The sequence below is a fragment of the Pongo abelii genome, chromosome 4 (assembly GCF_028885655.2).
Source record: "Pongo abelii isolate AG06213 chromosome 4, NHGRI_mPonAbe1-v2.0_pri, whole genome shotgun sequence".
Lineage (NCBI taxonomy): Eukaryota > Metazoa > Chordata > Mammalia > Primates > Hominidae > Pongo > Pongo abelii.
Window position 1 is genome coordinate 112767111 of NC_071989.2, and position 144179 is coordinate 112911289.

The window sequence follows — 144179 nt, forward strand, 5'->3', positions numbered from 1 at the left end:
TACAATAAGGGTACAGGTATTGGGTGAATACAATGATTTTAGTTGGGAGAAATTGGCCAAAACACAGGGGTTACAGGGCCAATGCAAGCCCAAAATTCAGCAGGGCAGTCAAATTTTAAAGTTCCAAAATGATCTCCTTTGACTCCATGTCTCACATCCAGGTCATGTTGATGCAAGAGGTGGGTTCCCATGGTTTTGGGCAGCTCTGCCCCTGTGATTTGGAGGGTACAGCCTATCTCCCAGCTGCTTTCATAGGCTGGTATTAAATATCTGCAGCTTTTCCAGGTGCACAGTGCAAGCTGTCAGTGGATCTACCATTCTGGGGTAGGCCTTCTTCTCATAGCTCCACTAGGTAGTGCCCCAGTAGGGACTCTGTGTGGGGGCTCCAACCCCACATTTCCCTTCTGCACTTCCCTAGCAGAGGTTTTATATGAGGGCACCACCCCTGTAGCAAACTTTTGCCTGGGCATCCAGGCATTTACATAAATCTTCGGAAATCTAGGTGGAGGTTCCCAAACCTCAATTCTTGACTTCTATGCACCTGCAGGCTCAACACCACATGGAAAGTACCTGGGTTTGGGGCTTTCACCCTTTGAAGCTGCAGCCCGAGCTGTCAGTTGGCCCCTTTCAGCCATGGCTGGTGCAGCTGGGACTAAGAGCACAAAGTCCCTAGGCTGCACACAGCACCGGGACCCTGGGCCTGGCCCATGAAACCACTTTTTCCTCCTGGGCCTCTGGGCCTGTGATGGGAGGGGCTGCCATGAAGGTCTTTGACAGGGCCTGGAGACATTTTCCCAGTGGTCTTGGGGATTAACATTAGGCTCCTTGATATTTATGAAAATTTCTGCAGCTGGCTTTAATTTATCCCTGGAAAATGGATTTTTCTTTTTTATCACATAGGCTGCAAATTTTCCAAACTTTTATGCTCTTCTTCCCTTATAAAACTGAATGCCTTTAACAGAACCCAAGTCACCTCTTGATTGTTTTGCTGCTTAGAAATTTCTCCTGACACATACCCTAAATCACCTCTCTCAAGTTCAGAGTTCCACAAATCTCTACAGCAGGAGCAAAATGCTGTCAATCTCTTTGCTAAAACATAAAAAGAGTCACTTTCGCTCCATTTCTCAAGAAGTTCTTCATCTCCATCTGAGACCACCTCAGCCTGGACCTTATTGTCCATATCACTATCAATGGTTTAGGCATAGCTATTCCAAAAGTCCCTAGGAAGTTCCAAATTTTCCCACATTTTTGTGGTCTTCTTCTGAACCTTTGAAACTGTTCCAACCTTTGCCTGTTACCCAGTTCCTAAGTCATTTCCACATTTTCAGGTATCTTTTCAGCAACCCCCCACTCCTGGTACCTGTTCATTGTGTTAGTCCATTTTCACACTGCTGATAAAGACATAACTGAGACTGGGAAGAAAAAAAGGCTTAATTGGACATACAATTCCACATGGCTGGGGAGGCCTCAGAATCAAGGCAGGCAGCAAAAAGCACTTCTTACATGGTGGAGGCAAGAAAAAATGAGGAAGAAGCATAAGCAGAAACCCCTGATAAATCCATCAGATCTCATGAGACTTATTATCATAAAAATAGCATGGGAAAGACCTCCATGAGTCAATTACCTCCCCTGGGTCCCTCCCACAACATGTGGCAATTCTGGGAGATACAATTCAAGTTGAGATTTGGGTGGGGACACAGCCAAACCATATCAGTGATATTGCCATTTTCTGTTTAAATTCTATTTACCTGCACTGTGACTTTGGAAGTGCTCCTAGACAGAAAGAAAGCCAGAGTACAAGACTGATAGTTCATTTTATGTGCTTCACTTCTCTCAAGGACTCTCAACTGCATTGTTAATTTCCCAGTGTCTGTTTGAAGTGTTTACATAAGCTTTCTATTGTTGTTGTTGCTGTTATTATTATTATTACTTAGTTACTAAGTGTATAGAATAAGTAAAATAGCATCTGCATGGACAGTGCTGGGGTGTGCTTTTCTTGTAACTCCAAAATTTCATGGGACAGATGTTTCCTTGAAGAGAAGTTGAATATTGTCTGAATGTCATGCAGTCAAATCTGTGCATGGAATGAAAGTGAAATTTATTAACTAGGAGGAAATAATATGGTATAGGTATTTATTGCTTATGAAACATCACCCATATTTTCTAATTTCTTGCTGATATGGTTTGGCTGTGTCCCCACCCAAATCTCACCTTGAATTGTAATAATCCTCACATGTCAAGGGCTGGGCCATGTGGAGATAATTAAATCATGGGGGCAGTTTTCTCCATACTGTTCTTGTGGTAGTGACTAAGTCTCATGAGATCTGCTGGTTTTATAAATGGGAGTGCCTCTGCACAAGCTCTCTTGCCTGCTACCATGTAATATGTGAATTTGCTCCTTATTCACCTTCTGCCATGATTCTGAGGCCTCCCCAGCCACGTGGAACTGTGATTCAATTAAACCTCTTTCCTTTATAAGTTACCCAATCTCAGGTATGTTTTTAATAGCAATGTGAGAACAGACTAATATACTTGCTTTGGGATTTGTGCCAATCCTGGCAAAGAGATATGAGCAGAAATAATATAATAAAATATATGAGCAGAAATAATATAATAAAAGTCTGTAAAATTCTCATAAGAACTCTTCTCTTTGAAGCTCTTGATATGACAAGAAAATTCTTGAGTCACTAGTTAGAAGAAATCAACCAAGCAGCATTGGACTACACATGAATAAAAACCATTCTTTTTTTTTTAAATTGGGATATAATTCACCATTTTAAAGTATACAGCTCAGTGTTTTTTTTCAGAAACATGTTAACAACTTGTACATCTAGATGGACGGTGTAGAAAAGAGTGGTTTGTCATACATTTTTACTTTTCTGTGGGTTTGTAAATTTTTTTTATTGTACTGTAAGTTCTGGGATACATGTGCAGAATGTGCAGTTTTGTTATATAGGTATACACGTTCCATGGTGGTTTGCTGCACTCATCAACCTGTCAACTACATTAGGCATTTCTCCTAATGCTATGCCTCCCCCAGTCCCCCACCCCCCAACAGGCCCCAGTGCATGATGTTCCCCTCCTTGTGTCCATGTGTTGTCATTGTTGAACTCCCACTTATGAGTGAGAACATGCAGTGTTTGGTTTTCCGATCCTGTGTTAGTTTGCTAAGAATGATGGTTTCCAGCTTCATCCATGTCCCTGCAAATGACAAGAATTCATCCCTTTTTAATGGCTGCATAGTATTCCATAGTATGTATGTGCCACATCTTCTTTACCCAGTCTACCATTGATGGGCATTTGGGTTGGTTCCAAGTCTTTACTATTGTGAATAGTGCTGCAATAAACTTTTGTGTGCATATGTCATTATAGCAGAATGATTTATAATCCTTTGGGTATATACCCAGTAATGGAATTGCTGGGTCAAATGGTATTACTGGTTCTAGATCCTTGAGGAATCGCCACACTGTCTTCCACAATGGTTGAACTAATTTACACTCCACCAACAGTGTAAAAGTGTTATTTCTGCGCATCCTCTCCAGCATCTGTTGTTTCCTGAATTTTTAATGATCAGCATTGTAACTGGTGTGAGATGGTATCTCATTGTGATTTTGATTTGCATTTTTCTAATGACCAGTGATAATGAGCTTTTTTAAATATGTGTGTTGGCCACATAAATGTCTTCTTTTGAGAAGTGTCTGTTCTTATCCTTCACCCACTTTTTGATGGGGTTGTTTGAAAAACCATTCTTTTACTGTGTTTTATCACTGAGATTTCAGGATTTATTTTGGAAACACAGCACATTCATGAGAGTACCATAATTAATGCAGAAACTCTGGATAAATTCCGGATACAGTTATTTCAATTATTAAGCATATTTTCTCACTATATTTAGAAAGGCCTGACCAAAGGAGAAAAGAATAATGGTTGTTTGTTTTCTTTTTTAATAAAAAAATAGTAACCAAAAAAATACTGTTTGTGGAGCAGCAGTGCATTTAAGTCTTTCTGAGTTTCCCAAGAAAATAGACACCAGGAATAATATGTTAAGAAAGAAATAAGTAAATAAGTAAAACATCAAAATTATTTTGAACAAACATAGGTAAAGAGGTAGCATTAAAAATTTCCAAATTCCATTGATCTGTGCCAAACTACCAACATAAACAACACCTTTGCATATAATTAACAGCATGTGAGAAACTAGAAAGAAGATAAAATAATTTCTGGCAGCTCTGATGTTGGTATACCCAGAAACTGCTAAAAATGATTCATTCAGAAAGCAAAAGAAGACACCCTGGAGTAGAAGTCAGATGTAACAATCTGAGGAAAATAGCTAAACAACAGCAGTGGAGGCTTTGCTCTCTCCATTTCAAGGTGAGTTTGAGGGAAGTCGAGAGTGTTAGTGCTGAGATTGTCTGGGTGTCATGGAAGTTTGAAATCAACCAGCCAGAGAAGGTTTCTTCAAGGAGAAAGCCCATGCTAAAGAGAAACTGTTGGGAATAGAATACAAATTCAGCAAGAAAAAAATTCTAACAAGAAGAGAGAAACATAGAGAGACAGAAAATATTGATTACAATGAAGAAGCGGGAAAAAAAGAAGGTTCTCAGATAGTACTTGAACTAACTTGTTGATGCTTCACTATAGAAAGCTCTGGAGTCATAAAGCTATGAAAGTTATCCTGGCACATTCCTATACTGGGTAATTTAATTTGAAAAATACTTAACCCATCTCGTGTAAATATTTATAATACAATAGGATGTGGATGAATTCCATACAAACTCAATCCAGGTAAAAAGAAAATTATGAGCAAAATAAACTATTTTCAAACAGCAAAGACATACCAAAATAACATGACCTTCCCACTTAACATTTTTTTGGTGGGAAGACTAGCTTGATATTTCAAAATAAGCGATGAAATTAATTTATGAAAAAAAGAGTAAATGAGAACTAGAAAAAAAATTTTTTAATTATGTCAATAAGGAACTTCTGAACTCACTCAGAGTTGAGAAATGATTTAGAAATAAATTTCAAAAGTGAAGACAAAACTAAATAGAAAATGAAAATACATATTCTAAATAATATGGTAAAAGAAATAGGCGGTAGAAAATAGAAAAAATGAAATTAAAATCAAGCAAAAAGAAAGACGTAAATGAGGGAGGAATTGAAAGAAAAAAGATATGGAAAGTAGTTCTAATACATGTATTAAAAGACAAAATGAAAACAAAAGCGAGAGCTAAGAATAAATATTAAAAACTGCAATTTAATAAAATTTTTCTGAAATAAGAATTATTTCTTCCTATTGAAAAGGAATACCATGCCTCTGAAAAACTTTTCGAAGACATCCAAAGCCAACACATATTGTGTTAAAATGATTTGACTTAAGCTTCAAATTATTTCACAAGTGAATTACTTTAAAGAACTTTAAAGATAATCCTAGTACAACTTCAACAATTTTAAAGCATAAAGGGAACAAAACTTCAAAAATTATTGTAATGAGGTGAATATAGAATATAACTGATTATAAAACCTGATAAAAATTGCACAAAAGAGGAAACTATAAAACAATTTGTCATGTGAATATTAATAAAAAATTTCAATTTGTAAATGTAATATAATTGCAATATAAACACCACTTTTGAGCTAGAAAAGTTTATTACAAAGTTCATGTGAGTGGACAAACAAGCAAGAATAGAATGATTATAAAAATTGTGAAAAGGGTATATGCTAGCCATGTCCTATATGAAATGTATTATGTATCTCTATCATTAAGACAGTAAGATATTACACCATGAATGGGCTGGAATAGCACATCTGGAAATGGACACATTTGCAAATATAAATTTAGTATATCTTAAAGGTTGCATCAGAAATCAGTGAATAAAAAATGTACTTTATAATAAGTGGTATTGGGATAATGGCATAGTTATATGAAGAAAACAGAATTATCTTCTTACTGCATATACAAATATTAGAAGAAAACATGTATGGATTCATCTATAAATCTAAAAGTAGATAAAATAGTCTTACCTGTGACTCACAATATAGAAGCAATAAAAGAGTTAATTGTAGTTAGGTAACTTGTCAAAAATATCTGTGACAAATAAATATTATGATCAACAATGACAAATGACAAAATAATGAAACATATTTGCAACAAAAATGTTTAAAGTCCATCAAGAATCATTAAATAGGATTTTACAATATAGTAATTTTGTAATACAGACAATTTAGATACGTTCTAAGGACAAAAAGAAATGTAAGGTGTTGCTTTAGCAGCACATATACAAAAATTAGAATGATACAGAGATTAGCATGATGCCTGACCAATGAGGACATGCAAATTATGAAATGCTTTATATTTTTCTGTACACTTAAAAATGGTTAAAGTGGTAAATTTTATGTTGTATATATTTTGCCATACTTAAATACATATAAATATGAAAAATTTTAAAAATGATATGGGAAGTAAAAAAGTGTCAGACAAGGACATCTTCAAATGTTTTCAGTAATCATAATTTCAGTAATAATAATGGTATTAGTTTCACTATAAGTTTATATTGATACTAAAAAAGTATAATGACAAACAATATCAGTCACAGTAATAAAAATGAGAATAAAAACCAGACATGATCATCCATTGATGTGACACAGCTGAAAGCTTACAACTCCTCCTATGAAGTGTTCTTATTAAAAAGTAGGACATAAATTATTAGATTAACACTCCAGTTTTTCACAGGAAATAAAGTCTGTAGACCATCTTAAGTGTCACAAAAAGTTACAATATACAACAAGCAAAATCAATAAGCAAAATCTTAAATATGCCAAATTATATAGAGTCAATGCCATGAGTTTCTTTATTGAATAAATTGTAAACAAAAATAAATAAATAAAACTATACCAATTTACTGTAATGTGTATACTCTCCTGATTCAAACAAACTGACTCCAATTTAAAAATACTATGAAATATTGGAGGAATTGTGAATACTGCATTTCTCGTAATATTAAAGAATCATAGCTATCTACCTTAGGAATAACAAAAGTATGGAAATAACTTTTTAACGTTTCTTATAGATACATACGGAAGGATCTGTAAATGCAATAATATGTTATCTACATTGGACTAAAGAAATACCTAGGGTTGGGTATGGGATGAAGAGTAGATATAGACTTAGAGCAAAATATATTCACTGTGTTGAAACTGAATATTGGATTCATAAAGATTCATTGTGTTATTTTCTCTCTATTATATGTTAATACATTTTCATAAGAATTTTTTAAGTAGTACCAACAATAATTTCAAAGACCAAATAGTATTTGATGAGAGAAAGTGTGTGTTACAAGTTATTTAAAGGCTTTGATTGAGGAGGAACAATGAAAAAGAACTTAAGCTTATGCATGCTTCATTTATCTTCTTTTACAATCTTTTTGTTTCACATTGTTTCAACCCACTGTCAAATGTACCCTGGCTTTCCAATTTTCAAATGAATATAAATAGCTGTACAGAAATTTGTCAACCAAAAATTTTTGTCACATTCTTTTGTGATGAAATAGATATATTTGGCCTTTTTTTCCTTATGTAATAAACTAATCTTACGGATTAGACATCAAATGCCAGCTATTTTTTCTAAGTCTATTTGCTATTTACTCTCTACCAGGCAGAAATGTGACCTCATTGCATGTTCTGTATAACACAACAGTACCCTAGTGATTAGTGCATCAGGTCAGATGGGAGAAAAACACATGGCTCTGCACTTATAACCACCGGCTCAGCCGTAAATCAGTTACCAGGGAATCTAAAGAGAAAGAAAAGAAAATGTTAATTGATTAACCACAGTGGACAATAAATTGAAAATATTAAACAATATCCTATATTTATATTCTTGATACAGAGGCAACAGCCTCCTGAAAATATTTATCTTTTAAGCTTTATTGAGCTATAGTAAACATCCAAATTTTTTATTCATTTTAAGTGTATGGCCCAGTGTTTTTGAGGAAAGTTGACTTATTACCACAGTCAAAGTTTAGAACACAACCATCACTTCAAAAAGTCCCCTATGCCCCTTCCAGCCAATCTCTGATCCAACCTCTGCAGCTAGGCACACCCAGTGATCTACCAGTAAGCAAATTATAGTTCTGCCTTTTCTAGAATTTTTATAGATTTCATACAAAACCCTAACATATGTGCTCTTTAGTGACTAGCTTCTTTTACACAGCTCCTGACAATGTAATACTGGGAAACTTTGCAGTATAATTCAAGGGGAACTCCTTGATATAATGGGGACACCACTGAAAAGTAGGGCAGGAGGCCTGAATTCTATCTCTGCAACCCCAATCTGTATGAACATATATTTCTTAACTTTCCTGCTTTGTCAACAGTCAGATGAGAATAGTACGATTCTGCTCTCCTCAAGGGTGCTTGGTGGGTCTAACTAGAGAGGGTGCGTAAAGTACTTTCTATGGTGAATACATTACATGGAAGAATTCTGAAAAGACAATCAGAGATAAGAGAAATACCATTTTTAAAGATGCTATTAATCCAAATAAATGCACATAAACATATAATTTTAAAATCCTATGTCTTTAACTGTGGAGATGAGAATAAGAAAAGGGGAGTTTATGAATAGATGGTAAAAGGTTAAATATAACAGGAAAAAATGGAATTAGAATTATAAGAAGAAAGAACAACATTAAGCCTATCTAAATAAAAAAGCAAGCAACCACCTTAAGAATAAACTATATTATTTTAATTTTAGAAGTAAACTATATTATTTTAATTTTTATCATCATCAAAACTTTTCAAGAATTTATTCTACACAGAATATATTACTTGACAAAGTTACAAATATAAAGTACATAAAGCATATATTCTATGCAGCCATAAAAAAGAATGAGATGATGTCCTTTGCAGGAACATGGGTGGAGCTGGAGGCCATTATACTTAGCAAACTAATGCAGAAACAGAAATCCAAATACTGCATGTTCTCACTGATAAGTAGGAGCTAAATGAGGAGAACACATGGACACAAAGAGGAGAACAACAGACACTGAGGCCTACTTGAGGGTAAAGGGTGGGAGGACAGAGAGGATCAGAAAAAGTAACTATTGAGTACTAGGTTTAGTACCTGAGTGAAAAAATAATCTGTATAGCAAACACTTGTGACATGAATTTACCTATATAACAAGCCAGTACATCTACCCCTGAACCTAATATAAAAGTTTTTTAAATAAACAGAGTATGTGAATATTGATATTTCTAATATCAGAGTAAAAATAATTGTTTTTTGTTTTTTGTTTCTTTGCTATTAGTTTTACCTGATGTCAAGGCAGGAGACAATATAAGTTACCTCTCTGTGTCTACATCCTTACAACCATGATGGATGTCCTTTCCTGGTCCATTTTTTTCAGCATAAAGTTCTCCTATCCCTCTCTATAACCTAAAGAAAGGGAAGCAATTGTAGAGTCAGGGGCTTAAAGATTTCCGAGACCAAAGAGGAAGCTTAGAGGGAAGGGCTCTAGTTTGGGATAAAAGAAAGCTTATGACTCTTGAGCAGGCATAAAGGATGATGACAAGTGGAAATGGGAAATATAGTCTATATGAGAAGAGATCTTATCTGGGCAGTCAAATTTTGACAGTTGGAAAAAAATATACACACACACCAAGTTGGATGCCTGGACAATCTCATCAGTTTTCACATGGATGGAGCTGGAGGCCATTATCCTTAGCAAACTAATGCAGAACAGAAATGGAAATACTGCATGTTCTCGCTGATAAATAGGAGCTAAATGAGAAGAACACATGGACACAAAGAGGAGAACAACAGACACTGAGGCCTACTTGAGGGTAAAGGGTGTGAAGAGGGAGAGGATCAGAAAAAGTATCAGAGCCCAGTCAAATGTCTGAGATCTCTTCATTAATGGTGATGTGAGGAGAAAGAATTTGATCATTAAATTGATGTAGCTAATTAAAAATATGACTGATTCCCCTCAATTCAGTCACTGTGTTCAAGAAAATGTACAAATATACCAAAAGTTAAAATTTAAATTAGTGTAATAAATGTAGAAGTATGTAACATATTGAACAATAGTTTTATTAGAATAAAAGTGAATCATTGATAGAACATTTGAACATACCAGGCAGAAGTTAATTTATATAAAAAATTAAAAATTTAAATTTTAGAATTAGAAAATAAAATATCAGAAAAAATTATGTAACGTGCTCAATATTAGTAGTAAGAGGATCAAAGACACATTTTATAATTCTAAATAAGAAAGCAATTTACAGCTTGTAAGATGATTGCCATACCTTTACATATTTGTTCAGTAATATGTATTGAGTGCCTATAATGTATCAAGTTCTGTTCTAGCTGCTAGAGATAAAGCAGAAAGCAAAACAAAGGAGTGAACAAAATTAAGTCCCTCCCTTTGTGGAGTATATATACTAAAGGAATGTTGCAAGAGAGTATATAAATGATAGTGGCAGGAGACAGACAAATTCCTAGGCAGACAGGGGCAGGTCCCCGGTGAAACCCGACCTTCAAACCAAAGACAGTTTAAAACCTGAAAACGGAGCTGCCAGTTCTGGATAGAGTCCATGATCAGAATGAGAACTTTTATTCCTGTTTGCCTACTGTTTCCCAATTGGTTCTTTCTGAATGATGCTTTTTAACTAATTGAACGTTGCCTTTTCCAAGGCTATCCACGGTCCATGCCTCTTCATTCCAAACCTATAAAAACCTCTGGACTCAGCCACACGGACGGCTACCCACTTTCAGGCCCCTATCACACAGAGGGCTACCCATTTTGGGTCCCTTCTTGTTGTCAAGAGCTTTTCTGTAACTCAATATTCCTCTCTGCCTTGCTCACTCTTCAGTGACTGCATAGTTCGTTCTTCTTGGAGGGCTGTAACACGCTCTGGACCAGCTCGCCAAGTTGTGGGCAGCATGAATGAAAAGAGCTGTGACACGCTCCCATTTGCCGGACTAGGGAGTGAAGAGCTGTGACCATTTTGGGGGCCCAGACCTTGGGACTCCCTGAGCCAGAGCTATAACATGCCCCTGTTCACCAAGCTATGGGCTGCAGGAACAAACGAGTTATAACACACCCCCATTCGCAAAGCTGCAAGTGACAGGAATGAGAGAGAAAACTGTGGCATTCAGACCTCGGGACTCCCCAAGCAGAAGCTGTGACACTCTCTTGGGGGCTCCGTGGTTGCTGGTATCTCTGAGTTTACAGGTGCCACCATGTCCTCCTCATCCTGACACTGGTTCCCAAGGCGGAAGGTGGTCGCAGCACACCCAGACCAGCCACGAGCTGAGCGCAGATCTGCAGCGGGTGCAGGACCCAGGCTGGTGGCACAAGTTGAGCACAGCCTGCTGGACTGAGTGGGCAGAGCGAGCCCAGTGGGCTCCAGGAAAGCCCAGGCAGTGGTGCCACCAGCTGTGGAGATTTCCAGCTGTTGAAACAGCACGGAAAGAATCCTGTGTCAGAAACATGTATGTAAAACAAGTATTGTTATATAAATTAACTTCTGCCTGATAATGTTATCAAATGTTCCAACTATCAATGATTCACTTTAATTACTACTAAAACTATTCTTCAAGATGTTACGTACATATTTTATTATACATATAAAATAAATATTTATAGTACAATGTCATATAACACTATAAGAGAATTAGAAAGGATTAGAAAGTAGGAAAACATAGTGAAACATACTTTTAGACAGCATGGCTAGGGAAGATCTCTCTGGAGAGTTAACATTTAAGGTTTATTCTAAATGAGATTTTAGGCAATGGGATAAGTGGGTATGGAAACTCCAAAGTGGAAATATGTGAAGCATGAGCTATTAATGGCCAAAAGGTCAGTGTAGCCAGAGAGGGAAAAGTCAGGGAATATCATTAGATTTGTTCAAAAAGTCTAGACATTTTATATCTTTATATTATGTAAACATATATAATGTATTTATTATATTATGTCTAGACTTCAACAAATCTAATGATTTATATATAAACATATAAAATTTGTCATTATTGTTTAGAGAGCCTCTCAATGCTTATTCCACATCTGCACAATTTCAATTTATGTTTTTTGACCCTATACCTTCCTAACCTTGTTAATAGCAAGCATGCCCCTCTTTTTTTTTCTTTCTACGGAAAGATATATTGATAAATTGATGAATAAATAAATGGCTCTATCAGTTAGCTGTTCTCATAGAACAGGGTATTATGTAACTTAGTGGTTTATGCCAATAAGTTTAATGACAGAAATTTTTTCTAAGTGTTGAAAGACACAAATAACCGATGCTTACTCAGGAAGAAATAGTCCAAACAAATACTCCTATATCTATTCAGACATTGCATTAATAGTTAAAACTTTCAACTAGAAAAACTGATTCAAATGGCTTCACCAATTAATTCTACACAATATTAAAGGGAAAATACCAATCCTACAAAAAAACTTCTAAAAAATAGAAGACAGAGTACCTCCTAACTCCTTATTTGGCCAGTATTAGAGTGATACCAAAACTAGACAATGATATTATAAGAAAAGAAAACTACAGTTCAATATCGCTTATAAATATAGATGTCAAAATCCTTTAAAATTACTGGCAAGTTATTCCAGCATATTTAAATTGGTAATATAAGTAAGTGAGGTTTATTCTGGAAATACAAGATTAATATAACATTCAAATACCAATCAATATAATTCACTTATACAAAAATTTTTATTTCATATATGAAATTTTTTAAGAGGAAGGGTCTCATTCTGTCACTCAGGTGAGATTACAGTGGTGCAAGCATAGTACACTGCAGCCTCAACTTTGGGCTCAAGTAATCCTCTCACCTCAGCACCTGTGACTACAGGCATGCATCATCACACCAGGCTAATTTTTAAACACTTTTTTAGAGACAAGTTCTTTCTATATTGCCCAGGCTGGTCTCAATCTCCTGGCCTCAAGCAATTCTCCTGTCTCAGCCTTCCCAGTGGCTAGGATCACATGTGTGAGCCACTATGCCCAGCTATACCAATGTTTTAAAAAAGAAAAGAAAAAAAGTTTTCTTTTCATTTAATACATGCCTGAAAAACATTCGACAAAATTCAATATACATCTATGACAAAATCTCTCCTCAAGCTATGAATGAAAGTTAAAATTTTCAATCTTAAAAAGGATATTAATAACTATAGCTAACATCATATTCTATTGTTTAACGCTGTTTTTTTCTTATGAGTAGCGTCAAAAGAAAAATGTCCACTTTCACAACTCTTATCCTACAGCATACATGCCAGTGCTATAAGACAAGGAAGAAAACACAAGTAATAAAATTGGTAAGTAGGAAATAAAACTGTCTTTACTCAGAGGCAATGACTGTCTACATAGAAAGTTCCAAATAATTTACCAAATTAATGAGTTTGACAGGTTACAGAAAACAAGGTTAACCCATAAAATCTGTTATCTTCAAATATACTAGCAGTAAACAGTTGGATATTGAAATGTGAAAAATATTATTTGCAATCTCACTAAAACATTAATTAATTAGGAGTAAATCTAAATAACATGGACATGATTTGTTCAATAAAAAACATACATTTTGAGAACTATTAAAGAAGATATAAGTAATGGAGAATTATATCATATTCATTGAGTAGAAGACTCAAAATTGTCAAGACGAAAACTCTTCTAAAATTGATCCATAGATTGTACACAATTTAAAAGAGTCCCATATGGCCTTTGAAGAAGCCTACAAGATGATTTTAATGTTATATGAAAAAGCAAAAGACCTAAAATCTCCAAAATCATTTTTAAAATAAAAAAAAAAGTTAGGAGACTCAGTACCTGATTTTAAGATTTTCTATGAAGCCATAGTAATCAAGATAGTATGGTACTGGTAATAGAATTGTCACATGTAAGTTGAACATAATAAAACATACAGAAATAGGCCCACCTATATATGAGCAAATCATTTCTGATAAAGTTGGCAATATGATTCAACAGAGAAAGTATAATCACCCAACAAATAGTTCTGAAACACATATCCCATGTGCATGGAAAACAGTAGTCTTAAAGTAAAACCTAAAATTGAAAACTTCTATCTAGAAGAAAACATAACAGAAAAATCTCTGTGATCTGAGATAAGGCAGTGATTTTTTAGATAGGACTCAAAAGGTGTTTGCTTTTTAAAGAATAGTGTTTAAAAATAGAAGGCAAACCATAGCTTCAGGGCAAATATTTGCAAAACACACTTAATAAAATAATGGTAACCAAAAGAATAATGAAATAGGAAAAAATTACTAATAAGAAAAAATAAAAGTGTGTAAAATATATTAAAAGATAATTTACTACATAAGAGATATGGATTTAAAACAAGCCCAAGTAACAATGCTCACTACCATTAGTCACCAGGAAAATGCAAATTAAAACCACAGTGAGACATCACAACGTACCTCATCAAAAGTCCAACAAACAAACAAAAACATGACAATAGTAAATGCTGACAAGCAGGCAAAGCAACTGGAATTTGAATATATAGCTGTTGGGAATGTGAAGTGGTATAGCCAATTTGGAAAACAGTTTGGTAGTTTTTTATACAGCTATGTATATATTAATATATAACATGCAAAAGAAATTAGGTTATGTTCACACAAGAGCCTGTATACTAATGTTTGTAGCAGTTTTAGTCATAACCACCAAAACTGGGGAACATTCTAAATGTCCGCTAACTACTTAATGAACAAAGAAATCATTGTATATCCATATAATAGAATACTACTCAGAATAAAAAGGAATGAGCTATTATTTACACTATGACATGGATAAATTGCAAAAGCAATATCTTAAGAGAACTTAGACTCAAAAGACTACATTCTGTATGATCCCATTTATGAAACATTTTAGGAAAGGCTAAACTATAGAGATAGAAATGAAATGAATAGCTGTCAGAATCTAAAGCAGTGATGATGTTTGGGGATTTGATTACAAAGAACACCAGAAAACCCTTCATGGTGACGGAAATAGTCTATACAATCATTGTGATGGTGGTTATGTGATTATATACGCTTGTCAAGATGCATGGTCCTGGACACCCAAAATGGGTGGGTTTTATTCTTCATACATGATACTTCGATAAATCTGAAGTATTACAAAATTTAGCAAATTGCTTGAAGAAAATAGCCATTAATTATCAGTCATATTCCTACATGTTATTGAAATGGGATAATTCCTTTGACTCCTTTGCAGGACTGGAGAAGGGGTTGGCTCATTTACTCAGCCCACAGCTGTCAACCTCTCATGGGAGGGGTGGCACACAAATGAGTGGGTGCAGGGGCTGGGTCGAGTACTTCTGGGCACTGGCAGGAGTAGCATTTTATGCAGCCCTGTGGCAGTGTCTAGGGAGTACCCGTGACCCCCGGAGCCCCAGAAGGTGTGTGTTACAGTGTGTTCTTTTAGCTTTGCTGTCCGCAGACAGCTTACTTGTTTAACAGCTCAGTGGAGGGTCACGGTGACAGCCTTTTGCACCTGCCTTCTTGGTATCTGAGTTCTTGTCTGGCATCCAGGGAGAATCAGGTTGCATGAACAAATTGAAGGGTGGTGAATCTGTAGGATTTTATTCAGTGGTGGAAGTGACGCCAAGTGGGAAGGGGAGCTGGAAAGGGGTGGAGTAGGAAGGTGGTCTTCCTCTAAAGTTTGGCCATCCTGGCTGACTTCTTCTCTGAAGTCCCACCATCAAGCTGTCCCTCTGAAGTCAAGCTGCTTCTCTCTGACATCGGGCTGCTTCTCTTCTCTCCTTCTCTGCCACTCTGCCCATGGAGCCTGGGGTTTTTATCTGAACAGAAGGCGGGTGGGGCAGGAAAAAAGCAACATTTGAGTGGGGAAACAGGAATGCATGTCCTCACTTTGGGCCACGGGTCCGTGCTTAAGAGTGGGGCTGCACCAGGGAATCCTACCTTTTTCTGCCTAGTATTTCCGAGATTCCTGTCTGTATCATTATCTAGAACTTTCTTTTGAGATCGGCTGCACTAGGTTAATCTTGGGTAGTCTTATGTGTCTGAGGTCAGCCTGTGTATACAATACATATGGGGGCAGGCAGAACTAACTGGTCTGGGTGACCTTGCCTGAGATTGTTCTTTTACATGTGTTTTCTCATTCATACCAGTATGTTTCACTTGATAATCTCAGGGTTTCCAGAGAGAGTAGAAAAGTCTTGGGTGTCTTGGGTCTAGCTTCTGATCTTACACAACATCAATCCTGCTCGATTTTATAGGACATAGTAAGTTATAAGGATGAGCACCAATTCAACAGGATGGATATACTGTCTTGTTATAGGAAATGAAATGATTTTGAAGTCTACATAGTGAGTGAATAAATATGTCATCAGCCTGTATCCTATCACCTAAACTTCTAATATTTCCTGCCATTTTCTTCATACACTATAATAATATGTATATATTCTTCATATATATAATATATATTTACACACACACACACGTACATACACACACAATCTTGACAAGTTATAATTCAAAGGCTATAGAATAAACTCTAAAACTTGGGTTATATAATAAATCTATTTGGTGTTGACAACTAACTTGTGTAATTAGTCCAAATTAAGAGCTTTTACTTACAGTTTCTGAGGTATTGCAAAAAGAAAAAGGTATTTTGTACAAAATGCTTTAGATTGTGAATAAATTGTTTTAGCCTAAAAGTAAATTTTAAGAAAAAGTTGTTTTATGAAAGTTAGTGAGCCTGAAAAGTATATGGAATAGCATTTATTCTGAGTGAAAAAAAAAATTATGAAAAATGCCTTTGCCATAAGCAATTTGTGTGACCATGGATATTTCTAAAAAATAAAGTTATTTTTTGATAAGATAACATGTAACAGGTAAAATAAAATCACATGCTTATATAGGGCTCACTGTAGGCTAAAAAATATCCTAAGTAATTTACATATGTTATATATTTTAATCCTTATAACACTGCTATTGGTAGGTCTAATAACCTCTATTTTACATATAAGAAAATAGTGGCACAGAGATGTTAATAACTCTTCAAGGTAACTTATATTATGAGATAGAGCCAGGATTTGATCTCAGGCAATCTAGCTCCAGAGTAAAAGCCTGTTTTGGCAGAGACTGAGATGAAGCTTTATTTGGGAATATTGTCCAGGGAACAAAATTGTGCGAGGTTAAAGAGGCTAGAATTCTACCAGTATCTCGGTAGGTCACTGGCTTTGATATGACGATAAAATAAGGTATTCCTTCCTTTAGGGGAAGGCATTTTATTCATTGTCCTGTCTCCCCGCTCTCATCAGCCAAGGGTAGCCTGAAGGAGGTTTAAATCCTTACATTTCTGGATGGCTCGTGAATGTAACTCAGTAGTTTTATTTAGGCATCACAAATATAAGAGGCACTTGAAATGGTCCCTAACAAGACAAGATGAGGTTGAATTTAAGTAAAAGTAAAACCTGTGTTCATCTGGCTAACTTTTCTAGACAGTAGGGTCTTGAAATGAGGCATAGATGGAAACAAGGTTCTAAATTGCCTTTAAATTTAGAGCATAAAAAAGGTGATCTAAAATAATAGCTATCTTGTCAATGTATTTTCATGAGATTAATTTAAAATAAAAGCTATGAGATGTGTTGAATGCATAAATCATATTGATTATTAAATGTAAATAAAGGTACATAGTTATTTTCTCCTAGTCTTTTCTGAATCTCTTATTCAATATGCAAATGACTTGGGACTAAAACTAACAATGAAATATATTACTTTCCTTGTGAAAACTATAAATCAAAGAGGGAAGACTGTTCCTTATCAAAAAAAAAAAAAAAAAAAAAAAAAAGGTGCATGGAGGGAGCATGTGCTGCCTTTAGGCTAAGTGGTTCAGACTCCAGAAATGTAGTATGCCATACCTTATCTCCAGTTAGAGATAAGAGATATTTTAATATCCAAAGCCTTATTGTATTACCTTCTAAAATGCAAATAGATAAAGGTTATTATTAAATAAAAGAAAATTGACTGCGTCTTCCTCTTCTACATAGAAGGAGGACATCTTGTGAAGAACGTGTAGAGATTAATTAGACATGTAAAGGGTTACTCTTTCAGCATATAGACATACGTTATATATAGAAATGTATTCTATCAAAGGAAAGAGGCCAGGTTTTCTGTCCTTCAGAGTGTACTAAGTGTTTGGAGGAACAGATCTGAACAGACCTGAACAATAGCTAAGATAGACAACCTTCTTCAATAACTCAAGCTGCTTCCACAATGGATTCAAAGTGCCTTCAACCTCAGGCACATTAAACATCCCTGGATGCAACAGCCTGTTTTAAAGAAGGCAGGAATTGTGGTTTGGCTTACCCTCAAGTTAAGTTAGTGAATCTTAGAAGAATGAGAATAAAATATCAGGCTTTCTTTCTAGGTCAAAGTGAAGCTACAGAAAAATAGTAGCTATGCCTTAAAAATGCTCTCTTTCTGCTTGACTGATACTGCCTGGAAAATAATTGCTTGAAGAAGAGGAAAAACATTTAAAAGATAATCAAACTATTCATGAAAACTCCTTTTGTTTTTAAAAAGGACAAATAACAATATAAGAGAATTGCTTCATTAAATTTATCAATCAACAAGCTAAAAGCCCAGCTGTGGTCCTTGCACTGCATGCCAAAAGGCATTCAAAAGTATCAAATGACATTATGTTTTCAGTATTAGTGTAATCTGAATTTAGTCCTAGCTACATTCATTTGAGATAGTGTTCCCATGTTTCCTTACATACCTTTTTCTTTCTCTCTAATTATCTTTCCAGGTTGTTTTCTTAGAGGGGAATATATTTCTGATGAAAATTAACTTCCAACAATAAAATATTATGTGTGCATTTTTATTTTCAAATTTAACATTAAGAAACTCACTAAAAAAGAAAAAAGGCTTTAGAAATTTTCTGTGTTTTCCTCAAATTAAGCTTCAGTTAAAACCATCGCTCCATTTGTGAGTATGTTATTAACAATAAATGAAATTGATAGCAATGCCTCGTTCCATCATGAGGCTTCTGCATAGGGTTTGTTAGCTTTTCAATGCATTTGTATTGAGAAACAATTTTTAAATATTGTGCTTCAGATAGCACAAATGTGCTATAAGACTTTACCAATAAATGGTGAGTTTAAATGTTGAAAACAAAGTGTGTATCTTTAACTGTCATGAAGGAATTATGTGAATATCATAATTACATGATTGCTTATAACACTTTTAAGGAAATCTGAAGATCTAATATTTATTTTCCAAACATTTTTGTAGTGAAAATATTTAACCCTTTAAAAAGTGGAGAGTAGTATAATGAACCCTTATAAAGCCATCACCCAAGCTCAAAATTAGCCAACTTGTGGTGAATCATTTAAAATCTATACTCCCCCAACTTCTACTACTGTATTATTTTGAAATAAAATTGATACATATTATATCATTCATAATTATTATAGTCAATAATATAATTTTAAATGTCATCTCTTTCATAGACTTTGAGAATCCCAACAGAATTCATAGAATTTTCCAGGCACTTAAACAATTTAATGAATATAAATATCTGGGATAATTTCTGGTATAATAAAAGATTAAAATATTTTCAAATTGAGCAATGTTATCAATGAGTATCTTTAATATGTTAATAATATATAATTGTGTGCATAATCAAAACATTATATTTGGTTGATTCACAAATATAAGTTGCTTTGACAAAGAAGAAGAGATATATTACATTTATATTGTAACTTCCGCTCAAGATATCAGACGAAACCCATATAAGATGTCATTCTTGATTCTCACACACAGAAATGCTGTATTAAATATATTGAACATAGATATTTTGGGATTTAAGCACCTATGTTGGGAGTAATTGGATGTAGTCAGTGCTATCCTTAGTGAAATACTCTAATTTTCTTTTTTTTTTGCATAAATCAGAAAGTATGGACAAAAATAATCTACAAAAAGGAGACAAACTAAAGTGAGTTAACAATCCCAAGTCCAACTGGCAAGAAAATGTTACTTAAAAAAAATGAGAAAACCAAGTATTATACATGAAGATGTACTGGGACCCACATGAACTAATAGGGACAGTAGGCAGAGAAATTCTAGGCAGAAAAGGGCAGGGTCCCCGGTGAGGGCCCCCACTCTCAAGCCTGGAACTGTAGCCCAAAGTGAAAACTTTACATCCCTGTTTTCCCACTCGAATGTTGCCTTTTCCAGAATTACCTTGGCCCACTCCATCCTCCATCCTGTACCCATAGAAACCCCAGGCTCCACTGGCAGAGAGCAGAGAAGAAGAGAAGAGAAGAGAAGCAGCAGCTGGACGTTGGGGAGAAGAAGCTTGACTTCAGAGAGATAGCTTGATGGCAGGACTTTGGAGAGGAGCCTGGCCAGAGATGGCTGGACTTCAGGGGAAGAACACCTTCCCGCTCCATCCTCTTTCCAGCTCCTCTTCCCACAGAGAGCCACTTCCACCAGCAATAAAATCCCCTGTGTTTACTATCCTTCATTTCGTTTGTGCAACTTGATTTTTCCTGGATGCTGGACAAGAGCTCGAGATACCGAAGGCTGTCACACTGACCCTCTGCCCTCACTAAAAGGCCACTGAGCTGTTAAACACTTAAGCTGTCTGTGGATGGCAAAGCTAAAAGAGCACTGCCTGTAATACTCCTTTTGGTGTTTTGAGGAGTCATATGTACTCCCATAGATGCTGCCACGGGGCCTGCATGAAGTTTTGTTCCTGTTGCCACCCAGAATCACTCGCCCCAGCTCCTGCACCCACTCAGCTGTGTTTGTTCTCCTGTGAGGAGTAGAGTGTGGTGGGTCCGAGCTAGTGAAGCCAGCTGAAGTAACCGGCTAGCTCCAGTGCCTGCATTTCAGTTTCTGCCTGCAAAGCGGTCAGGAAAATTGTCCTGTTTCAAAACTAAACATACAGATACTAAACCCAGGCTGAGGGAACTCCACGTGACTGGCTAAAAAAACCAAAAACAAAAAAACTATTATTTAAAGATAATTGCTTAATCTAGATCACAGGTATATCTGAGATTTTCATGGATGAAAATTCCTACTGATTTGATATCCATAGGCAATTTTTTTTTAAAACACGTGACACAATTCACCTATGTGTGGTAACATAAACTATGAGAAAACAGCTGAAAATTCAAAGATTATGATGACTTTATTCTTAAAACATGTGAAATAAATAAGTAAATAAATAATTGGACTACATGGGCTGATACTCATGTAGTTGGTGTTGGAACATCAGTTGTGAAATATCAGTTGTGAACAATAATCTTGTGTAGCGTTTGGGGAAAGCTCCACTGGAAAAATCTCAACACATTTCTTTAGGTTTACAAAGAAAGGCCATGACATCTACAGAGAATAATTATATGCCATTTGAAAACCAATTCCTGAATTTCTATTAGGCTCTGATAAAGATGGAATTCCTTAGTATTAGACACTAGTTGCCCATGTATCCAGAACTGCTCATTATGACCTCAGCACTTTCAGAACTTCAAAGACTTAGTGCTCAGGGGATATAAAAATAATGCATTGTATGCCGGAAGAGATAAATCTGGGACTGAGTACAAGCAAAACAAGACCAAAGGAAGCTACCTGAGCAGGTATTCCAGATATTCATGCCATACACCAAGATTGTACCAGTGCCCCTTTCTCTGTGACACATCCATCCATTGGAAACTTTCGTACAACTAGCTGAAAGAAGAGAAACATCTTATTTTATGGTATGTGGTTGTAGAGCAGAAGCAACTTAGAAAAACAGTGGAGAGGGAACATTGTCCCAGAGGGCAGAGCTTCTGGCAGTGTACTTGGTTGTTCACTTTGTGTGAAAAGAAATATAGTCCCAAATTAGAATATATATGGACCAATTGACAGAAGCAAATGGCCTGGCCAGTTGTTGAGAGGACTGGAAAAGAAACATTTGGAAAATCTGGGACAAAGAGGGTTACAGTAGGAGGATGTGCATGTTCATACTTGAGTTGGTATGAAGCGTGAAGATTTTTGTATTACAAGTAAATTTCTACCAAAACATGTCCACTATGGTAGAGTCCCACCCATCACACACACACAGACACACACGCACACACACACACAAATAAGTGTACTTAGTTGATGTTAGCCAGACTTTGCCGTTGGCAACCCCAGTGTGGAACAACAGTCACATATATGAAGGGGCTACAGTAGCAGAGATGGAGGCTATTCATGGGACACTATAGCGTGGACTCCCTTTTAGCAATCCTGACCCAGTTAGTGCCACTTCTGAGTAACAAACTTAGCAGCAACAAAAAACAAATGACATTAATTTGTTCTGCTCCTCAAGGAGACCAACTGAATACTTCTCAAGTTGACTACATTGGACTTCTTTCAGCTGGGAAGGTCTAATGGTTTGTTTCCACAGGAATAGATATATAATTAAAGGGTATGTTTGTATTTTATGCCTGTAAGATCTCAATCAGCACTAGTGTCTGAGGGCTGCCAAAGTATTACATCTGCCAAAAGGGATATGTTATGACCTTATAACAGACCAGAGGACACATTTTACAGTAAAAGATAGTTGAGAGTGGGTGTGGGGAAAAACCAATGTTCTAATAGAGTCCTTATTTATTCAACAAAAACCAAAAGAGCCCATTTGTTGAGTAAATAAAGGTTCTATTAGAGCCTTGGAATGGCCAGTCAAATGCAGAACTGAAGCACCAGCTCAGTGGTATTACCTTGCCAGGATTGGGCATCATCAAGACATAGTGTACACATTGAATTAAAAAGTTTTATATAAAATGGTGCCCTCTATCAGAAGATTACATAGGTTCAAGAACCAAAGAGTGGAAGTACGAATATTGCTGCTTACCATCACTTCCAGTGGTCCATTTTGAGAATGTGTACGTCCTCTTTCCACAATTCTGGAATCAGTTGGGATAAAAATTTTGTTTTTTAAAGGGGGCATACTTCCTCTTGGTAGTACAGGAAGGGTCATATTGAATCATACGGGGCAATTAGCACCTAAACATTTAGCGCTTCTATGTCCACAAACCAATAGGTAAGAACCACAGTCAACATCATGGCAGAGTTATATTCTTTGATACATATAGCATCTACTTTCATTGTGTCTTTAGATGAACAGAAGTGTGTTGTGTGTGTGTGTGTGTGTGTCTTTCCTTATGTGTCAATAATAAAATTGCAAACAACCCAGTTTAAAAAATACAAGCAAACAACCCGAACAACCCAATTAAAAAAAGAAAAACTTGAATAGGTACTTTACAAATGAAGATTTGGGAATGGCCAATAAACCCAAAAAACTAGTCTGTATTATTAAATCACAAAATAATGTATATTAAGTAAAACTACATTCTTACCAAAATAGATAAAATTTTAAAAACTGAGAATACAAACTGCTGGATTGAATAAGAAACAACTTGAACTTTCATACATTGCTGGTGTGGCTGTAAAAAGGTAAAACTATTCTGGAAATAAGTTCGAATTTTTCTGACAAGTTACACAAATACCTAACCTAGAATCCACAACTCCAATCCTAGGAATTAATCCAAGAGGAAAGAAAATGTACATATACAAAACTTGAACAATAATATTTGTAACAGCTTTACTCATAATAGTTAGAAACCAGGAACAACCTAAATGTTCATCTGCACCACATGGGTAAAAATTCAATGAAATAATCCTCAGCAATAAAAAGGAATAAACTACTAATACATGCAAAATGAATGAATCTCAAAAACATAATCCTAATTGGAAGAAGCCAGACAGAAAAGAGGACATATTATATTTTTCATTTAGTATGATGTTCTAAAACAAGGAAGACTATGGATGGTAAATGAAAACAGAGCTGTGATTACCTGGAGATGAGGAGTATTAATTGACTGGGAAGTGACCTAAGGAATCTTGCTGATGAAAATGTTCTATACTTAGACAGATGTTTGGATTATATTAATGTATGCAATTGTGAATACTCATGGAACTTTACTCTTAACATATGTACCTTTCACTTTAGGTAAATCATACATACTTTATTAAAAAATGTTGTCACTGAGTATTATTTGCTATACTATGTTAAGTGCAGTAAAACTATAAATTTCTGAAAAGAGAGATAGGAATTGTTTAATAGATTCATCCTCCTCCACAAAGCATAGTAGAATATTGACTTTTTAAAGATAAACTCTTAAAAGAATAATAATTCTTTCAAAAATAAACATGGAAGCAACAATTCACTTTAACAAGATTGAAACATTTTTATTGAGTACAGATAAGTAATCATCTTGCCAAAATGCAAAGTTTCATATTTCTGTTTCAGTGTCCCTGGAGGCCCTCCTCATTTTAAATGTTTAATTGAGGTCGTAAGGAAAATAACATCTTTCAATGTAATTTGCAGAGGTGTTCCAATAAAAACCACAAACTCTCTCAACATCAGTAAATTTAAAGGCTAATTTCTGATTTGTCATCAATAGCTTATGTACCAACAATGCTGCCCCCACCACCATTTAAAATAAATTTAGTCTGACAACTGTGAGCATGAGAAAATAGTCATTGTGATTTTATTCATCTCTCTATTTTTAACAAAACATTGAGGAACTCCAAAGACCATTTTTATTCCTTTGATATCTATTAATTCTCTGAAAATCTGTTTCTCCTACCTCCTTTAAGTTGCTATTTTTGACAAATGATTTTTCATTTTCTCCTATCTTCAGAGATCTGTTCATGCTCTTCTGTTTATTTACGGTGCTTGGGAAAATGAGGAATTTTTTGTATTGCAAAAGAAATACTGTCTTGAAATATTTCACTGGAGTGGAAACTGTTAAGATATAGTTTCATCTAGTATATGTTAAAATACAAACAATAAAAAAATAGAAGATTTCAAAATAATATCTCCATCACTCTTATTCCTATCATTTCGCCTATCTGTCAGTGCTGACTACTAATAGTGCATCTTGCTAAATGGCATATGATAGACACTTTAGATACATCGAGGGACTGACAAAACATTTAACAAGAATATTTGGCTAAGCCATTATTCTTAGAAAAGTAGGCATGGCATTGTCCATATGAAAGTTTAATGGACTTTAAAAAAATCTCATGCTAAAGTAATGAAAAAATAGCACTGTGTGTACCAAAAGATACAAGTTAAAAATCTGGACGATTTCTTTTAAAAATAGCACGAAGGGCACAATTCCATTATTTTATGCTCACTTTGCTTTTTAAATGCAGATGTTACATCAACGTGGTGACACAAAGCAAAATGTATAATTTAATAGCCAGAAAAGATACAAGCTCAACTACAGCATGAAGTAGCCTCTAAAAGTTCACATTAAAATTTTGTAAAGAGTCAAACCTTCATGTCTATGTAATTAAAACAGGATGGTCTACTAATTCAGTCCTTTGCATTATGCTGCATTTTAAAAAGGTTATTTGGAATTATTATGACAATATATTCAGCAAATAAAAAATGCTTCTAAAAATGTATGTTAGTAAATACATAGAAAAAGTATATGAATATAATTTGCTATGCAAATAAGTCATTGTGTAAAGAACATAGTAAATTTTTAGAAAGACCATATTCTATGTGCATCATGATTTCATGAATGTTAGCTTGCCCACTCTAGTGAAACCTCCATGTAGGAAAGTGTATAAACTCATGAGTTGCACATCATCTACTCAACATTAATTTGATCAAATGACTATAATAGAGAACTAAGAGAAAAAATATAGCACTAATGGTAGCCATAAAAATGACTGGTTTCCAATCCTGTGGAATTTATGGGCATGCTTTCCATGTGATATGAAAGTGAGGGCATGAACCCTAAGAGCATACATAACTAGAATATAGGAGCTCAATCAAATGTACGCAGTCTTTAAGGAAGATGCCTCGTTTGTCCACTCACAAGAAAAGCTTATCTTGAATTAAGCACTTACATTGTGACAGTATTAGGCAATGGAGTTGGCTAAACATTATATTTTAATTTATTTTAGTAAGTAAACATTTTAAATTCAAGATAAATATAAAATAGGCAAGATACTTCAGTAATATAAAAGGGAGAGTAATTAAATGAGTCTGAGGAGAATGAGAAAAAAAAACTTCATAGAGATGTTAGTGATATCTACCTTACTATATTATTTCTAAGAGAGTATACATAGAACATCATTAAGTCCACCAACTAGTCAAACACTAAACTTAGCAGTTATTATGCGAATATATACTTGTCAGTCAGAAATGTGTGCAAAATAACATTATAAAGCAATCTAGTAGTAATCAACAAGCACAGGAAGACAGAACCAAAAAAAGTTTTAAAAATGATTAATAGTAGTATATAAAAAATAACTAGAACTGAGGCCTCATACTGCTTCTGCTACTAACCGCGTAGCAGAATAATAATGCAGAATACATTATATGGCAAGTGAGTTAAACTTAGCTAAAACCTTACTGCTGTAAGTCCTCACTAAAAATCATTGATAGGTTCTTAGAAACAGCAACTTCAAGCAAAATAAAGTACAGGGAAACCAGTTTCACCATAGGCTAAGTGATATAAACAAGGGTTAAGTTCCTATGGTACAATTCTGGTCACAGAAACATCACTAATGTTCTAAATAAAAATCCAAAACACTTTAATGTAAAACATTGAAGTAAATGTAAACTATACATACGTTTAAGAAAGATTAATAAAAACAAGTAAGATAATTATTCACCCAATATTTCGGGAATCAATGAGAAACTTCACACTTGTTTTAACTGGGACAAGTTAAAACTGTTAAAACTGTTTTAACTGTGCACAGACACGTGCACAGCTTATACACAACCTAATGGATGCAGCTTTGGGATGTCTGAGGAAACCAGGGTACCCAGAGTAAACTCATGCAGACATGAGGAAAACATGCAAACTCCGTACAGACAGTAGCCTCAGACAATAATTGACTTTTCTCGTCAATGTATAACCAAACGACAATGAAACAAACTTATTCAAAGACCTGCTGTATCTATACCTATAATATAAATACACTGAGTCAGATCGTCTCTGGATTTTCTTTTTGCTCTAAAAAAACTTGACCTACAAGCAACATATTTAGACACAGAAAGAATAGTCAGTGCTAGAGATATTTGGTTAAGAAAGTAACCTTTTAGTGTAATTTTGTGAGAAATTTTGAAGAAAATTAGAAGGACTACATTGTTTACCTTGAAAAGAGCAATGAGAGCCATACTTATTACAGAGAAAATTCTAAATTGGTTGATTTGGATGGAACACCCAGAAAGTGGATGAAGCAAATGCTGTTATTGTTGCGAATTATAGAATATAAAGCATAAAAAGATGAAAATAAGAGTAATTAGAGGTGAAAAACATAGAAATAAGAGCTCTAATTGAGATAAAATTAAAACATCACAAGATTCTGTGAAGTTATCTCCCAAAATTTTGTAGCCTACCATTTGGAACATTATTCACTACAACTAACATCTTAGAAAATATATCTAGCCTCTTGATGTTTACACCAAATTAGTAGAAAAGAAGCCAACTTTAGTTTTAATATGTTTAGGTTTTGAATATTTTTCTCTTGCAAGCAATAAAACAATCACTAGAGAGGGCGTAGCAATTTTAAAGCTTCTCAGCAAAGGTCATGTCATTTTTAATTTATTCTATCATCATCACAAACCTGTTATGCATTTAACTACCTTACATTAAAGATGACATTTACACATTGCAGTCTTACAATATATTGCCTCTACCTTCATCCCCCAAAATGGTAAATCTATGAGTCAATAAAATGGTTTCTTTCAAGGAAGAACATCCTTCTTTGGAGATTAAGAGATATACACATATTTGATTATGAAAAGGAGACCTCTGGGAGAAAACTTGAAAAAACTGAGACTAGATGAACTGTTCTTCATCAGGAATTTGAAACTACGGGGCAAATTAACAAGGGAGGGAGTCTAGAAACGTGGGAGAACAGGAATCCAAATAAAAAACAAACCAAATTCCCTCAGGATCACAGGGTCAAAGGATACTTTTTAGAGAGATACCTACTCCTCTTTTCATGTTGCCTGCTTTTTTGTGCTACCCTAATTACTTCAAATAATTCCAAAAAAACAAAAGTGCCATAAATGTAGTATCTAAGAGTAAAAAAGGGACCTCAAAGGTAGGAGACAATAAACATACAGGGAAATTGACATTCAGTTGAAAAATGACAACAGAACTAGAGATGATTAAGCAGAAGTTCCCCAAGCTTCTCTATAAAGAGGAGGAAGGTTTCTGTTTGCCTTTGGAAACAAATTGGGTGTGTATCAGTTGTCCATTGCTGCGTTGCAACTCACTACAAATTTAGAAGCTTAAAACAACACAAATATGTTAATATTTCACAATTTCTGTGTCAGCAATCTGGCATAGCATGGTTGTTCTGATTATGGTTTCACAAGTTTGAAATCAAGGTGTCAGTCAGAGCTGCTATCTCATCTGAGACTTCATTGTCTTAAAGCTCATTCAGGTCATGGCAGAATTCAGTTCCTTGAGGTTATAGGACTAATGTCACTATTTTCTTGTATGGCTATTGACTCTAGGCCGTTCTCAACTCCTAAAGCCTGCCTCTTGTTGCTTTGAATCACCGATTTTCTTTCTGACATCTAGAACCAGATTTAAAAGGCTCATGTGATTAAGTCAGCTCACCCAGATAATCTTCTTTTCTTAAAACCGACTGTGCCATATAACATAATCTAATCATCAGAGTGAAATCTCATTATATTCACTGATCTTGTCCAGTTTAAAAGAAAAGGGATTATACAGGGCATGAACACCAGGGGTGGGAAATTTTTAGTACATCTTCAAATTTTCTTACCATAGGTGTTCAATCCAATTTTTACTTTAGTTTTATATGTCTGGACAACTCCCAGGAAATTGCAACACTTGGGATTACCCAGGGATTGAGACCTCTATTATATATAAGTAAAGAAATTTATTCAATTTTTCTAATACAATCTTTCCATAATGGTTCAAATATTTTAGCTTCTGTTTCTCATTATATTAATAGATAGCTCAAACTTGAAATTTATTTTAAAGAAAAATATTCAATATGTATTATGATTTTCCAAGCACAGAATTTTGAAAAACAAGTTTGTTTGTGACTTTTAACATAATTTTAAGTTTCCCTAGAAAAGATAGATATGAAAGAATAAATACCCTCAATTTTCTAAGAAGCAAGAGAGTGACACAAACTTACGGTAAAGAATTGGAATTGTGGAAACACCTTGATCTTAGAAGATACGCTTTAGTGGGAATCGGAAAACTGTTTTTTTTGTTTTGTTTTGTTTTGTTTTGTTTTTTCCATAAAGGGCAGATAGTAAATATTTCAGGTTTGGAAAGCCAAGAGGTAAAATCAAGGATATAAGTAGATGCTTAAATGAAAAAAAAGAAGTTTCCATACAATTTTTAATTGATGAAATTCAAATTTCATTTCTGAACACTAAAATTTAAATTTTACATAATTGTCATATGCCACAAAATATATTTTTGCCTCTTTTAAAACAATTTAAATAGGTAAAAAAAATTGTAGTACATTACCTATATAAAAACAGACAGTAGCCCAAACTTAGTTTGTGGGCCATTACATATATATATATACTCCTTATTTCTGTAGTTTTACTGAATGCTGCTCTAGAGTTCTTTTATGGAGGTCACTTTTGGCCCCATTAATAGCTAAATCCTAATTTTTTTTCTTACTCTTTTAAGGACTCTCTCTTTCTCTGTATATACATATATATGTATGTGTACATACATACATACATACATACATACATACATACATATATACACAAGTATAGCCATATTTTTCTTGTTTCTATTAACTACCATTTGAACTTATATATTCTCCCACTTATTTCCACAGTCATTACCTCATTTAATTTCATGTAACTAGATTTAGACAAAAGAAATCATTATAATGTAGATAGAATACAACCCCAATGATTTTTTTTTGGTTCCAAAGGGACTTGGTTCTATTATCTCTTACAATTAAATGTATTATACTATGTATCAGTAATAATAGTCTCTAAAATTTATGATGTTCTTACTTTGTATGTTTTCTGTAACATTAAGATTTGTAATGAGAAAAATGGTATTTTGTTGATGTAATGTTTGAATACCAGTTCTTAGAATTTTAACAGTAGTATTCTGTGTTCTGCAAAGCCAGAAGTTAGATGACTGGAATTTACACATTGTGCATTTTGGACTGTTAGAGAGAATATGTGCTAAGAGAGTCCTTGATAGTCTAGTTAGCCCATAACCTAAAATCATTTTTTTGCTCTAAAATTTTTTTACAAAATGATTTATTCAAAAATTGATAGCTATTGTACCAAAAGGGTATTTTTAAGTTCATATGCAATAATGTTTCAAAAGATTAAATTATGGTCTGTACACCTTGAACCCATGTGGGTTGTTAAATACCGTTCTTGGAAAGTAAACATCAACGTTTGATGGAAGCTTCTAATATTAAAACCAGATGAAAAACAGGTTTTTATTCTATACTTTCTCCAAAGAAGTATTTATGATTACTTTTTTGACAAACGAGCATTTCATAAATACTTCAAAATAGCATTTTTAGGTTTCCAGCAAGCTTCTTGGGAAAAGGTTTTAAACTTTTGACCCAACAAAGGTTTCTAGACTGAAAACACCTTACCATCTTTTCTCACTTACCGTTGAGGTGGTGATGGACAAGGTGGCTACCAGGGGAGAACTCAGCTTTTTTTGAATTAAACTAAAGAGATTCCTGATAGATAAGGAACTACATAATCAAAGCAAAAGACAGCTGTTATCTCCTCAGCCCTGGGGAAGAACTAAAGGACTTCTAAGAAGTTGAATCCCAAAAATGAGACAGTTCACGAACATCTTTGAACTTGACAAAAGAGAGGAGCGCTTCTCTTAATTTAGGTATTGAAAGGGGAAGTGTGAAGGTGGTAAGTCAATGTCTAGGAAATAATAGAATGAACAATTCTGACTCTCAGAGTAATCTTTTCAGAGTATGACACACAGAATCTCTTCAAGCTAAAAAACAAACAAACCAAAAAAAACTATATTTATTAATACTCCATTTAATATAAAAGTGTTTTTTTTTTCTCATGGCTGAAAAATACAGGTTGTCATTAACCTGTGGTTCTTTTAAAACAGTATTCCGTATTTATTTAAATGCTGTAAATGCTCATATCCCTATTTCTAGTAGAAGACTAAAATATTTAGCTTTAGCATTTCATTTATTTCAGTGTAGAAAGCTTTTAAGATTTCTAATTGTTGTTATTCACAACATCATTTGGTATGCTGAATAGATTTTTTGGATTACAGATTCACAAATTACAGTATGAAGGCCAAATCCAGTTGTACATTGTTTTTGTAAAGTTTTATTGAAACACAGTCATATCCATTCTTTTATCATTGCCTGCATATGCTTTCCCCCTGCAACTACAGAGTTGAGCAGTTGTTTCAGAGACTATATTGCCCACAAAGGTCTAAAATAAGTATTATCTGGACATTTCCAGGAAAAGATTGCTTACCCTTGAATCTTTTAGATAATCAAAGCTGTTTCCAAATAAATATGTCTAGTACTTCAAGTGTTGATAATTCAAAAAACATATAGCAAATAAAAAATTAAATAAAACTTTTAAGTTTATCATGTGACGCTCCAAGATTGCCTAACCAAAGAGAACATTTTGTAGTGCCTCATAATATTAACAAACTGCTGTCTTAGGTACAATAAGCAGCTGATTTATTGAAAGTGACTTGTGCAGTCAATATCTGGGATGAAACAGCCAGTTTCATCTTGTCCAATTTTTACATTACTCTTCATTTTCACTGAGAACTACATAGCTGAAACACTTTTAGTAAAGCACTTCCTTGTAAAATGATCAGTTGTATCTGTCACCAGGAAGAAATGCATTTTCCTGCTTTATTACAGCCATCTGCATCCTTCATTTTCTTTTAATTCAGTCACTGGAGCCCTAATGATCGCAGCCATTTCAGGAGATGCCATCAATTACAGTGAGGAGCTCATTCAGAAGTGTAAGATGAGTTCCATTCTCTGTTACTTAGAGGTCAGTGATCATTCCCCAACCTCTTCGTAGTGAACAAATAGTATAGTAACTTTCACAGGCTCCCTTCATTTTTCTCAAGTCTGCTTCTTTATGACTTTTTGTAGACCTTGGTTATAATAACTTCATATGTTTGATGCTGGCTACCCTAAGACAAGCCTGACCCAATCATTTTCCTTGCATCTACCATGATAAATTCAATAATATATAAGTCTGGCTTTCAGGAAGGATATTTTGAAGAACAGGTATTGTTAAGGTGGCGTGTAAAAAATTCCAAAGCAGACATAGTTTGTAAAATTTATATTCAAAAGTTTCCAAAGTAGTAATTGTTTTTCATCAATTAACTTTATATTGCTTTCTATAAAATAATCATCTTGAAGGATTTACTATAATTATACAATATTCAGATACTAATTTTACATACCCTAACTAAAACCCTTTGAATAATTAGGAATGCAAATCTATTGTCAATATTCTGTTTGGTGGCAAAAGGGTTTAGATGACTAATACAAAACCAGCAAACAGATATTTGCAGCTGTTTTACACAAAGTCACTTAAAGCTAGAAACAACCAAGATGCCTTTCAATGGGTAAATGGATTAACAAACTGTGATATATTCATATAGCAGAATATTATTCAACAATATTTGAAGAAAATGAGCTATTAAGCCATAAAAAGACATGAAGGAATCTTAAAGGCATATTACTAAGTGAAAGAGCCATTTAAAAGGCTACATATTGTATCATACCAATTACATGATATTCTGAAAAATAAAAAACTAAGGAGATGGTTAAATGATCACTAGTTGCCAAGGAATTGAGGGAGGGAAAGATTGTTAAGTAAATGAAGCAAGGATATTTTAAGGTGGTGAAATTATTCTGTGTGATATTGTATTAGGGAGTATATGACACTATTCTTGTTGTCAAAACCCATAGAACTATATAGTATATAGAGTTAATCTTAATGCACCCAGTTTAGGAAAATATAACCACTTAGTAAGTCGGAGGATCCCAGATTGGAATGCAAAATTTGACAAAATATAAATATACGATAAATGCATAAAATTACCTTACTGAAGAGGGTTGGGAAAATGGTGCTTACCTATATAACTTTGGAAATAAATAGAGTCTGTAAAAATAAAGATAAAAGAAATTGTACTTAAGTCCTATACTTCAGTTGATAAAATTGTTTCCCTTAGGGGAGCACGATAATAATTCTCATACTTCTATGTGGGTATATAGATGAGAACAATTAAGTAAATGGATGGTGGATAGTGGGGCCAGGTTTCACACTTTATATATATATCTATATATGTAGTGTGTGTGTGAGTATGCATATGTGTGTGTGCGTATATATATATATAGTGTGTGTGTTTGTGTATACACACACAGAGTATATATACACATGTGTGTATATATATATCTTTTTTCTTTTCTTTCTCTGTCAGCTGAAAGGGCCTTGAAGCAATAATAGCTAAGAAAATTAAGATGATTCACAAGAGAATGACAAAAAGCAAAAACTAAGGGAGAGTCAAGTAACTCATCCTAGAAAGAAATCTTTAAACAGCTATTTAAAAATGAGATAAATGGGCCAGGCACGATGGGTGACACCTGTAATCCTGGCACTTTGAGAAGCCTGTGTGTGGCTCGCTTGAGGCCAGGATTTCGAGACCAGCCTGGCCAAAATGATGAAATCCCATCTCTACTAAAAACACAAAAATTAGCCAGGTGTGGTGGCACATGCCTGTAATCCCTGCCACTCAGGAGGTTGAGACAAAAGAATCTTCTTAAATGTCTTCTTAAACCTGGGAGGCAGAGGTTGAATTGAGCAGAGTTTGCACCACAGCACTCCAGCCTGGGTGACAGAGTGAGACTCTGTCTCAGGAAAAAAAAAAAAAAAAAAGGGATACATAAAGTGAAAATTGAGACATCGATAGGGTACACACTCTTTTTGTTTTGGATTCTAATGAGAAATTCACTGTAATTCTTATCCTTCATCCTATATAGATACAGTGTTTTTTTCATCCTGTATAGATAAGGTGTTTTTATCTCTGATTTCCTTCAAGACCTTCTCTTTGTCTTTGATTTTCTGCACTATAGATATTTTGATATTTGTCCTGTTTCATGTTCTCTGGACCCCCTGGATCTGTGGTTTGATGTCATTAATTTTAATAAAAATTCTAGGTCATTATTACTTCAAATATTTATTTTGTCTCTCTTTTCCTAATATTCCTACATGCATATGTTACACTTTTTGTAATTGTTCCCACAGTCCTTGAATATTTTGTTTCATCTTTCTAAATGTTTTCTATTTGCATTTCAGTTTTGAAAGTATCTGTTGACACGTCTTCAAGCTAATTGATATTTCCTTGGTCATGTCCAATCTACAGATGAGCTCATTAAATGCATTGTTAATTTCTCCTACAGTATTTTTTATTTCTAGCATTTCCTTTTGTCTCTTAGGGTTTCCATTTCTTTGCTTACATTACCCATCTGCTCTGGCATGTGGTTCTTTTTTTTTTCATTAGAGCCCCTAGGATATTAATCATAATTATTTTAAATAGCTAGGCTAACTACTCTAAAATCTCTGCCATTTTTGAATCTGGCTCTGACGTTTGTCCTTTCTCTTAAAACTGTGTTTTTTGTGTCTTAGTATGCTTTTTGATTTTTTTGTTGTTTTTACTGAAAGCAGGATATGATGTACTAGGTAAAAGGAACTGAGGTATAAAGGTCTTTAGTGTGAGGTTTTATGTTTTGCTGGCTAGGAGTTAGTCTCTGTTTACCATTCGCTATAGCTACAGGTATCAGAGGCTAAAATTTCCTCTGATGTCCTTGTTTTTGTTTCCCTTTTTTTCTTTGAGTTTCCAAAGAAATTTCTTACGTAGCCTGATACTTGCAATTTTTTTAGTTGTAATCTATTATTATACAGAAGCCTATTGATATAGTTGCAAGGTGTGAGGTGAGGGGAAGTATACTACAGTTCTGTGATTAGATCTCAGTCTTTCGGTAAGACTGTTTATTCATTAGTGCCCAGCTATTTGGTTGTATTTTGTTTTGTCTTCTCCGTAAGTGGGATAGGAAGACTAGAGAGGGATGGAGATGGGTATCTTCCTTCACATGGATGCCTAAGGTGGACTGGGGTTGAGTATTTTCCTTTCCCCATGTTGCTTAGGCTTGGGAAAACCCCACTTAATTTGTGTTTAGTAAAATCCTTTCCCTTGAATGCAGGCTTTGTTAAGGAAAAGAGAAGCTCTGAGTTTATTTCAAAATGGCTGCTTTTTCCCTCCCAGTGCCAGATACATGGTATTGGGGTTTTTTATCTGCTCTTCACTGAGTCAACCTGGTAGAGCTCTTGGAGGCAAAACAGACACAAATGTGGTGACCTTCTTAACATGGCGCCCCACCAAAATTTTAAGACTTATTTTGTATTGTAAACCAAAAGTGTCTGAGACAGGTCTCAATCAATTTAGAAAGTTTATTTTGTCAAGTGACACAGCCTCACGATGTCCCAACAACATGTGCCCAAGGTGGTTGGAGTACAGCTTGGTTTTACACATTTTAGGGAGATACGCAACATCAATCAATACATGTAAGTGGTACGTTGCATGTATGGTACATATTTCTGGTTTGGTCCAGAAAGGCAGGCTGACTGGGAGCAGGGGCTTTCGTGTAGCAGGTAGATTTAAATATTTTATGATTAGCAATTGCTTGAAAGAGTTATTACCAATAGAAAGAAATGTCTGGATTACAATAAGGGATTGGAGAGACCAAGCAAGGTTTTATCACGCAGATGAAGCCTCCACTTAGCAGGCTTCACAGAGAATAGACTGTAAATGTTTCTTATCAGACTTAAAGAGCCTGTTCTATCAGTAATTCCAAAAGGGAGGAGAGTATAATGAGGCATGTTCAGCTATCCCTTCCCATCATGGCCTGAACTAGTTTTTCAGGTTAACTTTGGAATGCCCTTGGCTGAGAGGAGCACTTGAAAATTTATTTTTGGTTTACAGCATATATGGAACTTCCAGCAATTCATTAATTACAGTTCTTTTCTTTTTCTTTTTTCTTTCTTTTTCTCCTATCCTGGTCTGGCTCTGACTGTGGTTTCTCTTTCTGGACTTTTGCTCTAATGAAATGTGATTCTCTATATCTACCTTTCTGTCTCCCCAGTTTTGGTGGGGATGGACAACTGTTTGCTCTGTGACCTTAATTCTCTGATGAATCTAAGTAGAGTTGCTTATTTTCAGTTTGCTCTCCTTTTTCTTTTTTGCATCTGGGACATGTTTGATGACTTCCAAGTTTCTTACATGTTGGACCCTAAATTCACTTTAGTGAATTCATCATGAGGAAATAATTAAGTATAGTCCTGTATAAGCAAAATATTGTTAATCACAGTATTAAAAATGATAAAATGTAGATTAAACACACTGTAGAATTTAAAGTGATAATGCAAGTTTATATTTCGAGATGAGAAGTGAGAAACTGCAGATATAAACCAGTGAGAAATGGCAATTACAAAAGTGTACAGTCCCATTTTTCTAAATGTTATGGAAAAATGTGCACATATTAATACAAAAACTTTAGCAGAAGTCATCACTTGTTAGGACAATAATAAGTTACATTTTTATCTTAATTTCCTTATGTCTATAGCAATCAGAGAGTAAAAATAAATAAAATAGTTAAATTTATTTTAATAACAGATTTGTTTACAAAGAAAGCTATTTATTTAAACTTAATTACTGAGTGCTTTGCATATATGACAACTTGAGGTAGGCAATACTAAAAGGAAACAAATAAGAGTACACATGTCATCATGGATCCCCCTATCTTCTGAAAAATAGAGATACACTGAATATTAATGAACTAATGAGCAAAAGAGAAAAATTCTATCTCTTTTATGCATATTTGAGAGGCATCTATCATACTAAGGCATTTTTTATCTGCTTTAGAAAGTTACCTCACAGAAGTGATGTAGTCTATGGGTTTTGAGCAGATTTTTGTCAGATTTTTGTGTGTAGAGAGAAAAAAATGCATGTGAGTATATGCATGTGGTTGTCTTCTTTATTATTATGCTGTTGCTTGTTTGCTGTCATTTTCCTAAAATATTGATGAAAAAATTAAGGTAAGTCATTGTACTATCAATCATAGAAGGCTGACTACGTCCTCTTGTGTGATTAAATCTGTTAAATTGCTGATTCAGTAATAGTTAAAGACTTTAACATACTTACGGAGAAAAATAATCCATAGGTTAATGGAGGCATATTTTTATTTTGATATGGTAAAATTTATAAATAATACAATTATTTGTATTAGTTTATTTGTTTTGGTTTGTTTTTAACTCATTTTCTTCATATTCTTCTGCCCTCTCCAACAATTTTAAACTTTATAAGAGCCCCAAATAAATAAATCACAACCTATCTCTAAACTACATTACAGTTTACATAAATTTACATAAATTCTTACTGATAAATTGAGGAAATAGCTCTAGAATAGCTAATATCATACCCTAACAGTAGAACAGCTGACCTTTATTTAGATTAAATTTTCTCAAATTACAGGAAGGATTATCATACTTTTAACACAATTAAGTTGAAATTTTTTTTATGTTTAGCTACAGATATATAAAAATGGTATCGATTTTAGAAGAGGAAAAAAAATAACTCTGGCTATATCAATTTGTCCTCCATGGATTTTCCTCTTTTCACCATTAGTAGTAATTTTTCACAATCTTTAAAATTAATAATTTATTTCATATTATTAGTTAATAATTTACTGTAAAATTTTATATGAGCTATATAAATATACAGGAATAATAAAAACTATAAAAAATAGTGACTGTGTTTTAGCATTGGGTTTTTAAAAAAAGCAACAAATTTTATTTTTGGTTCAGACAATGAGTCCCCAGATATTCTGCTACTTCCAGACTGACTGCTAGTAAAGAAACAAATTGGATTAGAACTCTGGCTGACTAAGTACTATATTCAGCACTTCCAGAGTACAGACTACATCCATAATAAATGACTTTAATTTAAATGTGATTTCTAACAAAAATCGTTTTACCATTCTGACCATATATACAGTAGTTCCTTAGGATAACAATTATTTCTAATAATTTAAAACTTTGAACCTGCTGGCATGAACTTTATTTCCAGCACAGTACAATATGAAACATTTAAATTGGGCAAAGTCAGAGGTATATTATAAGATTCTCTCTGTCTCTCTCTCTCTCTCCCCCTCTTCCTCCCTCCCCTCCATTCTCTTCCTCTCTCTTTTTTCTTCTGTCTCTCCATTTCACAAGTTTTGAAGATTAGTGTGAATGTTGGGAAACCAAGTTAGATATTTTGGGATGTAAATGTAAATTCTCATTAACTCTTTCAAAAATACTTGTCAACTAGAGGCTCCAAAATATAAAGGGGATTAACTGATGCATCCTGCCCTCTGGGAGAACATGGTTCAAAAGGGAACATAATGATGCCTATAATAAAGTTTTACATGTGGTAGACAATTATTTCAGTTCCAAGGAGAGTATATATATTTTAAAAGGGGGGATTCAGAGGAGTAAGAAAATTTGTTTAGCTGATGAGATTAGAGAAAAATACATTGAGCATATGATGGTTAAATTAGTTTTCTAAGGTTACTGAAGAAAGAATTTCTTGAGAGTGATTGTAGCCTGAACATGGAAACATGACTGAGACCTTTAGACACATATAGCAAATATAATTCAATTTATGTGTGAATGTTTACACAAAATAATGGGTCAGTAAAATAAGAAAATAGCTCATACTCTAATTAAATACATTGGCTATATCACCATTAAAAAGTATGTTTCAACAAAAAAATCCAAATAAATCTTCCTACTTTCTTGTTGTTTTTGATGTTACTGCTTTCTTGCTACCTTGAATAATTCTATAAATACTATCATCCCAAATCCTTGCAAACACAAGATTATTACAGAAACTAAATAGTGTACCATTTCTGTATGAAAAGAAGAACATAAAAAATTTTGATAACCAAAATGGATTTATATCATTTCTATCTAATTATTTAAATTTTTAAATAACTATAGATGCACAGGAAATATAGCATATAATTATTTAATATTTAAAGTTAAAATAATTCCAATAAATAACTATTTGAGGACTGGGTCCTCAACCTACACATTTCCAAATAAGAGATCTATGAATTCCAAATCCTAATCATCTTAAAAGTGGCTCTAGAGAGCACTATACCATTTTATGACATCACCAGAATCCTCTTTAATTTGTCTGCTGGCTAGACAGTTTTCACGTAGTTATTTATTTATTTATTTATTTATTTATTTATTTATTTATTTGTTGCTACATAGCAGAATTCTACGAGTAGCAATCTGGATGGAAAAATAGGCTATGGAAATTTCCTTTAGATTGCATATCCAAACCAATTTTGAATTTTTTATGTATAATATGTTTATTTGGAGTAGCCTAGGGAATTGATGGAGTTTAATAGGGAATGAAAACCTATTCGGGTTAGCACTTGGAAATACCATTGTCCATTCATTCAACTCATATGTAATGAATGCTAACTGTGATCCAGGCACTATGATAGTACACTATCATATGAAGATATAGTAACATAAACAAAAATAAAGTCTACTATGTCCCAAGGAGACATTGAATATTTGAGGAAGAGAGAACATTCAATAAGAATAAATAACACTTTTAAATGAAAATAATATGATGGAACAAAAAATACAATATTGGAACACAGATATAAAAATATTTTATGAACCCCAGACCCTACAGAATTAGATATGCTTGCCTAACACTATCATTCCCTTTTCAACTACATCAAAATTATGTATTCCTAAAGTTGGAAAGTTACAGGATCAAAAGAATTACTAGTTGAAAGGAGAGAATTTTATATCATCTGAACATTAAATAATAATCTCCAAGCTCTCAGCTGGAAATTCCTTACAGTTCCAGAGTACATACTGGTTACTGGCAATTACAACTGCATCCTAGAAAGTACTTCTTTGCTATCTTCACCATATACATAGGAAAATTTGCAGTTCAAAAATATTTGAGGTGGTCGTCTACATAAATAAAGCTGACAAAGTATGTGAAATTATAAAATAGTTCTACCGTAAGTGTTAATTAGGTCCTGTCAGTATATTTGCTTATGTGGAGACATGATAATATAGCTGTAGGTCTACTGGTTAAATTGATGCAGTGAAAGTATAGACTTAAAACTAAGGATGACATTGAATCAAAATATTTGTTGTAAGGAGTTGGCTGAGGTGGCTATTACAAATTTTGTGTTTTAATAGGACAATAGATTATATTGGATGTAGATGAAGTTTGGGCAGAATCAGGGATCAATGGCTCCATTTAAATTGTTACACCAAAACGCAGACAAACACCTGCTTTTAGATTTGAAGAGCGAATCCTCTCTGGAAAATGTAGCAACTACTCAAAAAAGGTTGGAGGACCAACACTTCTAAGAAGCAGGAGGTGGGTGTTGTAATTCAAATTACATGCTAATTCTCATTGATCAGCCTATTTAAATGGTAATGAGGCATAGATAGTGCTTCTGTTCCCTGTGTTTGAAACTCTGTGCAGAGCATTCTATAAGCAAGAAAAAATGCTGCTCCTTGCTTGAAAACTTGTGGTTGCTTTAGGGGCATGTGATTGTAAAATATAATTAACTTCCAGCCCTCTGACCTGTGGAGAAGGAGATCCTACCAAGAATTTTTAGGACTACAGGTACATCCAACTGCTACCATCCTTCCATTGTCACCGTTAGCTGACCAGGGCTGTATTCTTCTGTAAACCAGAAAGAAGAACAGACACAGCTATAACTGCCACTTTTGTTGTGGAGATGGATAACCACATCACACATCATTCTTAGCAGAGTGCGGAGGAAGTCTGATGGCTTTTCCTGTTCAGCAAAATCTTAACTATACAATATGGATGCAAAGTACTGATTCAGGAAACAAAGCAAAATTAAGATGCAATCATTTAGAAAATGAAATGTTGTATAAAAGGAGGTTATGGCCCAATAGGGAAGGAAGGATGTAAATATGTTTAATAAATGGTAGCAAGCAATGCCTGTCAACAAAAATGTAAGAAAAGGTGCCAGGGAACATCAGAGAAGCAAGAAATTGCTTGAGGCTGGATGATAGGAAGCACTTATCTGAAATGCTAGTATGTGAAATAGGTGTTGAAAACTGCACAGAATGTGAGAATTGAGAAATAGCTGGAGAAGGAGTGGAAGACATTTGATATCTAACAGAGTAGGAATCAGCTTATGAAAGCCTCTTGGAAGCTATGGTGCCAAGAAATAAATACGGACTGTTGCTCAGGGTGACCTTGAAATATTTGAGGGAGTAATTAAAATAATTTTTATCAAATAACTGTTTGATTTTAGAGTTAATGATAAATAGGTAAATTGTAAAATAAGTGTGTGTGCCTCAATTTTTTATCATTTGTTTATAATTTTATGATTATTATTCAGTTCATACTCAGTACTTATGTTTGTTTGATTCATAGGAAATAACGAATATTTTTTTGTTGTTGTTTTTTAAATGTTTACTGTCAGGCAATGTATTAAGCACTTAATCTACATTTAACACATACAAAGTCCAGTAAGCTATCACAATAAAACATAGATTTTGCTAACCCTGAGAAAAGCTAATGTTATGTTATCAATCATTTTGAATAAAATAATTTGAATGATTTTCTGGAAGATAATCTGGAGCCAACTTGACTGTTAGAAGTGATAATCTAACTGGGAGGTTAGATTATAACCGGGACAGCTATTGTGTTTGTTCTCAGCCCCAAATCCTCAAATCAGATATTTAAAGTCACAAGATCCTTTAACCAGTCTAATTACTATGCTAATAATATTAGGAAATTCTTCCCCTCTTGTAACAATGTTAATTTAATCTAGTACCTTTTTTTCCCCTACAAAATTCTCTATTAAATATAAAATTTTGAAATGTCTTTTTTAGAAGTATATTTCCCTAGTGGCAAATTTAAATGAAACTTTGGACAACATGCTCACAAATATTCTGTCTCGAGAAGTTGCTTTAACATATTTAAAGAAAAACCACATACATCTTTATGTGGTTAGTTTCTTCACAAAAATACACAAAAATATATTCTCATTAAGTACAACACAATCCTTTAATAGTCTCTTTTGGCCATTACTGTCAATCTTTATATTTCTGTTGTATCACAAGTACTCCAAAATCTTCTCAACAATTTCAGTAAAGAAATAATGACCCTCCCACTGGACTACAGCTTATAAGGTTCTCCATTATTTCACCTGTCAGTTCTCTGGCTCAGCTCTTTTTAATGTGCATCAATTTAGTTCTTCTTGCTTCTTCCAATCCTCCTACTTGACAATGGCCCAGCCTCTTCACAATAATGAAGAGCATAAGAGCTGATTAACAAATAAGAACTCTTTCCTCCTTCTCCTTGAATACTCACATAATAAATAGTTTTAGTTTTCTAGCATATGTCTGGCTAGATATTTTTCATCCTCTGCCAAGAGAGATGTAAAGTATAATTTTCAAAATAGTAACATTGTTACTCTTGTGCAAATATAAAATGAATGTGTGTCTAAGGTTTTATTCAACTCATTAAACAAAAAGAAAACCAGTAAAATATATTTAAAACACACACACACACATATAATTTCAAAGAATATTTGAGGAACTGGGTATTTATGATCAATCTAGCATAAAATTGTTGGGTTAGATACAAACCTGTTTAATGTCCTACCCTTGGGGTTATCTTTCCCATCAAAATTAATGACTTGCATCTTTTCCAGAAAAAAATCTGCAAGTTAAACTCACTCCTACAGAGTTGTGGAATAGTCCAGTCAATATAAAATAAATCAAAGGTTCAAACTCAGAACCACAATGAAAGAACACCCAGGAATTTCTTCTGCTTATTTCCAACGTTCAGATAATTTTTTTAAAAACTCAAGTTCTTCCCGTTTACAGACATTTCCTACTTTTTCTCACCCTTCTCTTAAGTATAGGGTTTCCTCTCTGGCACTATGAGGTTGCTGTCATGGTAAGTTTAGATATTTCTATCAAAATTTTTCCTGGGACACCAGAGTTGTGATAGCTAAGAATTGACTCAGAGTCCTGAGATGACTGTGCCAGCATTGTCTCAATTGCTTTCCATTCTAGAGTTTCTGCCCCTTGAAATATGAGAAAAATAATACATTCCTCAGCTTTTTTTATTCTTTCCACATTTTGGACCAACACTTAACATTCTGGTTTCTATATACTGAAATTATTATAGGGCCACCTTTTACCCCCTGTGATTCTGAGAAACACAGTACTGTATATCTGATTGTTCACCATAATCATATTTGTAAAAAATATATTTATCATACTAAAAGCAAATTACAGGACAAACTCCAACCTGAGAAAACAGTTATATTAAATTAATTGTATTTTGATAGTAAGGTGGGGGGAGGTAATGGAGGTGAACAAATCTATGACTGTGGGTGGAAAACCTGTTAATCCTCTCTCACTAGAATCTTGCTCATTGAGCTCTTACCTGTTGCGTTTTTATACCCCAAATATGCCCTGGCATCTCTGTCCTGAGCTGAATTATTTATTGTTACTTCCTGAGTAGAGCCACGAGGCTTCATTTTTTTCTCCCCGATTCCAATTAGCTACAGAAAAGAATTAAAATTCAAGGGCACTGATAGTTCCTGATGAATTATAATAATGTTGGATAAGTTGTTGCAAAAGATTCCTCCAGATACATGTCCAGGCATTCCTTATTCCCAGAGCCGAGTTATTTTGTCTTATATTAGATAGCTTAAGTGTATTATTCATTAGCAATTTTATGCACTTGCTGAATCTTTATTACAACATATTAATGTCTTTCCTAATATTATCAATTTTCTAAAGATATAGAAACTGAGGGGCAAAGAAGTTAAATAGATTGACCCTACATCACTATGAGAGAACTAAGATTAAAATTTGGATTTTCTTGTCAAAGGTGAATAGAAAAAAGTTTGAGTTACTTTAGTATCCCACTGTCTTATATCATAAAGGATTTTAAATATTTCAAAATATATCATAAACTTGATTTTAAATAAGGTAAAATTATTGGTTAATATGGGTGAGATATATAACATGAACAAATCACAACTACAAACTTTATTTCCTAAGCTACTAAATATGATACTATATCTGTCAATTTTTAAAACTAAAGAAAAACAAAACGTATATTATAAATGTACAAATACTGAAGATGTACTGATTTTATCATTATATTAAAAAGGTAACTTTGTTTTAATTTATATGTTTCAGTATTTTGCTAACATTTTGTATGATGCTGCATGTTTTTTGTTAAAAAACCCCACTAAATTATGCACACAAAAAATGTCAGTTTAATAAATTTAAATGTCTTTTTTTTTCTAGGAAAATAACTTTGAATATTTATTTGGTAGTTTGTTAACTATGTTCCAGATCAGAGATGTTGCTTTGTTCTTGTTGTTTTGATTGATTTGGTTTTGATTTAGCATTTCCAATTTTGGGTCTGCTTTCAAATTTATGAAAAAATAATTATGTGATCTTTATATAAATATTATTACAGCTTGTGAAAGTACAGGCCTGTGGAGTCAATAGTACTTCATATTTGTGAAATACTTTAAAAGATCACCTCTACTTAGAAGAAAATGAAGAACTGAATTAAATGACCTTGAAAGTTTCTTCTAGTTCTCAGACACAATACTAACCAATTGGCCATTTATATATTGGGTATGATTTATAGGAAGTGACCCTTAATATTTTTGACTTATAGTATGTGGTCGCCTGTGGTTGAATAACCTATAATTACATATTATGGGTTATTATATTATTATTAATAATATATTGAAAATATGTTGAGTGACCTATATTGTTATATGTTATTATAGGTCATTCAACTGTATATTCAACAGTATTATTATATATTATATAATTCATAATAACTAATAACATTATTAACCATTATTAATATTATTAATAATGATTAAAAATATATCTAGTATATATAATTATTATATATCGAATATATGTTGAATAACCTATAATAATATAGGTTTTATTCAACTCATTAAACAGAAAGAAAGTCAGTAAAATATATTTAAAAAATAAAAGATAAATACATTATATTTAAAATATAATAATATAGATTATTCAACAGTATAGTCAAGAGTATTATTCAACAGTATTAGTATTAATACTTTTCCTGTTATAAGCCCCACCCCAGAGGTATTGTATTATTATTTTATAACATTATTACATACAAAACTTATATTGTTTTTTACATAAAGAAATACCAAATTAAATATATATTATACTGTTGGCTATCCATAATTTATGTTACTGTCACCAAAGAAATAGAGAGATTAAAAGAGGGTGTACCAGAATATATTCACTCTGGACAATGGACATATATATAGAAACATATATATTGGACATATGGACATACATATTTAAACATATATATTATATGTGTATATATAAAATACATATATACACAAACATACATATAATATATATGTATGTTTCTGTGTGTATATCCATATGTCCAATACACATATATGTTTCTATGTATATGTCCATCATCCAGAGTTAGTATATTCTGGTACACTTTCTTTTAATCTATTTCTTTGGTGACAGTAACATAAATTGCTGATGGACATATGGACATATTTAAGAACATACATATATACACACATATATATGTGGAAACATATATACATACATGTGTATATTTATACATAATATACGTGTATATATTTATACATATATAATATATGTGTATATATGTATGTTTCCATATGTGTATGTGTTTATATGTATATATACACATATATTATATATGCGTATGTATATATGTATGTTTCTATATATATGTCCATATGTCCATATTTACAGAAAGTTGTTTTTGTGCAGATGGCATGTCCACATGTATACCCATGTATATTTCTTCCTTGTATCTGCCTCTAATGTTGTACTTAGTTTGTATATATGTATAAGTGTGTATATATGTATATTTCTATATATATGTATGTGTATATATAAGTATGTTTCTATATATATGTCCATATGTCCATTTATACAGAAAGTTGTTTTTGTGCAGATGGGCACGTCCACATGTATATCCATTTATATTTCTTTCTTGTGTATGCTCTAATGTTGTACTTAGTTTGTATAAATTTTTTTTTTTTTTTTTTTTGAGACAGAGTCTCGCTCTTTCTCCCAGGCCGGACTGCAGTGGAACTATCTAGGCACACTGCAAGCTCCGCCTCCCAGGTTCACACCATTCTCCTGCCTCAGCCTCCCGAGTAGCTGGGACTACAGGTGACCGCCACCATGCCCGGCTAATTTTTTGTATTTTTAGTAGAGACGGGGTTTCACCGTGTTAGCCAAGATGGTCTCGATCTCCTGACCTCGTGATCCGCCCACCTTGGCCTATAATGTTAAACAAGAAAAAATTGCTATTTTAGAAAAAAGTTTAGGGAATAAACATTTAAGACAGTTTGGATGTTCACCTGAATTTTTCTTGACAGTGCTTAAAACTTTGAACTCAAAATTATTCAATGTTAGTTTATAGCTATAGTGACTACCCACATATACATATATGTGTACATATACATATGTGTGTACATATATGTGTGTGTGTATGTGCATGTAAATTTTTTAGTTGTTTTCTGCTGTGCGTCAGTATGGAGTTAACCAGAAATGGTTTTACAGGAATAATGGACTATATCTGTACTATTGGAGGCCTGTTGTAGTAGTCTGTTTTCACACTGCTGATAAAGACATACCTGAGACTGGGAAGAAAATATAGTTTCATGGACTTACAGTTCCACATGGCTGGGGAGGCCTCAGAATCATGGCAGAAGGCAAGGAGGAGCAAGTCACATCTTACATGGATAGTGGGAGGCAAAGAGAAAGAACTTGTGCAGGGGAACTCCTCTTTATAAAACCATCAGATCTCATAAGACTTATTCACTATCATGAGAACAGCACAAGAAAGACCTGCCCCCATGAATCAATTACTTCCCACCTGGTCCCTCCCACAACATGTGGGGATTGTGGGAATTACAATTCAAGGTGAGATTTGGGTGGGGACACAGAGCCAAACCATATCATTCTGCCCCTGGCCCCTCCAAATCTCATGTCCTTACATTTCAAAACCAATCATGCCTTTCCAACAGTCCCCCAAAGTCTTAATTCATTTCAGCATTAACCCAAAAATCCACAGTCCAAAGTCTCATCTGAGAAAAGGCAAGTACATTCCACCTATGAGCCTATAAAATCAAAAGCAAGCTAGTTACTTCCTAGATACAATGGGGGTACAGACATTGGGTAAATACAGCCATTTTAAATGAGAGAAATTGGCCAAAATACAGGTGCACTGTAACAAAGGGGTTACAGGGCCCATGCAAGTCCAAAATCTAGCTGGGCAGGCAAATTTTAAAACTCCAAAATGATCTCCTTTGACTCCAGGTCTCACATCCAAGTCACACTGATGCAAAAGGTGAGTTCCCATGGTCTTAGGCAGCTCCACCCCTGTGGCTTTGCAAGGTGCAGCCTTCCTCCCACCTGCTTTCAGAGTCTGGCCATTGAATATCTGTGGTTTTTCCAGGTGCACTGTGCAAGCTGTCGATGGATCTACCATTCTGGGGGCTGGAGGATGGTGGTGGCCCTCTTCTCACACCTCCCTTAGGCAGTGTTCCAGTAGGGACTCTGTATGGGGGCTCCAACCGTACATTTCCCTTCTGCATTGCCCCAGCAGAGGTTCTCCATGAGGGCCCTGCCCCTGCAGCAAACTTTTGCCTGGGCATCCAGGCATTTCCTTACATTTTCTGAAATTTATCTAGGTGGAGGTTCCCAAACCTCAATTCTTGAGTTCTGTGTACCTGTAGGCTGAACACCACGTGGAAGCTGCCAAGGTTTGGGGCTTCCACCCTCTGAAGCCACAGCCCAAGCTGCACGTTGTCTCCTTTCAACCATGACTGGAGGGCTAGGACACAGGGGACCAAGTCTCTAGGCTGCACACAGCACAAGGACCTTGGGCCTGGCCCATGAAACCACGGTTTCCTCCTGGACATCCGGGCCTTTGATGGGAGGGGCTGATGTGAAGGTCTCTGACATGGCCTGGAAACATTTTCCCTGTGGTCTTGGGGATTAACACTGGGCTTCTAGCTGCTTATGCAAATTTCTGCAGCTAGCTTGAATTTCTCCCCAGAAAAAATGGGATTTTCTTTTCTATCACAAAGGCTGCAAATTTTCCAAACTTTTATGCTCTGCTTAGCTTATAAAACTGAATGCTCTTAACAGTACCCAGATCACCTCTTGAATGTTTTGCTGCTTAGTAATTTCTCCTGCCAGATACCCTAAATCATCTTTCTCAAGTTCGAAGTTCCACAGATCTCTATGGCAGGGGCAAAATGCTGCCAGTCTCTTTGCTAAAGCATAACAAGAGCCACCTTTACTCCAGTTCCCAACAAGTTCCTCATCTCCATCTGAGACTGCCTCAGCCTGGATTTTATTGTCCATATCACTAGTAGCATTTTGGGCAAAGCCATTCAGCAAGTCTCCAGGAATTTCTAAACTTTCCCACATTTTCCTGTCTTCTTCTGAGCCCTTCAAACCATTCCAATCTCTGCCTGTTACCCAGTTCCAAAGTTGCTTCCACATTCTCAGGTATCTTTTCGGCAACATCCTACTCTACTGGTACCAATTTACTGTGTTAGTCCGTTTTCATGCTGCTGATAAAGACATACCTGAGACTGGGAAGAAAAAGATATTTAATTGTACTTACAGTTCCACATGGCTGGGGAGGCCTCAGAATCATGGCGGGAGGTGAAAGGCACTTCTTACATGGCAGTGACAAGAGAAAATCAGGAAGAAGCAAAAGCGGAAACCCTTGATGAATCCATCACATCTCGTGAGACTCATTCACTATCATGAAAATAACACAGGAAAGATTGGCCTCCATGATGTACCTCCCCTCGGTCCCTCCCACAATATGTGGGAATTCTGGGAGATACAATTCAAGTTGAGATTTGGATGGAGATACAGCCAAACCATATCAGGTTTCATATTCAACATTGCCTTTTCTTAAAACAAGTTTTCCATGTATAAATTACCAGTTTATTTAGGGCATTATCCCTATACACTTTTTGCAATGCATCAGTGATTTTACCATTCTTTCATCCCAGCTTCACCATAAATTTTTATGTTATCCTTGCTTCAATTCCAGCAGAATCAATGTTGCTTTGATAGGAGTTCTTTTTAAATTGATGCCTAAGCATCATCTTCTTAGTGCCTCAATTAGATCTTGTTCAGACTGTTATAACTAGTTAGTATGAGCTTAATCTGGTGCAAGAAAATTTTGAAATCCATGCATAGTTTTCTTCATAATATGCATTTTTCATGAGCTCTTTGAAGATTCCATGCATATTTAAATAGCATATTTTAAAAAAAATTTAATATAAAATGCTTTAGGATGACATGTGAATACCTGATGTTGTCTTGCAGTTGTGCTTTTAGACAAATCCAAGTTAAATATTTGAAATGGTTGAAGAGTTTCACTTTTTTTTCACTATACATCGTAGACATTACACAGTGTCTGTTTTAATTGAAGTGTTGTTTTTACTGTCAGTAGATAATTTACCAGATACAGGAGTGTTGCCCAGAATGCAATCATGTGAGCTTTAAACAACAGTTACAAATTTTTTGATGATTTTCCCATGGAATATCCCCACACCTTTAATCTGGGTGAGTTTGTGGCTGTGTCAATCAATGGATTACAATGGAAGCATGCCATGAAAATTTTGAAGTTTTCTTTCAAAAGATCATGAAATTTCTGCTTTGTTTCCTTGAATACTTGCTCTTACCTTCCTGAGCCACCATCTAAGAAGGCTAATTTCTTCTAATAGCCATGCTGAAGAAGGCTACTATGGGCACTCAAGTTAATATCATCAGCTAAGACCAGCCTGCCAGCCATTCCTGCCAAAGCACCAAACATGTGAGTGAAGCCATCTTGCACTTTCCAGACTAGCCTACCTACCAGCTGAATACCACTGTATAACTTCTGTGTACACCACGTAGAGCAGAAGAATCAGCCACCCAAGCCCTGCCAGAATTCCTACCCCACAAATAAGGGGATTATATTAAGCAGATTGTGTTTAAGTCATTATCTTTTGAAGCAATTTGTTATACAGCCGTAAACTGATAGAACACATTTCAAACGTGGTTGTAGAAGTCCCGCTTTTCAGAGTCAAATATCCGGAGTACATAGTATCTATAAAACGGTTATAAGTAAATCCAAAAACTAGATTAATTAATTATTAATTATAAATTATAGTAACCACAACAATATTTACTACTATTTATTGAATGTTTAATTTCACCAAGCATGGGCTATAAATTATTTATGAATAACTGACATAAGGGTCATATTACCTAGTCTATGTATATTGCATGCGACAGCAAGCTCCAGGCATAATATCAAATACAAGAAATCTAGGTCAAGGAGCTTATGGAAGATATGGTATGGGAGTGTAATAGAAGTTCCGTTTGTTTGGGGATTTTGGCAATGATTAATGATGATATACACTTTATATAACATTATCATGCTATCAGCTATGAAAACCATTGTGAAATATTCTTTTAAGGTTAAATAGCCACACAACTGATATTTCTGAAAGATGTGTTTGAATACAAAATGTAATTATTCTATAGAGAAACATATTTCCACCATTACACAGAGAAATAGACATAAAAACTTTTTAAGAATCAGTGTCCAAGGCATTTTTTTCTAAGAAATATGAAAAAGATTTATACAAAAGACTTTCTGAGTATTTTTGAGTTTATATGGGAAAACCAATATCATTTAGATTACAAATATTTTACTAACTCAATTAATTGAGACAGAATATTTTGCAGTAAGTAAGTAAGGAAAATTACTTAAGCTTTGATTACTTTCAGTGTATTTAAACCTCTTATATATGGGTGAATTATTAATCCACTTGGGCAGTACTAAATACTCTGCTCTTTATTTCAAAATATCAGCTACTATACTATCCAAAGATAAATGAGACCCTTGAGGATCTCACAGACTAGTTAGGAAGAAAGACAGGCATTTAAAAAAGTTACAAGATCTAATAAAATAATATGTGCATGAAGATAATACACAGGTTGCAGAGTAACAGATGATTAAATTTGCCTCAGGTTGGCAAAAAAGGTGATTATGGATAGTTTATATTAAATTTCTATTGCTGCCATAACAAATTATCACAAATTTTGTGTTTTAAAACAATACATATTTATATAGGTGAGAATTTAGGTTGGCCTGACAGGTTTCTCTGCTCTTGATTTAACAAGGAAATTCAGATGGTGGCAGATTGGGCTTTTATCAGGAGCCTCTTGGAAGAATTTGCTCCCACACTCATTCAGATTGTTGGCAGAATTCAGTTCTCTGAGGTTATAGGACTGAGGTCCCCATTTCTCCTAGAGGTATCTCTCTGGTCCTTACACTGAACACTCTGCTTTATAAGGTTCATGTGATTGGTTTGGGCCCATGCAGATAACCAAGAATAAGATCTCTATTTCAAAGTTCATAATCATAATCACACTTTGCCAGGTAAGGTAACATATTTACAAGACTATATAAATATATCTATGCATGCACAAGATTGATGTATAGACATGTTTGGGAGGACATTCTGTCTGGCACTGTTCATGAACCTAATAAATGCGTTTTAGAATGAAAGACCAGTGTAGATTTAGAATAAGAAAATGAGGATATCTAGTCTGAGAGTAAGTTATCTAAACTAATATATAAACTAAAAATTATTTATAATATTAGAAACAAATCTTCTGAGAAAATAATTTTCAGGCAGATATAAAGAAATGTTATACACTTTCTTGTGTGAAAAGATATGACAGTAACATTAATATATACAGATGATGTTAGCTTGAGCCTAACCCAACTTTACCCAGTGGAATAGCTTCATACGCAGGTTCTTTTTGTAACCTGCTAATAAAGATAAACAAATAATAACAAAGATAAAACAACTTTAACAAGAATATTTTCCCCACTTCTCCAATTACTGCCCAGTGTTTGCACCATGCAGAATATAGTGTCACATTTGCAATGCTGGAAGAGCAGCAACTCTTGAGAGGACAGACTCTGAAGTCAATAACTCATAGAGATTTAAGATATTATACTATTAAAGTAACTTTATTCACAGACGTTAGTGGTTGCTAGGGTCCTTTGAAATATCTCTGCATACTCAGATTTTCATTCTCAACAAATTTTCTTCTCTCCAACTGATAATACTAAGGGATATTTAAGAAATATAAAAGGTGTAGATTGTGTATGTGTATATTGAGAGGGATAGATGGACAATCACAGTCATGGTTATAGGTATGGGTATGGGAAAAGACTTATTTGCTATCTGAGAGGAACTCTGAATCTGGCTTGTTGGGAAATGGACAATTGTGTCCATCTACTTTTACCATGTGAATACCTAATAAATAAAATTACTTTATAGAATTTTTGGATGTGTTTATTAAAACGCTAGTCCAGGAAGACTATAACTAGCTAAAGAGCGGGTTTTGAGAATATCAAAAGATTAAGCTTTTGGTAAGAACTTAGTTCAGGTCTTCTAAGAAGCAGATGCCAAAATAGGTTTAGAAGTGCAAGAGACTTAGTTAAGATTTAAGAGGAAATGCTCGTGAAAGAAAAGGGGAAAGAAACTTGAGTGGGAGGGAGATCTGTCAGAGCATGATGAAATCCTGACTCCTGTGAAAGAAAAAGAAAAAGTAGGAAGAGTCTCAGATTGTAGCACAGCTTTAAGAAAGTTTTGATAAAGTTGATGGGAGTCCTTGAGCCAAAATTGCTGTTCAAGGAGTCCTTGAGCAGCCACTCCTGTTAGAGGAGTTCTGCAGAAATGGGCCTTCTTTACTATCACCCTATGCTCAGCCATTGGCTGGGAGCAGCCAGTAAAAGCCATAGTCTCAGCATGAATGTGGTGAAAAATGAAGAGTACAGAAGTCCATCACTTATATTTCCCACAGCAGGAGAGCTGAGTAGAATCTTAAGTGTCTGCCACAGTCCACTCTATGTGCCATCATATGGTTTGGCTGTGTCCCCACCCAAATCTCATCTTAAATTATAATTCCCATAAATCCCTTATTTTGTGGGAGGAAACAGGTGGGAGGTAATTGAATCATGGGGGCGGGTTTTCCCATGCTGTTCTCATGACAATGAATAAGTCTCATGAGATCTGATGGTTTTATAAAGGACAGATCCCCTGCAAATGCTTGCTTGCCTGCCACCACATGAGACGTGCCTTTGCTCTTCTTTTGCCTTCTGCCATGACTGTGAGGCCTCCCCAGCCATGTGGAACTATGGGTCCATTAAACCTCTTTTTCTTTATAAATTACTCAGTCTTGTGTATTTCTTCATAGCAGTATGAAAATGAGCTAATACGTACCATAAAAATCACTTCCGAATTCAGCTTTGGGGAGCACATCCTCCTTGGTTCTTCCAGGCCTCACTTGCTGAGGGGAAAATACAGATGGTAAGTGGAGTAAGCTACAGCCCTCTGCTATGTGATAGCTAATGGTTAAGCATCATAGCCTGATCAACTTCAGTAACAGGAACACTTTCCTCCACTGGGCCTCACCCAAAGCTGGCCACAATCAATGCCATCTGTTATATGGGTGAGATAGCATTCTGAGGTGCAGAATATGTTGCCTTCAAACCCCTAAGAGGGTTACCATGTAAGGTGCTTCCCTCTTTGTAATAAAAGATGAAAGATGAGTCAATTTTCCTTTTCTCTTGTGGGATTTTTTGACACATCCTGAACACTGGACTCTGAAAACATCACTAAAGTAACATGTTCCTGAATCTTTGATGGTTTATTTCCTATAATATGTAACACTTATATCTTACTAAGGCTGCCAGTGAACTAACTTCCTTTTGCTTATACTGTCTGATCACCATAATGTCATTGATGTGAGGAATTCATTGGATATTTGATGGAATCCCCAGGCTGTTCAGTTTAGACTGTAACAGAAGTTATAAAAGAGGGTAAAAAGAATTAATGTACCTCTGAAACAAAACTTCAAATAAACATTCTTTACCTTCTCATATGAACATGAACTTATAAAAATCCTGTCTTATTATCAGAAGGTAAAATAATCCATTCTCCATGTCAATAACTATACGCCATTGTATATGCCATGTACCTGAAACCTTATTAAATTTTTCTAGTAATGGTGACTCTGTCAGCAAAGCATCCACAACTATAGCAGCCACATGGTTAAGTCTATAGTAGTCTATAATCATTCTCTGGATCTATACTGTTGTTTGTAGGGGAAGACTGGTAAATTAATGGAGATATAATAAAAATGACCTCTCCTGTAACCTTTAGATCTTTAGTGGTAGTAATAACCTGCAACATCCTTCTGGGGATGTGATATTGGTTTTGACTCAATCTTAGCTGGAGGGAGGGTGGCATTTCAAGAGGTGGCAAGTGGTCCTTCTTCACAGTCATATCTCTCATTCTGCAAGCCAAAGATTCAATGTAAGTATTACTCCAACTGCATAGTCAAGTCCAATTTGTATTTGGGTACCTGAAAAACAACTACTGGGTGGATCCATGGACAGAGTGGGCCATTTTGGGTTAGATTTAGGTCAGTGCTCCATTTATTTCATATTATACTTAAGCCTCCAATCTTACATAGGGTCAATGATGACACATTAAGACTTTAGTTGTCAATGTCAAGTTACACTCAGGCTCTGTCCAGCTGTCTTCAAATATATGAGTATTTCCCATTCTTTAGTGTACAGTGTTATGACTAGGGAAATAATCAAAACTTCTGATGTTCTGTAGTGTTGCACGGTGCTTCTTCCTATGAACCTGACCACCTCTTCAGTCATTGGCTTCCAAATCTAAAACTTAGCACAGGTCTGAGAACTCAGCAAGTAATCATGACTTCTTTTGAAAAATTACAGATTCAGAATGTGTATGTTCATATCTATTACATGGATACATTGCATAATGGTGAGGTTTGGGCTTCTCGTGTCACCCAAATAGTGACCGTTGTACCAAATAAATAATTTTTCAACTCTCATCTCCCTCCTACCCTCCCCACTTTTGGAGTTCCCAGTGTCTATTATTTCCATATTTGTGTCTATGTATACCCATTGTTTAGCTCCCACTTTTAAGTGAGAACATATGATATTTGATTTTCTGTTTTTAAGTTATTTCACTTAGGATAATGGCATCCAGCTCTATGTATATTACTGAAAAGACATGATTTCATTCTTTTTTATAGCTGCATAATATTCCATGGTGTATATATATCACATTCTTTTTCCAGTCATCAATCACTGGACGCTTAAGTTGAGTAATGGCTTTTTATTGAGGGTGACTATACCAAACCTCTGTGTCTTGATTTTTGTTTTCTTCTGTTTTTTGTTTTGTTTTGTTTTCTTTTGTTTTTTGTTTTTGTTTTGTTTTGTTTTGCTTTGTGTTTGGAAGGGGAGTTGTCGATGTCAAGCAGCTTCCTTGTTGTCTGCCCATCTATTTTGCCTTTAGAGGCTTCCTGCTCTTTTAATCATCCCAGCTTCCTGTAAGTCAAGCTCCCTTGGCTGCCTCTGTGACCTTGCTGGACAACAGAGTAATTGCCTTCCCTGCTTTCTGGTGTTCAACTCTTATGCCGGGCCTCTGATATTTTGGGGCATCATTATCTCATGGGTATTACAAAGCTCAAATCTGAGAAAACCTTGTCTACCATCAACCCTGACCTACAGAGGAGAGCCACTCCCAAACTTATTTGTGATGCTGTCCCCGTGTTATTGACACATCCTGATGGCCTTGATCTCTAGTTCTTCCTTGGAGCATAACCATATAGTAGGTCTTCTGGCCTCACATAATAAATCCATTCCACGTTCCCATGTGCTTCAGCCTCTTTATTCCTTTCACTGTTTTCTTCCAGAGCAACTCAGGAAGTTTTGCTGAGTATTAGCCATCACTTTCTCCAGGTTTCTAAGAATAACACTTACAGAGAGTTTTCCTCATTTTCTAGGTTCTTTGCCAAGATGTTAAGACCAAAGTCGGAGAGTGAACCCCGTGTCAATGAATTCTTGCTTTTCTGATCTTACATTCCATCACTTTGATCCAGTACTCTCAAAATGCAATCACAGTTGTACATGCCTTCTCCTGTTAGTAAACACTACCTTAGTACTGCAGTTCCTTAAGTGTGTTGTTTCTTTCTTTTCTTATCAGTCCCAGAACACACTTAACGTAGATCATGGTGACTTTTAACTCTAGTTTTCAACCTAGTAGCAAGGAGAAATGGGACTGTGTGGTATTTTAAAGTTTTATGGTCTTTTTCTTTTTTTTTTTTTTTGACAGAGTCTTGCTATGTAATCCAGGATGGAGTGCAGTAGTCAGTGGTGCAATCACAGATTACTGCAACCTCTGCCTCCCAGGTTCGAATGATCCTTTTACCTCAGTCTCCTGAGTAGCTGGTACTACAGCGTACATCACCACGCCCAGCAAAGTTTTGTGGTTTTTAGTAGTGATGGGGTTTCATCATGTTGCCCAGGTTATTCTCCAACTCCTGGGCTTAAGTGATTCACCCACATAGGCCTCCCCAAATGCTGGAATTACAGGTGCAAGCCACTCTACCCAGGCTGGGTCTTATAGTCTAATAAAGGAGTGAAAGAACTAAAGTTTACTGCACAAAGGTGAACCATTTCTCCAAGCCCTGCCAGTTCAAGGGTGTCTATGATTCATCATCTACATGGACACTTGTCTAGATATTCCCATCCCAAGCTTCAGAGTCCCAGATTTTCTTAACCAGGGCCTTGATTTTAGCACAAAAAAAATCTGTCTTGAAGGACTTTCAGATGTCTCTGAAGCTATGCAAATATAATTATCAAATTTTCAATTTGCTGCTGTGTCTGTTCTTCTCCAGGAGATCTGGATATCTATTTAAGCTACGAAAAGGACCCTCTGGTGCTCACATTTTGCTGTTAAGTGCTTGTTTACATCCATCAGTTTCTCATTCTTTCTCTGCAAGGCACCAACATAATATAGAAGTTCTTGTCTTTTTGATGCTGCCTCCTAAACTCTTATCTTTCAAATGCCTGAATTATTGCATTTGAAAGGGTATTTTATTCCATTGGAACATATTTTCATGTCTCAAGTGGTGAAATCAATAGGAATTAGGGTACCATCTTGTGCCAGAGACTCTCTATGCCTCACCTACCACTTAGGATGGCATCCATTTTACCTGTGGGCAGGTGATTGAACCTGTCTCCAATTCCCATATTGCCACCTATTTTTGGACCTCTTTCAGTATCAATTGTGTTAGTTCAGATCCTCTAACAAAAGATGCTCAGAAGAGTTTATCTATGCAAGAGATTTATTGAGGAAACACATGTAAAAGAAAATGGGGAATGCAGAGCAAGAGAAGGAATAAGAAAGGTCTGACTTCTGGAAAAACAGTAGCAAAGAGGTAAGATTAGGAACAGTCTCAGACTGTAGCACATCTCTAAGAAAGACTTGCTCACATCAATAGAATGTCCTTGAACCAAAGTCAGCGGTCGGAAAAGACATATTTTGCAGGAATAGATCTGCCGTTGTATCAATGCTTGGATCATCTCAAGAGAAGCATGACCTTGGCATAAACACTGTTAGATTCAGAGAACAGAAACAGGGCTATGAATCAACTATTTTTTCTGCAGCAGAAAGTCTCTATGTTGTATTTTCATGACTTCCATAGAAAACATAAACATTTGTGCTGGGTTTTCAGAAGCTATAGCAGGTGGAATGTGAAATGGGCAGCTGTCAAAGTACAAATGCATGGACATGTGAAGCAGAGTTATGATTAGGAAGTATAAGTAGAGCAAGTATTATTGATGTGTAACTTTTGAGTGGGATTAGAAGTGAAGGAGATTAAGTCAGAGGCTCAGCTAGAGGCAAGATAATCACGGAGAGTGGAAATACAATGTGAAATGAACACTTGAGCAATTACTTACTTCTGGAGCAAAATCTTTGTGAAACTTGGTTTTGCTAAGTGTATAAAGACGTATCTTTAATTAAGCTACCATAAATACTCAATAACTAGGCCTCTCACATGCTCTTGAATAGTTTTTGCATTGTTTGAGGTTGTCTAGCTGAGGAGGTGAAGGAAACTGAGATCGGTTCAAGCTGTATGACATGGTGCAAGGCTACACCTACCTGGAAGGAAGGATGCACAAAGATGCCGTCCACTTAACAAACCCCTATGCTTGCTCAGAGAGTGTCATTTTTTATTTTTTGTCACCGGAAGCATAGCATTAGGCTAGTAATGAATTATTACCATCACTTATTAAAGTTCTTTCCATAGAATATACTTTAGTTTGGAATTCTTTGATATATATATCCTCCTCCTTCTCCTCCTCCTCCCCCTCCTCTTCCTCCTTCTCTTCCTCTTCCTCCTCCTCCTCCTTCTCCTGCTCCTCAATACTAGGGCTTTAAAGTATAGTACAAATTCCAGAGAGTTATGATCATGTAATATACAGATGAGTGACCATCAGAATGACTTCAGACAGATCTACATAGGATATATGAGTTTCTGAATTTAAAAATGTGAAAATGTATTATCTTGTGTCACAAGTTGAGCCATCACATCAATGCTCCTGGAATTTAACTCACTGAAGATAAGGTACATGGTCTATAATTTAGTCATTTCAATGACAACACAAGATTTTCAGACCTTTCTGTTGCTACTACATTTATACAGAGTACTTTTTCCACCTTTATAAAGATAATCATTACTATAATATTCTATGATATAGTTAACTGTATTTAATGTATTTTCCAAGATGATAAATAATCAAGCTTTTTAAAAATTCTATACCTGTATTACCATTTTAAAATAAATATAAACTACTCCTTATCACCACTGATGTTGTCTCAAGACTAGCAGATAAAAGATTGGCTATAATGTATTATATGACATCATAATATTTATTTCCTGAAATGTTACTACCAAAGTAGATACAAATATTATGCATCATATTATTTTGGTGTCTTTTTTGTGGTACTCCTGTCTGTGAAAAGATCACATGTTCTCACTCTGCTGTAATCTATCATGGCCATGAGACTTAGTTTGGTGTATGTCAGTGCCAAGAAGAATGTTATTTTTAAATGCCAAATCTTGGTTTAAAATATCCCTGTCCTGTGATATAGTGATTGACAATACTCCAAATGGAAACTGTTTTATTAAAATGGATCCCAGAGTAAATATGCTGTGAAATAGGGTCTCAGTTGGTATATAACGTGATGAAAAAATAAAAAGAATTTAGCTTATACTCAAATTTAAATACTTAAAAGTATCTATTTTCAAATGGGCACAATCACCAAACAAAATATCCTAATTTGTCATGAAAATTGACCAAAAAGTATTGGTCAGGATTCCATCTTGATAGAGTTGCACCAATCCAGAGAAGGTATATATTGATTATAATAGATTTTGCCTCAAAGTAGTGGAAAATGTGTCTAACTCTGGCTCCCACTTCAACTCTTAACAGCTCTGTTGCAGTTATCTGCAACACAAGGCTAGCTAGCAATTAATGGTTTGGACAAAGAGTCTACATTTACTTTAGTAGTGTTTAAAATATTTGAGTGCACAAACCTTATCAGAACTATCACAGTTATACCTTATCACCCTCAAGCAAGTGGCTAGTCTGAGGCAATGGTATTGACTATGAAAGATGCCCTACCATGATGGTTAGAGAAGACTACTGACAGGATTTTCAGATTTCTTTTTGTTGAACATGTTATCCTACGTTGAAAAGCATGAGTGGAATATGCTGACTAATACATAGCTCAATGTCTCAAAAAATGCTGTTTTAAACTTTAACCAGATTTAAGGGAAAATATAGTGCCTATTTGCTTATTGCTTTTTCTGTGTCAACATTGTTAGTTGGTCATTAAAAGATATCCTAGAGTGAAAACAAGTAAGTTCACAACCACTATCTTAATAGTCGTGATCAAGAGTGCAAATTAGCTAGGGTAAAGTTCTAATGTTCCTCACTACAAAAGTTCTAGAAGAAAAATAAAAATACCCATATATCGAATGGAAAGTAAGCTATATAAATAACATTTTACCATAGGGAAAGGCATTTGTAAAACCGTGCTTACTGCAAGAGCCTAGACTATTTGTTGACAAAATAAATAGCTGACTAATAGTTTTTGAATAAAGAAAATTAATGTCCTTGAAGAAAGAATATTACTTCTTTTTCAGGGTGGATATCCTCCTCCACTGAATGCAAACTATTAAGTAATGAAAAGGACAGCACTCAAAGCAATATAGATTTATAGGCCAACCTGGCAATCAAGGGTAACTGACATGAAAATGGATTGCTTCACATTTTAATTACAAAGGTATTAGCCCCATATAATTTTTCTTACAACAGAAGGTCTATTAACGGTTTTTCCATCTTACTGATTAGCCATATTACCTTCTAGATACTCTTCAGTACCATAAATTGAAGAAAGCACTAACTTTTTGTGGCTACTGTAATTGTCAAAGTATAATTACCTGTTTTCTCACCTATGTATTTGAGATAGAGACAAAACCACCTAAGTTAATCCACTTATAATAAAAATGTCTTCTGAGAGTATATTTGTGCTACCTTTTCTGAGGATAACTGTGGTTCAATATTGGTGATTTGGGTTTTTAAATTTTCTTTAATTTCATATGATATTTTAACAAAAAGAAGCTAGCTTAGTTTTGAAAGTAAAACATTATTGTCCGTGAGACTTCCTTTTTCCTTCTCTGTATTTTAAAACTTCATCTATATATTCAGTTTACTACTGTTACTACTTTAAACATGGACTGTCCTCACCCCTATTATAGAAGAGATCTTAGAAATAGTGACCTTTAGTTGTATTTTTAAATGACCTGTGTCTTTTCTAAAACTGAACTCTCATATGAGTTCTTTCTGTAAATGGATGGCAAGTTAAGTTTAGCAATTTAGTCATGAATTCAGACTTAAAATAATTGTTTCATAAATTTCATTATGCTGTGGCATCAAACCGATAAATACAGCCCACGCAAGACGTTTTAAGTCACTTGCTAAAGACTAGACTTTTCAACTCTATGGCCTTAAAATTGATGGCCTCAATTCTCCACTTGCCTTGTAACCCTGATGGAGCTGATACAAGCATGATCATCCTTGATAGTAGAAGTGCTATGCTTAAATTAAGTCCTGTGATGGTGCAGAACAAGTCATATATTTAAGTGAAACTGTTTCTCGGGTGAGTAAGATATCTTGACATGTCAGTAGAATATGAAACTCAATTTCACAAGATTTTTCTAGTGCCAAAAGAGATTTAAGTAGAGCTATCATTTTTAGTCTTAACAGAAAGAATAAGTCTTCCTCTATAGACCTCTGCATTCCTTGCTTCTAAAATTTAATTTAATCATTCCTTATAAAGCCCATTATTCTTTAGGTCTTCATGAAAGCAAAATTATATTTCATCATTGATTTGTTTCCCGTTTCCACTTTTAGAAACTCTTTATTACTTCCAATCATTCTACTGTTCATCCCTCCACCAAATTTAATATTCTCTTAAACTAACCAGACAGTTTTCATAGACCTGAGTTCATTAAAGGAAAAAAAAATGGAGGCTTACAGCATTTTTAAACTTACATTAAGAAGGCTAATAAATAATTCTACAATCAGTGAAACACATGTTAGAAACACGCCCAGCTGAGTAAAATTGAGACCATTTTCCCTCAAAAATAGCATCAAAATCCCAAGAGGACTCGAAAAATTGAGAAAAAAAAAGTCAACAAATCAGTTTCTAAAAAGTTCTGAGTAGGTAATGAGAGTTTTTCTGCAGTTAAGAATTTTAAAATGAATTGAAATTTTTCTTTAATTATTCCAAAATCATTGTTTCATTTTGTCATCATTGTTTATTTCCTAAAGAGTGGTTATTTCATGAAGTATTATATGGTACTTCAAACCTTTAAGTACCTTTTATTCCCAATCTCCTGTGATAACTCTCAAGTGTCTTTAGCTAAGAGCCGTTCTTCCACTTATTACCCCAGACATTGGTTCATTTGCCCAAATCAAACTTCAGATGTTCTCTGCTTATTTTTAATCAAAATTGGAATCAACATACCTTCCCCAAAAGTGCTCACTAATGACCCTGCAAGTAATCAAATTAATATGTATACAAACTATCAGATATTCTTTAAGTAGAAACAAACCAGTGCAATTTCAATGCACTAAAGAGAGCAGAAAAATATTTCACAGTAGAGAAGAGTGGCGAGTGTACGTATATGATTTTTTAAACTGAATTCCCTTCATTAATAGCATATATTAAAGAACCTCACATTATTTTAGAGGATTACCATTTGGGGCAACGAGTTCATGGGCTGATGTTATGCCACTGCACATCACTGCATCTTATTTCTTTTTCATTTCTTTGATAACTAAAGTTTTTATAAATTCAAGATGTTTTACTTATAAGATATACATGCCAATAATGTGATAATAAAGGTTCAAGGGAAATAAATGTGGTGGAGCTGATCCTGGTGGTGTTAGTGTAATTATCAAGTAGAAGAGGTGGTGCTTTTTTATAGTTCAATTAAAGTTTGATCTCTCATTACCTTTAATTACATCTGCCTTTTCTAGTGTGTCTTTTCATCCTGGAAGCACTTTGAGAGAGAAAAAGAATCATTGAATAATATTCCTCTGTAATTCCATGAATTCTTATTGTTGTTTTCGCAGCATATCACCCAAGCCAGCACTAGCTTTAGATCAGTCATTGCCAAGAGGTCCATGAACAGATTAAATCTCTTGTTCAGCTAGATATTCAAACTTCATTGCTATTTCTGACGTATGTTGACAAATAGAAGAATACAGTCATATTTTGTTTTACTGTGCTTTGCTTTAGTTCACCTCATAGATAGTGGTTTTTTTGTTTGTTTGTTTGTTTTGTTTTGTTTTCAAATTGAAGCTTTGTGGCAACTCTGTGAACAGCAAGTCTATCAGGGCCATTTTTCCAATAGCATGTGCTTACTATGTATCTGTGTATGTCATTTTGTTAATTTCTGCAATACTTCAAACTTTTGTATTATTATTATATTTGTTATGGTGATTTGCGATCAGTGGTTTTTGATGTTATTACTGTATTTGTTTTGGGGCAGCACAAACCACACCCATACAAGACAGCAAATTTAGTCAATAATTATGTATATTCTGACTGCTCCATCTACAGGATGCTCACTGATCTCTCTTTCTCTTCTTAAGCCTCCCTAATTCCTGAGACACAACAATATTGAAACTAGCCCAATTAATAACCTATAATGTCCTTTAAGTTTTCAAGTGAAAGAGTCACATGTATCTCATCTTAAATAAAAATCCAGTAATGATTAAGCTTAGTGAGAAGGATGTGTTGAAAGCTGAGATAGTTTGAAAGCAAGGCCTCTTGCACCATTTAGCCAAGTTGTGAATGCAAAGGGAAATTTCTTGAAGAAAATGTAAAATGCTACTCCAGTGAACACATCAGTGATAAGAAATATAAACAGCCTTATTGCTGATATGGAGAAAGTTTGAGTGGTCTGGATAGAAGATCAAACCAGCCACAAAATTCCCTTAAGCTATAGCCTAATCTAGAGCAAAGCCTGGTGAGAAAGCTACAGAAGAAAAGTTTGAAGCTAACAGAGATTGGTTCATGAGGTTTCAGGAATAAAGCCATCTCCAGAGCTTATAACTGCAAGGTGAAGCAGCAAGTGCTGATGTAGAAGCTCAGCAAGTTATCCAGAAAATCTAACTAAGAAAATTGATGAAAGTGGCCACACTAAACAGGTTTTCGATGAAGACGAAACAGCCTTATATTTGAAGTATTGGAAAAAGATGCCATCTCAGACTTTCATATCTATAGAGAAGTCAATGGCTTGCTTCAAAGCTTCAAAGGACAGCTTGAACTTGTTGGAGCTAATGCAGTTGGTGACTTCAAGTTCAAACCAAAGCTCATTGACTATTCCACAAATCTTGGGGCCCTTAAGAACTATGCTAAATCAATTCTGTCTGTGCTCCACAAATAGAATAAGAAAGCCTGGATGACAGCACATTCATTTACAGCATGGTTTACTGAATATTTTAAGCCCACTGTTGACATCTACTGCTCAGAAAAAAAAAAGGTCCTTTTTCAAAATATTACTGCTCATTGACAATGCACCTGGTCATCCAATTGCTCTGATGGGGATGTACAAAGATATTAATGTTGTTTTCATGCCTGTTAACATCCATTCTGCAGCCCATAGTTAGAGGAGCAATTTTGCCTTTCTAGTATTATTGAAGAAGTATGTTTTGTAAGGCTATGGCAGCCATGAATAGGGATTACTCTGGTGGGTCTGGGCAAAATACATTGAAACCCTCTGGAAAATATTCTAAATGCCATTCTAAATGCCATTAAGAACATTCATGATTCATGAAAGGAGGTCAAAATACCAACAATAACAGGAGTTTGAACGATGTTGAGTCTAACCCTCAGGGATGACTTTGAAGGCTGTAAGACTATAGTGGAGGAAGAAAGTGTGATGTGTTAGAAATACTAAGAGTATAGCTGGGTGTGGTGGCTTACACCTGTAAAACCAGCACTTTGGGAGGCTGAGGTGGGTGGATTATGAGGTCAAGAGATCGAGAGCATGCTGGCCAACATGGTGAAACCCTGTCTCTACTAAAAATACAACAATCAGCTGGGCGTGGTGGCACGTGCCTGTAGTCCCGACTACTCTAGAGGCTGAGGCAGGACAATCTCTTGAACCCAGGAGGTGGCTGCAGTAAGCCGAGATCGTGCCACTTCACTCCAGCCTGAGAGACAGAGTGAGACTCTGTCTACAAACAAACAAACAAACAAAACAAAACAAAAAGAAAGAGTAAAAACACTAGAAGTGGAGCCTGAAGATGTGACTCAATTGCTACAATCTTGGGACTAAACTTGAACAAATGAGGAGTTACGTCTTATGGATGAGCAAAGAGGGTGATTTCTTGAGAAGAAATCTACTCTTGGTGAAGACATTATGAACAATGTTGAAATGACCACACAGGATTTAGAATATTATATACACTTAGTTGATAAGGAAGTGGCAATGTTTGAGATGATATACTGCAATTTTAAAAGACGTTCTACCTTGGGTAAAATACTATCAAATAGTATTGCATGCTTCAGAGAAATCTCATGTGAAAGAAAGAGCCAATCCATGCAGCAAACTTCATTGTTCTTTCATTTACAAAAACACCACAGTCACCCCAACCTTCAACAACCACCTCCTTGCTCAGTCAGCAGCCATTAACATCAAGGCAAGACCCTCAAATAGCAGAAAGATCACAGCTCATTGAAGGTTCTGATGATTGTTAGTACTTTCTAGCAATAAAATACTTTAACTTAAGGTATACACATTGATATTTTAGACATAATGCTACTGCATGTTTAATAGTCTATAATATAGTATAATCATAACTTTTGTATGCACTGAGAAATGAAAAATTTTGTATGACTCAATTTACTGTAATATTAACCAAACCACTGAAATAAATATCTCCAAGTTATGTGCAATACCTCCACGTTATGCCTGCATCGCTGATAATTAGATTGTCTGCATTGTTTATTGATTTCCTAGTCCCTGGATAACTTGCCTGCTGCCCCCTACAGAAGATCCAAAATCTATTTCACACATTTCTCCCCATGGAATCCTTGAAGGGCTATACTTGATTGAGTGTCATTGGTAATAATGTAAGCCAAGGAACTTGCTCTGGGAATATGTGTTCTGTGAACACAATATCATGTACTTGTGTTGTGCAGAGTTCCTGACTATTGTACAGTTTAGACAGAAAAATTTTAAAGGCTCATTTGTTTCTTTAATATTTTAAATCCCCTTCACAGTGAAATTCCATTCAATTGGAAGGCTCGGCACAGGAAGCAAAAAAGATTTCACAGTGACAATGAGTATTGGCTTTATGATGAGAAATGATATAATCCAATTACTACTATCAGTTCACGGCTCACTGGGACTATAAACTCTTATGTCTCCTTCCAATTGTCTATTTGGTTTATATGCCTTTCCTTTTATATCATTCCCCAACAGATTATTATGTCATAATCTTTAGCTACTTTTTGTGGATTATGTTTATAACATCTACAAGGCCCAGCTTCCAAGAATAATGTCGTATATCTCACAATGTATATTTGTAAAGGTACAATGCTAAAAGCATATGCTAACATATCAGAGAAAACTATGCATACTCACATAAACTGCAAGGACTAGCTTGCACTTCTCTTTGTATTTTTTCCTGCCTCAATTATTTATGGCCTGTTCAGCACATCTTTATTTCTACCATCTGCTTAGTATCCCAGTTACAGAGCAGAAATTATTTTAATTAGACTTGTCATAGGTGATTCACTAGTTGCTTGAAAAGTTGAAAAGTAATACCTAGGCTAGATTCTGCCGACTTTAACCCTCCATGACTGCTTATTTTTTTCTTGGCTTTTTAAAATAGAACATATTTCTCCATTAAAGATAAATGTGAGCCTGATTCCATTCTTGGCAATATAGTATTCTGTTGTTGGGGTTGGATTACAATCATTATGTTATAAATTCTGCAAGATGACTAATGCTAAATAGCTATTTCCTGCCAACAATTTAAAATAGTGGATATTGTATAGCTGAACACAAACTAAAGCATGAAGGTTTTTCTTCAAAGGATGTGCAAATTCACCATGAACTGCATCCAAATGTAAACCACAGGAGAGTTATAATCTGTTCTAAATGTATGTATACTACTTCTTATTTAAACTAATTAACATGGCAATACTTTAAAGTAAAAGTAGATATTTATGTTAGATAGATATCTATGAATTAACAATTATGTTAGTCAAATTTATATGGACCATAAAGAGTAAATGGTGTTAGAGAGTTTAAATTGGATAATGCTGTCAGTTGCAACATGACCTGTAAAAGACAGAAATATTTCAAACTCTAGTATTTCTTTCCTTCTTTTTTAAATTGAGATGAAATTCACATAATGTAAAGCCAACCCCTTTAAAGTATACATTCAATGGCATTTAATTCGTACAAAATGTTGTGCAACCATCACTTCTTTCTAGCTTCGAAACATTTTTATCACCCACAAAGGAGACTCCATATACCTTAAAGCACAATATCCTACTTCTCTCTCATCAGTGTCTTGCAACTACTAATCTACTTTCTGTCCCTATAGATTTACCTTTTTGGGATATATCATAAAAATAATATTATGCTATATTTAACGTTTTGTATCTGTCTTCTTTCACTTAGCACAATGCTTTGGAGGTTCATTCACATCCACAATATAATATATGTATTAGTAACTCATTCTTGTTTTATAGCTGAATTATATTCTATTTTGTGAATATACCACATTTTGTTTATCCATTCATCTATCAATGGGCATTTGGATTGCTTCCAGCTTTTGGCTATTGTGCATAGTGCTGCCATGAATATTTGTGGGCAAATAATTATTTGAATACCTATTTTCAATTATTTTGAGTCCTACATACCTAGAATTGAAATTGCTAGGTCATATGGGAATTCTATGTTTAACTTTATTTTGTTACCCATGTTTTATAGATGTAGAGACTAAGTCTTAATTTCGGTATACACATTATACACAGTATTGTAATATACACAGTATTGTTCAAAAGTTTCAGCAAGATTATGTCTAAAGTCCACTCTAAATCTGAAATTCTATTATTCTAAAATTCAAGACGTTCCACAAGGTAGATTCCTCAAATACCTTTATTTTCACAGATGTGAAAGAAAACAACATCTCCAAGTCATCTAGCTATGCTGCACCTGCCCATTTCTTGTTGCTTTTTCTTATAACCTGGAGTAACTTAATATAAATCTATGCCTATTTATTTCTCTTAATCTCAACCCCAAAACTTGTGGTTAAATTTGTTGGTGGGACAAAGGAAACAGTTGAACAGGCTCAGACTATTCAAATGATAAGGGCTAAGAATAGAGAAGTCAATGGAAGACTAAAATGTAAACACTTCTTTCAAGACAGGAATTGTGATAAACTACACTTAAAGTTGTGAGTATTGAAAAGGGTGAGGATATAACATGTGTGGCCCAGAATTATGAATGAATGGAAAATGTGAAGGGACACAGTGCAGGCTCAACTCCAACAGCTGGCATAGTTTCTGTGTTTTTCTATTTTTCACTCAGGTTATTTTCCACACTAACTTGATTTTTGGGCCATCTCCCTGCTAAACACTTCACATTTCAGTTCCTCTCTGAGCCTTTAGCGGAGATTAAAGTAGCAGTTAAAGCTGGCTATGCCCAACAGTCAAGGCAAATTTTGTTTACAAGATGCTTCCTGTTACAGTGTTTGTATTATCTAAAAAAAAAAAGGCAATAAAATCTATGAACTGGAAACCTTCTCTTGTTGTAAAGGACTGTTTTAATCAGTATCTTCTGCTGAATAATCTTTCAAGGGCAGTCCAGTTTTGATATTAAGAAAGTTATCTGAAACCAGTCTCTAAGTATTTATTGAATTAACGATCAAACACCCAGAACACTGTTGGGCCCCCCAGTGGATACAAAAGTAGTATAAAAAGTCCCTGCTTGTGAGAACTTGACATCTATTTGTGGGGACAAATTAAGCCAATCTTTTTCAAAAGGGGAATTGATATGTATGGTTCTGGGTATGAATGTATTACGAGATCAAAGTTGGAGAAAACCTGGACCTAGTGTACTTTAATTTGGTGTCATGAAAGAAATAGAACTTGAATTGAGCCTCAAAGAATTTTGAAGATGTGAAATTATAGGAGAGATAAAAAAGAAACTGATAAAGACAACATGTATAACAGAGAAAGAGTTGACTGAGATTCATGCGAAGTAACAATTAGAAGTAACAATGGATGAAAATGTACAAAACACACTTAAGGCCTTGCAAGCTGAACACAGTGGCTTAACTCATTGAGGAAGTCATTGTAGCTTAATGAACTGAGAATGAAATGAGATTGATTTTGCATATACTCATGATAGATATAATTACAAAATTGTTTCCAGAGATAACCGGGAAGCCTGGAGATTACAACTTGCTGTAGTCGAGGGATAAAGAGATGAGATTCTAAATGAGGCAGTGGTAATGAAGTGGAATATAAAAGGAAGGAAAGATGTAGTTTACATTTAATATGAGTGATATTCATGGTAGCTTTTCCCTATTTTTCACCTCATCAACTGGTTGGTATTGGATATGAGTAAATTGAGAGGTTTTATGACCACCTTTGAAGTTGGAAAGTATTGTAGGTAATTCTGTTTTCCCTCATACCATGGTATCATATCCCCAACTCCTTACTGTTGCCATTTTGCTTTTGTTATCTGGAGATAGAGAGCCCACTTTTCACCAGGTAGACTGCTTATTAATGCTCATGCTGCCCTCAGTTTGTCTCTTGGCCCCACAGAGTTCTATAGGCCTACATTGCTGCCAACTTTTAGATGCTTTTAGTTACTTTTCAAAATCCAATAGTAACATGCAAAATTTTTCTCTGGTTTTGATGTAGAAAGAAGTCTTGAATTCTTTGGTATCCTCATCATCTTTCTTCCTTAATCATATCTTTTTCTTTCTATCCAGAATCATCTCTCCTCCAGTTCAGTATCTCCTTCAAATCTTCCCACCCAGTCTGCCAAAGATCTTTCCCTGAAGTCAGCCCCACTCCTAACTACCTCTGCATGTTTTTGTACTATAGTTTTATAACAGTGTTGGTGATTTTCTAAAAGGTCTCTGTTCTTAGAATACTCATATACACTTGCCTTTTTCTTTAAGAACTTAAAATATCTCTTTGAGGGAAGGCTGGTGTGCAAATGTCAAGTGCTTTCTTATGTAGTAATTTGAGACTAAATGAGAAGAAAAAAAAACCTCTAGCAATATTGAACATCATTTAGAAAAAAATCATGTTTAACTAGATCAAGCAATTTCAGGTTTCTTTCTTTCTTTCTTTTTTTTTTTTTGAGAGCTTTTCTCCTCATATTAAACTATTCTGATAAACTCTGGCAATGAGAAGAAAAGGAAGATGTTAAAAGCTACAGCCAATAGGAGCTCCTCATTTTGGAAATAATTTTTGCTTTCAAGAATCAATACCAAAAATGTTCTTGTGAAAACTCTATGATTTAGCTGTCACAAAAAAACTGTATTTTCTCCATTTTGAACTCTGCAGATTTTTTTCAATGCTGTTCTGCTTGAGAGCTTGATAGTCTAATAAAGTTGTCATATACAATCTGAGTGTACAACTCCAGTAACACTGATTTTGTAGAAAAGCACTCTGAGAACATAGACATTACTTAAATTAATATAGAGTACTGTAAGAAATTATGTCTTTTTATTAGACATTTAAATAATATATATTTTGAAGTTCAAAGTTCATATCTATAAGAGTATCAGTACTTTCTTCAAGTTGTAATAACGGTGAAATAAGTATAGAATCTCAGCTTTCAGACTCATTAAATTGAGACATTAAAAATAAACTTTTAACAAATGAATTTCAGTGTAATCTTGTGAGGCATCAATAGTTAGAGTAATGCCATATGAGAATCTTCATTACTTTAAGAAAAATTTGCAGAACAAGTAAAGAAGCCTTCAAAGTCTTTAGACAATTGGGTATCAATACTATCATGCCAAACAGAAATGAATAAAGGCTTAATCTAAATTATTTGTGGCAATATTACTGCTATTAGGACTTAGGGGTATCCCTAGCCCCTTTTCCTATTGTGGAGCCTCACCTATTTTCTTCCAGCTAGACAATTCACACACATTCTTTTCTCTGCAGGACATATTTTTTTAGCTTGACTCCTCATCTTGCATTCTGTTTAATGCTACTTCTTCCTCAGAGAAGCCCTCACTCAATCTCCAGATTAATTATTATTTGTCAATAGCTCTGTGCTCTGTAGACTGTTAAATCTATAAGGACTAAAAGGAAGTCAGCTTTTGAGCTCCATAGCTGGCACAGAGTACATTTTCCATAAATACGTGTTGAGTGAATATTTAACACATAACCAGCATATTGTTATTGTCATCATTTTTCAGTTTCATTTTGTCCCTAGAATTATTTATGAATGGAAGTTTATAGAGATAAATGCCAGAGTTTTTCAACTTTCTTTAAGAATAGGGATCTTTTAGCATTTGGCAGCAGAAATAGTCAGAAGTAGGCAGAAGGGGGTGTACATTTCCCCTAATTAACTTACTATACATAACTTTTATTGGCACAGTAAAATCTGTTGTATTTTAAAAAACCACTCAAAGATAGAATAATGAATAACAATATGATTGGATTAATGTTGGTAGACTAATTTGTTTTATCATCACTTAAAGGACACTTTGTTTCTAGATGTTCTAGAATTGTGATGTTCACATTTGCCCCCTTTGCTACTTAAATCCAGTTTGTTTTCTAAATTTTCTGATCATTTTAATTTGGTTTAGTATATTTTACCATATGACAAGCCTGAATATTTCCTTTTCCAACACATACCTACTTTTCTCATTAGAATATGAGACCAGTCAAGTTCTGAGTCTATGACTATTTTGCTTACCAGGGCCCACCATGAGCCTTAAACGAAGTAGAGGCTCAATAATTGTAGAAATGGTAGTATATATTTCATGCAAAGCATAGGAAATAGACTAGAAAAAAAAGAAACTTTCTGGGAAAACTCTTCAACTTTGCAGATGAGGCCATTTAGATCAGTCATCAGGAAGACACACTTGCAGGAGGCGAGGCCAAGGATCTGGTAAAGTGATTGTATCATTGAAGAAATGGCATTAGGTTACTCTGCAACCTAAGCCAAAACTTAAAAGAGTTTACCTCGTAAGGTTTCAGAAATCTTAGCATGGGCTCAATGTAGAGCAGACTATTCATTCATTCTATCGCTCAGCAACTCTTTATCAACCATCTATCATTAGATGCAGTTCTAGTTTGGGGTTACAACTGATCGTTATTGCTGTTACAAATATAAATTGATTATATATTTCATGCACAAATTACTAAATACTACAAATGTAGTCAGAGCAACCCACATACCTTCCAAAAATTGTACTGTATCCATGTTGTTCTGGGTTTCATTGCTCCTTTGGCCTGACCCTGCCATGTTCTGTCAAAGAAGATAGGAGAACACTACCTTGTGGATTGAAGGCTTTATCTTACTTAGTTTCCTTTTCCCGGAGCCAAATACAAGCCTTGGCACACAAAAGGAGCTCAGTAAATGTGACTTTATAAGCAATGAAATTTTCTAGTCCAGCTCAGTTAATCAATTCTCTGTGTAACCTTGAGGAAATCATGTTTCTCTCTAGTCTAAGTTTCTTTATCTAATAGGTAGAATATATGTCTACTTTATAGTTTTTTTCTCTTTTTGAGGAATAAATAATTGTGGAAATGGTTTGGTACAAAACTTGGAGCATAGTAATTACACAGAAACTATCCACTAATATTTTATTAGAAATAATATTAACACTTTCATAATTACTAAGTTTCCATATCAAAGATTTATTTTAAAGATAAAATTAAATTGTGAATGTGATTTCTAAAACAAATTCTAAAAAGCAATTGATTATTCTGAAGCAGGTGACTCATAAATCACACTTTGAAAACCCTAACTTTAAGACATGTTATCGAAACTCTGAGGGATACCACTCAATTGAATTCTTTCCATGGAGTCTAAAACACCACTGGGTAGTAAGTGAAGCAATTGAATGGATTCATTAATTCTGTCAGATGACTAGGGAACCATGTGGTGCCTGCCACCTATGATTGACACAGCACCAAATACAATCCACCACAATGACGGCCCTGCAGTAGTTTCCCAGCTAGAGTAGACTGTCTTATTTCAACTTTTGTAGAATAAGAAATTTAATCTCACATTTTATCAATACTTTTTTTAATGCAAAGAAAAAAATATAGGTGGGCCAGAAATAGCAGTTGGTACATTTTATCATTCTTAAAGAGAGAAGAAATAACATTGGCTACGTAGTATTTATAAGTATTTTAGACACTTTATGTATAATTTTATCAGGATGGAGGCTGATTCAGTTATAACTTAATAAAGTATAAAAAATAGTAATAACTACCTTTTATGCAGTATATAATGTGCCAAGAACACTATATATTATTTAAATTGTATTATATTATTTAATAATTTGTATAATATTATTTAGTATATAGTAGTATTATCTATTTTGTACCAAAAATTAAAATTAAGAACCAGAAAAAAATTAAAAATCCCCGATGTCAAATATTTGGTTACTAAATGGTAGATATGATACAAAAAATAAAAGCAAGTATCAGTGACATTCAAATCTCAGATTTTTACTATAGCCCTGCATTGGCCCGAAGGAATAGTGATGTTTAAATATATGTTACTAAAAGACTGTTTATAAGTAATCATTGAGTAATCATTAGGGATTTTTTTCTGTTTAAAAAACATGATTTCTAAAATCTTGAGATATATTAAAACTGCAAAAGTGGCTATATAATCAACATGTACATTCTTGAATTTGTGAATTGACTGATTTGTCAGATTTATCATTTTTTTCTGTGTATTTCATTCAAACTTTCTAACAAGATCAAACTCATGAAAACAACATGACAGTTCTGACAGGCATCTGTTTACTTCTCAGTTTGTTTCCTTGTTCTGATTCACTGGTCTGAAGAATTCTGGATTTAAGTAGCAAAGGGGGCAAATGTGAACAGCACACTGAACTTCTCATCTTATTAGAACTCTTATCGTTACATACCCTCGGTTGCATTTTCAGGATGTAAATGAAATTATTCCAGAATCACTCCCTTTTAAAACTCATTATGGGGGAGAATGAATGTTACTGCATGTTGAACACACCCAAGGGTAGATGAGCAATCAATGAGTTATCATCAGCCCACAATATTACCTAATTCATTAGGCCAATGAAATAAAATAGAGAAAAAACAAAAATAGCTGATAGAACAAAGAGAGCAACATAAATTATGAAAAATTACATATAAATAACAAATCCTGAATTTTATCAATACACACGCTCCTGACAGGTAAATTCATTTTTCTCTCATCACTACTTTACGTATTCTCAGCAGAGTTATACACTTTGATTAAAAGAGTAAAAATAAAAAGATTTTAATATTAAATGTTTTTGACAGCTTTTAAGTGGAAAAATTACATCAATATAGATTGGTATCATGGAATTTTATACAAAAATTGTGGTGGGATGTCCTGGAATTAGAGGCCACTCTCTATCTCCTGCATTTTTGTAACTAAGTGGATTCCATGTTGTGAAAGCTGATGCTTAGAAAGAGTAAAGATTCAATTATTCATACTCTGCTGTACTTACAGAATTTAAAACCTGGATGAACTCTTGGAAACTCCTCTTTTATTACCCCTTTAGGTATAGAGAAGAAAACTGAGGTCCTGAAGGTAAAATGACTTGTTTGAATTAATTGACGCAATACTTGTTAAACTAGAGCCTTCTCGTTCCTATGCTAGCATTTTCCAAAGAGTGACCCAAAGAAATTTTGTTATACCAGATTCTTTAAGGAAATACAAAGATACGCCAATTCATGACTCTCATTTGAAGTAACCATTCACTATATATATAAACTGTATAGATTATTTTAATAGGTAAGATGTTCCCATGGAGTAAATGTAAAAACACTTAACAATAGGCCTCGCGCAGTGGCTCACGCCTGTAATCCCAGCACTTTGGGAGGCCAAAGCAGGCGGATCACAGGTCAGGAGTTTGAGACCAGCCTGGCAAACATGGTGAAACCCCGTCTGTACTAAAAATACAAAAATTAGCTGGGCATGATGCCAGGCGCCTGTTATTGCAGCTATTTGGGAGGCCAAGGCAGGAGAATTGCTTGAACCTGGGAGGCGGAGGTTGTGGTGAGCTGAGATGGTGCCACTGGACTCCAGCCTGGGCAACAGAGTGAGACTCCATCTTAAAAAAACAAAAACAAAAACAAACAAACAAACAAAAAACCACTTAACAATAAAAATCTCTCTTCTACCATAAACTTAATTTGCTTAATTACCTAGATCCCTCCATGCTCAACTATAGATACCATTGTTGCTAATGTCTTAGGTATTTTCCTAGAGTGCCTTTATATCAAAGCAAATATAAATATATATTTTGTTTTACCACTCTTACACAAACAGTGGGTAGTGATTAAAATGTCGTGCACTCTTACTTTTTTCACTAAACTACAACTTTTGAATTATATAATAACTATAACTTTTGCTTTTTTTGCTATGTCTGATAGATTGTTACCTACTAATACACAGAGAGCTTCCTCTTTGTTTTATACAGATATGTACGTAACTTTTGCTAGCATGCATGAACTGAGCATTTATGTTATCTCCAACTTTTTGCTAATGCATATGGTTGACCATAAAAACCACTGTACAGTTCATCATTAGGTACTTACATGGATATATCTAGAAAAAATTCTAGAAGTAGGATATCTGGGTTAAACGTATATGCATTTGCACTTTTGTAATCTATAGAGGTTATACTGATAATGTATGAGAGTAGCCTGTTTCTCCACAGGTACATAATTGACACATATTAGGATTTTCTAATCATATTGTTTCTAAAAAAGGATATTTAGGCACTGTTTTAATAGGCCTTTTTCTTATTAGAATTGAGGTTAACTAGCTTATCATATGTTTAAGAGCCATTTTTCTCTTTCACTGTGAACTTTCTAGTCAAAATTAAAATTTATTTTTCATTGCTACTAACCATCTTGTTATACATTTGTAATTCTTATATATTAGAGAGAATAGCACTTTGTATTTGACAGAAATTGGGAATATTGTCTTGTCCTCAGTTTATCATTATGCTTTGAGTCTGCCTATAAATTTTTGTTAATGCAAACTTTTAAAAAACGTGCTGTTTCTCTCTCTCTCTCTCTCTCTACATATATATACACACAAAACACATATATATGTATATGCTGCTGGACTTACAAAAATCATTAGAAAGGATTTCCTGATTAGATTAAATCTTTGACTCATTTTTAATTTACCTCATTGTAAGGTGTCAGATTTATATTAATCCTATTTTTTTGCTCAGATGTCTGTCCGTTTGTCAGAGTATGATATAATAAATAACATATTTTCCTACTGAGCTGAGATGCCATGTTAATCATTTAATACATTCTTATATGTGATTGGGCCTATTTATGATTTTTATTTTCTTCTATTGTCCTCCCTGAAAGCTTATGTCTTCACACTGTACTTATCTAATTATTAGAAATTTATAATGTTTTATTGCATGAAACAATTAGGATGCATACATTATTTTTCAAAAATTTCTCTAATTTTCTTAGTTGGTTTTTCACATAAAATTTAGAATTAGTTTGTTTAGTAAAATAAATAAACAGCCAGCTAGTGTTTGGTATTTTCGTGGGTATCATATTAAATTTATGAATTACCTAAAAAATAATTATGATCTATTTTAATATGTCTTTCTTTTCAAGAATATGTTATGTCTTGCTTTTTTTCAAGACTTCTTTTGTTTTAGTGAGAATTCTTCATGTTGTACACACTCCTAAATATGTCATTCATATTTTAAGTTGGAAATTTCTTGCAGTATATTGTATGTGGAAATTATTAATTTATATACAGTAATTTTATGTAACAAATTCTTATAACATCATTTTATTTTGGGATTAGTGTTTTAGCTGATTCTCTTGGGACTTCCAGGCATACAATTGTGTCATATTCACATGTAAATCAACTTACTTTTTTTTCTACAAAGTTTTTCTCTTTTGAGTTGACTAGTATTAGATACAATATTTAATAACAGCAATGAGAGGAGGCATTTGTCATTCATTTTTTACGTTAATAGAAATGCCTTTAATATTTTCCCATAAAACATGATGATGGCTTTGGGCCTGAGAATACTCTATTTTATAAAGTAAAAGATTTCATATATATATATATATATATATATTTATATTAATTTTTTATTTTTTATCCAAAATTTTGCTGAATTTTTAGTTTCTATAGAGATCATGTATTTTTTATAAATATTAATATTTTATATTATATTAATAGTGATAACTAATATTAAAACATTCTTAAGTTCCTGAAAAAAAACTTATCCAATTATGAGGGCTGTCATTTTAATAAGCTGTGTATTAATATTACATTAAGAACTTTCCTATATCAAATATAAAAGTGCTCTATGATTTTTTTTTAGTAAAGTTATAGTCAGGTTTTTTATCAAGATTATACTCATTTGTACAGAATTTGGAAAAATTTATCCTTTAGGATAATTTAATTGTCTTTTAAGTAAGCCTTCAGTTGACACAAAAACCTCAATTTACTATTATAGCACATCTATTTTGTTTTCTACTTAATAAACTATAATTTAATTGGCAATCAGAGTGGTTCCTCTTTTTTATTAACATCTAAGCCAGTTTTGGACACCAGGAAATTATCTTTCCAAGTGGCATTATGGGAATATTAAAAGAACTCATCCCTTTTTAACACACATTTTAAGTTAACTCCTAAAGAGGGTAATGGGAGAAATATATTCATCCACTTAATATTTACCATGGTAGATAAGAAAGGAAGAGGGGGTTCAATAATTCAATGATGACTTAAAAGAAAATGACTCTAAACTCTGTAACTGAAAACAGAGTAGGTATTTCTGTTAAGTTGTTTAATTAATCAGTGAGTTGTAAAGTTAATTCATCATTCAAATAATCAGAGTTGTTTTTTTTTTTTTTTTCAAGTTTTATGGCCCCTACATTTTGAGAACCCAGCTGCATCTGAGAACCAAACTTCTTGGAAATTCTAAAGGGCATGCCATAGGCAGCCTAGCTACTTTAACAGAGCATTTCAATCAGCTTTTCTCCACGGTTTGGCCAAATAATTAGTATGTTTCCTGGTAACACACTGAGAAAGAAAACTGGTATAGAATCTTCCTAACAATGGACCAAGATGAGAGAAGAAGCCAATCATATTCATTTCTCAACCTTCAGTCTTCTTGCATATGGGGGAAAGGTGTGTCCTCAATTTCAAATATGTTTGAAGATTTAACTATCACATGCTTAGAAATTTTAATTTTTCGATTGATACTTTGTTTTACTCAGGAATGATCAGAAAAGTTTGAAACTGCACGATTACAATTCACAAAAAGAGGAAAAACCAGTTGTAATTAGTAAATTTAACCAGAAGTTGAGCTTCATGATATTTAAAGGGATGGTGGGTTTTATGATTACTCCTCATAGATTCTGTCTGTTCAAGTTTTTAATTACTAGATCTGACATTTTGCATGAGTTTGTTCATTTGATAGGATCTGGACATTTAAAAATAAAACTAAAAAAACATTGTTCGATATACAAAGATACAAAACCAACTTCTAAGTTTGCCTTTTGGGTTTTCCGGATAGTCCTTTAAAGCAATTTATTTTCAACGTTTCTCTAGACACCAATCTTCAAACTATTCAAGTAATGGACAATGCTGTTTAACAATGTGTTTTGGCTCTGATACTAGCTTGATTTCTTGGGTGTAGTGTGGCAAATACTGATTTGAGTGCTATAAGAGATTATTTTAAAAGTGTACTGTATATACTTTTAACTTCCTCAGATAAAAATCTTTACCAGGAAAGATACAGCAGTAACTGTAGACTTTATAGGATGCTCATAAATTGGTATACATTTTTAGTTATTTCTCTATATAAGCATACTTTGGTAATGATGAATAAAAATTTCTGTTCTCTGTTATTTTGTGGGGCTGTGGCTGACAATGAATGAGAAAGCACATCTAACCCGTCATGTATTTTGGCAACGAAAGTATTCACCGTTGGAGTCAGGAGCAGGCCACTGAGAAAAAAATCAATCCCTTTATTTTTTGGATAGTATAACTCAGCTGGTATGGCCATAATGTCCAAGCACTTAGATTTGAGCAGGAAACTGACACCAATGAAAATGCTATTGTTACAATGCATAGCAAAAACCTATATTGAAAATATTGTTGATGGATATTTAGATGAAGCTGTTTCCTGACTCATTCCATTTTTTAAAAATCAATAGCTCTGTTGTATCCAACAGAGGAGTTAGCAGGAAGGATAGGATTATAGATGAAAGTTTTGAATATTTCAAAACAGTGAGGCAAGTGAAACTCTCATACATGTTAGCAGGAGTGTAACTAGCTCTACTTCCTTGTAAAGCACTCTCACATTCACTTATCATCATTTCAATGGACATATTCCTTGACTCAGAAAATGTACTTCTTAAAACATACACTGTAGGTGCAATCACACATATTCATGAAGAAATAAGCTTAAAAACATTCATCGCGGCTGGGCGCGGTGGCTCACGACTGTAATCCCAGCGCTTCGGGAAGCCGCGGCGGGCAGATCATGAGGTCGAGAGATCAAGACCATCCTGGCCAACATGGTGAAAACCTGTCTCAACTAAAAATACAAAAATTAGCTGGGCGTGGTGGTTTCCTGTAGTCCCAGCTACTCTGGAGGCTGAGGCAGGAGAATTGCTTCAACCCGGGAGGCGGAGATTGCAGTGAGCCGAGGTCGCGCCACTCTACTCCAGCCTGGCGACAGAGGGAGACTCCATCTCAAAAAAAACAAAAAACAAAACAAAACAAAACAAACAAGCAAAAAAAAATTAGCTGGGTGTGGTGGCATGTGCCATAGTCCCAGCTACTCAAGAGGCTGAGGCAGGAGAATCACTTGAATCCAGGAGGTGGAGGTCGCAGTGAACGGAGATCCTGCCACTGCACTCCAGCCTGGCAACACAGATAAACTCTGTCACAAAAACAACATCACTACCACCAAAAAAAAAAAAAAAATTCCATCGCAGGATTTTTATTATAGCAAAATTTGAGAAAATCCCAAATGTCATTAGGAGAACATAGGTTGAATAAATTATAGTAATTCATAAAAGAGAATACTATCTTGTGCTCACTGAGGAAAAAAGGGACTACTCACTACAAACTGATATTCGACAAACTTTAAGCTATTTTGTTAAGTGAAAATAAGAGCGATAAATATGAATATATGCCTATATAGTATAATAGAATAGTACAGCCTATCTCTACAAGGAATCCCAAAAAGCTGCTAGCAGACCTCTGATCAGAGTAATTCAGAGACTGGAAAACTGGGAAGAAAGGGAGGGACTGGAAGGAAGAAACACAGCTGAAAGGGACTTCTATGCTTTAAACTCTGTTTGATTGGTGAGAACTGACATGTCAATCCTCTGAATAAACACTCAGAGAAAAGAGCCTTTAGTCAGTCACCTAATTTTTGTTGAACATCTGTCTTATATAGACATATATTTAATCTGATTCCCTTGTCTTTTCAGGAGAATTATAAAAATCTCCCTGAAGTACAGATTCTTTCAGCTACCTTTCTTATTAAGAAGGACAAGAAAAAATAGTCAAAAAACTGTTGTTCTCCAACAGTGTTCTTTATTTATATTCACTGAAATCTTGCTGGACGATCACCTCAATTTGACAGAAAACACTTTGGTATCTGATGTGGTGCTTGCAGGCTGACAGAACTTGAGAAGGAGAGAACTGCTTCACCGTCACCTCTGATGCTGAACACATTCTGAAGGTTCAATGTGACAATTGAGGTTGATACTCTCTGATTATTCTTTTGTCTTCTCAGGTTGATATGGAGCCCATAGTGATATTCAAAGACAATCAGCTTCTCAAGGGTGATGTAAACAAACACTAGAATTACTACGATAAGGCAATTATTCTAACTTCATTGAATTTACCACTAGAACCACTATTGGATCCTTTGATATGATCTGATGTGGGAAAGCCTGTCTTTTATCAAAAGCTGTTTCTGTTATTTTTGTTGTTGCTGTTGTTTTAATCCAAGATGTCTAACTAGAGACATTGGATGCCAGTTGTCTACAGAGAGAAGAACCAAAATTACAGGTGAATAATCATGGTCTGGGTGAAATACTGAAGGAACAGTGCCAGAACCTATCCGAGAATGCATGGGAAGAATCTGGGGTGCAGAAAAAGAAGGAAGCAAGAGTTTAGCAGTGATTGACCCCTGTGGAACTCACAGTCCAGTAGAAAGGGCAGGTGAGGGTGTATTTTGCTCTCCTAACTCCTTCAGGAGACTGCTGACTGCCAAACTATTTGATAGCACCTCTTTCTTTGCTAGCCCAAGTATTGTTGTGGGTGGCAATTTGGGAAATTCTTGAGGGCAGAATGCTGGGTGGCCAGCTGGCATAAGTTCACTCACTTGCCCCCAACACCTGAGCTGAGGTAGAGGGCACCATACTGGTTGTGCATCAATTGTGTGCCTCTATCCTGCCCAGGAATTCTCAGTCCTTATGTCTTTGCACCACTATATCTTCCACAAATATTTCCCAGAATTATTTCAGACTGTGACAACTGCAAAGGGCTGGTGGGACTCTGGGGTGCTGCATGTTCCTAGAGTTCAACCCTCAGCATAGGCTGCCTTTAGGTGAAGCATGCAGCATAGCAAAGCACCCTCTGGGACAAAGGAAACCAAATTGTGCACTCTCTTCTGCCAGAGATCTCCCCACTTGTGAGAAAAAGGTAAATGCATCCCTCCCAGCAGAGACATGGGTACAGTTCTGGGCTCTACAGGAATAGAGTATGGTTCTACACCAACAGAAAGGTGGCACCAGTGCCCAGGAGCAGACATGAATAGGGGAACTTCTACCTACACCTGACCCACTGCTGCAGATATGGCCATAGCTGTTCCCACTGGGGTTTGGGATGGATGCACCTAGGAAAACATGTCAAGGTTATGGTGGGCGGTGGCTGCACCCTATTGGCAGTGTGCACACCAGCCAGTACTTGCATGAAGGGTGAGGCAGGAAGTGGGACAGAGTGGCAGACACCCCAAAAAGGTCCCACTAGCCCTCTAGCAATGGATTCTAAGCAAAATGAAAATTGTGAAATGACAGATAAAAAATGTAAAATATGAATTGTAAGGAAGCTCAATGAGATCCAAAGGAAAGTTGAAAACCAACACAAAGAAATTAAGAAAAAAAGCAAATCAGGATATGAATGAAAAATTTACTAAAGAGATAGATTTAAAAATAAAAACGGAACTAGACATGAAAAATTTATTGAAGGAATTACAAAACATAGTCAAAAGCTTTAACAATAGGCAGACCAGACCAAACAGAAGAGTGTCAGAGCTTAGACAGGCCTTTTGAATTAACCCAGTCAGAAATAACTAAAAAAGAATTCTAAGAAATGAACAAAGCTTCGAAGAAATATGGAATTATGTAAAGTGACCAAACCTACCAGTTATAGGTATTCCTGAGGGAGAAGAAAAAAAAAGTAACAAGCTTAGAAAACCTATTTGAGGGACTGATTCTGAAGTACTTCTCTGGTCTTGCTACAGAGTTACATATTCAGACACAAGAAGCTCAAGGAACACCGGGGAGATACTTTGCAAGATGAACCTCATCAAGGAATAGTCATCAGACTATCTAAAGTCAGTATGAAGGAAAAAGCTCTAAAAGCAGCAAAAGAGAAGCATCTAATAACTTATAAATGAAATCTTATCAGATTAACAGTGCACTTCATAGCAGAAAACTTACAAGCCAGGATCCTATTTTGTCCTCTAAAAAGAAAACAAACAAACAAACAAAAAACCTTCCAGTCAATAACTTTGTAGCTTGACAAACCAAGCTTTATATTTGTAGAAATAAAGTATTTCTCAGATAAGCAAATGCTGAGGGAATTCATCTCCCCTGGCCTGGTTCTACAAGAAATGCTCAAAGGAGTTCTAAACATGGAAATGAAAGGATGATACTTCCTGTCCTAAAAGCGCATTAAAAGTATAAAACTCACAGATCGTATAAAGCAATTACACAATTGAGACTAAAAAGCAGTTTATTTGCCACACACAACTGCCTGTATCACTGACCCAAACTTTTAAGTGCTATCTGCTTCAATTTCCAGACAAATAGACTGTTTGTACATTCAGTACCTTACCCATTTGGCATTCCCTTCATTTTCTCCGTAGATCCAAAATAAGCCTTTTCAGTGACTTGCTTTCTGTTGATTTCCATCCCATTTCTTTGATCTGTATCTGTAAGCTTTTCTAAATCTAGGAATTGGCTAAATATAACACATGACGGACTGAGTTGAACACCAGAATTCAGGATGAGATGCTCAGATTTACTAAATAAGTTCTGGCCTACTTATGTGCGCTATGACTCCAACAACAGTTTAATTTTCAAAGACTTCACTATATTGTTTTGATTTGCCTGGTTCATATGGTACTACTGGTGCTCCCACTGGTCCCTGCTGATGCTGTCTACAGAGGCAGAAAGGTGGCCTCTGTGTGGCCACTTACTTGGTGTATTCTGAAGGAAGAAAGGAGTCCCCGGACCGTGGTATAAAAAAACTTCCCTGTTAGATGCTTGTTGTGACAGTTCAATCTCTGTCTGTTGGGGATGGATAGTGGCTCCCCAACTGCTTGTTGTGATGTGATCTTCTGCTGTGTTTTTTTTTTTTTCTTTTTTTGAGGCAGAATCTCACTCTGTCACTCAGGCTGGAGTGCAGTGGCACAGTCTCGGCTCCCTGCAACCTCTACTTCCCAGGTTCAAGCGATTCTCCTGCCTCAGCCTCCCGAGTAGCTGGGACTACAGGTGTGTGCCACCATGCCTGGCTAATTTTTTGTATTTTTAGTAGAGACGGTTTTTCACCATGTTAGCCAGGATGGTCTCAATCTCTTGACCTTGTGATCCTCCTGCCTTGGCCTCCCAAAGTGCTGGGATTACAGGCGTGAGCAACTGTGACCGGCCTCTGCTCTATTTTTTATTTCTAATTTCAGTTTGAGGTTTCTCTCCTGAGAGTGGATATAAAGTATAACCTCGACAGGGCTTCAGGAAGATTGTTTTGTATGTTTAGAGTGTGCCCTTCATGGGATACCTCTATCCTGGAGAACAGTCTAATACCTAAATGTCAACCTGTGACTAGGTGTCCCTCTCAAAGAAAACTTGTTTATTCTGGAAGACCCTTTCGTGGCTTTTGCCTGACCTGTGTCCAGTTTATTTCTACCCATATAGTCACTCTCTAACAGAGCCCTAACTTGGAAAGTAGTTAGGTTCAGGTGTGTTGGTCGGATAAAACACAGAGGAAGCAAGACAACAAAACACATAAGATAACAGAAGCAGTTTTATTACTGACAGTTCCCAGAGAGAAGTTGGGTGGCATACCTTGCAGGTCCAGCAGGAAGGGGGGCTGCTTTCTGGGACATGCACTCTCAACAAGCAGGTGGGGAGCAAGTTAAAGAGAGAGAGGTCTGCTGGATGAAGCCTTTATTGGGGTTCCAAGCATTACCCAAGCAGGCTTTCCTCAGGGAATTTTAATTGGGTTTTGAGCGAGTAGGTATGAGATCCTTGGAGACACACTGTGACTGAGAGGTGATCCCTGAGGCACATCTGCACAGTCCACACAGGATATGGAAGTGAGTGAGACAAATCAAGTAAGTCTGATCTAACTGTCTCATAGGAAACTGATCACCAGGATGTGGTTGTATAAGGTAGATATCTGGATTGTCAATACTGAGGAACTGGGAGAAGGCAAAGACCTGGAAACTGTCAAGGGTGACTAAGTCCTGCTTTTGGTATAAGAAAATTAAACCTATATTCAAAATGGATCCTGAGGCAACATAAAACTATAATAATTCACTACATCTCCCTGCAGGTTTCTCTCTCCTCCCCTGTGATCTCATCAGCTTCTCCAGCATCTCTAGGTCCAGTAGGGAATTCACAGGACTAGTAAGGAAAGAGAGTATTCACTCTGACTACTTATTGTTAGTGGAGCTCCCAATCAATTTCCCTTGCTAAATATGCCGGGGCTAACATGGTGTTTTATGTACAGTTCCCATTTTGCCTGAGAGAGAGAAATGGGCCTACCTGGAATGCCTTTTGTTTCTAGTTTGAGTGTTGGAAAATCTCGGACCCAGAGACCATTTTCTGCAATGCTTGGATCCCAAATCAGTTTGCATTCTGCCTACCACCCTTTGGAGTTCTTTTGTTTCCTTCTCCCCTACTTCCGGGGTTTTTAGTTGTACATAGCACTTACAATTAGGGGAAAATGTGTCTATGCCTTCTTGTTCTGTAACTGAGGTTTCAATAAATGTTAGGCCACACAGTAAGTTTTATGATATCCCTCTATAGATGCTCCTTAGAGTCCTCTCCTGGAATATAAATGCACAGCATGCTAAAAATAAACTTCCAATGATATTTGATATTATAATGTTATTGACATTCTTTGTTTATAGAGAACCATATTCTAGAAACTTTTAGAAAATTCAAGGGTTTAGCCTTGTAAGGTAAGTACAGGTAAATGTGGAACAGCCTTTCTGGTTACCCTCAAGAGAACAGCTACTGGGTTTCCTAATTCCCATAAGTTAAGATATACCTATTTGCCTAAACCTGAGATCATTTCCTGATAATAGTATTTGTCTGAATACTTAAATCACTGTAGTCAAGTTGTATATAGACTATTTAGATTGTTGATTATACTTAATCTTTTATCTTTTAATCCTTCAGAATCATAAATGATTTCTTTTTATGTTTTTAGACAGTGTTGCTCTGTTGCCCAGGCTGGAGTGCAATGGCGCAATCTCGGCTCACTGCAACCTGGGAGGCTCACTGCCTCCCAGGTTTAAACTATTCTCCTGCCTCAGCCTCCTGAGTAGCTGGGATTACAGTCACCCTCCACCATACCTGGCTAATTTTTGTATTTTTAGGAGAGATTGGGTTGGCCAGTCTGGTCTTGAACTCCTGACCTCAAGTGATCCACCCACCTCAGCCTCCAAAAGTGCTGGGATTACAGGCATAAGCCACTGTGACCAGCCAGAATCATAAATTATTTCTTAATATTTAATCCAAGTTCCTAATCTCTTAATGAAAAGAAAGTTTTCCTGTCTAGACATTCTTTTCCTATCAAGTAGAAGTCAATGAAGTAGGTAGTGAATTAACTACCAAAAATGTCACTTTTATCATGAGTCCTGTTCAGACCTCTAAATGCTAAAGAAACAAAATTAGTATAAAAGAGACTGAAGCTATGCTTTGTTTCAAAATGTTTATCTACAAAGCAGCTGAAAGTGTTTTATTATTTTACAAATGAGCCAGGAGTTTGTCTCATAGTCAGCTTTTCATCCTGTCATTTTTGTCTACATCAAACAGAAGGTGCTAGTATTGTTTTATATAACATACTGGAAAGCTCAAGATGAATGTGATAGTCAGAGAGATTCAGAGAGGCTGACATAGTTTCCAAAAGAAGAAACTATGAAGAGGCTGGCTTCTACGTGGAGTCATTGCAATAAAGAATGATACTGGGTGTGATAATAAAAGAAACATTGCAAACATGCCAAGAGAATTTTAATATTCTATTTTGCACCTGAAACTAGAATATTATAAAATTGGATTTAGGAAAAGGCAACATTAGAATACAAAAGTAAGCATTTAAAATGGTTTAAATCTATTTTGGCATATTTTATCTTATTATCCTCATGATCAAATAACTTAATTTCTACATATTCTGTATTTTCCTTTTACTTCCCTATTTCTAGACAGCTTTAACCTGCTATGTTCCATCATCATGGGTCATTCTGTTTACACATTTAGCTCAGAAGAACTCAGGAAAGGGAAAGTGAATTCATATTTAATGATCACCTACTATGTACCAGCAACTGGGTTCGCTGATATTTCCTCTCCTCCTCCTCCTCCTCTTCTTCTTCTTCTTCTTCTTCTCAAGACAACAAAAAGGAACCTCAAAGATGTCAAATAATTACTTATTGACTTCACAACCAAAAGTGGAGAAATTCAGATGAAAATCTAATTGTCTAGTTCAAAGACCATGCTTTCTTCTTTAAACTATACTGTTTCCATATTTCACCCCAATCACATAATTAACTAATTTATTGATCCTCAAAATTATTTTTTAGTCCCTATTAACTGTGAAATGATAAGTATTGTAGAATTTCCTTGCTTATAAGTGGTATGTATTTGGTGATAGTCTGAGATTAGTACATAATTGTTTGCCATTTAGTTACTATTTTAACAAACATTCATTAAACAACTTCTAAATCACATACATCATGTTAGAGATATAATGAGAAATACATTTTAATCCCATCACAACAGATTTCATTATGTAATATCAAAGAATTTATCAACAAACAATGCTATTATTCAAGCAGAGCTCTAAGAAATTTTATGTGAGCACTGAGAAAAAATTATTTTGAGGCATGCAAATATCATGAAGAAAGTAACATTCGGGTTAAGTTTTGAAAGATGAGTATGCATAGAATATAGCGAAAGGGTGATTCAAGTAGATAGGAAAATACAAGCAAAGGCCCTAAAAATTAAATTACGTGATGTAATTCAGACATAGCCAGTTTTTTGTTTTTTTTTTTTTTTTTTTCTTCTTCTTCTCCTGGGGCCAGGGAAGCATAGGAGAAAGTGAAAGAAGAAAGACTGGAGAGAGAAGTTGTGGCCACATTATAAAGGGCTTTGCATGTCTAATGAACTGTGATGACTTTAGAGGGAGTCTTTGGAGGATTTTAAGCAGAGAACTATCATAATTTTATGGGTAGCTTCCTACTTTTATACATAGTGGCTCTTATTCTAGGTATTATGATGTTTGTGTCATCACATTGCAATGCTTTTATGCTAACAATCAGCAAATATTTTCCTTTAAAAAATAAATTAGTAATTCTATAAGACTATCACTTTAAGTGTTTCTCACTCATACACTCAGACATGCTTTCTAATGTAGGAGAAAAAGAGATTATAGTCATCTAGGTGTTGTGCATGACCAGCAGTGTATTTTATCAAAACAACATTTATTATTTGGGATCCTAGACAATGTGTCTCATATGTACATGATTGAAATATTACTGTAGGAAAGAGAAAATATAAAAATCACTCCAGTAGAATAGTGAAGGTATAAAATAGCAAATCAGATGAGAACAATGATTTTCATTACTAAACATGATTTCTTGTCCTCTAAGCTTAGTTGTACCTTATTGTGAGGTCTTCTTTTTCATCCAAGGCAGCAAGAGTAGCCAGTTTTCCAGGGCAGGGAACAGAGTTGTCAAGTCTTTGGCTCTTGCCACTGCCCTAGAAAGTACCATCTAACACTAGTATCTCGGGTATGATTGGCAGTCACTCAGACCCACAGACTGTCCAGTCTGTATCTGCAGATTTCTCTTGAACACCTTATACAGCCTGTAACCAGAATATTTATAATTTTTTCTTGTTTTGTCTTTAGCATGGGACAATTGTCTCTACTATCAGTAGGTAACGTTTCTGGACCTCAGACATTGGTCAGTTCCCCAATTGACCACACTAGGTGAAGAGTCTGTATCACCCTCTATGCTGTCTCCATTACAGATAAATAGGGGATCTTGGACCCATATCAATGAATTAATGGTGTGAAAATTGTCACTTGGAGCTGCCTAAAGTGATCCTAGACAAGATAAATGAAAATCTTTTACTGCACCCAGACAATGTGGAACACATTTTACCACCCTTACCCAGCACTCTACTGAATAAAACTACTTTTTACATAACAAGGAGGTCCTTTTTCCTTTTAATTTTCAATTCCACAGGCTACTCTGTCTGTCATGGACTGCATCCTTTTTACAGTGAAGAGAATGAACCATTGTGGTAATTGAAGAGGAATTTCCCTGTGTTTTTAAATCCATGTATATTGGATTAGCATTTTTATAAGTAAATAGGTAGTAATTCGCAGGTAAACTTTGGAGAGAAGCTGCAAGGTTCACCGAATAAGTTACAAAAATCAGTTCTTCTGATACAGTGATTGGCTAGTTATGCCACATTGATCTCTGGAAAGTTTTTCAAGAGAAATGTAGACCTTATTTATATTAGTGATATTTTACTGATGCTGTCAAAATAATGGCATTCATTTTGGAGTGATAAGGTAGAATAAGCTTTTAAAGGATAAGCCCCTTTTTACCTTGATAAATAGAATTAGGTCATGGAGGGTTGGATTTGAGAGGAACCACAGTGATAATATCAGGCAGTCTTAAAACTCATAGGAGTAGATACTGAGAGAGAAAGTGGTGAAATGGTTGGGAATATGAACCAGGAAACCAGACTATAAAACTAGTTGGATTTTAATCCATACTAAAATCCATGTAACACTGAGCAAGTGACAATCACTGTGTATCTCAATTTCTTTTATTTAAAATGGGGATGATCAGTAACAGTGGCTGACCAATGAAGTAGTTTTAGGGTTGCAAAATAAAATATAGGATACCAAGTTACATTTGAATTTCAGAAAAACAAGTAGTATTTTGTAATGTATACATGCCCAAAATGGCGTGGGACATACCTGTAATTAAAAAAAAAAAAGAAAATGTTGCTGTGCATGGTGGCTCACTCCAGTAATTCCAGAACTTTGGGAGGCCAAGGTAGGTGGATCGCTTGAACCCAGAAGTCCGAGACCAACCTGGGGCAACATGGTGAAACCCTGTCTCTATGAAAAATACAAAAATTAGCCACCCCTGTAATTCCAGCTACTCATGAGGCTGAGGCTGAGGAATCACTTGAGCTTGGGAGGTTGAGGCTGCGGTGAGCCATGATTGTGCCACTGTACTCCAGCTTAGATGAGAGAGTGAGACCCTGTGTCAAAAATTAATTAATTAATAAGCTGTCTATCTGAAAATCAAGTGTTACTAGGCATCCACTACTTTTATTTGCTAAATCTGGCAGTTTATAAGGATTAAGTGACGCAAGGCATACAAAGTCCTTAAGGAAAATTCCTAGAGATGCAGCAATGGTGGGTTCAGGAAAAGCTATTCATATATTTTTTGAATAATACAAAAAATATTTATCTACTAAGATCAAAAAATGGTAATAATCTGAATTCATGACTTTCATAAGGCCACATTACTATTTTATTGCTTCTCTGATAAATTATCTTCAACATTGATTAAAATAGGGAAGAAATATCTATATATCCAGTCAGTACCTTTTCTTAATTAGTAGATCTGTATGAACCCAGAAAAGAACAGGTTTTAACGTCAGATAGATTTGTACAGAATATTAGATGAAAGCGAGGTACATTAACATACCCACAAAAATCGAGGGTTTTAAATCCAAAGAATGACGCTTAGTTATTCGCTTTTTGTGGGTTATAGCCTAAGATTATTCATTCCGTACTTATTACTTCCTATTTGTTAGCACTGGTAAACAAAACTCGATCTCAATTACATGTAATAGCCTCCAGAAACAGTTACATTCTATTTTCTCATTTTAGAAGATTATCCTCAATTCAAATGCTTCAGTTCTTCCAGCCTTGTAAGATCTAGTAGATTAATTGTACAGAACTGGCATTGTGGTTAATAATAATATTTTCTTTTTGTTCCTAAAAGGGCAATTTAGGAGGCAGTCTGAGGTATGAAAAGTTATTAAAGGTGATATCACACATAAAAATACCTAAGGTTGGGGAGATATATATATATATGTAATTATTATATAATATTAATTATAATATATAATTCATAATTATAATTATATAATTATATAAAATATATGTATTAATTTATAATTATTATAATATCCTATATTGTATATTATATAATATGTAATATAATATATAATTTATATACAAAAATATATTATATATAATATTATATAATATAAAATTGTTATGTGTTATATATAAAATATATAATATATAATTTATATATAATTATATAACATAATCATATAGTAATATCCATAATATATAATTTATAATTCTATATATTGGAGATACACATATACATATCTAATTATTATATGTAGATTATTAAATAATCTGTATTATAGTATATATAGAGAGATTATTATTAAAAAGAGAAATATTTGAGCACAGAGAGTCTTAGAGAAGAAATTTTGTGGGGGCTGGGGAGATAAAGAGAGGTGTGTCTTACCCTCCACTCTCCCCAAGCCCCGAATGGCCATGAAATGATAGCCTTGGTCCAGTTAACAGGAAGGGGACTGACACATCCAGAAAAACACAGTTGTGTTCATTTTTGTTGTGGCAGCAACTGAAGTTCTGGAAATTTTATGTCTAGAGAAAGACATGGGATATATGGCCTATTTGTTAACACCATGAACTTAGCTTTGCCGAGGAGGAGGTTCAGCAGAAACACTGTAGTGTTTTATTTAACCTGAGTGTCCAAATTATCCCATGTGCCCTGAATTAGAAATCAAAGTTCTAACTTTAGCGCAGTGGCTGGAGTACAGTAAATGGTCCATATATATTAGGTTTCTTTCCTTTCCTCTCCCTTACAACATGGAGAGGAAATTCATGGAAAACTTTATCTAATTAAATTAAAAGTATATGATATTTGGTCTAACAGTTATTGAACATGTATCATACTCTGGATTATTGGTTATGTTTTTATAGATCTTCCTAAATAGATGTTGTTTCTTCTAGTTTGGTGAGCAAATCAAAAATTGGCAACATAACTGGTGAGGCCAAAATCTCTCAGTAAGGAACTGGAAAAGCCAGATTCAAACAGCAGGACTACCCCACTCAAGTCCACTCTTTTCCATTTCATCACCCCATACTATCCTTAGTTTGGCCACATGTTTTACAATTTTGAAAATTAACAAATTGATAAGTCGTTTAGAGGAAAGAAAGATTTTTGTAATCTGATGAAGGGTAAAACCTTTACTTGAACTTGAATTTTTTTATTTCACAACACATGAAATTTTTATTGCCTTATAGAAAGCCAACCATAAAGACAAATAATGGGCTAAATGGTCATAGTGATAAGTTATTTGTTGAATAAGCAATGACATGCACACCACAAATATCATACCCACAGTCATATTGACTCATGATGAATTTCAAAATAAGATCTAGATAAAAATATTGGAATAGGAAGGCAAAACCAAATGTTTTTATTGGAATACCTATTTGAAGAAGTCCTGGAGTTCACATGTAAAAATTCAGATATCACTCTTCTTGCCCATTTTTCAGATTTTAAGATTATAAATAAATTTGTAATTTTGGTATAATACAAAACATGTAGATGATTATTTTAGCAACATTGATCATATGAATTAACCAATTTAAAATTTCTTCATTAATGATATACATACAATGAATGCACAATTTTAATTATAAATGAAGGGGAACATCACACACCTGTTGGTGGAGTAGGGCCTGTTGTGGGGTAGGGGGATGGGGGAGGGATAGCATTTGGAGATATACCTAATATTAAATGACGAGTACTGGGCGCAGCACAGCAACATGGCACATGTATACATATGTAACTAACCTGCACCTTGTGCACATGTACCCTAAAACTTAAAGTATAATTAAAAAAATAAAATATCTGAAGGGTTTTAAAGCTATCACAAAAATTTAAATGCAGGCATAGACATATATGGAACTATTTCTGGAGAAACTACTAACATAACTTTTTGTCTGAATTGAAGACTTATATCAAATGGCCAGTTTTACTGATTTTTTTTTTCTGTAAAAATTGACTAGTTTTGTCCTCAAATAATGAAGTAAATATTATGGCACAGGTACAATCTTATCTCACTCAACTCTAAAACTGCACAAAATAAGAATAAGGAATTTGCATTGAGCAAGGAGACATTAATGTGATTTGATTAATTTTCTCATATTAGTGTCTCATATAAGGAAGAAAAAGGCTGGCATATTTGTTCTTGCTTTCTTAACTGGACTTATTTTCAAAATTACCTTTTTCATCAATGACTGATAAAAATGATCACATCCTGACTTAAAATGTTTTATTGAGTGAAACTTTCTGTGGACACCAATTAGACATTTTCGCATTTCAAGAAGGCTTTGCCATTCCCCATCACGCCAATTTAAAAAGGCACATTATTTACCTTCTACACCTGGTCCTATTATCATTGCCACAGCTACCTCATTTCCTCAGATCTGAGAGTGTGAAATCTCACTGTCTCCTCCCAGGAAAACTGTTCCACTGAAGTATGCATAAGTGGAAAAGAAGGCAAGATGGCAAATCTTCCACAAGAGTTGTTTTTATTCCTTCAAAACTAGAAGGAGTTAATTCATGGAGAAAATGTTAAGACAAAGGTGTTATAAATATGGTCATAAATCAATAATCCTTCACAAAGAAGGTTCACCTGAAAAAATCACACACACACACACACACACACACACACACAAACATACACACGTACAGAATAAAGCCCTTCTGTTTAAAGAAGAATAAACCCATCTTATTATTTTCATGAGATTTCTGTCGACTACACAGAATAGAGCACATAGACCTTAGATGACTGCTCACTTCCAACTGAGCTGGTACTTTCAGTAGCAGAGTACGTCAGTAAGTGTACTCTATACTATTTAATTCGCCATGTGACTTCCGATTCATTTTCCCCTGCAATGTTAAGTAATTTTAACTTTAAAGGAATTGTAGGAAATAATTCAGGAGATGGCACAAAATGTCTTTGTCCTTCATTTCTTTGTCACTATTATGTTTGGCATATGTCAATGGGGAAGAAAAGCTAAGAACCTATCTGGCTGTGAATAATTTCATTCTCTCACTACTAAAGTATTGAAATTGTCTGACTCCTTTTCTTCTCTTCTCTTTTTACCATCTAAACTTTTGGTGTTTTAGAGAAAAAAAAATTCAAGAATAAATTTACCTGGAGAAGCTAGAAACAAAGAACAACTAAACGTCTAAAGTAGTCTCTATGTATGTATTTGATTCCATCTTATTTCCTCCAAGTACCAAACATTATGTTATTTTCTTCTATGTAGCAGTTTAATGAAGAAAATGAGACACCAGTGTATAAATATAAAAAAGAACACATTAGTTTTTTTTTATTAAACTTTTAAAACTTTTATTCTGCTTCATTTGTCAAAACCTACTAAGGTATGCATGTAAAATAACTCACGTGAGGTCACAGTAAATTCATCTTATGAATTCAGTTTAGCTTAATGGTGTTCTCACTTGTGAACAAGACATCTTTGTCTTCTGAGCTTAAGCCCTGACTTAAACATTTTTCCATAACTCTAAGAAATTGTCAAGAATTCATGAGCATCCATCCTTCTTATTATCATCAGGCTCCACTCACCACCGTGGACACTTAAGAGACGTATCTCTTTATCCTTTTGCTTTCTAAGGGTCTTCTGTGTTCTGTAACCATAGAAATAGAAAAGGGGTGGGTATCAATAAAGCAGTTTCTATAGAGACAGGAAGCATCAAATAGACTCCCTGGCTTTGTCCTTTGTCTCATGTTTTGAATTTTTAGAGAGCCAAATGCATGTGTCTTCTAGTGAATGTCCTTTTCCACAAAATTTTATAAAATACTTTTGCATTTTATCCTTTATATATTCTAAAAGTGTTTTTCTTTGTTTGTTTGTTTTTGCTTTTTTTGTTGTTTTTATTAGAGGTCACCTGTCAAACTCAATGTTCTTCCATGTGTTTTACAGTAACTTCAAAAAGAGATTTTTTTATCTGAAAGTATAAGGAAACTATAAAACATGCTGAACTTATAATAAAACGTGAGTGAATTATAGTAGTTTCCATGTCAATAAATCCTTTTACTCAGGTGGCACTTAGCAACGTACTGCCCTATAACTTGCCCAGGTAAGATAATACCTAAGTTTTTATTTTTCCTAGCAGTTGTATTTCAACTCAAGCAGCACATTGAAGACCCTGGACGGTGTAATTAGTTTCAGAAACCTCAGGTTTAAAGCACACATTGGTCTACACTCACAAGTTAAGGCTAAAGACACATTCCTCAACAAGCGGGAAGGAAGGAGAAAGTAACCACATTCATATAAATGCTGTTTATGCTCAAGGTTCTGCAGTATAGTCTCTCTCTCTCTCTCTCTCTCCCTCCTCTCTCTCTTTCTCTCTCTCTTTTTCCTCTCTCTCTCCCCCAACCCTACCTCAAGTTCTCTGCACAGGAGCAGTGAGGGGGAGTGGGTACAGCCTAAACTCCTAATGTTGGAGGTCTGCTTGGGTATGGAGTAGAAAGGGCCCCACTTCACCATGGTCTCTGTATAGGAAGATCTGGGTGGTTCAGGCTGCTGATCTGAGTGACTGGGTGCTCTGACTGGCTGGAGATCTGCCTAAGTGTGGAGTGGATAAAGCTTCAGTGCACCACAGTCTCTGCATGGGGAGGGTGAGGTGGCTCAGGCTGCAGAGCCAGTTGAGCAGGTGCTCCAAGTGCCTGGAGATTTGTCTGGGCTTGAAGTTGAGAGGGACCCTCTGCAACAGGATCTCTGCACAGGAAGGATAGGGTGACTCGGGCTGCTAGTTCATGTGAGTGAATACTCCAGATGTCTGGAGATGTGCCTGGATGTGGAACAGAGAGGGCCTCTCTGCACCATGATCCATGCACCAGAAATGGTGGGCATCTCAGGCTGCTGATTAAGGCAAGGGAGCACTCTAAATGTCTGGAGTTATGTGTGGATGTGGAACAGGGAGGGCCCTGCTTCAGCAGATCTACGCCCGGGAAGGATAGGAGCTCATGCTGCAGGCCCAGACAAGCAGGTGCTCTGAATGCCTAGAAATCTGCCTGGGTGTGGAGCAGAGAGGGTTGCAATGCACCATAATCTATGCACAGAAACAGTGGGTGTCTCAGGCTGCTGATCTAGGCAAGGTGGCACTCCAAATGCCTGAAATTCTGCGTGGGGGAGGAGTGGAGAGGGCTCTGCTGCACCAGGATGTCTGGGGAGCAGAATGGAGCACCCAGCAAGGACACACCCAGACTGGTTACTGGTCATCAAGCTGGCCCTGGCTGCATGTCTTATAATCTAGGAGAAACCGGAGCTGCAGCAGCTCTCCTTCCACTCCAGGCCTGTGATGGGGGACAGCACAGTTCTAGTGCCTAGTCCTCAGGCACTTTCCAGAGCAAGTGCTCCAATCTCTGGCCTGAGATTACAATGCTGGTATGGGCACACTGCCAGGTCACCAAATAATGGCTTTGTGCCTGGCTTTGCGCCTGGCTGCATATGTGCCTGGATTAAAAATGCCATCCTGCTGTAGGTCCTGGGTTGGGGAAAATGCCTGCAGCTCTTCCTAGTGTCTTTCCTTCTCAGGGTCTCCAAGCCGCCTCCCAAGTTACCTCCATGGCGTAGGAGGAACGCAGTGTTCTCCTTTGTCCTGGGTTGCTCAGATCCCCAGTGGAAAGGTGAATCATGAGGGAGGTTCTCTGACTCTCTCACATAATAAGACTTCACTCACTTTTAACAGCCAGATGCCTTCGCAGGGGCTGTTTGCCCACATTCTCCTCCCCAGGATTTGGGATGTCCTTCATGATTCTGGTGGATTCCCATTTCCCTTCTTGAATTAAAGCTCACAGAGTTGATCGTTATGCACTGTCTGGCTATTTCCAAATGGCTTAGGCATCCTAAAAGGTTCTAATCTGCCATCTTCGGGGAAAAAAAATGCAAATATTTTTAAACTAGGGAATTTTGAATGTGCAACTGTATAATTTATGACATAAAATGTTTCAATATTAAAACTCTGGTGTTCTGTAGCCAAGAAGTGTGTTTACTGGTTTACTGCTACAACACACTAAGTAAGATGACAGCTGTAGTTTTTGCCCGATGGATGATTCATTTTTGGCTCAGACTTCTTTTAAAATGTGCTTTCCCCATGATTTTCCTCATCATTACAAGGAAAGGAAGGTGAACAGGGGGACAAAATAATAGCTTCCTAGTGCTATAAAACACAGCACAATTCTATAGCACATATTGTTAACTATATTTGAGACACAGGATCTGTATAACTGCTGGGAAATTAAAAATAGAAAGATAATATAAATAATATGTTCTTACTTGAAGCATGAACATTTTTCACATATGGAACTATTGTCCTCAAAACAAAAAGTCAACTCCTGATAAACAACAGCAAACTCAAATATCATGCTACACAGAAAATGGTAGGCTAAACCTAGACCAGAAGAGAAATTTTGATGGAACAAGAAAAGAAATAATTTTCTTAAAAATAATCAACTAGCTACAATTTTCCCTATTCCTGGGGAATAGAAAGGTTACTAGGGGAACAATGAAAGTTTAAAAGTTGGACCCTGTAACATGTTATTTATAGTCCCTAAAATATGTATTTTTGTTTAAACATACTGGCTTATAAATTTCATATAATTGTAATTATTTTAAATATACCAGGTTATTTTCAATTAATTCACTTCTAACTTTACAAAGCCCTAAGCAAAGGAAGCTTCTAGTGATGACAAATGAAGTTCCCATCAGGACTGCAACATCCTGTGTGGTCCCCAAATGGACTTCCTAGTGAGAGCAAGAGAAATTGGAAAATTCGCATCCCACAAAGCTTATCAAAATAGAAATAGGAAACACATTTTCTTTAATGATTTTTGCCTATTTATTATCTCATAGTCAGATACTTTATATAGAGTCAAGTCCGACCCCTAAATAAATTTCAGTTTCATCATCTGTAGAATGGGTAGAGTAATAGAAACTTCAACATATGATTGGGATTCCTGTCTAGTTTAATACTTGTCCTGGACAAACGTTTTCTGATATAAACAATAAACAGCTTTGGTTTAGAGAACGTTGTAGCTTATCTGATCTTCTATTTAGATCACAGGAACTTTCTTTATATCCATCAATAAAGCTGTTTTTCTTTCTTATCATTTGTGTGTTCACTGGATTAGCATGTTAATTTCTTTATATATATATATATTTTGGCATTTACAAGTTGGCTAACTGTTGGCACAAGAGGCTAGCTTTCCATCTATCTGAGCTTTCAATATGTCTTTTCTCACTAAACATAATTATTTTCAGCTTTTAAAGTAAGACACAGGCAACTCTTCCTTTCAACTTAACACTTAAAGTTCAAGTAATAGGAGGCCTGGAAAGAGGGAGCAAGATTAAGGAGTGGTCAATTGCTGGAGTAGTCAGAACACAAGTAACATTTATCAACTAAGTTTGCTGTCTTCTATGGGGATGGTCCACTGCACCCCAAAACGAATACAATAGTTATATCAAAGATCACTAATCCCAGATCATCATAACAGATATAATAATGATGAAAAAGTTTGAAATGAGAGAATTGCCAAATATGACACAGTGGCACAAAGTGAGCATATGCTGTTAGAAAAATGGTGCCGACAGACTTGCTTACAGCATGGTTGCCACAAACCTTCAATTTATAAAAAACATAATATCTATGAAGTGAATAAAGTGAAGTATGTTGTATTGAAATTATTTGATGAGGACTTTAATCATCATAATATGCTGTAACAAACAATTACAAGAACATATGAAACAAATGGTAAGATAAAAAGTCTGAGCAAAGAGTTAGAAGAATTAAATGGAAATTATAGAACTGGAAAATGCAATAACCAATGGAAAGGATAGAGGAAAGAATCAGTAAAACTGAAGATAGAAGAATAATTAAATTAAAAAAATAATTTAAAAAACTGTGGGACCTGTGTTACTAAAATAACTGGCATTTATGGTGTCAGAGTTCTGAAAGGAGAAAAGAAAGAAGGTGAGAATTAAAAGCTACTTGAAAAAATAATGCTTAAATATTATTTAATTGGGCAAAAGACACAAAGCTACAGATAAAGAAACCAAGTGAACCCCAAGCAGGATAAATTTATTTATTTATTTTTTTAATTTGGTGCCCTTCTAAAGTCCTAACCCACAGAAACTCTGAATGGCTGCTTTATGCCACTAAGTTCTGGAATAGTTTGTTATGACATGATAAGAGTCAAAACAACATTGTAAGTTCATCAACCTTTATTTTAAGTTCAGGCGTACATTTGCAGGACATGCAGGTTTGTTACATAGGTAAACATGTGTCATGGTGGTTTACCGCAGAGGTCATCCCCTTACCTGGGTATTAAGCCCAGAATCCATTAGCTATTCTTCCTGATGCTCTCCCTACCACCATTCCCCTCAACAAGTGCTCAGTGAGTGCCGTTGCCCATGTGCTCTCATCAATCAGCTCCCACTTATGAGAACAGGCGATGTTTGGTTTTCTATGCCAGTGTTAGTTTGCTGGGGATAATGGCTTCCAGCTCTACTCATGTCCCTGAAAAGGACATTGTCTCATTCTTTTTATGGCTGCATAGTATTACATGGTGTATATGTATCACATTTTCTTTATCCAGTCTATCATTGATGGGCATTTGAGTTGATTCCATGTCTTTACCATTGTGAATAGTTTTGCAATGAACACACATGTGCATTTACCTTTATAATAGAGTGATTTATATTCCTTTGGGCATATATCTAGTAATGGAATTGCTGGGTCAAATGGTATTTCTCAAGCACGATAAATTTAAATAAACCTACACTAAGTCACATCATATGTAAACAGCTAAAACTGATGAGTAAAAAGAAATATTTGAAAGGAGAGAGAAGAGACACCTTATTTATGCTGAAAAAAAAACACCTCAAATAAGTGATTTTCTTATCAAAAACCATGGGCCTGGTGTGGTGGCTCAGGCCTGTAATCTCAGCACTTTGGGAGGCCAAGGTGGGTGGATCATTTGAGGTCAGGAGTTCGAGACCAGCCTGGCCAACATGGTGAAACCCTGTCTCTACTAAAAATAGAAAAATTATCTAGGCATGGTGGTGAGCACCTGTTATCCCAGCTACTCAGGAGGCTGAGACATGAGAATCCCTTTAACCTGGGAGGCTGGGGTTGCAGTGAGCCCAGAATGCGCTACTGCACTCCAGCCTGTGTCACAGAGAGAGACTCCGTCTCAACAAAAAAAAAAAAAAAAAAAAAAAAAAAAAAAGGAAATAAAGTATAGAGGCAAGACAACAAAAGTTCAATTTTTGAAATAAAAGAACTGTCAACCCAGAATTCTATATTCAGAGAAAATATTCTTTATTTTCTCTGGAAAAGCAAAATGTCTCCCCCAGAGAATGGGGAAATAAAAACGTTCTCAGATAAAGAAAAACTGAATTTGTCACCAGGGAACTTATTCTAAAAAAAATGAATAGAGGAAGTTCTCTAAACATAAATAAAATGATAAAATAAGTAATCCTAGAAAAACAAGAAGGAAAAAGAACAGAAAAATGTTTATATAGATAAATATAACAGAATTATTTGTATTTTTGAGTTTCTAAATTATGTTAGAAAATTGAAGCAGTAATTATAGCAACTGCTGCTGTAGTTCTCAACGTATGTAGAGAAAATATTTAAGATACTTATATCATAAATGGTGAGGGGTAAAAGCATGTTTTCTGTAAAATGCTAACACCTGTAAACCATAATTTTGTACATATATAATATATACTACATGTGTTACGTATATAATAGATTATTATATATTACCTTAAATATACATGTAAAGTTCCAAAATATATATCCTAAAACAGCTATACATGGAGACACTCAGAAATACTACAGATTAAGTAAAAATTAAATATCAAAATGTTCCAGTAGCACACACAAAAGCAAGAAAGAAGAAACAGAGAAACAGGAGAAAGAAAAATAGAAAACAACCAAAAATAAATGCAGACTTCAGTAGGAACATATTAAAAATCCTATTAAATGTAAATTTTTTGAAGGTACCAATTCAAGGATATAAATTTTTAAAGTGGATAAAATGCTTCAATAATTTCCCACTAGGTACAAGGTAATGATTAAACATCATTATATTAGGATTATATTAGGGATAGGCAAATCATAACTCAGAAGAAATCCATTTCAATGTCTGTATTTGTATCTCTAGCTGTCTAAGAATGTCTTTCATATTTTTGAATAGTTAAAATGCATCAAAATAAGAAAAATTCATAACACAGAAAATTTAAATAAAATTTAAAATTAAAGGTTGGGTGCGGTGGCTCACGCCTGTAATCCCAGCACTTTGGGAGGCCGAGGTGGGCGGATCACGAGGTCAGGAGATCGAGACCATCCTGGCTAACACAGTACCCCGTCTCTACTGAAAATACAAAAAAAATTAGCCAGACGTGGTGGCAGGTGACTGTAGTCCCAGCTACTCAGGAGGCTGAGGCAGGAGAATGGCGTGAACCTGGTGGGTGGAGCTTGCAGTGAGCCGAGATCGCACCACTGCACTCCAGCCTGGGCGACAGAGCGAGACTCTGTCTCAAAAAAAAAAAAAAAAAAAAAAAATTAAAATTAAAATGTTAATAACATTTAAATTTTAGTATTTTATAAATAAAGTTTTACTAAAAGACAAACATATTCATTCATTTACATATTGTCTATGGCTGCACTACAATTACAGAACCATTTGTGATGAAGACCCATGAGCTACAAAATGTAAGATATTTGCTATCTGTGCCTTTATAGAAAAAGTTTGTTGATCACTGTTGTAGATGTTTTCAGGCTCATGTCTACTTGTCTTTGCTTCCCAAATCCCTACCTTCCAACTACTCTGCAAACTGTGTTCCTGTGTTTTATATTGCAGTCATATTTAATAAATTAATGTTACATTAAATAATTTTAATTTTATATTGAGAATAGATTAATGGGATTTATAATATAAAAATTGGACTATCACTTCAATTGGCTGAATTCACATAAAATGCATCTGAGATTTGGCAATATTTGGGGAGTCTGTTCAAACTTAAAAGAATAAAAATATATATACCTATTTAGTTAAGTATGAGGAAATCAGTAGATTATCTGCATAAGTAACTGTTATTGAGAGGTGACAGTGTGCTGGCAGCCCTCACAGCCCTCGCTCTGGACGCCTCCTCTGCCTGGGCTCCCACTTTGGCGGCACTTGAGGAGCCCTTCAGCCCGCTGCTGCACTGTCGGAGCCCCTTCCTGGGCTGGCCCAGGCCAGAGCCGGCTCCCTCAGCTTGCGGGGAGGTGTGGAGGGAGAGGCTTGGGCGGAACCGGGGCTGCGCCAGTGGGAACCGGGGCTGCTCACGCTGCTTGCGGGCCAGCGTGAGTTCCGGGTGGGTGTGGGCTTGGCGGGCCCCACACTCCGAGCACCTGGCCGGCCCTGCCCGCCCTGGGCAATGAGGGCTTAGCACCCGGACCAGCAGATGCAGAGGGTGTGCTGGGTCCCCTAGCAGTGCTGGCCCATAGGTGCTGTGCTCGATTTCTCGCCAGGCCTTAGCTGCCTCCCTGTGGGGCAGGGCTGGGGACCTGCAGCCCGCCATGCCTGAGCCATCCCCCAGCCATCCCCTGCCTCCGTTGGCTCCTGTGAAGCCCGAGCCTCCCCGACAAGTGCCGCCCCCTGCTCTAGGGCGCCCAGTCCCATCCACCACCCAACAGCTGAGGAGTGCGGGCACACGGTGTGGGACTGGCAGGCAGCTCTACCTGTAGCCCCAGTGTGGGATCCACTGGGTGAAGCCAGCTGGGCTCCTGAGTTTGGTGGGGAGGTGGAGAACCTTTATGTCTAGCTCAGGGATTGTAAATACACCAACTGGCACTCTGTATGGAGCTCAAGGTTTGTAAACACACCAATCAGCACCCTGTGTCTAGATCAAGGTTTGTGAATGCACCAATCGACACTCTGTATCTAGCTACTCTGGTGGGGACTTGGAGAACCTTTATGTCTAGCTAAGGGATTGTAAATACACCAATCGGCACTCTGTATCTAGCTCAAGGTTTATAAACACACCAATCAGTGCCCTGTCAAAACAGACCACTCGGCTCTACCAATCAGCAGGACGTGGGTGGGGCCAGATAAGAGAATAAAAGCAGGCTGCCGGAGCCAGCAGTGGCAACCTGCTGGGGTCCCCTTCCACATTGTGGAAGCTTTGTTCTTTCGCTCTTTGCAATAAATCTTGCTGCTGCTCACTCTTTGGGTCCACACTGCCTTTATGAGCTGTAACACTCACCGAGAAGGTCTGCAGCGTTACTCCTGAAGCCAGCGAGACCACGAACCCACCAGGAGGAATGAGCAACTCCAGACACGCCGCCCTAAGAGCTATAACACTCACCGGGAAGGTCCGCAGCTTCACTCCCGAGCCAGCGAGACCACGAACCCCACCAGAAGGAAGAAACTCCAAACACATCCGAACATCAGAAGGAACAAACTCTGGACATGCGGCCTTTAAGAACTGCAGCACTCACCGTGAGGGTCCGCGGCTTCATTCTTGAAGTCAGTGAGACCAAGAACCCACCAATTCCGGACACATTGTCAGTCAGCATTTAGATATGGGAAAAACTAAATCTGCCTACAAGTTTCCTAATCCAGATGGACAACAACAACAGCAACTTGAACAAGTGGTAGAAAAATCTGACCTTTTAATATGCTGGGGCAGCCTTTGGGCTACTGAATTTAGACCTGCGTTTCTCCCTTCCTTAATCATCTATTATTTAAATAGGCCATTTTATAGATAATACAACAGAGACTCACATTTATTTTCTTAATTCAAATACTTAAGAGCAGAGATATACCTTATCTATAACAACTTTTATAATTACCACAGATGGAACCATAATACTCAGTGAAGTCTTGCAATCTTTACATATAGTGTGCTGATTAACATCTGTTTCTAGCTCTCTTGGCATACGTGACATCCTTGGATGACTAGAAGCATATCCTTACTCATTTTTGTGTTTATAGAACGGCATAGTGGCAAGTATGGGTACTCAAAATATAACTTGCTTCACAAAGGAGAGGCAATATAAAAATGGACAAATGCACCTCTTTGATAAATTGTCAATATTAAACATTTAACTTAAAATATTTTTTTTTTCTGTGGGTGACATGATACCATCAACTGATCACAGGCTGAAAAACAGGATCCTATAGCTTTTCTTATTAGCTCAGAGTTGAGATAATTGGAATAGTTGCTGAGATTTGTTAAAAATTCAATCTCAGAATGTTTTCAGTTATGTGGAGTGAATTTCCTAGAAATATTTTGTCTTATCCTCTTCATAACACCAAATTGTCCATCTAACACCCCAGAAAACAGCTGCTTACAAACAGAAAAGAGGCTCATAAAAGCAGAGATATTACAAAATAAGACTGTTTTTGTCATTAAATAAAGACTGACAACACAGAGGAGATAAAAACACAGAAAACAGTTTAATTTCTAAAATTCATAGAAATAATCTTATTTTTAAATTGCAAGAATTGATTTCTTTTAGAGTATAATGTTAAAAAAATTATGTTGCCAACATTTACTGGTCAAAGAAAATTTGTATATTTAGAGCAATCGTACTTGAATTGCATTTTTTTCCCCAGAAAATCTTCCCTTTTATACTTTTTTATTTCTATTTTATAATTCATGTAGGAAAAGAAAACTAAGAAGATGAAATTATTTTAAACTTCATAAAAATATGCCACAGCTTATGCCAGCATAAATACAGCACATAAGGACAAATTTCACTGGATATAACTCACAAGGGGTATTTTTAACAAATAGGATTTAAATCACATAGCTATCAGAAATCTATCTCTGCCTTAGCATAAGTGAATGGGTGTAATTTTACAATAGTCAAATTTTAAAAAAAGACATTTATTCTAATACTTGTAAGTAGGCTACATATAAAATAAATGATAAAGACCATAATCTTATTTCATTTCTTAGCACAGCAAAATATCAATATTTAAAATTTCCTTGAATTTAACCCTAATTTGAATATAGACACAATTTTTTACAATACATAAGGATTTATTTCCAAATTAATAGTTATTTTGGAAAAAGCTGTACTTAAGTGATTAAAAATGCCACGCCACTAAAGACACACTATCTAATCCTAGTTAACATCAACCAGATGTCCTGGTTAGTGTAGTAAAACAAGGAAAAAATAGATAAAATCTACACAGATTGGATAGGTGAAATAAAGCTATCTTTTTTCACAGGTTCTGTGAGTGTTTGTGTAGAAAAGAACCTACAGAAAGAAAATCTAGAATTGATAAGACAGTATAGCATGTTTGGGGATACAGATCAATATAAAAAGTCCACTGTTTTACTATAAACCAGCAATGAATAATTGGAATGAAAAATTAAAAAAAAATATCATTTTTAATAGCATCAAAGATGAAGAAATACTTAGGTATAAATATAAGGAAAACGAAGTACAAGATCTCTATGTAGAAAACCTTAAAAACACTTATGACAAAATTAAAAGAAGGCCAGGCGCAGTGGCTCACACCTGTAATCCCAGCACTTTGGGAGGCTGAGGCAGGAGAATTGCTTGAACCCAGAAGGTGGAGGTTGCAGTGAGCCAAGATCATGCCATTGCTCTCCAGCCTGGGTGACAGAGCAAGAATCTGTCTCCAAAATAAATAAATAAATGAACAGAAAAAATAAAAAGAAAATCTAAATAAGCTAAGAGATCATCCTTGTTCATGGAGTGGAAGGCAATCTTGTTAATTCTTTTCTTTAGCTCAGGGGATGGGGGATGCTTTCAATGAAACTGTTCCACCTTAGATCATCAGGCATTAGTTCGATTCTCATGAGGAGCAGGCAACCTAGATCCCTAGCATGCACAGTTCACAACAGGGTTGCTGCTCCTTTGAGAATCTAATGCAGCAGCTGATCTGACAGGAGGTGGAGCTCAGGCCTTAGTGCTTGCTGTTCCCACCTCCTGCTGTGCGGCCTGGTTCCTGACAAGCCACAGACTGGTACCCATCCTGGCCCTGGGGTTGGAGATCCCTGCTTTAGTTGACTGCAGTCTTGAACTCCTGGGGTCAAGCAATCTTCCCACCTCAGCCTCCTGAGTAGATAGAACTATAGGCATGCACCTCCACCTCTGAAACTAGTATTTTTATTTTTTATTTTTATTTTTTTTTTATAGGGATGAAGTCTCATGTTGCCCAAGCTGGTCTCAAACTCCTGGGCTCAAGTGATCTTTCTACCTCAGCTTCCCAAAGTGCTGGGATTACAGGCATGAGCCCAGCCTTCTTTCCATCTTTATCTATACATTTAACAAAATCCAAGTAAAAATCCCAGACAATATTTTATAGATATTGACAAATTCTAAAATTTATAAGAAAAGGCAAAATCATTGAATAGTCAACATAATACTAAAGAAGAATAAATTTGGAGAACTAACACTAATCTTTGTCAAGAATTCTTCTAAAGCTAAAGTAATCAAGTCAGCAGGGTATTGGCAATTGAATAGAACAGATAGTCCAAAAATAGACCTGCACAGATATCGTCAACTGATTTTTGCAAAGGCACGAAAGCAATTCAACAGAGAAAAAATAGTCTTTAAACAAATGATGTTGAAACAGTGAGAGTTCCATATGCAAAAAATGAGCCTAGACACATAACCTTAAATATTTGCACTAAAATGAACTAAAAATAAACCCATATATGAAATGCAAAACTGTATAGCTTTTAGGAAAGAAGAAGGAGAAAATTTAGGTGATCTCACATTTGGCAATGACATTTTACGTACAATACCACAAAAAAACTTAGCTGGATTTTATTAAAATTGAAAACTTCTCTTCTGCCAAAGACACTGTTAAGAGAATCAATAGGCAAGCCAAAGACCAGGAGAAATCATTTCCAAACACATATCTGATAAAGGACTTGTATCGAAAATGTAAAAACAACACTTAAAAGTCAACAAAAGGAAAATGAACAACCCAATTAAAAGAAGGAGTAAAAGTTCTGAACAGACACCTCACCACAACAGATAGACAGATGGCAAATAAGCATATGAAAAGATGCTAATATGAAAATGCAAATTAAAATAATAAGATACTACTGCAAGCTTATTAGAATGATGATAAAACCAAAACAAAACAGAAACAAAAATAAAAACAAACTCCTGACAATATCAATTGCTGGTAAGGCTGTAGAGTAACAGGGACCCTAATTCATTGCTTGTGGGAAGGCAAAATTGTACAGGCACTTTGAAAGATATTTTGGCAGTTTCTCAACAAAGCTAAACATAGCCTTCCCATATAACCCAACAATTGCATTCCTAGATATTTACCCAACTGATTAAAAAGTTATGTTCCCACAAACATTGGAAGCTGAATGTTTATAACAACGTATTTATATTTGCCCCAAACCGGAGGCAACTAAGATGACTCCCATAGGTGGATCTATAACTAAACTGTGGTGCATTCCTGTAATGAAAAAATATTCATTTGCAAAAAGTATGAGCTATTAAGCCACACAATGACATGAATGAATCTTAAATGCATAGTGCTAAGTGAAAGAAAAGTCTCAAAAGGCTATGTAGTGCATTATTCCACTTACATGACATTCTGTAGAAAGCAAAACTATAGAACCATTAAACGGAACAGTGGTTGCCAAAGATACGACAGAGGGGAAGGAGAGTTAAATAGGTAAAAGGGAACATTTTTAGAGTAGAGAAACTAATCTATATATTACGGTAATGGTAGATATACGTCATTCAATTGTTAAAACCAATAGAACTTTACAACACTAACAGTGAAACTTAATAGAGGCAACTTAGAAAAAATAATTTTTGGAGGTCAGATGTGAGGATATAATGCAAAATGTGAAAAAGGAATATAATTGTATTACATATGTATGAAACAACCTCACAAAAGGGGGTGGGAGAAAAGGTGATGACTTGGTAACTTTGAAAATGAGTGAAATCTTTAATACTAAAAGCAAATAAATTCTACATAAGCACTGTACTATAGTTTATGAAGTTCCTCCGCAACAGAGTATGCGTTACAATTTATGAAACCACTATATTTATAGACAGAAAATAAACAAGTAAAGGAGTGGTAGATATTGGCAGTTAGGTTTCTCACAGTTGAAGTGAGAGGCTATAGATAAGAAAAAGAAGGAAGTTAAAATAATCCATGTGGTAATGAATTAGAGTTATTTCAAGATAGACATAGTTACATAGAATGTTTATAGATGTTTAGCTTAATACAGATATAGATGGCTACATAGAAATATTTACAGACACATGTATATACACGGATTAGGATGTACACATATATTTTCTTCCTTTTCATCTGAGAGAGCCTAGAATCAATAACGCCAAGTATAAATGAGCACATTCAGATCTTTGTTTCTCCTAAAAAGCTGCTAGGGATTGCTAGAGAAATGGCTGATTTGGGAACCGGGGCAGGAAATATTCTAGATCGGCCTAGAATTAAGTGTTATAATGCCAGAAATTGTATTCAAACAAATAAACAAAAATGCCACAATGTTGAGGATGTGTCAAATAACGAAGAAGGCAATTGAAAGTGCTCTCAAATGCCCATACTGGAACAATCTGAGTAAAAATATATAAATAAATAAAATTAATATAGGACTGTAACCCAAAGATTAAAATAAATGAGTTTAATTCTAATAAAAATGAGTGAATGATTGAATATATAAATGGAGGTGAAGAGACAAATCCCTCACGTAGAAGAATCCTGGCCAGGCAAGGTGGCTCATGCCTATAATCTCAGCACTTTAGAGGCCAAGGCGAGCAGATTGCTTGAGTTCAGGAGTTTGAGATCAGGCTGGGCAACATGGCAAAACCCTATCTCTACTATTAATAAAAAATACAAAAACTAGCTGGGCATGGTGGTTCATGCTTGCAGTCCCAGCTACTCAGGAGGCTGAGGTGGGAGGATCACCTGAGCTCAGGGAGGTCAAGGCTGGAGTGAGCAGTGATTGCACCACAGCACTCCAGGCTAGGCAACAGAGTGAGACCCTGTCTCAAAAAAAAAAAACAAAAAAAAACAAAAACTCAAATAATTTATGTAGGTATTTTGCCTTCAAGGAGATAGAACATAAATCCTCACACTTTAAGTAAGCTTCACCCAGTGACTTTCTTCCAAAGAGTACCGTATGAAAAGAAGCTAAACAAAAATAACTTTACAACTAGAATCCTGACAAACACATCTCAGCCCCTGAGTAAGGTTAATAGCAGCAATGTTGAACCACACTGATAGTATGTCCCCTTGATATAAGGTGATAAAAATGTCACCTTACCTCAAAAAAATTCATAACCACAGTCTAATTATGATAAAAACATTAAATATCTCAGTTAAAGAACATTCTACAAACTGACCAGTGCCCTGCAAAATTGTCAAGGTAATTGAAAACAAGAGAAGCCTAAGAAACTGTTACAAAAAGAGGAAGCCAAGAAGCCAAAAGGACGAATAGAATGTGGTAACCTTGAGTGGGATTCTGGAATAGAAAAAAGATATTAGATAAAAAGTAAAAAATGAATAAATTATGAACTTTTGTCAATAATAATGTATCAATATTTGTTCATTAATTGTGACAAACGTACCTTAATAATTAGATGATAATAATAGGAGAAACTGAGTATTGGACATATGAAGACTCATTACTATCTTAACTTTAAAAATAAATCTAGAATTATTTTAAAATCAACATTTTATGAAGAATAAAATCCTATGTCTCCCAAGGATCCAGAACTCATAGGTGCAAAATGCTAGAGACAGAAATAGATCTTTACAAGGGGGGAAAACGTGTATTGCTCACTTCAATAGAAGAGGGTACCTACAATGAAATGGTACAGGTGTTTTGGACAAAATTAGGAGCAAGTCTAAACCACAGGTGCCTTTCTCGCTTTAAAGAAGAAAATTACAGACTCTCATCTACAGAATTTTACCAAAAAGAGACAGAGTAGAATCCATGCGATAATTTCAATAATGTAAAAGAGATTATTACCTAACTGGCTGACAACTCATTGGCTGGGGATTTACTATCTAAGAGGTAAACACTCTAGATTATAATCAGTCATGAGTTGTGATCAATTATGAAAATGTTAGTTAAAAAGTAGTTTCACCTTACAGAAGTAGTTATCCAGTAGACCTGCAGATAACTGTGTATGGTCTAGCACACCTGGAAACTTCGTATGTGGAACATCATCCATACTGATGGACTTAAGCGTGGTGCTTATATGAGGAACCAAATGACATGGTAATTTAAATTAAAGACAGAAAGTAAGATCTAACCACACTAAGGTTATGCTTAAAAGTTGGCTCAGGTTTTCTCTGGATGTGCTGCTGTTCATTCTTCCCTCTCCCTCTCCTGACATTATACCAGAAATTAGGACCAAGAAATATGATGATTAAGAAGAGTTATTCTAAGGTTATTGCCATAAAGTAAATGTTGACATTCATTAACTATTACTAGATCTTTCCCCAAAATGTAAACAACATAGGATCTGATATTCTTTATCATTATTATAAACAAAAAAACTAAAAAAAAAAAACAAATAAAACTCTGAAGCAAATAATCGCCCCTTTCCAAAATGTTTTAAATAAGACACTTCTATTTAACCTGAAACAAGAAAATAAATCCTATCATCTCATGCATTCATGTGAATTTACCTCTTTATGCCTGAGTGATATAAGCACATAAAATCAAATTTTATAATTTGAATATATGTTTGAGGCATTTTAATGGAGATGTTAATTTCAGATCTCTTTGAATGCATGTCTTTATTTAAATTAATTCAGGCCTGAAAATATACATATATATGTATATATGCAAATGAATATGGCATGACATGGAATAATAGAGGCTTGGAGCTTAGTTTAGCATTGGTATAAACAATGGCACTTCCAAATCTGTGCACTAAAAAACTATATTAGATAGTTAATGATTATTATGATCAGCCTTATTTAGTATAGAAACTATTAAACAGTTAACCGTACTTGTTTTCTCGGTTATGTTCAAAATCTAATAATAGTAATGACCAGACTAACTGTGTATTACAAAAATCCCTAATCCAGCTTCTCTGCTTATCTCCTGCTGATGTACACAGCGTGATTCAATTCATCATGCAATACTTTCGGATTTCTATTGCAATAGCCACCCTCACTGCAACAACATACTGTTACCCTTTCTTGTTACAAAAGTAAACTCATTCAATATTGAAGAAATTAAACTTTCTCCTCAATTTGCATTAATATTTCCTGTCTCTAAATTTCACCTTTTCTCCTTTTTATTTTGATAACTTTCTAAATGACTTTTTGTTTTTCTCCCATAAATGAGATGACAATGGCATTTGAAGGGAATAAAAATACAGATGTGATTGCCATTGATTATTTTCCTCCTCTTTGCTTCCTTACTTGCTGACTGAGTGTGCGTAGATGAGATGAACAGTTGGTTAGCACATGTTGGGCAATTACTGTGCTGCAAATTTGCAGCTACAGTGATCCTATAAGGCACTTCTTTCTTGATCTTTCTGTCCTCAATTAGGAGATGACATGATTAACAAAAGATATTCTTACATGTAGTATAAAAATAACTGAATTGTACTTTCAATATTGATAAAAAGGTGAAAGTGAGGAGAAATATGGGGGTGAATTCAATTTAAAGTGATTTGGGACATTGAGTGCTGACACTCTTTCATGGATATAAGACTTCATGGATAGAAGGCTTTCTTTTTTTTTATCCACTGGTACTAGATAACCCATTTATCTTAGATGATAGGTTTATGCATTTTATTTTTTGAGAAAAAAGCCACTGGATTTTAAAAATTCAACTCAGCCTTAGTAATTCTGCTGACAGACAGCAGGATATTAGAGACAGTCCTCAATAATCACAGTTCTGATTCAGATGAAGTATTTTGAATATAAAGTGACAGCAGAAAATGGCATAGATTTCAATAACTTTAAGAACCAATCTTGCGTTGTCTGAGTAAACTCTGGCTGGTGATTATTGAATAAGCATGTTTACCTGTGATTTTACACAGGAAAGGGTATCATTTCATAGCAAAATGAGGATCCATGAATTATAAAAAGAATTATTAATGCTCAAATAGCACATCCTAGGAACATCACCAACCTGGAAAGTTATTTTCTTCATTTTCAGTTGAATGAAGTATTTGATTTTATTGCAAAAAGGAAAAACTGAATTATTTTTAGACAAGTGTAAAAAATAAATTAACTCAAGACCCTTACTGTAATTTGAACATATTCAAATAAACATTCATGTTATCTGAACTTCTCTGAGAAGGACACAAAAGAAGTCAAACTCTACTATGAGTTGCCATCCAAATTTACTATTTTCATGCCTATTTCTGACACCAATCAGCTGTCATAAATTAAAAAGAACTATTATGAAGTGAGCTTGGTAAGCAGCCTGCTGATGTATCTGAACATATTACCTAGGATTCTTATGCTAGGACAGAAAGTCAGATTAGATCTGCTATCAAGGACAATAAGAAATCTCAGCTAGCAAGACAGAGCCTCAAGTAGCATGGGTGTGTGCCCATTCAAGGAAATAGTTGTGTCAGGAAGGTCGGTAGCATAAGACTTGGAACTTAATAAAAAAAACTTCGGACCCAGACTGGATGGGAAGCAAATTCAGTACAGGAATGTACATTAGGGCAGTGTATCACAAATTTGCTAATTGTCAGAACCAAATGAGACATTAATAAAAAGGAGAGATTTCTGGATTCCACCTAGATATACTCAATTAGTTAATCCACATAAAGGAACTTCTACAATCTGTGTTGTTAACAAACACCATAGATGATTCTGCAGATTGGTTAAGTAAAGGTCACTATCCTCAAAGTACTAAAATACAAATTATTCATTCATTGATTTATTCAAAAAATGTTTCTTGAAAATTAATATGTGCTTTTAAAATAAGTTTCATGGTATAACTGATGGTTGTCTTTGTAAACAGAACAACTCATTCCTAAAAACTTGACTTTTAAAATTGATCCTTAATTTGTTGAATGTAATATAATAAAAAACAGATTCAACATTTAAATTCAACCCACAAATCTTAGTAATATCTCCAATAATTTAATATAATTTAATTATCACTGGTAAGTACAGTTTAGTAATTTGTGATTTACATATAATTTTATCAGCATTGATTATTTTAATAATTTGTGTCTTTTCAGGTCCTTTAATCATTTGACTAACCTAATAAACTCTGTCAAGAACTTAAATAGCTCATAGATTCTAATAAATTAAGCTTAAAAATATTTAACTGTGATTGTTTTTGCAAATTTAGTGTAAAGTTATCTTTAAAACTTCAACTCAGTGACTAAAGCAATTACTTAATTACAAATTCGAAAATGGAATCACAATTTACTATGAGAAATTATATGAAACAATTAAGTCCAAATATAATAAGTATACAAAATGTGTTGATAAACTTTAAATACAAATACGAATACCAAAGATTTATGCATTTGATTTGTTTCATCACTCTATTTAATTCTAAACTTCTTGAATCACTAAAGAGATAATTACAAAATCAAAAAGTTTGATGATAATATCTCAAAAAATGTCATTACAGTGTTCCTTAGCTGAGTTGCATATCAACCAGAGATCTGGGCTGGAAAGAAGGAATTTGAGTGGGGATTGTTTGAGGCTCTTCTACAGTCACTAAAATGAAGACTATATAATAACAAAGGTGTTGGGTCTTGGGCCACATCTGTAAATTGAATTTAACTATTACTTGATTTTCAGATCTCATTCTGTTTGCAAATCTCTTATCCCTTCCTAAATTGTGTCAACAGTTTATTTGATTTAACTAATCTATTTGCTTATTTTTCTGAATTATTCTCAGGTTATTCCTGTTCATTGGATTGAAATCATAATTCAATGATATAATGTCATAGCTTCTACTATTCTAATATGTTCAGGCTCTGTCCTTGGATGTAGAAATAGAAGCATCAAAAAGACAGACAAAATTCTTGCCATCATGCATCTTGCTTGATACTAGGAGCGAAAGAAAACACACACACACACACAAACACACACACACACACACCCTGCATATATTTAATAATTCACAGATAGTGACAAAAGCCATGAAGAGAACAATGTAAAGGGATAAAAGTGCCAGGTTGGCAAGTGGGGGAAAGAGATATTATAAAGATGTTAGGGAAGATTACATATGCTGGGATCTGAATGATATGAAGAGTCAGTTATAGTAAGATAAAGAGGCCAGATAGAGAAACTGTCAAGGAGAGGATAGAAGAAACGAAAAAGAAGGAAGGAAAGAAGAGAAAGAAAAAAAGAGAAAGGAACAAAATAATACAGGGAGAAAGAGAGGAAAAGAAGGAAGGGAGGGAGGGAAAGAAAGAGTGAGTGGTAGAGAGGAGGGAAATAAAAAAAGAAAGAGAGAGAGAAAAAAGAAAAGGAGGAAGGAAGGAGGGAAGGAAGGGAGGGAAGAAGGAAAGAAAGAAAGAAGAAAAGATAGATGAAAGAAAGGAGAAGAAAGAAAGAGGAAGAAAGAAAGAGAGAGAGAAAGGAAAAGGAAGGAATGAAGGAAGGAAGAAAGAAAAGAAAGAAAAAGAAAGAAAGAGAGAAAGAAAGAAAGAAAAAGAAAGAAAGAAAGAAAGAAAGAAAGAAAGAAAGAAATTGAGAAAGAAAGAAGCTACTGCTCCAGTTGCCAGATCTTAGTTTAAAAGTGGGAGTTTATGGCCAGGGCAGGGTAAGAGTCCATTTAATTATCAATGTACTGATTAATTCCAGATATGTACTTTCAGCTGTGCCCTCTACCAGATCCAGTCCATGCAGCTTCCCAGAAGTTATCAGTCTCCTGTTCCCTGGGTCTCAACCTCTTGTTCAAAGGAGAAACTCAGATACTTCACCTAACTTGCTGTCTCAGTTTCCCAAGGTATGAATTCTTGACTTTACCACAGTGTTTTTAGACTCTATCTGTGGGAAAACACCATAGCTTGATCAGGCCCAGGCAAGACATTCTGAATGGTGCCAGACAGTGTCGGTATCACAACCCAGAAAAGCAGTGTTAATTCTCTACTGGATGATGTTGGAACAATGGGAGATAAAAGAAGGGATGGGGCAATTAAAGAACTCTCCCTTCTCTTTCCAAGATGTGATAGTTTCACATAGTCTATCTGTAAGAGTTCTTACCTTATTTGGTAAGGGGCTGCATTTTATTTGGAAGCTGAAGCTAGCTCACTTATGAATATATTTGTTTTTGTTATTTTATTTTGTTTTTCTCTCACTCTTGCAACTTGGAGTCTCCTCCAACTTTAAGATGGAATATTAGAGCTGGATTGCATACCTCTGTGAAGGTATTAAGGGCCACATTGCTAGTGGTAAGTGGTGTCATATTGAACCTTATTATGTGTGGACAGTTCAATTACTAACATTTGAACCTCTGGTTAAGTAAAAGTGTAAGGCAAAATTCTGATAAAATATCTTTATCAGAACATTAATCACTATATAGGCTGTAGGGTTTGGTAATTTTTCTTAATGTTAGGCTAACTTCTGCTTTATGAGGAAGTGACTTATGGAACACCAATATTCCAACAAAGAACAACTTAAAATCTGCGTTAAACAGCTACAATGATAGTAATCCAGTTGAGGGATTTGGAGAGCTGCTTAGACAGGTAAGACTAGAGGAAACACATGCTGGAGAAAAGGGAAACACAATAATGTAAGTCCAATCATCTGCGTACTGTTTTTCTTTTGGTGGCATTGGCTGATTCTTGCCTTCAGTCAAGAGTACACAATATGCCCAATAAGCCCCCAGAAAGAATGGCTGCTGAAACACTAATAATCAATTAGCATTTTAGGAAATCAGAAAGGGATAGAGAGACAAAATTTGGAATATGAGGTTCCCTGAATTTGAGTCATCTAGAATTTGAGATGCTGAGGTTCCAGAAATGAGGAAAGAACAAAGAAGGCTGAATTCAGCATCCATTTTACTCTCCAAACATTGACAGAACAGTCTGAGAAGCTGCAGCTGCGTGGAGTTTTAATCAGTTTCATGGTGTGGATGAGACAAAGCATTGGAATTCAGGAATCAATCAGGAGTCCAGCAAGATTCCTCAGGCTCTTTGTTAGAATTTCAGAAGTGGAGATGAACGAAAGGTAAACCAAGCCTTACGCAAACTTTAAAGCAGCCTTTGGATAAGCAAAGTCCCTGAACAAGTTGAGGAGATTTATGATTACAGCGCCTGCTAGGGGAGAGGATAATCATCTCTACAGGAAGATGGCATCATCCAGAGCACCTACAATTATCCACACATAATGTTGGCATTCAATAATCAAAACAAACACTTGATAGAAAGAATATTAAGCAAAGTGAGAGAAAAAAAAAGAAACATAGGAAGAGAAAATTTATCCCCAGGCCCCAGATATTAGAGATATCAGACACTAACATTTAAATATTTGTGATTTAAATAAGTAGATGAAAAGATGAGTAATTTCACCAGAGCTGAAATCTATATGCCAGGTGTGGTGGCTCACACCTGTAATCCCAGCACTTTGGGAGGCTGAGGCAGGCAGATCACATGAGATTAGGAGTTCGAGACCAGCGTGGCCAACATGGTGAAACCCCATCTGTACTAAAAATACAAAAATTAGCTGGGCACTTTGGTACATGCCTGTAATCCCTGCTACTCGAGAGGCTGAGGTGGGAGAATCGCTTGAACCCAAGAGGCAGAGGTTGCAGTGAGCCGAGATCGCACCACTGCACTCCAGCCTGGGTGACAGAGTGAGACACCATCTCAAAAAAAAAAAAAAAAAAAAATAAAGAAAATAAAAGAAAAAAGAAATCTATATAGTAGGATCAATAATGCAAAGGTAGGTAATAAAGGCAAATGGTAATAAAGTTAAAAGCAGGAAGGAGAATATTTCTCAAAATTTAGGAGCAACTCAATCGCTTGGTGTCATGTTAAAAATTCAGATTTTGATACATTGGTTCTGAGGTGGTGGCTGAGAATTTGTATTTCTAACCAGCTCACAGTGATGGTAAGACTGCTTATCTAAGGACCTTCACTTAGGATAACAAAATTCTCAGGCTTTGTATTGCTTAAGAGCAATTAGAAGCATGAATTTATATTAAAATATAAGTGAAGGATGCATATTTAATATTCAAAATAGCTATTAAAAACTTGGAATATAAAACAGGCTAATGGAAAAGAAAAATTGAATAATTTTTAAAATGCTTCAGTACTTAAAAAAAGAAAAGAAAGAAGAAGAAAACCATAAAACAAGTGTAATGAAAATAAGGCAAATTGGGAGATGGCAAATATAAACCCAAATATATCAACAATTGCATTAAAAGTTAAATATATGATGATCCAATTGAAAGGCAAATATTTTTATAAACATTGTTTTAAAAGCAACTTGAATAGAAAGATAGAGAAAGGATGTAGAAGGTATTCTAGGAAACCATGACCAAAAGAAAGAAAAAAAATGTCCAACAATGATAGACTGGATTAAGAAAATGTGGCACATATACACCATGGAATACTATGCAGCCATAAAAAATGATGAGTTCATGTCCTTTGTAGGGACATGGATGAAATTGGAAATCATCATTCTCAGTAAACTATTGCAAGGACAAAAAACCAAACACTACATGTTCTCACTCATAGATGGGAGTTGAACAATGAGAACACATGGACACAGGAAGGGGAACATCACACTCTGGGGACTGTTGTGGGGTGGGGGGAGGTGGGAGGGATAGCATTAGGAGATATACCTAATGCTAAATGGCGAGTTAATGGGTGCAGCACACCAGCATGGCACATGTATACATATGTAACTAACCTGCACATTGTGCACATGTACCCTAAAACTTTAACTATAATAATAATAAAATTAAAAAAAAAGAAAGAAAAAAAAGAGCAGCAAAATTAACTTTTAAATTAGAATAACTACTAAAGTGGGATTTATGGTGAAAAGGACAATCCACCAAAAAGATACATGAAAACTAAATGCATATGTACCCATTATCACTATTTCAAAATATGTAAAAGGAAAACTGACAAAATAAAAATCAGAATACGTAAATCTATGTGTGTATGTGCATATATATATATATATATATATATATATGAGGTTAAAATATAACCATCTCAATAATCAATAGAAAAATTAAACCAAAAATTTTAGGTAATAGGAATATTGACCTAAATGATTAGCAAATTTGTCACAACTGACAGGCAGAACACATTGTACCCAACAATAATCTTTTTAAGTGCATATTATATTTTTAACAAAATTAATCATGTCTTATGTAATAAATCAACTATCAACAAAGTTAAAAATATTTAAATCAATTAGAATATATTCTGACCATTGTGGGATTTAAGAAAGAGATCTATAAAAAATGATAACTAGAAAATTCACATACTGGAAATTAAGTAATATACTTCTAAATAACTCATGGGTACAAAAGGAAAGCAAAATGGAAATTAGAAAATGTTTGTATGAAATGTTAATGAAAATTGGCATATCAAAATTCATAAAATTCAGTTAAGACAGTGCATAGAGAAAATGTCTAACTTTATAGTAGAAAATGTTAAAATGTATAGTACATACTAAAAAAGAAAAAAGACAAATAGACAACGTATGCATACCTCTCAAGAAGTCAGAAAAGAAAATGTGTTAAGAGCAAAGAGAAAAAGTAAAGCAAAAATAGGATGAAAAACGAAATAGAAAACAATTAAGTAGAACACACATAATAGAAGAAGGAAACAAAAAGAAAAATGAAAGGTTAGACTCAACAATGTCAGGAATTATAAACAAACACCACCACAATAAATGTGTCAGGTGTGAAAAAGACTAGAGAATTTCCAAATAATTGTATGCAGTCATTAGAAAATTCAGATAAAAAAGGTAAATTCCTAGAAAAATAAACTTCCTAAAACTAACTATATGCAAAATATTAGATATTAAAATCTGAGTAATCATTATCTGATCAGTAAATAATTTACATTTTTTTTAATACAAACAACTTTGCCACAAAAACATCTGCCTCAAATGGCTCTATTTGTGAGTTATTTCCAATATTCAAGATTATTGATGCTGTAAATGTTTCTTTAGCTATTAAAAAATGTACATTTTCAAAAGAATTTTCACTGATTTTATGAAGCCAGCATGATGTTCATTAAAAAAAATGGTGGCCAATCTTTCTTATGAACACAGACAAGAAAACAAATAAAATATTAGTATAGAAGATACCCATTTAAGAACAATCATTAAGGATTAAGGTTGGTTTGTCCTAGGAATTAAGAGTATATTAAAATTAGAAATTTAATAAAAATAAAGACTGCAGGAGAAAAACACCTGATTATTTAAATAAATGCAAAAAATGCATTAGTTGAAATCCAATAATCAATGTGATAAAACCTGTCAGCAAAGTGATAATAATTTTTTTATGAAGCCCATTACCAAAAAATTTACAATTAACATTATGCTTAATGATATGTTAATACAAAAATGAGTTAGAAGAATATTGAAAAGATTCTACCATCAAACTAGGAGAATTAAAGGAATGTATTAAAATGGCAATTATTCTAGCTACTTGGAAAGGCCACACATCTTTAAAAAATCTGTTTTCTTAACAAATTTTTATTTATTTATTTATTATTTATTTATTTTTAACTTTTATTTGAAGTTCAGGGATGCAAGTGCACAACTGTTACACAGGTACACTTTTGTCATGCGAGTTTGTTGTACAGATTATGTCATAATCCAGGTATTATGCCTAGTACCCATTGGTTATTTTTCCTGGTCCTCTCCCTCCTCCCACTGTCCACCCTCCAAAAGGCCCCAGTGTGTATTGTTCCCCTCTACATGTCCATGTTTTCTCATTATTTAGCTCCCACTTATAAGTGAGAGCATGCAGTATTTGGTTTTCTGTTCCTGCTTTAGCTTGCTAAGGATATGGCCTCCAGCTTCATCCATGTCCCTGCAAAGGAAATGGTCTCATTCTTTTCATGGCTGCATAGTCTTATCAAATTTAAAGTAAGTAATGCAATGTTATTGAGTATAGTCATCATGTTGTACATTATAACCCTAGAACTTATTCATCTTATAACTGAATGTGATTACCCTTTAACCAACATTTCCCCATTCCCTCTTCCTCCCCATGCTAGGTAACTGCCATTCTACTGTCTGTCTCTATGAGTTTGCCTTTTTTAGAGTTCACATGTAAATAAGAACATACAGTATTTGTCTTTATGTGCCTGGCTTTTTTTACTTAGCACAGAGACTTCCGGGTCCATTCATGTTGATGCAAATGGCAGAATTTCTTTCTTTTTGGGGGCTAAATAATATTCCACTGTGGTGTGTGTTTGTGTGTGTGTGAGTGTGGTTGTGTAAATATAAAATTTTCTCTTTCCTTTCATTCATTAGTGGATACATAGATTGTTTCTATATTTTGGCTATTGTGCACAATGTTGCAGTAAAAATAAGGGTGCAGATATCTCTTCTCTTCAAGATACTGATTTCATTTTCTTCAGATGTATACCCAGAAGTGAAACTGTGAGATCAGATGGTAATTAATTTGATTGTGGTAATCATTATACTATGTATATGCACATAATATATTATACACTTTGAATATGAAAGTGTTTAGTAGAGAATATGAAAGGCTTTAGTAGAGAGTCAGCTCCTGACAATGGAACACCAAATAACTGACATTTTCTATAATAACCCAGCTGTTGTCAGAAACACATGCTCATAAGGTCAGGTGAGTATAGTTTCAATTAATTGTTGTATGAAAGTAATACATTTCAATGTGGGCTCAAGTAAAACAAATTACATCAACAGTTGTACCAGATTCCCCTATTACTTGCTTCTGTTGCACCAGTGCTTACCCTTCATCTCATGTTTGGGCACATGGCAGGTGAGGGGTTGCATTATTTACAACTAACTCATGGGAGAGAAAATAACCTAGTGCTAATTCATAATGGATTAAAGAAATATATTGGCATTAGTTGCAAATGGACTTTTCACTCATTGCAACCTGACTCAGGAGAAGCCCTGATGAATAGTGGTGAATAGAAACAATTCCCATGGGCCGACCTGTGAAGAGTATATAGAGATGTCCAAAATTAAAGTCTTGGTTTTGTTCTCCCAACTTTGTCATCATCCCTCACCTCCACGCCATGCCCCTATTATTCTTCATCTTAGTAAGTATCTCCACAATTTTTTAATTCTATTGGCCAAGAAGCTTGGAGATATATTTGAGTCCTCCCTTCCTTTATATCTCACATCTACCTCATTTACAAATTGCATTTGTCTCTACTTTCAAATCTAATTACTTGCCCACATTTTTACTTTGATCATCTTTCACCTGGGCTACTTTGCTTTCTCTGCTTCCTTTCCTGCTTCTGCTTCTGTGTGCTATTTTCTACACCAGAGGTACAGTAATATTTTTTAAAACTGCACCATGTCATACCATTTTGGCAATAGAATCTGGTCTCTTTTTTTGAGACAGAGTCTTGTTCTGCCGCCCAGGCTGGAGTGCAGTGGCACGATCTCTGCTCACTGCAAGCTCTGCCTCCCAGGTTCAAGCCATTCTCCTGCCTCAGACTCCCGAGTAGCTGGGACTACAGGCCCCCCGCCACCACGCCCGGCTAATTTTTTTGTATTTTTAGTAGAGACGGAGTTTCACCGTGTTAGCCAGGAGGGTCTCGATCTCCTGAACTTGTAATCCGCCTGCCTCGGCCTCCCAAAGTGCTGGGATTACAGGCGTAAGCCACCACGCCCAGCCAGAATCTGGTCTCTTTAAAAATTTACCCAAGTCTTTTCTGTGGCAGAGAACCCTACATTTATTGTTTCCTGGAAAATTCTTTTCCTCTTAGTCACATTTTCTGTTGCAGCCATTGTGACCTTCTTTTTTTCTCAAATATTTCGAGCATGCTCCTAAATTAATTGCCTTTGATATTCTTCCACCAAATATTTCCCTTTTGTTTCCTCAGTTCTTTCTGGTCTCTGTTTAATGAAGACTTCAGAGAAAGAATTTTTTGACCACGTGTCAAAAATATCCACCTATCACTCTTCATCTCTTAGTCTTAATTTTGAGTATATGAAGCTTACCTGCTTCACATAACTTGTTATTATGTGATGTAATAGAGTGTGTTCAGTTGTTTATTATGTGTCTTCTTCATTAAAGATTAGCATGGCAAGGATTTATCTCACTTTTAACTATTGTATCTCAAGTTCAGTTCTGTTCCACTCATAATCAGTAATAAAAATGTTTGAGAAATTAATGATTTAAAAAATGATTTGTATTTATTTTAAAGTTTGTCATGAAATTATGGGCCTAATATTCATTACACTGACCTTTACTGACAAATCTGATCTCAGTATTTCAATCAAAAGCACCTAGATGAAATATTGAGATCAATATAATTAGTGGGATCAAGGAGTCAGAGGATTTATACCGGTGGCTAGTAAAATAATTGAAATTTGTAAAATGTCTATTATCCATCATAAGCACCATATATTTCTATGAGTTAAGAAAAATACCTGTATTCTTAAAAAGTTAGAGTGATGAATAGTTACATATGCATCTCTTGGTATCTTGTGTTAATTATTTATTTGTTGTTCTTCACTTCATCCCCCGCCCCTTGCACCCCAGGTATAAGTTTCTTGGGAACAGTTAGCTTGTATAACTTATGAATTTAAAAAGTGTAACACAGCATCGGGTACATTTGGTTATTAAATATTTGATAAGTGAATGACTAAATTCACAGTAACCAATTAGTATTATGTATTTTTTGGTGGATTCAATTTTTTTATTTCCTTTGGATTGGGGCACTTAGCCCATTTACATTTAAGGTTAATATTTTCATGTGTGAATTTGATCCTGACATCATGATGCTAGCTGGTTATTTTGCACACTAGTTGATGCAGTTTCTTCACAGTGTCATTGGTCTTTGCAGTTCATTGTGTTTTTGCAGTTTTTCCTTTCTGTATTTAGTGCTTCCTTTAGGAGCTCTTGCAAGGCATGCCTGGTGGTGATGAATTCCCTCAGCATTTGCTTGTCTGAAAAGGATTTTATTTCTCCTTCACTTATGAAGCTTAGTTTAGCCAGATATGAAATTCTGGGTTGGAAATTCTTTTCTTTTCTTTTCTCTTTTCTTTTTTTTCTTTTTTTTTTTTTTTTTCCTGAGACAGAGTCTTGCTCTGTTGCCCAGGCTAGAGTGCAGTGGCATGATCCTGGCTCACTGCAACCTCTGCCTCCTAGGTTCAAGCAATTCTCCTGCCTCACCCTTCTGAGTAGCTGGGATTACAGTCGCACACTACCACGCCCAACTAATTTTTGTATTTTTAGTAGAGATGGGGTTTCACCATGTTGACCAGGCTAGTCTCCAATTCCTGACCTCAAATGATCCACCCATCTCGGCCTCTCAAAGTGCTGGGATTACAGGCGTGAGCCACCATGCCGGGCCAGAAATTCTTTTCTTTAAGAATGTTGAATATTGGCCCCCATTCTCTTCTGGCTCATAGAGTTTCTGCTGAGAAATCTGCTGTTAGTCTGTTAGGCTTCCCTTTGAAGGTGACCCGGCCTTTCTCTTTGGCTACCCTTAACATTTTTTCCTTCATTTTAACCTTGGAGAATCTGAGGATTATGTGTCTTGGGGTTGATCTTCTCACAGAGTATCTTACTGGGGTTTTCTGGATTTCCTGAGTTTGAATGTTGGCCTGTCTTGCTAGGTTGGGGAAGTTCCACTGGATGATATCTAGAAGTGTGTTTTCCAGCTTGGTTCCATTCTCCTGTCACTTTCGGGCACCCCAATCAGTCATAGGTTTGATCTTTTTCCATACTCCCATAGTTCTTGGAGGTTTTGTTAGTTCCTTTTCATTCTTTTTTCTCTAATGTTGTCTGCCTGCCTTATTTCAGCAAGATAGTCTTCGAGCTCTGATATTCTTTCTTCTGCTTGATCAATTCAGCTATTGATACTTGTGTTTGCATCAAAATTTCTTGTGCTGTGTTTTTCAGCACCATCAGGTCATTTATGTTCCCCTTTAAATGGGATATTTTAGTTAGCAGCTCCTGTAACCTTTTATCATGTTTCTTAGCTTCTTTGCATTGGGTTAGAGCATGCTCCTTTAGCTTAGCAAAGTTTGTTATTACCCACCTTCTGAGGCCTACTTCTGTCAATTTTTCCATCTCATCTCTATCCAGTTCTGTGCCCTCCCTGGAGAGGTGTTGTGATCATTTGGAGGAAAAGAGGCACTCTGGCTTTTTGAGTTTTCGGCATTTTTTCGTTGATTCTTTCTCATCTCCATGACTTTGTCTAGTTTTGATCTTTGAGGATGCTGACCTTTGGATGAGGTTTTTGTGGAGACTTTTTGTTGATGTTGTTGTTGTTGCTTTCTGTTTGTTTTTCTTTCAGTGGTCAGGTCCCTCTCCTGTAGGGTTGCTGCAGTTTTCTGGGGGTTCATTTCCGGCCCTATTCATCTGGGTCCCTCCCACACCTGGAGATTTCACCCTAGGAGACTGGAGAACACCAAAGATGGGTGCCTGCTCCTTCCTCTAGGTCTCTGTCCTTGAGGGGCACCAACCTGATGCCAGTAGGAACATTCCTGTATAAGGTGTCTGGTAAACCCTGTTGGGGGGGTCTCACCCAGTCAGGGGCATCGAATTCAGGACCCATTTAACAAAGAACTTTGGCTGTCTGTTGATGGAAGGGGTGTCCTACGCTGGGGGAAAACCAACTCACCTGGGCTGCCCAGATTCCTCAGAGCTAGCAGGGGGAAAGACTAAGTCTGCTGGCCTGAAGAGACCATGCCCACCCCTCCCTTTAGGGGCTTAGGCCCAGGGAGATCAGAGTTCTGTCCCTAAGCCTCTGGCTGGAGTTGCTGGAGTTCCAGCAGGTCTAGGGAACATCCCACCCAGTGAGAGGGGATGGGTCAGGGTTCTGCCTAAAAGGCAGCCTGGCCAGGATCTGCCAAAGCTAGTGTGCTGCGCTGTGGGAAATGCCTCTTGGGACCAAGCCATCCAGGGTCCCAGGCTCAAGCAGGGGCAAAACAGCTGCCTGGAGCTGTAGAGATGGCTGTCGCCTTTCCCCTCTGGGAGTTCAGTGTCTGAGGCAGCTAGCAGCTGCAGTGATGGCTGCCACCCCTCTCCTGGGGATCTCGGTTTTCTTAGGCAGCAGGCAACTGCAGTGATGATGGCTGCCACCCCTCCCCCAGGGAGCTCAGCTGGCTTAGGCAGCAGCCACAATGATGATGGCCACCCCTCTCCCTGGAATTCCATAGTCTTAGGCAGACTCCAGCTGAGTGGCTGTTGAGAACCTGCATGGCTCTGTGGTTGGGACTCAAGGCCCTGAGGGTGTGGGCTCATGAGTGGGATCTTCTGATCCACAGGTTGCACAGATCCGTGGAAAAAGCACGGTTTCGCAAGCTGGGTAGCACACTCACTCACCGCTTCCTTTGGCTGTGTTTGGGGGCTCCCTTTGCCCCGTGTGACTCTCAGGTGAGGTGATACGCCACCCTGTTTTTCCTTGCCTTCTGTAGGTCATGCCAACCTGCTAGTCAATACTAATGATAGAACCTGGATACCTCCATTGCCGGTGCAGGATTCACACGCTGTTTTGGTTCTTCTCAGGTGGGAGCCTCCCACTGGAGCTGCCCCCATGATTTCCTTTCATGTACCTCCTTCAATGTCCATCATTGCATCATTCATGATAATATAAAAAGCAGAAAACCAAGGTTAATAATTGTGTTTCTTGGTAAACTAAACCAGTGCAGATTTCTTTTTCTTTTCATTCAAACAAAAATGATCTTATTTTTAGCTTGAGGATTATTTAATTGCCTTCTCTTTCTTTTGAAATGTATTATCAATAGAATTTAACTTATATTTAACAGAGGGCACTCTCTGCTCTTTTTACAGCTGAGGCTGCATTAATTTACCCAAGAGCATCTTGGTAGTACTGGTACTTAAACTTCTTTTGTTGGTGAAAGTAACCTTTAGCCAATATTCTTTAATTTTTTTTGTTTTTCTACACTACTGGTTTCTCTGGGTATCTCAGGCTTCAGAGTGTAGAGGGTGTTGTTTTTGTAAATCATCTATTAATTGGAAGATAGCTTCTTAAAAATGCAGATAAACCAATACTCTGACTGGTGAATTAGCACAGGAGCACTGATAATCCATCTGACTTGCTGGCTAATCTCCAAATGCTCTACTCAGATAGACCATTTCTGGCAAGCTCTATTTAAGGATTTCCTTAAAGTAATCCCTTTTACAATTCATTAGATTTCCCTCTTCCAGGGTCACTGTTAGACTGCACAACTGGCATTCTCCTGGGTTCAGCTTTTTGTTACATCATTAATACAGCTCCAGAAACTTCACTTCCACTTTTAAACTTCCGGCCTGCAATGGTTGCACTTCCTTACGTTCTCTATTCTAGAGTTTGGCTGCCTCTATGAAACCTAGGCCTTGGAAATACAAAGACCATTTTCTTACATCTGCATAGCCTGGTTAACTAGTTTCCAATTCCATCACTCACCCATTTTCTTGGAGAGAGAGAGTAGTAGAGATACCTTCCAAATCACAAAACTAAGTTATCATGTTACTTCATAAAGGAGGTATAAAAAATGGAGGGGGAGGACAAAACACATTTTCTATACATTCCAAGAAATTCATAAAAGCTACATATAGATTTATTCTCCATGGTGGGGTAAAAAATGCAATATTTACCCCAATTATATTAAATTATATTATATTACATATCTTCCTGGGTAAGAGAAAAAAGTTGCATTCTTCAATGACATTCTAAAATATGTGGACTTTTGTCATCTTTATATATGCATATATAACATAGAAACTAAAATTTGTTAACCAGGTAATGAAGTGGAATCAACTTACAGTCATAATTTAAATCTATATTTGAACTTTCCATAACTAAATTCAATATATATAAAATATTAAAATGCTGTCCAAATACAATCACTCAAAGTTTTACATGGCTAAACCGTTTTGAGAGGCTTAAAGGCTTTTAAGAAACAAGACAACTCATATGCTTCTGGAAATTTTCTCTAAGTGAAACAATATTTGGTTAAGCCAAAATATTGTTCAGTGCAAAGTAGCCAGGGTTTAGGGAATAACTAACAGGCTATGACAAAGTTTTATTCTTGGACACCTGATATCAATGTGACATATTTTCTTTTTTTGTTTGTTTTTTGAGGCTGGAGTGCAGTGGTGTAATCTCAGATCATTGCAACCTCTGCCTCCCAAGTTCAAGTGTTTGTCCTGCATCAGCCTTCCAAGGAGCTGGATAGGCATCTGCCACCATGCCTGGCTAATTTTTGTATTTTTAATAGAGACAAGTTTCAGCATGTTGGCCAGGCTGGTCTCGAACTCCTGACCTCAAGTGGTCCACCCACCTCGACCTCCCAAAGTGCTGTGATTACAGGTGTGAGTCACCACACGTGGCCAACATACATTCAACTTTTATTTTGGAGATTTATATTTAACTTGTCATACCAATAATGCAATTTTCACCTTTCAAAATTCTAACTTTATAACATATTTTCAATCACAGTATAGTCGGAAAGTAATAAATCAGAAGATACATATGATGTTTAAAATTCAAAATGACGATTAACTTAAAAAAAGACTGAGGTATAATTTTCATAAAATTAACTATGCATACTTAAAGTGTACAATTTAATAAGTTTGACATATATACACACACATAAAACCATCACCACTATCAAGATAATTTACATACCCATCAACCGCACATTTTCTTGTGCCACTTTGTAATAATTCCCTTCCATTCAAATCATCCTCCAAACAATCGCTGACCTGTTTCTTGTCATTATATATTAGTGTATATAACTTAGAATTCTATATAAATGGAAACATACAGTAAATACTCAATCTGACTCCTTCACTCAATATTGCTGATATTCTTCCATATTATAAAAAGTATCAGTTTTTTCTTGATAAATAGTACTCCAGTATTTGAATTTGCTAGAGTTTGTCTATTCACATGTTGTTGAGCTCAAACAATCCTACCGCCTTGGCCTTCCAAAGTTAACACTTTGGATTACAGGCATGAGCCACTGCACCCAACTTATTTTAGTTTTGATAAAGACAAATAAATCAATTTATTTTATATATTTTGCTTTTAGTATCATACATTAGAAACTGATATCTAATATAAATTACAAGGCTTTCTCCTATGATTTCTTCTAAAAATTTTACGTTAGAATTGTAAAGCATTTTGGCTTCATTTTTGTATATAATAAAAGCTATAGAAAGGTTTTTTGTTTGTTTATTTTTTATATATGTATATTCATGATCCCAGAAACATTTATGCAATAAAAAATTATTCCTTAACAATTTGTCTTACAAAATTGACACATATATATAATGTATATCTATAAACATATAAAGCATTATATACAAATACACATACATATATAAAACACAATGAGAAATGATATCTATTATATATATGTAAAATTTTATTTATGAATTAGCAACATAGTATGTTCACTTAATCAAGTCACTGCCCCATTATATATAAACAAAATATTTGGGTGTATGTATGTGTGTGTATGCTGTATTTAATTCATACTACTATAAAAAATTTTTGTAATAGTTATATTAGTCAACGTTTAGAAAAATAATACGGAGTAGACACTATTGTATGCATTATAAAGAAAAATACCTGCTAATCAAAGATGATGAGACAGATACTCAAAGTCATAAATCTTTTAAGTGGCAGCAGTGGAAGGCAAGCTCAGGTGCCTCATACTCTTTCCAACAGTCCATCATGATGGATTCAATCATTGCATCCATTAAATCTGGCAGCTACAATAAGACAGATGATACTTTGGCCTACAGCCGTTTTAAGATTCCTCAAACAAATCAACTAAACATTTCCAATGTTATTGCCTTTGTTCTTCAATACATAATTGCTTTTAAAAGCTGAAAGTAGGGAAGAGAGAAAATAAATCATGAATTTTTATCAGAAAGTCTGCAAATCTGAATTGTAAAAAGCCAAACAAAACCCTTTTTCTCCTCAGTAGGGAATTCTCCTTAAAGTACACTATAAAGTCATTTTTCTTATTAAATTTTAAGTACATGAGGCCTGACATTAATGGAACTCATGTAAGTGAACTTAACTGAATTTCTATACACATTTGATTTTCCCCCACAACATGAGTGCCTTCCTGAATGATCCCACAGAAGCAACATGATTGACATTATGTATCCTGGAGAGAGCAGCCATTCATTGATCAACATCAGTGGTTTTGGCAGACAGACAGCACTTTGCCTCATGCCCAAAGAAAAGGTTATCTGGCAGAGATTAGAGATGAGGTGGTGATTGGATCCAGGAAGCATATCTGGTGCAACCACTGAAATCCACCCAAAGCCCAGGTCATTCAATGTATTCATACATGAACGATGTGTGCCACATAAATGCTTAATGGCCAATGCTCTCAATATGTGTCACTCCTAGTTTCATCACACAGAGGACATTAAAGTAATAATTTCAATAAACCCAAACCAGATTCAATTTTAATGTCTTCAGTGAAAGACTATATTCTAAAAGAGGGCCAAAAGAACCCATACCTGCTCACTAATCTGGCTTATAATTATAGTATGATGACTCAACTCATGATATTGGCATATATTTCATCTTTTTTTTTTCTTTTGGTAAAAATACTTAAAGATATTTGATTCTAATTAGTGGACTTAAAGTGTTTCTAAAAAATGTTCAGAAACATTTGTTCATTCATCTGTTTTCCCCCTAAGTACTTATTGAACTTAATACCATAGGCTTGAGAATTATACTAAATTAAGAAACGCAGTGACAAGCAAATTATGTATTCTCTCTCAACTTTGTTTCTTCAACTAAAATTTGAAATAATAACGATATCAATCTCAAATAAATGTGGCAAGTATTGCTTGCTGGGGCTTCTAGAGTAGCAGGATAGGGAAATCGATGGATTTTTTCCGCAGTGAAACAACCATTTCAGTGGTGAAAATTATTTAAAACAAGTAAGTCTCTGAAAATTATTGTAAGGGCATATAGAAAATGGAGAAATATTTATTCAAGAAAGTTTACTAAATTCATTAAGAATAGCTAGAGTCCCCAACATGTAAGCTATGACCTGCTCCCACATGTCCTCTCCCCAACTGTGTGACAAAGATTTTACTCTGGGAAGGAGTGACCACAAAGACAAGATAGAGGATCTCTCTTACCAGCTCCTGGCCTAGGGATATGATTATATTCTGGGAGAGCCAAGCCACTAGTGTCTTTTGTCCTTTCCAGTCCTATGTCATAGAAGTGTGGTTACAGGCAGGCACAACTGAGAAGACAGGCCTTTCTTCCTCACCCAACTCTCATTCCTAGGATAAAGGCTCCACTCCAGAAACGAGAGTTCAAGAACAATGGGGCTCCAATCACCACCAACCCAGCTGTCTTGTAGAGTCTTAAGTTCCATACAAGAAGGATAAAGCCAAGAAGAGCAAAGGCTAATATTGTCTACCTCCCAACCCAAGTGTCCATTCTTAGAGCAGCGCTGTCACTCCAGGAAAATCTGACCACTGCTTCCACCTCCAACAGCTTTGGTGCAGTGCAATAGAAGTTCTGCCAAGGGGAGAGGCAGGCCATACAAATACAGTAATCCACAGTTCTGTCTGAAAGAGCTGACTTCACTTGGAAGGTAATGATAAGTTCATGCTTAATGATGTCCAAAAATGGACACATTAGTGATCAATTAAGAGAGGACTGGTAGTGCTATTGTCACTGTAACAACAAACAAAATAACTGAGAAGCTAGAAAGAACAAGAGAAAGACACAGCCAACAATAGCCTTTTTGGTATCACACTATTACTTGGGGGTCAGAAAGTTGCGCTTATGTGCTCAGCTGCACAGACTCAGGAGCAATCAGAGTTCCCACAATAGGAAGACTGGAAAGTATATCCAAAGTCACACACAGATCTAATAACCAAACATAATTCTTATTAGCTTGAGGGGCCTGAACACTTGCCAACTGCTCACCAAACACTGGCTGAACAATAAAATCACACTAATTACTGGTGATTTGGAAGACTGTTCACACATGCAAGACTGCACACCCTCAAGAATGACTGGAGAAACAATCTTGAGACACTTTTCCTAAAGTGCATAAACTGTGAAAACAGTCTGCAAGCTATGCACATATGCAACAGTAAAGGTGAAAATATAACTACCTAAGGTGGCCTGAACACAACCTTTCACTAATAAGTGGGAAGGGAGAAATATCTGAGTAGTGCCATTAGAGATTGTACACTACAGAGGAAACAGACATTAGAAAATTGTTCTAAGTAAATATAAGCAAAGAACAAATAAACAAAAACACAAGCCTCAAGATAAGGGGAGATTTCCACACCCAGAGATGCTACAATATATTTTCTAAAATGTCCAAGTTTCAAAAAACATTCTAAGGCATGCAGAGAAACAGGGAAAATGTGACCCATACATTGAAACATTTTACAAGTGGGTAGTAGAAACTAACTTTGCCAGACGTTGAAACTGGCTGACAAACACTTCAAAGTAGCTATATAAATAAGTTTAAAGACCTAAAAGAAACCATGTTTAGAAAAATTAAAGAAAGGTATAATAAGAATGTTTCATCAATAGGAACCACACCAAAGAAAAATAAATCATTCTATCAAAAAGACACATGCACTTGGATTTTCATTGCAGCATTATTTACAACAGTAAAGACATGAAATCAATATAAGTGCCACCAACAGTGGATTGGATAAAGAAAATGTGGTACATATACATCATGGAATACAATGCAACCATAAAAAAGGATGAAATTATGTCCTTTGCAGCAACATGGATGCCACTGGATGATATTACCCTACACAAATTACATAACTCAAGAACAGAAAACCAAATACTGCATGTTCTCACTTACAAGTGGGAACTGAACATTGGGTACACATGGACACAAAGATGGAAACAATAGATACTGGAGACTACTAGAAGGAAAGAATGAAAGTAGTAGTTACAAAACTACTTATTGGGTATTATGCTCACTATCTAGGTGATGGGATCATTCATGGCCCAAACCTCAGTGTAATTCAATATACCCATGTAAGAAACCTACACATGTAATCCCTGGATCTGAAATAAATGTTGAAATTTTTTAAAAAGGGAACCAGTTCATGTTCTTTGCAGAGACATGGATGAAACTGGAAACCATCATTCTCAGCAAACTAACACAGGAACAGAAAACCAAACACTGCATGTTCTCACTCATAAGTGAGAGTAGAACAATGAGAACACGTGGACACACGAAGGGGGTTAGGGGTAAGGGGGCCTGTCGGGGATTGGGGATAAGGGGAGGGATAGCATTAGGAGAAATACCTAATGTAGATAATGGGTTGATGGGTGCAGCAAGCCACCATGGCACATGTATACCTATGTAACAAACCTGCACGCTCTGCACATGTATCCCAGAACTTAAAGTATAATAAAAAATTAAATTAAATTAAATTAAAGGAACCACAAACAAAGGAACAGGATTTTAAAAATGTATATATAGGGAATTTTGGAGGTGAAAACTACAATGACCAGAATAAAAACCTGATGAAAGTGGACCAGTAGTATGTTTGAGTTGAACAATAGAATTTATTTTAAAGTCAATTACAAGAAATTGACATATTCTAAGCAACAGCAAGAAAGAGGAAGGGATAAAAATGAGCAACCTCAGAGACATGTGGGGCACCACTGGGCACACCAATATACATGTAATGAGAATATCAAAAGGAGTGGAAAGCAGAAAAGATGTTTGAAGAAATAAGGGTTAAAAATAATTTTATGAAAAAATGTATGTACACATTTGAGAAGCTTAATGTACCTCAAGAAGAATAAACACAAAGAGATCCAAACCCAACACATCATAGATAAAATGTTAAAAGACAGAAAATTTTGAAGGCAGTAAGAGGAAAATGCTTAACACATACAAAGGAACCAAAATAAAATTAACAACTAACATTTCATCTAAAATAATGGGAACTAGAAGGTTGTGGAATGTCATATTCTAAGTGCTGAAAGAAATAGAGAAATTCAACCAAGCATCCTATGTCCAGCAAAACCATCTATGACAAATGAAAGCTAACTAAAGATATTCCCAATAAACAAAAACGGAGAGAATTCATTAATAGGAGACCCGCTGCAATGGTTTGAATGTTTCCTCCCAAACTTATTTTGAAATGTATTACTATCATCACGGCTATTAAGAGGTGATTATTCCATAAGGGCTGTGCCCCTATGAATGGATCAATGTCATCATCACAAGAGTGAGTTCCTTACTGTGAGAATAGGTTGTTATAAAAGCAAGTTCAACAACCTTTTGCTCTCTAGCACTCTCTTCACCTTCTGCCTTTTGCCATGAGATGATACAGCACAAAGGCCCTCACCAAATTTTGGTGTCAAGCTCTTGGACTTCTCAGCCTCCGGAGTCATGAACCAAATGAATTTCTATTCTTTATAAATTATCTGGTCTGTAGTATTCTGGTATAGCAACACAAAATAACATTTGTCTTACAACAAATACTAAAGGAAATTTTACAGACTGAAAGGAAGTGACACTAAACAATAATTGAAATCCATAAGAAAAACACAGAATTCCGGTAAAAAAAAGAAATGTGTAGATAATGGTAAAAACCAGTATAATCACGAATGTCTTTTTCCTTATTTTCTTAACTGATTTTAAAAATTCTTACATAATATCTAATTATATTGCTGAATCTATACTGTATTGAAATTTAATGTATTTGATAATAAAAACACACAACAGGGGAATAAGAATGAACCTATATTGGCAATGAATCCATGCAGGAAATGACACCAAATGATAACTCAAGCCCATGGAATAAGAAAAAGCCAAAAATGGTAAATTGAAATGCTAACCACAGAAAAACTGCATAAATATATGTGTACTCTTATCTCTTTTCTACCTACTTTAAAAGACATAGTATTATATGTCAATAATTACAATAACTTAATTGGTTGGTAATATGTAGACATGAGTATGAATAATAGTGGAAGGGATGGACCCAAATAGAAATAAAATTTTTATATCTTACTTAAATTAGACTAATATAAATATGAAGAAGATTCTAATAAGTTAAGGTATATATTATGAGTCTTAGAACAGTCACTAAGAAAAATAATACTTCAATGAATATTTTGTAAAATAAATAAATTTGTGTAACATGATTAGAACAGTACCTGGAACATGAAAAGTTCTGTATTAGAATTGTGTGTTACTATTATCATTTTTGTCTCATGAGGGCTAAAAATAATTTCCACTCTAAAATTATTACATTCTAAAAACATAAAAATGAATTTGCCTTCTCTAAGTTGTGTCTGGAAGAAGAGAAGAGTGGTGAATTGTGAAGATGTTTTTCTCTTTAGAGAATTGTGGGTTGGGAGGGAGCATGAGGAGTTCAGCTCATAGATGAGAAACATTGAGGCAATGCTCTTTCTTGAACCTGTGATGACAGTATTGAAAACATTTCCTGGACACTTGACCTGTGCCTTGAAACAAGTTGAGTATAAATCTAAGGGTAGATTTTTTAAGACACTGTGAAACATTTCATGTCCTATGACTTATTTCCATTTGCCTGAGCTCTAATAATTTGTATTAAAATTCTATTGTTGGAATTTTAGACAGGCTTATGTCTATTAATTTGAGTTCCATGCATTTCTATAGAGCGAGAAGCTTGACCCTTTTTGAAAACTAATTTGTTTCCTGATATAATTTATATAAAGTTCAAGGGAACCAGAAAAGTAAAGTTTTGAAGGAAATGAGGCTTGTTTAATTAACAGTGAGTGAATCATTAGCCTGTGTAAAATCACCAATAAAAATAATTGGAGATTAACTCAAATATTTATAGTAACAATAGAAAAAATAAGGGTTAATTTTAACTTATCTAGGCAACTATCTGATCAATTGTGTATTAGGCAATTTTCTATTGAATGTCTCGCAATAATGTTTTGAAGTGAATGCTTTGTGGTTTAATCATTTGGGGAAAATTAAATGTTTTAAACTCTGCTTGCATAAGAAAGTGTGATATGTGTAATAATTATAGAGGGAAAGAAAATTTGTCAAGTTATCTGAGTTGTTTTAAAATCTCTGATTTCATGATTTTTTTTTAAAAAAGTTAGATACAGAGTCTCTCCAGGCTGGAGTGCAGTCATAGGATGGTGATAGTCGTAGTCATAGCATAGTCAAATGCTATGCCATAGTCATAGCAAGGGCAATCCTAGCTCACTGCAGCCTCGAACTCCTGGACTCAAGTGATCTTCCCATCTCAGCCTCTTGAGTAGCTGGAACTACAGGAACATGCCACTGGGCCTGGAAAGTTTAAAAAGAAATTTTTTGAGACAAGATCTCACCATTTTGCCCAGGCTGGCCTCAAACTCCTGGCTTCAAGTAATCCTCCTCCCTCAGCCTCCTGAATAGCTGGGATTACAGGCATGCCAATACATCCAGCTTATTTTACTCTCCCAATTATTATGTATTACGTCTTCTGTTCTCCTACTATAGTGTTTATGTTAAAAAAAAAAAGAGTAAGTGGATTAAAGACACTCTTTCTATGGACTGCAAAGCCAGAATGTTACGTATTTAACAAAGCCTCCTGGTAATACTAAAAAATTGTGACAACACTTAAAATATTTCCATAAGGTTTTCCTTACAAACATGATCATGAATAAATTATCATCACACTGTTTAATATAAAGTTTGTTTTTCTATTTGGTACAAAATTTAAAGTTAATTCATTGTTACTTTAAAATGTATTTCCCCAGTCAAAACTAATATCTTCCATAAGTACTGTGATGTTCTGCAACCCAGATGTGTGCAGCATTATTTTGATTGTCTGCAGCTTCACATTGATAAGTTGTTATGCTCACCAACCTGAAATAATATGTTTCTATTTTAATTAATTTCAACTTTTAATTTAGATTCAGAGGGTACATGTGCAAGTTTGTTATGTGGGTATGTTGTGTGATGTTAAGGTTTGGGGTACCAATAATCCCATCACCTGGATAGTGAGCACAGTACCCAATAGATAGTTTTTCAGCCCTTACCCTTTTGCCCTCTCCCACCTCGAGGAGTCCCCAGTATCTATTGCTGCCATCTTTGTGACCATGTGTACCCAATGTTTAGCTCCTACTTATAAGTGAGAACATGTAGTATTTGGTTTTCTGTTCCTGCATTAATTTGCTCAGGATAATGGCCTCCAGCTGCATTCATGTTGCTGCAAAGGACATGATTTTATTCTTTTTTATGGCCGGTATTCCCTGGTGAATATGTACCACATTTTCTTTATCCAGTTCACCATTGTTAGGAACTTATGTTGATTCCATGTCTTTGCTATTGTAAATAGTGCTGCGATGAACATATGAGTACACGTGTCTTTTTGGGGAGAACGATATATTTCCCTTTGGATATATACCTAGTATTGGATTTCTGGGATGAATGGCAGTTCTGTTTTTGATTCTTTGTGAAATCTCCGAACTGCTTTCCGCAGTGGCTGAGATAATTTACATTCCCACCAACAGAGTATAAGTGTTCCCTTTTCTTTGCAGCCTCGCCAGCATCTGTTATTTTTGTCTTTTTAATAATAGCCATGAAATAATGTGTTTTCTAATTTCATGTTATTTTGTTTAATTTTATTCCTGTCACAACTTTTACTATGCTAATGTCAGGTGAGTTCAATTGTCAGAGCATTCTCTGAGACAAATGAGAGACAAAGACACATTCTATATTGTGTTTGCTAGGATTTTGTAACAAATTCCTCTAGTAGGACAACATCTACACTTAACGATTTATGTTAAATGCAAACTTTTACATTTGTTCATATGAGTATGTGTGATGATCACTGTGAAACGCTTCTAAATTGGTAGCCACTCCTACCTGTGGCTCATTGCCTTATGCCAACAATGAATTGGGCACTTGAAGCAGGCCACCTGCAGTTGGATAATTGCAGCAAAGACAATGCCCAGACTTCAGGCCATTGTTTAGCTCGCAATGATCATAGCCTAAACAAAAGGGAAGAGAATCGTCTTCAGATAAATGTGTTTAATGCTAACATTTTTATTTAAAAAATAAGCCAGTGTTCGTATACTACAAAGTATGCTTTTTCAGAATATAATGTAACCTTTCCATCCTCTTGACTATTAACACCTCTTGCCTGGAGTTCACACCTTCACTGAGACAACTACTTTTGAGTTGAGCTTTTCAACCATTATATCCAAGTATCTTAAAACAGTTGGGGAATTCTTAAAATGATATTTTTTTCTTCATGTGTTTGTTCTTATTGTTAGTTCTCTGTTCCATTCTTGGTCAGAGTCACGATAATATTTTCCTAATTTGGAGTATGTTTTTCAGCACATTTTTAAGGCTTGCTTCATTATGAAACAAATGAGCAAGTTGTGGGTCAACAGTGACAATCAAATACAGAGGCAGATAGGATCATCAGTAGGAAGCAGCTATAATTGTATACAAGGCTTCCATCTCCTAGGTAAGTTTCTCACTTTAGTTCTGTATAATAATCTAGGTGAACAAATGCCAACGTAGTAAAGAGAATCAGTTCCTAAGGAGTCTTGAAAGGCTACATTATGATTTTGTTTCACTGCTAACAGTTAACAATGACAACAAAACCAAAACCAAAAATATTCATTAAAAAATGTGCAGACATGTTGCCACCCTCGGTGGCTCATTGGATTTTAACCTAATTTATACACATTTGATTGTCCCCCTTAAAATTTTAGAGTTCCCAATATAGTAAATTGGAATTTGTTTTGTTTAATAAAAATATTGCCAGATAGCAACTGTCAGTTAGAAAATTAGGTTTAATTTCCCTTTGTGAGTAATTAGCTGTTAGCGTCTCTGCTCTCTTTATGCATATAATTAACTTTTCTAATCAAATATAACTTCTTTGGTGTTGAAGATAATACTACAAGCTTTGTCATCAAATATGACACTTCCGTTTCATGACAAACTTAAGTGAAATAAACTGTTTACTGTATTCTACTCATAGGATTTTTACATGCAAATGGCAAACAAACAGGAAAGATGTAAAGAGTTTCTAACGGTAAGATTTCTTTGTTTAGGGAGGCATTTCATTTCTCGATTTCTGTTTTGAGACTGAAATTGTAATCAAGTATATGAAAATTTGGACATGAGCAGGCGTTTGACTGCTAAGCTCTGCACTGTGCCTCCGGGTCACCCTGAGCATCATTTACATCAAAACCATTCAACTCAAGCCTGGCTCATTGCCCCTGATTCTGGACTGGAACTCAGAGATATAGCTATATGACAGAAAAGTAACTGTTTAAGACTTGAAAAATTTAGCTACACTGCTTAACTTAGTGACATATAGCTTTAAAAAGGTAATTGAATATTTAACTTATACATTTAATTTTTGTGGAGGCATGATCTTTTAAGCAGAAAATTAATTAATACTTATTTCTGAATTAGCTATGTAATCATTCTTACCTAACAGGTGGTGGTCTGCTTTGGATATTAGTAACCTCCATAAGATTGCAGCAAAATATGCAAAATACTGTGTGGCTATTATATTTGATATTGGAAAAGCAGTAAATATAAAAACAGCTTTAAAAATGATTGCTCATTGAAAAAATGCCAATCCTATTAATATTGTCTATATAGATTTTGCTCAACTAGGAAAAATCATTGCTGTCCCAAGCAAATAATGTGGGAAGGGCAAAAATCGTTATAACAAACCCAGGTATTCTGCTCTGATCTCATTACATAATTATAAATCTTGTAAGGTACTTTTACTCAGGCCAATATTAGATTATGGCTGTCAGCTACAAATACTGAAAAAGAAAAGTATATTTAGAGAATAATCTAGTTTGCAGCATTTCTAGCTTTACCTAAAGAAAATAATTTCAAATGTTTTGCCTTGAATACTGTCAGAAAAAAGTTCATTATCTCTTTAGAATAAAAATAGGAAAATAATCTGAATTTATATTAAAAAATGTGTAACCCCCCAAGTTTTTTCCTTAGCATTGCAAAATATTTTATTCAATATTAATTGGCTGCTTACATTAGTATCTTCTTTATTTCCTTGTTTTGCCATAATAAATAAGCTATCATCTAAAGATTAAGTTACTTGTATATAATCCATTCTCAAAATTAAAAAAAAGTTAACAGTTATTATGATTTAGACAAAAAAATCAAGTTTGATGGATTTGTTAAATGTTCTGAGCATACATTTTTATTGACATGCACATGTAAATGTGGGTAAAAAAAAAAACTACTGCCAATAAAATGACTTTTTTCCACAATGTGAATTATCTATTATGACACGCAATATATTTCATGGTTATGTACTTAGGAAATATCAACTCATGTTAATATTAGTGTCAACACACCATAATTAGTAAATAAAATTTTCTCTGCTAGAGTGTATTCCAAAGCCAAACAAATTATTTTAGATATTCAGACACTTCTATTAACGTAGATAACTTAGAGTTGACCCTGTGAGTGTGTGTGTAGACCTTTTTATAGATAAATTAATCATTTTTATTATTATTAAATAGAAATACAAACTAATGAGAAATAATGCAAGTTTAAATTTTCTTTAAAAATTAATGTCTCTGAATATATGACATGACAAATGACTAAGATAAGACAAAATAATTCTGATTTGATTCTTGTAGTATTAATACAGGCAAATAGGAAAGAATGAGATTTGCTTCAGCTTTCTAGCAAATATATTACTGTTAATGTATATTGAATATGCATTAAAGGGAGAAATTTTCCTTTTAGTTCTGGTGAACTAATAATTCAAATTGTTATAAAGTTTTCAGTTCTCACATTAAGAGGCTATTTTAGAGTAAAAACAAAAATACCACTTTCATACTTACGTCATTTCCACAAATAAAGAAAAGCAATACAAAGTTCAATGGTGATGCTCATTGAATGTCTCAGTTATTTCTAAAATAATTGCCAGGATGTACCATAGTCATTTAAATTATATAACTCTCTTAATCAAGTTTTGTCAGTCATTTACTGTCAATGCTTATATTCTCCTAAAGCCAGTTACAGGAATAAGACACTGTGTAGCTATAAATTGTGATCTGTTTTTACAAAAGTGTCATGATGTAGTGTAACATCCTCTATAAAGTATATGAAGCTTCAGAGAAAGGATAGAGTCAAAATTGTATTTCTTGGGATTTTTTCTCATAGAACAAAACTGTACGCTTGTGCTCTCAACTGTTTAGCCTTAAAATTACCTTTAAGTTTACTAAATAATTATTGATTATCAAGCAGGTACCAGAAATGTTAAGAAGCATAAGTGATATAAAATGGATCTTCTGACTTAGAGGAATTTATTATCTTGATTTGGGATATAATCTGTTCACAAAAATATTAAACAGTAGAAGATTGTGGACAGTATGAGTATTGGAAAGACTAATGTTACATTATTAGAATTATTTTAATAACAAGAGTAGAGTGGACTTGAGGGTTCAATAAAAGATTTATGTGAAATTTGAGTTCAGTTGAATTTTATGGAATAATGAAAAGGCTTGATGGATTAAGGAGAAAAGTGATAAGCATTCCAGAAAGTGCAGCACAGAAGAAGAAAATCCAAGAAATCAGGTTTTATTTGGGCATGTGAGTCTTCCAGAAAAGGAGTTGGGGAGTGGTGACAGGTAAGTTATATCCAAATTAAGAACAGACAGAAAAGTCTATTTGAAAAGTTTGATCTTTTTCTCTTGAGAATAAGGATTTTTCATCATTCTATGCAGATAGATGATAGTGATGGGCTATCTTTAGGGGCTGTGTTTGGGGAAATTGACTTCTGCATCATCAGGCAGACAGAATCTCCAAAATAAGCTTATATGTGTACCAAGAAAGGAAGAGAGATTGTCTTTGAATACCTATTCTTTCTTCCCTGAACAATATATTTCTTTCCTAAATCTCTCCTGCCACCCCGCCACACACAAGTCAGCTTTTATTCAACTGAATTTTGTAGGAAGAGAGTCATGACTAATAAATTCAAAAGCCAAAAGTAATTTTGGCTTGGCTTTGTAATGCTTAGAAATATGTGTATCAAGTCATATTTATTTTACCAGTTACTTTTGTTGCACTGATATTAAGATGCACTTCATAGTAGGTTTGCCTTATATTGTAGCCATATCAGGCTTTTTGCCATTTTCTGAACATGCCATCTGCTTAGCTGATTCTGCACATGGGCCCCTGCAAGTCTCATGCCAGTAATATTAATTTTAACTACTATCACATTCTCCAGTGTGCCAACCACTGTGCCAAGTGCTTTTCATTTATCAGCTCATATAATCCTTACAATAATCCTATTTTTGTAAATGAAGGAATTGAGACCCAGAGAGATCAGTAACTAATTCCATTCCACACTAGGTCATGACATCATTGAGGGATGATTCTATATATTCATCTTTCTCCTACCAGTGACTGTCATAGTGATACTAAATGTTGGCTGATTAAATACATAATGGTGGAAGAGGAAAACATAGGTAATTGTGCTGACCTTGAAAGGGCCAACATTATGTAAAATGATATCATACTTAATGTGGATAAGATCTGAACGTTAGGGAATTAATATTCATGTGAAAGACAAGTAGTGATCTAGTAAAGTTAGATCTAGTAAAGTTAGTGATCTAGTAAAGTTAGAATGTGATTATTAGAGATCAGTCTTGCTGCATATCATCAACCCTTATGCATAGCGATATCTTAGACTTTACTATTACTAAAATAATTTCATTTTTAATATTTTAAACTATGAAACAGCACTTTTTGACCAAAACATTCAATACTAATAAATCTCTCTCCCATGTTTAGTTTACAATCTATCAAGATATGCTATGCTTTTCTCTACAATTTTCTCCAAGGAAACATAGTCATCTTATTCTAATTCTCCACTCAGACTGGTGATGAGTTGGCCTACTAGCTCATTAATGGTTTCATAATTATGGTTTTTGTTTCCTTCTGCTGCACTCATCAGCCAGTCCCTAACTCTGGCTAAATATTGCAATTTGTTATCTATCTTATTGAACTAAGAAAGTAAAAACTTTTGGAAAAAAATTGCAATAATTCAGGGGATGGTAGAAAGACACAACTTCAATATCACTGTTTTCAGTTTTAGGTTTGGTTGAACTACTACTTGTCAATCCCTTTTTTAAAATGTATTTGTGTCCTGTTTTTATTCAGAGGATTACTTAATAACTCTGAAAGTCGCTTTGGTTCCTTACTAAACTTTGAAACCATTACTCTTAGAATTAGTACACCTCTGATTTCCTTTACCAAACTGTTGGCCTACATTTCTGCAATGTTTATTAAGCCTTTATACTTACCTTTGTCTTACTTATTCCAAAATCCCTGGAACTTAACACATTCTCTAGACTATCACAAGTAGTGAGCAAACATTCTCTTGAATCAATAAATATAATTAGGGAGTTAATGTAAATGAGGTTGATAAAAAATTGGTAGTTGGAAGTTGGAATAAGGTATTAAATCTGAAGATGGACAAGAGAAGCAGCAAGAATAGACATTGAAAAGTTGAATATAAGTGCTTGAAATAAGGTTGAAGCCTCTATCACCAGAAATGACAATTTCTGAATTGTAACTATAATCAGTTGAGTCTTTCAGATTGTGTTTTATGAAGAAACAGCACAATCATGCTTTCTTTAGGTTCTAGCTTTAAAGAAATCAGAGAATGCAGTCCATGAGAGGGAATGCAGTGAATATTCTACAGAGATTAGAGTACAATAAAATGTGCGGTAGCACAAGAGTTAGATGATACCATACCCTCTATTTTTGTTGAAATTACTGGGCACAGAAGCCCTGACATTAATAGAAACTTCTTCTTAATTTGAAAAGAATCACTTGAACAAATTGCATATATAGACTAGCAATAGATACTGATAGCTATTTTTAACATTTTTTTTTTTTTTTTTTTTTTTTTTTTTTTTTTTTTTTTTTTTTTTGATACGGAGTCTTGCTCTGTCGCCCAGGGTGGAGTGCAGTGGTGCGATCTCGGCTCACTGCAAGCTCCGCCTCCCGGGTTCACGCCATTCTCCTGCCTCAGCTTCCCAAGTAGCTGGGACTACAGGCACCCGCCACCACACCCGGCTAATTTTTTTGTATTTTTAGTAGAGACGGAGTTTCACTGTGTTAGCCAGGATGGTCTCGATCTTCTGACCTCATGATCTGCCTGCCTTGGCCTCCCAAAGTGCTGGGATCACAGGCGTGAGCCACTGTGCCCGGCCAACTTTATGTTTTTACTACAGAAGGAAGAAGACAATTTTAAATATAGACCCACTGATTCTGTATTAGATTATTGTTCATACTTTTCATACTTCTCTTTTAGTCCTCCTAATTTCTCGTTAAGTAAGACATTATTAGTTTCATTTATTTGAGTGAGAAAATGCATACTTAGAAAAATAATTTGTTTAAGGCCATTTATTACATAGTAGAACTGGAATCTCAATGCTAATTTGCTTGATCAAAATCCATATTAGCTTCGTCGATTTTGCTGCACCAACTGAGAAAGGAGCTTGCATTTTCCTTTGGGAGCCTGGATAAAATGCAGGATTAGCAAAGTTATTGAGAAATTTTAGAAGGTTTTCCTTGTTTAACGTTAAGCGATTGCATAGCATTTTCTTCTAAATGATGAAAGGAGAAAGAACGACTTGCTAGTTAGACTTTAAGGAGGGCCATAGCTTTAAAACACCTCATGTAAGTGGGTGCAGGTGTTTTTAGATTGTATCTATCTATTTAACCTCTTTAAATCCTGGTAAAAATAATGACTTCTATTAAGATTTTTATGCAAACTTTGGTAATTAATATTTACTTAAATATTTGCATTCTGATATAAGAATTTATTTTCGAGTTAAAAATTTAGTGACCTGGTGGATTTTATGTTGAGAATTCAGTCTCTTGAAACAAATTTCACTGTTCATTTCACCATCTCTGTCATTAATTTATTTCTATAAAGGTGAAGCATAGTGAAAATGGATATCATCGGTGACTTTGAAATAAGGACAAAAGATTATTTGTCACATTAAGATTCTTCCACCTTAAAACAAAGATGTCTAATTAATGCATTTATTTTATTTTATCTTGGAATGTATATTTTATTCTACTGATTACATGTACCTAATCACTTTTTAAAAATAACTTACTCATACTATCACCACCTCTTGCATTATAGCTTTCTTTGATGAACTTAAAAGCGTGGCTCTCAAGACTAATTCTGTACTTATTTAAACCTTTGATTATTTATTTCCATGGTTTACAAAGTCCCAAATAAGAATCACCAGCAGCAGATATGCATGCAATGGAAATACATAATGCTGCTTTATCCCCAGCAGG

The 144179-nt window shown here is 35.2% G+C and overlaps 1 long non-coding RNA gene and 1 other non-coding gene across 4 annotated transcripts; both read left to right on the top strand.

Moving 5' to 3' along the window:
• The first annotated feature begins 6258 nt into the window (after positions 1–6258).
• LOC112133583 (U6 spliceosomal RNA) lies at positions 6259–6360 on the top strand. The gene has a single exon (XR_002915220.1). It is a non-coding gene; the product is annotated as a U6 spliceosomal RNA (small nuclear RNA).
• A 15184-nt stretch (positions 6361–21544) lies between these two features.
• LOC129059487 (uncharacterized) lies at positions 21545–94988 on the top strand. 3 transcript variants are annotated; one of them, XR_010140169.1, is made up of 5 exons: positions 21545–21748; positions 31985–32088; positions 77940–78210; positions 93836–93913; positions 94847–94988. It is a non-coding gene; the product is annotated as an uncharacterized LOC129059487 (long non-coding RNA). The 3 variants fall into 3 exon arrangements; XR_008525417.2 differs by lacking the exon at positions 31985–32088; XR_010140168.1 differs by lacking the exons at positions 31985–32088; positions 93836–93913; positions 94847–94988 and adding exons at positions 80529–81267; positions 82571–83014.
• Positions 94989–144179: the final 49191 nt, after the last annotated feature.